At 43.4% G+C, this 104,405-nt stretch overlaps 1 protein-coding gene across 1 annotated transcript; it reads left to right on the forward strand.

Moving 5' to 3' along the window:
- Positions 1-886: 886 nt before the first annotated feature.
- On the forward strand, positions 887-63,349 carry Cngl (Cyclic nucleotide-gated ion channel-like). The gene is given in 19 exon segments (XM_067280699.1): positions 887-1,183; positions 49,343-49,493; positions 49,562-50,510; positions 53,394-53,452; positions 54,010-54,071; positions 54,427-54,515; positions 54,595-54,700; positions 54,768-54,922; positions 54,998-55,081; positions 55,337-55,433; positions 55,727-55,950; positions 56,306-56,416; positions 56,497-56,543; positions 56,609-57,462; positions 57,464-57,763; positions 57,841-57,939; positions 58,071-58,196; positions 61,178-61,327; positions 61,907-63,349. Coding segments are annotated over 19 exon segments (4,806 nt in total). The 5' UTR covers positions 887-997; the 3' UTR covers positions 62,864-63,349.
- The last annotated feature ends 41,056 nt before the right edge of the window (positions 63,350-104,405 follow it).

The following is a 104,405-nucleotide window of genomic DNA, read 5'->3' on the forward strand; positions in this document are numbered from 1 at the left end:
CTCTTCGGATAAAAGAGAGGGGGGAGGAGACACTTGTCGGAGAAGAAGATAAAGGGAAGGAAAATCGATTAATTGATAGAACAAAGTTATTAATAAAATTATCGTTGGGAATTAAGGGTGAGCGTTATCGTCCGGCTTAAAAGCAGACGTCGACACCAATCCTCCTCTTCTCTCCCGTCTCCTCTGGAATTACCCCAGCTAACTTGTATCGAAAAGTATTGTTAAAGACGTCCGAACAAAGGATACGCCGCTACTTCTTCCTTCTTCTCCCGAGAAGCAGAGGAAACCCAAGTCCTTTTTGTCGAGGGAATCTTCTAACAAACATCTTTATTTTATGTGAAATAAGGAAGGCGAAGGGAATAGACGAAGAGAAGGCCGATCCCACAGTCACACTCGGTGTGTAAAGAGAGACTTTCGAGGGAGAAGTGGGAAGACGAATTTGTCACCCGATCCGTTCTTCCTCCCCTCGAACTAATTGTTCGTTTCTACCACTTTTCGATGGAATCCTCTCAGAATACGTTGTCATTTTCTCCGTTTAAATCGACGATCGAGTGAGAAATGGCTAATTAATAGAAGGCCTTCTCCCTTCCCTCGAATTGGGGAGGAAGACCGCCGATTAAAGACCCGAGGCCGAAGAGTCGACTTAACGAAGTTACGAAAGACTCGGCACAGAATTAACACTTTGCCACAAATACGCGCATTTACGTGCATTTTTCTAAACGTTACGCAAGTGCGAGCAGGAATTCGTCCGACTTAAGTCGATCGATACTCGATTTGAAACGCGAAATCCGATTCGTTACGTAAAGGGTCTGAGGGGGTCCTTCCCGTATCTTTCTTTATATCGGCGCAAAGACGACGAATGGAGAATAACTTTTCCGGTTTCGTCACCGGACCAGATCTCCGCTTTAAACGCCGGGCGCGACCTCTATCGTCGTGGAGCGGCGCGACAGTCGACGTCCGTCCGAGAAGGAGACGGAGCGAGCGTCGCGTCGGCGGAATGAAAGTGAGCGTGGCCACGTACCGCGCCAGTTCCGAGCGTCTGGATTCTCTGCGGCAGGCCGCGTACGGCGCCGCCTCGCGCGCCGGGGAGAGAAGAGGAGTTAGTCTAGACACGGGCATCCCCCGAGAAAACTGCGCCCGGGAAAAAACCGCCAGGAGTTACACCAGCTATTCGCTGCGCCAGGTGAGTGCCAGTCCATTCCTTCCCGGCGAATTATCTTCCCACTTCCGCGCCCAGCGTGACGCCTCGCTCGGGTTTAGGCCAGATCCGGGGTAAGGTTCGAATCGTTTCCCGCGGAACCGGCACTAATTGTACGGAGCGGAAAAGCAGACGTTCGCGCCAGCAATTTTTTCTCTCGTCGGTCTGAGAAGGAGAATTCTCGCCTCTGTTTTACAGAAAAGGGAGTCGTAGACAAAATTTATTTGGCCGCATTACTCGACGGCCGAACAAAGGGGAAGGCGTCGGAGCTCGGATAATCTGGATCGTGCGTATAATACTCGCGATGCTTTAATGAGAAGAAGCCGATATTGTTCCGATCGAGGTGTTCTTTCCTTCCTCGGCCGGATGTGAAGCGGCGGTAGTCGATGATGTTTGTTTACCTTCGATTTGCTGCGCGTGACTACTCTTAACAACGCTGTAGGCATTCCGCATTAATAAATATGATATTGGAATAAGAATTTATAAGAAGTCCGATCGAGCTCTGTCGGATAGGAATAACAATGGTCAGAGGAAAATTAAACGTGTCTAATTGTTCGTGGGAAGACTTTTTTAATTTCTCGAACAAGTTTTAGACAGAGGAAGCGAGATCTTCGGGTTTGCACGACGGAAAAGAAAACGGCGCCGAGATTCTTTGAGATTATTGGACGGGTTGACGGAGTATGGCAACGCGACACGTGGGGAATATACCAAAGGGAGGACTTTTTATGCGTAACACCCGTGAAGTAAACCCGAAAACTGCGTAGCCAGCTCGTTGATGGGGCGCGAACCAGCGACCAACTACCTTTTATCCAAAGGCGAACGGGAGAGGGAACGATAATGGGGCAGGAGTTACGACGAAAGTGTCCCTACAATGGCTTTATCCGATTTTTTTTCCCTTTAAATTTGATAAAGTTTTAAAAATTGAATTTCTCGTCAAACCGGGCAGTCCAGTTCTCTCTAACTCCGCACGATCGTTCCGGTCCTGGAAGAGACGAATTGTCTTCCGCCTTTTGGGAAAGAGACGAAAAGTGGCTCCGTTCTAAGCCCGCCGACTTCAAAAATGCGGAACCTGATGTAAATAGCGCGCTAACAGATAATCTTTTTTGTATTCGTCGTGGGTTCAGCCTCGGGATAGACGGCCCGTGAAAGACACGGACTCGAACGCGGGTTCTTCCGACAGACAGGCTGATATTTTTACCCCTCTGACTATTCAATTACTAATGTACTGTACACTTATTCTTTCTGTAACCTGTACAGTACATGTATTATTGTATTCAATTTAATTGCGATGCTCGCGCTGATGACCTCTCTCATCTTCGCCATCTTTCCTATCGCACTTTCACCCCACCTTATCCATTCTCCTTTCTTCTTCTCTCTTTTCGCCCCAGAAGATACCTCCGAGTAGTCCCGGTCTTCCGCCCCTTTTATGAGGAAATTATTCAATTACTATGATCGAAGAAGGGTAGTTACGAAAGAACGGACTATACGCGTATGCAATATATCCGTTTGGTCTTGAAAAGTTACGTGGTGTGACAATGGAGTTCGATGAATGTTCCTATATTTGATATAAAAACGCACCTAGCGGTATCGTGACTATGGTAAACTGGCGTGTCTAAAACGTGTTCCAACACGCCGAGCGCGGACGGGCTACAAAGGAGCCAAAGTAAGTGAACTAGAATAGAGCAAAGAGCTTACATCCAGTTCTTAATTAGCGGGTGCGATCATGACCCAAAAGACGGGTCATGATCGCACGCCGCTAATTAAGAACTGGATGTAAGCTCTTTGCTCTATTTTCCAATCGATAGTGACAGGCGACGAGACTCGACGTTTCTATTTTACCGGGAAAGGAAACGTCATTCGATGGATGGCAGTCACCATCGTCACCGAGACTGGCGGAGAATCGTCTCCAAAAGTCAAAGGTGGAAACCGTGTCGATGGCGATTTTCGACATCCGCGGGGAATTCGTCGCCGAAGGACAAACCGCGAATGGCAATTGTACACGACTTCGTGTAGAATTACATCGGCCGGTGAAGGCCACAGTTTCACCAAGTTGCAAATTAGTTTCTTCTCCGGGACATCGCAAATTCCCATTCTGCGGTTATCCCGTTACCCTTTTGATCACCCCCTCTTTTCTCTCGATCTTCTCCCGCCGACATATTTTTCTTCTGTAAACCAAAGGTGGTATTGAAAGGGACTCGATTTGCAGATATTTCGGACATTCGGTACATATAAAAACAACGCTCGAGGTAATTTTCTAGAGCCTTTCTAGAGCCGGAGCTAGAAAATTCTCCAGGAGCCGCAAACGTGGTCAAGATCTACTCCACAGTTCTATTTGGTAGTTTAACTTCTTATATCCTTAGCTATTGGTTGTCAAAGTGGGCTGCGCACACCCTTAGGAAACATAAAATATGTTGAGGATCGACGATAAAATGCGCAATCGACCGCCGTCATTTTAAAGCTCGAAGTGAGTTCAGAATCTTAAAAAAATAAAAAATATGGTCAAAACTCCTCACACCACGCGTTATTCCAACAGAAACGTCGTCTAAAGACCCCAGAGCCGGACGGAAACAACTCGTTAAAAGCCTTCTCTGCCGGTAATCCACAGTCTGAGATACTACGTCTCCGGGCACGCTTATTTAAAACCCGTAGTTCGTCTTGCGGGTAACAGATGGCGCGCCGTTAAAAACCTTTTTATTAAGTTCTAAACGACACGCCGCCTTGTCCCTCTGGCGTCCGTTTTCGGCGGCTAGAAAACGAAAGCGTCGAAATCCGTCGTTATCTTCGACCTCGATTTAACGCGTTTCCCGAACTGCTCTTTCCGCTTCGGGCGTCGTCTGGTCCAGGTCTTAAAGGTAATCGGCGGTCGTCCGAGCCATTTAAAAGGAAGGGTCGGAGGTCGGAAACCAGGGACCGTCGCGCCAACTTGCTCGAAAGTAATTTTTTTCACTCTGCCCTGCGTGCATTAAAAGGTAGTACTTTGTGTGGCGCTCTTCCTTCCTCGGGACTCGCTCCGACACTGCGTGCCACTCGCTCTTCCTCTCGGATATAATGAGAATTGTGGAAGGAGAGATTCGACTTTCTCACCCTCCCGGTCGCCGAACCAACTCGAACTCGGAAAGGATACGATAAAAGAACTTTCATCAGAACAGTCACAAAATACCCAATTTGGTGGATATTCCTACTCGCCCTTGTTTACCTTTACGAATAATGCATTGTTTATCGTCGTATCTACAATTCTAACGCCGCACTTAAATATTTTCTAAATCCAGATTGGATACCGACACCGATATATATATTTCTGTCAAACGGTCACATTCGGCAAGTGGTTGAAATAGCGTTTAATCGGTAATACAATTAACGAGATATTCGATATATTGCGCATTACTTACCGTAATCCGCCATCTTGTTTTAACTATAACGGTTAGTTTAACGGTCCGTTAACGATGGTCGATCAATTATAAACGCGTTAACGCCTCTGTTAAATTTGAATGGATGTTGGTGGAACCGGCAAACAGCGCATTAACTCTTTTGTTTTCTGCAGTTTATAATTTTTTATCCATCGAGTTCTCTGCATCCGGCAATATACGTAAAGGGTGTACAAACGCGCTACCTAGGTTTATACAGTAATTCGTCGGTTCTTTAAACTCGCGCGAAGAGCAGATTTTTGGAAAACACGAGGATGACGGGAAAAAGAATCGGGAAGGGAAGGAAACGAGAGAGGAGAAAGGCGAGAACTGGATGCCAACGAGAAAGGATAGACTAGATATTGTGTAAGTGTTGTAAGTGTGAACAGTGAACCGACTACGCTTTAATTAGTGTACTAATCAACAAAACAGAACGGAGTTTAAACGAACGTTTTGTGTATTTAATACGAGTTTCGTATAGTTGTACGAAACGGCGGAAGAAATAGTTGCGAAAGGTTTGCCATTTCTTATATAATAGACTGTCTTTTCGAATATTTCTCTCCTAAACCTCGTCCAATGGTTTAGGTTAAGCTTAATGCCAAATCGTAAATACGTAAGGCCGATAATCCTTCTTTCATTTTCTCTCCCAGAAAAATTTGACGTCTTCCATCTAAAGTCTCGCGTGACTTTATTTATATATATTTGAAGTGGAGAGAGACTAAAAAGCGGTATAATTAATTATAATCAACTAAAGTAGAGTGTAATTAAACAATGTCGACGCGGCAGAGTTTTACTTTTTAACAAGGGAGAATCGGTCGGGTTAATTAATACTTTCCTCCTCCCTTCTCTGGTTCGATTCTCTTCCGTAAAAATCTCCGAAGGGCGAAAAGAAGCTTTCCCAGCCGCTTAACCCGTCTTTTTAACACCGCTGCCGCGATTGGTCGACCAATAAATGACCGAGCCAAGAGTTCGAACCTGGACGCAATCGCAGAACGGACTGTTCGACCTTCGGCGCGGTCGACGAACTGTTCGATAAAAACTTGTCAATCGATAACTTATATGGAAAAATATTGGAATGGATCCATCGGATATGTCGGGCCGTCCCGTCGTCTCCGTTGCGGGCCTGGTCGATCCCGAGACGAATTTGAGAAAAGACTTTTTAGTGCCCGCGAGGTCTTCGACGTTTAACACTTATTTCCGTACGGAGGGAGAACATCGACGTGGACTTTATTGTCATTAGTAGCGTAACAATTCGTTTTTATAAACCCGTTTACTACTCGCGTGAATAAAATATCAGAAAATATTTGCAGAACTTTTTAGTAATTTCATTTCTTCGATGTCGGGAAGGTAAACGGAAGGGGTTATCTGCTCACGTAATTAACGGACGGTCTCGTATCGATTATTTCTACACAGTACTTTATTATTGTTATTATTCCGTCTATTTTGTCATCGTCGGTATCCAGACACACAATTTTTCGGAATCGATTCGCTTCGTATCGTCGAATGGATATTGTTTTGTAAAAACTAAAATGTTCGCTTCGAATCGGGATTTTCCTCCGGGATGATTCCTTTTATTTGACATTTACGAATTCTATTCGAAACAGAAAAGATTTTCTTCTAATAAATAATAAATCGAATACCGGGTATTCGCGCATTCGTAAACGGTGGGATCCTAGAAATATCCACGTTATTCGTAATGACGTAACCCGGATTCGACGAAACTGACCGACTAAACGGGATGATTAACACCGACGTTACTCGGACTCTGCGATGACGCCATAACTGCGTCACCTGGTGTCTTCCCCAGGCAGACAGCCTGTAATACCTTTCACTTTTTACGCATTGGCGACGACTAAAAAATAATAATAAATAAACGACGATCAAAGTTTGCTCGGTCGGAATTTAAATGTCTGGCAGACGGATAGCAAAGAGAGAAAGACTATAAAGACGAAACTACCATCGAAAGTAACAGAACTATAAAATAGAGGAGTAAGACTATTAATGCCATTTGTGTAGCTCGTCGGGGAACGACTAGATAAAACAACCGAACGTCGGTACTTGGTCGGGCGGAGTTTACTGCGTTTTCTTCACACGTTAAACATCTAAATAGAGGCCAATTTCCCATAGAAACTTTTCCCGCGAGGTATCCCTCCCCGGCAGACGATCCGAGTGTCGCCGTATCCACGCAACTACACCTAATGTCATTTGTCGTACTAATGTAGGTGTTGGAAGTAAACGAACAGAGAACGTGAAAATTTTCGAGAGGAGGTATCGATAACACAGATCTTTCGACAGAACTATTTTAATCGTTTTCTATTCCGATACGAGGATTTCGTCAATTTTTTTCCGAATATCAATTCGATATCCGAACACTCCGATCGGGAATAACGATCGAACCGATTACGTAACGATAAACGCAAACATCTGTTTTCGGTGTATCGACATACCACAACCGTTCGATACGGTAGTATTTACCGAACTTATTAGAAATCGTAACTTACGCGCGTTGCCAGTCCCAGACAACTTACCAGAAATTCGATTATAATTTTCCACGGGAATATTTTTAAATTTTAGATCTTTTCGCTCCGAGGATACAAATAGGATTATTTCGTGTCTGTCGAGAATTTGGCCGGACTTACAATAAGGATCGGATCGGATTGGTGGAACGAGGCGATCTGCCGAGGGAAGCGTCTCTAGCGAAGACTTTCCACTAGAAATTGGCTCCTATTTAGGTGAAAATTTCCGCTTTTACGTAATTCTCGCGTATGTTTTATTTTCTTCGATTTGGTACACGTTTTACAAGAACAAAAGTCGATTGGTCATTTGTAATTAATATAAGATTTAACGGGATTTGCGCCGTCATTAGCTACTGTGATTCGCGACGATAAAGTAATTTGTATTAGTAAAACTACGAAATAAACTGGTAAATTTTGACGAGGTCGTTAGCCGAGGTCGTTGCGTTAAATCGATAGTACTTCCACTATTCTAACGTTCGAATCTTGTAAGGAACGACACGTTAATTTAGTTCTTGGGTTTCCGAGTCTCTATTTCTCGGAAGCGAGAAAAAATTATCATATTTGTATATTTAATATTTATAGAAATGGGGCGCCGCGACGTGACTCGTACGTAAATCTAAGCGGATAAACGGTAATAACTTAGTGCCCCGTCGAATAAATTTTTAATAAATAAAAATAGTGACAGATTTTACAATTCCTGGACAAAGAAAGTCGGAAAAAACTTTTGTAATTGTACAGATTTTTGTATAAAAAGATAAACCGCCGGGTGCCGGAGCGGTTAAGGTATCGCCCGTCGCTCTGGGGGACGCGAGAGTGAATCCTGTTGAGAAAAAAAAAAGGAATTTTTCGGCGTGTTCCCTTCTGGATAAAGCCCGTTTCGAACGAAACGGGTTACGTCATTGGCTTCTTTATCCAGCTGCGGTAAAGCCGTCGTACCGGGCAACGCCCCCATTGGTACCACAAAACACTATCGAATTAATAATGTAAAAATATTATATTCTTATTAAGAAGAATAATTGAAACTGATTATATCGAACGAACAGCCGGCTTCCCTTATCGGGCTATTAAGGCTAAATAATTACTAACTCGGCAGGAGCTAGACGGCTCGGTTGCCATCTTCCGTTAAATTTAATATTTATAAATAAATAAAATTTAAATTAAATAATGATCTCGAATACCCAATTGGTACAGATATACGAGGCTCATCAAACTGTAACGAAGTTGTACGTATCTATATTTATGTAATGGTGGCCGAAGAGAGTCTAGTAAAGACCGAAATGCATCCCGCAACTAAATTAGTCTTTTTTTCTCGACGCGATCTCGATTACTTAGCTCCGTTACGGTTTGATAAGCCTCGTATATCTATACAAATTGGGTATTTGAGATAATTATTTAATTTAATTTGTTAGTTACAATAAGCTTACAACTATAAAATAAAATTTAATCCAACTTAGAATACGGTATTCCGGAAGAAAAGATCGACCCTAATCGGAACTCGAACCCATAACACTCGCGTATCGCGCAGACACGTTGCCAGTTACGCTACCGAGGTTGTGTTTATTACATACATATGTACGGTACTGTACGGTACAATCATATAAGTTCTTGGCATAAACTTAAACTTTGTTCCTATATGACTCTTTGTTTTTCGTTTCGTATTAATATTCGAGTTTTTATTTTAAACAATGTTTTATGGCGGTATTTTTAATTTTTATTTTTATTTCAAAGTTTGTTTGTAGCAAAGCCCTCGACGGTGTCCTATCGTCAAATTTTTTTGTAGACGAACCGGTAAGTTTCTAACTCTTCTCGTCGGACGATGCCGTAATCGGGACGAACGTTGGCACTTAACCCTTCGTTGAATGGCCTTGAAAAATCCCGCTAATTAATGCCGTGTCTGACAGAACCGGGCGTATAAATTTGTAGGTATGTTTTCAACAACGTTTTTTGGGTTACCAAAAAGAAACAATCGTACGCCCGGTACAATTGTAATTAATGGACGGTCTCGTATCGATTATTTCTACACAGTACTTTATTATTGTTATTATAACATTATTAATTATTGTTATTATTGTTGTTGTTGTTATTATGTACGTAAAAAATACATGTCCTTAATACACGCAAAAGCCTTTTAAAAAATAATTTCGACGTTTATCTAAAATATATCGAAACAATCATTCTATCGTAATACGGCAATATGTTCACCGAAAAAAAATAAGAATGCTTCGTACAGAGATCGGAAGCACGTACGATGATAATATAGTGGTTCGTCAGACAAAAGGCATCGAAAACTTTAAATTACGTAAACAAATTACTCAAATAAAGAAAATATTATCTACGCAAATCACAAAAATATAATCCCGAAAACGAATGGCCCGGACCTGTCGAACTCAAATTGTCCGCTTGTGACGCGGAGTAAAATTATTAAATTTGGTTTTTCCAAAAATTTGTAGAACCACCCCGAGTAGGAAGGTGCGTAATACGAATCGCCTACCTATATAAATGGCGACGAATACGTAATGCGAAATTCGCGTTAGTCTATTAGGCCCGTAAGATTCGATGCGTGGCAAAGAAAAAGATACGCGATTAATTTAAACTTAATTATAATAAACAATTAGTAGCGAGAAAGGAAATGACCTTTCTCGGCGCGCAATTTCGTGGCCAGTAATCGAAGTAAAATTAGCGCCACGACATCGAACGACTTCGAAATGGTGTGGAGCTCGGGTTGTGACGAAAAGCGTCGGAAAAAGTGCCTCGACTCGCGTACGTCAAAACGGAAAAACTAGTATCGACGAAGACAAATATGTTAGTAAATCGTACTTTAGAACATTTGCGAGACAAATAAAACGACTGGCAACGAGTTTCGTAACTTTCCCGACAACATTTAAATTTGTGTGGCGCCACCCGTTACGATATTTTATTATTAATTATTACAAAATCGCAGAAAGCTTAATTTTGAGGGTAGAGATGTGTTTTATAAGAAATGTAAATGCGACCTAAAAAATAACGAATAAAATCTTCGTTAAGTCCGACACTACTAGAGACCCACGACGCTCCTCTATCCTCTCGTCCCTCGGCCGTTAACCACCAAAATTTAATCGCATCGATTCTTGTAATACACAAACCTCCTGGCAAAATTTCAGAAAATTCCGACAAAAGGCGCAGGAGTTAAGCTTCGAATGCGCGAACAAAACCGTTTCCCCCATACACACTAACACCCATAGAGAAAAAAACTAATGTTTTTGCATTTCCCGACGTTTCGAGGTCTCCCGGCTCCAAAAATGTAAAAATCTCGGCCGGTCGTTTTTCGACCGATTGCCATACTTTCTCTCCGTTGTACTTAACGTCAGTTAAGTACAACGGAAACAGTGTCATCGTTTTTCTATGTTTTCCGACGATACTCTGGAATTCCGCTAAAGACACTCGTTTTATTTTTCCCTACAGGTTATCTTTTACAATTTACCGAATTCGATACGACGGGACGAAATCGTTTCGTGCCCGGAAAACCACCGATATACCGCTATAGTATCGACCGAGTACAAGTACAATTTCCAACTTATTCGAAGGTTTTCCACAATTTCGTCGATAATATTCACAATATACTCTTATTTGTTAGTTCTCGGTAGCGTAAGATACAATACGCTACTTTTTATCCACGAAAACATTTAAACAGAAATAATTTTTACAATAAACATTTGTCTAGAAATAATTTAAACGGTAACGGAAAAGTATACCTAATGTAGGAATAACCGATGTTTATTTGTTTGGTGGGAAAGTCGACGCGACACGACGTCGATCCGAGACTCGCCGTCACGAACGGAGAAAAACAGCGAAGAAAATTCGGACAAAGCCAGAATTAAAAAATTACAAAGAGGAAGCAAAGCGGTAGACGTCGGCGGTGGCGAATTAAAAATTGGTACTTAGCTTTTATTTGTGTAAAATTCCGGGAAAATCGATTCCCTCCGCCCCTTAACGGTGTCCTCTTACGTCCACGTATCGACCCGTAAAGGGGTAGCCGTCGGCAAGCTTTCCGTTTACGACTCTAAGTTGTTAGACAGGTAGGAGAACCCGAAAACCACACCACCGGTCCCGGTCCGTCGATCGGGCGCCAACCCGGAATCGATTATGGGTTGGCGATTTTTTTCGATGGGTGGCCGATAGGACCGTTACTACTAAAATGTACCAAAATACTAAAAAGCTAAATAAATGCTAAAATCTCTGCGGGGACTCGGAAAGAATCCGGCGAGCGACCGGTCGGAAGTTTTTCGACGGTCGTCTATTCCGGATACGTCGTCGCCAGCTGCCGCGATGGCGTGCCCGGTCTAATCCACGACGGTTATTTCGATTTTAATTCGTCGTTGGTTTTCGTTTTAATTTCGTTCTGTTTATTTCAATTTTAACGAAAAAAATTGCCGAATCGTAGCGCCCGACAAACTATAGAGGGCACCGCATAAATTTAAAATGGCGGACGGAAGCGGATAAGTTTCTTTACCCGGATATTAAACGCGCGCCGTTAATGCCGATGTAGATTTGGGATATTCGAGAAAAGATATACTTTTCTCTCTACCGAAAGTCGGTAACTATTTATAATACAAAAAGATTTGGTTACGTTACGTACAACTTTTCGACACGGCGCCTTTTTTGCCAATCCGTCTCTCGGGTTACAAAAATCGGGGAATCCCCGCAGTTTAGTCGGGCGACGTCCGCGTAAGATTTTACGCTACCGAAACGTTAAATATACTTTTAAGATTTTATTAAGGTTATTAATTTTTCCCGATACGAACCACTAAATTTTTATCTTAACCATCGTACTAGAGTAATTTCCTTCTCGCCCATCGAACTCCGTCTTTAATTAATAAGTTCTTTAACCAATGGTTTTCCGACCGCAAACCGGTTTCGTCTGGCGGATACGGATTATCTAAAGAACGAAATAAAATCATTACGTCTCGAAATTGCGGAATAGCCCGGAAAGATTGGAAAACGGTCGCCGCCCATCTCCGACGGAAAGCGGTTTCGTTTCTTAGACGGACGACGGCTTTGGGAGCGAAACTCGACCGCCGGATCGGCGGTAGGTCGAGTCGGGGCCTCCGGCAATTAGAGTAGCGGGTACCGTACGATTTCGGGAGTAGAAAATGGCGGCGCGTATCGACGACCGAAAACCTCGGTTCGGATATCGAGTTTTAACCGCTTACGAGTCGTCTCTCCGTAATTTAAGCCAGTCTAATATAAGATATAAAGATCTTTGCGCGCTCAAATACGGGTCGGGTGCGATTACGGACGGAAGCTCGTCGTTGGCGTTTAGACGCGACTGGGTTAAAAGCTTTACATTTATTGGCTAAATTTGAATATTCTTCGGATTTTGCATGGAAAATATTTGATTATAATTATTTTTCGTATCGGAAAATTTGTAAGATTATACGCGGCGCTTAGTTAATCGCCACTGGTAGCGATTGTCCCAGCCCCATCCGTAATTTTAAGAAGCTCCGAGAAGAGTCGGCAGTTTCGAAAAATTTGTAGGTGTTTTACGCTTTTCCCGTTTATTTCGCTCTACTTTTAGGGCAGAACTTCGGTAGCCGTTCCGAGTGAATTTAACGTAGTCGCCGCGGTGAAAATCTCTAGGCATTTTCTATTCTGTTCTTTTTTTTCCATTTTTATATCGATACGTTTCGGGGTCGGATAAATAAATAAATAAATTATTGGTAAAAACCAGTCTAGAACTTAACAAAACACTAAAAATAAACAGGTTTAAACGGAAGCGAATACTCGTAATGGAAAAATCGCCGATTTCACTGGCCGGTTTCCGGCCACGGCGACAAACGCTGGGTGACGACGTATAGCGCGTAACTTTATTCCGTTGGAAGCCAAGGCCGGGACAATTAGCCAATTAGAAATCCTAACGATTCGACCGATCGAATAGACCGTGACAATTTCGAGCCAGTCGGCCGTATTCGATTATTTTATCGGCTATCGAAAGCGATAAGAGCTAGCGACGGCGACGCGTGTTCGACGAATTTTCCTAGTTAACGAGGGAAATTCCGGCTTTCTCTCCCGGGTGCAGCCGTCCCTTGGCGATAACGCTACACGTGTACTGTACGTACTGTACCTAAAGCTACAGTTCGTATTTATACGGCGCGGTTATTCGCATTATTACGATTATTTCGACATCGGAACCGGTCCCAATTCAGAATTTCTTGCAAAATATTCCGAAACGAAATCGAATCGATCGATTTAGTTACATTTATTGCGTTCGACGAGAGACGGCGATTCGTCCGCTCGCAAATCGCTGGGTAATTATTTAGCCTTATAGCCCGATAGAGAATCCGATTCTCGGTTTTGGCATTAAAACTCTTACTCGATATTTGTTTGTATTGGACGCGTGGCGCGGAGAGAGGAAAGTCGCCGCGTCCAGAAATAGCCGAATAAACGGAAAGAAGTAACTAAAAATAATTGTTTCGTTCGTTATCCGGAGTACTCTTCGGTGTAGCCCCGGGCTAGTCCGTTCCTCCTTTCTAAATTCGCTCCGGACCGTTCGTTAATCGGAAGAGGTTAATTAAAGTTTTGTTTAATTAATTAATCGCCGTCGAACTTAATAATCTTCCTCGGTCGAATTACGTCGAAGACGGTCCTTTCTACGGAAGAATTTAAAGACGTTTCTGTCGACGAAACGGATTCGCTTGTCGATAATTCCGGGTTAACGTTTCGCTGCCTCGGCGTTACGGAGAGGTAATTGTACCCCGGCGGGCACGAAACTAGTTTTTCGGTAAATCCGTACAAGTTTAGCGGAATACGAGCGAGTTTCGGTCGGAACACGGTCGAACGATCCCGTTTTAAATCCGGGAAACCCCTCGTGTTCCCTACCAACCGCTTATCGGTGGAAGTCGGGAGGAAAACGAGTGGAGGAACGACGGCGCCTTTCCGCCGGTAAATTACGCTTCGGACTCGGCTAAACCGGGAGTGGGGGACGGGGAGAGGCTTTTATTTCTTTATATACGAGAAATTCGGTCGATAATCCATTTCGTCGATCGGCCGACGGATAGAAAGGCCGAGGACGGTTCGAGAGGGGAAGACTACGCGCCACCTTACTCTCCTCCGACGGCGCCCGGGTGCGCGAAAGACGACGGAAAAGGAGAAAGTCCGCTTTGCGGACGATTAAAGAACCCTTCGGGCTAGGCGAAACGGTCCGGCCGCGTTCGGAACGGAGGGTGGGAGGACGAAGAAGAATGCCTATTTAAATGCGGCGGCAGTTAAATCCGACGTGCCGGTCCAAATTAATTGTTTGGGCGTTCGCTAATTAAATTAAGGCCGCTTCCCCAAACGCGAAAAAGCTCGATTAATCTCTCCGGCACCGTCGGGGGTCCGGATCGTTTCTTTTTCGGCCAGTCGCTTAAATCGACTCGGACGGACCGGCGGTATTCCGAGTAGACGGGTCGATGGCTCCGTCGATAAAGTCCGTCTTCTCCTTATTAAATCCGCTGGCGCGTCGATAACCCGCGTTAGGTTCTCGACTCGCTTCCGTCGTCCCCGCTGGTAATTACGTCCCGCGTCGTGGCGGAAGAAAATCACCCCGCGCGCGTCGCCGGGCCGACGGAATGACCGGCGGAAGGCGCGTGGCGCCTTATCTATACGTATTTACCAGCGTCGATATTAGCCCTTCCGCGGACCGACGGATTGCGCTTAATTTTTTCGAGTATTACGAATAAACCCGCGAAAATAAATAACGAGGCCACCGGCGTTGGGTTTATTTCCCGGTCCGTGCCGGGTCCGAGGTGGTGCCGTTTCCGCAAAGCGTTACGGAGAAGACTACGAAAAGCTTTCGGTCGCATCTTTTTCGACGAAGGAGAGAAAGCGACCGAGCTTCGGGGAGGAGAGATTAAAGGATGGACGAGTTTCGAAGTGGACGGAAAAAACAGCGGGATAAAATTTGAAATTCTAACGGCTCGGCAGTTTCCCACCCGGGCGCGTCGGGGATTTTACAATTGGCTAAGGGAGGCCGGTTTCTATTCCTTAACGAATTCGTCTTAAATCCCACGGGCGCCATTTTCGCCCCTTCGGGTCCTCTTCTACGCGTCCGACTTGGTGGAACGAGAGGAATAACGGAACGGAAAGAGAGAAGGGAGAGAAGGGTTTTCGTTGCCGGGACGCTAAAACCGTCGGACACTGAAAAATATTTTTGATTTTAAAGTACGAGGTAGTCGTAAATCGTTGCCCGTTTAATTAATGACTCGAAATCGTTTTGTCGCGGGCGCTTTAATTTCGTGGTCCGATTTGTTCTTCTTTTCTCGAGAGAAAACGAGAAAAGTTTTCCTACGCTCCTTTCTTTTAACTCGCTTTTATTTTTCCTGAAATGCCGTCCGATGCCGACTCGGGTTTTTGTCACCGGGAAGAGGTCGCGACTCTCGGAGAAAGGAGGAAAGGGAAAAATACTGCGAGAGGAAAGAGTAGAGTCGACGAATTGCTACAATTTAAGAATTTGGAGAAAATCTAATCCTTTCGCCACGCGAGGTTGGGTGCTTCGCCGAGCCAGAGATTTCCCAACTCCGCTTTATTCGTCCCGGTAATTTCTCGCGTGTTTCGTTCTTTCCGGGGGTCGGTTACTAGGGTAGTTAGAGTGGACCGGAAAATTATCCCGGAATACGAGTCGCGAAGCGCTTTAACTCGGTGAACCGTACGTTGTAAAATGTGTGGTACCTTCGGGCACCGAGTACGGTACGGTACTCGACTGGGTGACGCGCGCCGTATTTAGTACAATGTTTCTAACTCGAAAAAATAAACGGGTATATCGCAGTGGCGTTACTAGATCCGATGTAAAGGTGGGTGCGAATGAAATTTAATACGAATCGCTACGCATTTTAATAAATTTTCGCTTTTAAAACTTGTACCGTTATACGTATAATAATAATTTATACGGGCTGCCCGTAAAGTCCGGATGCGATTTAAAAAATTATAACTTTATCGGTATTTGTGATAGAAAAAACTGCGTAAAAAGTATTAGAAAGCTTGACGTACAGTACCTATTTTAAGTAAAAGTATTTAGTAATAATTTAAGCCATGGTCGAAACTTTAAACGTACGTCTTTTTCGGAATTACGTGTGACCCGTGGCTTCGACCGCGTCCTTCGATTGGCCGAATTCGCCTACGATAGAACAATAAGAAATACTGTATAGGTTTTCTTATTTCCAATACACTCTACTTAATTTCTTTATTACAGATAATAATAAAGTTATCGATTTTTAAATTGCGCACGGACTTTACGGACACCCGTATATATTTGTTATAATCCGAATATAAAACTTTATTCCAAATGGGTGATCGAGTTTTAGTATATAATTTAAATAAGGCAGAGCGAAAAGGAGACAAAAGATAATTTGTTTAGAATAGACCTTATAAAATCACAAAGGCTACGCTGCCAGAAACTTTATATAATTTACGAACGTTTAATGATCGGACTCTAAGAAGTAAACATTACGGATCAAACTTAAAATTTTACGTACGAAGAGACGAAGAAACGTTTCGTATATAATTGAACCGTCGCGTAGGTCGTTTATACACGTAGCCCCTGTACGTCATACTTTTCCCGTTAACAAGAGAGTCACGCCGGTCATCCGTCTGACTCTGTTCCGGAGAATATTTTTGAATCGAAATAACGTGACTTCAAACCGGAAGTCGGTACGCGGTTAATCGGGGCCTCCGGCTTCTAAGCTTTCCATTTCCGGTCTGGAATTTTATCTATCTAACTCCATTCTCGAGATTTAGGAAGGACGGTGAGAATTTATAGGTTCGCAATTTTGAAATTGCGACTCAAAAAGTTAAATTTGGCGAGAAAGTTTTATCTTTTGACTCGGATTCCGTTTAAAATGATACACCTTCCTTTGGGTTCGACTCGTTCGGCGAAGTTAGCAGAAAATCTCGTATCGAACAACGAGAAAGCTCCAAGACCGATTCTATCAAATTTGATCGAGAGTCGAGGGTTGGAGATGAGGATAAAAAGAGGTTCCTCTCCTGCCGAGTTTGCCTTTGTCGGTACGCGTAAGCTACCGCCTTTATTTGTGTGTCCGAGGGGCTAAACGCAATAAATGTGTCGTCGGAGTGACCGAAGATCGTAAGGACACTTTATTTGGAACTGTAAGGATTTAGGACGTGGCAACCTTCGAGGTGAAGATATTTGACTCCACGCGACTTAAGGGAGAGCGGGATAAAGAGGCCACTTTAAGCTAAAATGATTTTTTACTCATATTTTCTAATTCGGAAAAACGATTAAAATAGTTCTATATAAACTACACGTAGTGTAAAAGCGAGAAAAAATTTGATTTTTGTATTAGCGCAACGTGATTTTTTTAATTTTTACAAATTTTTATACGAAAATGGCCACGTTACCCAACCTAGTTGGATAAAGTGACCAGTGACCACTGTAGCGTGTGGAATTCCTTCATTTCGTACAGCATTAATGGCACGAGAATCCCAGCCCCGCCGGTTTGTTTTTGTCTGTAATTGGATGGCATATATGTAATTGGATCTTTATTATATTTTTAATTATTATATGGCATTGATTTATTACAGTTTTATTGATAAAATAATGTAATATGGTTTTTCTGGCAAAGTGGCCGCTTTGCCCTCTCGGATGCCATTACACAAAATCGTGTCTAGATTAAAAACTGACCGAGCTACTTCATTCTATTCCACGGGGTTTTAAAGCCAAAAGCATACTCTTTCAATGAGTTTAAAGTAAATAATTAAAAACTCGATACTCTTCATTTCATCTCGGATAGTAATATCACTTCTTTTACATCAGACAAGATGAAAACCACAAAAACTTTATTAACACAAAAAAGAATTAATTCGACCAGCTCGGGTGCTCTTATAACACTCCCGGCTTCCTGCCGAAGGAGTTCGAATGCCTGCCACTAGACAGCAACGTTATCTCAGAAAATAACAGTGGATGGCAACTTTACCCGCACTGGCCACTTTATCCCGCTCTCCCCTAATTGTAAATCTCTCTCTCTCTCTCGATAGACAGTGTTAGATAGCGGATCGAGTCTTTCACTAATAAATGTGTTAGATACAATAGAATCCGGGAACTTGACTCTCGATAATTCGACATTCTGTAAAACTCATCGCGTCGTCCAGAAAAAAAAAATACATATAACCTAATTTTTACCTCCGTAAACACTAGGGTCAAAAAAGGTATCGTTCTTCAATGGCGACACTCGATAACAGCATCAATTCCACGTGTTATCAAAAAACGTGGCCCTTTTATCAAGATGTCATTGTAAAAGCCACGGAATAGCCAATATTTTTTAAATTAACATTTAACTACAAATACAAATAGTCACTATTATATATATATATATATGTATATATATATATATATAATAGCATTATGTAGTTAATACGTATATGAATTTCCACACACAACACTTTTACGAAAATTCCGCTATTTAGACTAGCACCATCGCTATGCCGCAAAACTCGTCGTTTTCGGTAACTCGGCTGTATTATATTAGTAAAGGCGTTAGCCGTTAGCGACTTATCTTAAATAAAGGTTTGTTATTTTCACGATAAATTAGTATCGGAGTGCATCACTTCCGGGTTGTTCGTCTCCCAACTTCCTCCCCCCTCTCTTACCCCCGTGTTCCCACACCAGACCGCTCGCGCTCTCATTTGAGTTTCGATTTCGATTCGCAGGGTGCCAGAACGGACGTATTCGGGCCGATTTATCCGTCATACTTTCGTATTAAGATGGCTTCGATCAGTATTTGGTACTTCTCAGAGATTGTGTCTTTAATTTTTTAGAAAGATTTCGTCCCTAATAGCGTAGGAATTCAAAATACGAAACCTTAGAGATTCCCAAGCTAAGAGCTCATTTCCAAAAATAAGGATTGATCTTACCGAACCGACCCATCGGGGTCGGAAACTGTTTCGCGATATCGGTCGAGAGGTTTCGCTCTAGGTTGGGGTCGGTTTTATTAGGCGGAAATTTAAAAATTGCAGCCTAATAAAACCGAACCTATACGATAAATGCGTTGTTTTTTATTCGGTAAATTAATATACGGCATTTGTTATTTAATAAATAAACCTACATACGGTTGGGATTGGAATTGCACCGGCGTCAATCGTCTCTGCCCTCGCTTAGTCTCGAGAACGGAGTCAGACAGACGAAAATCGAGACCAGATGTGGGTAGGAAGTCCCGATTACGTACAGTACATTTCGTTTCAATTTAAACGTTTTCTCCCGAACGGAGTTGGGTAGATGTCCGGCACGACTACGTTCCTAATCGGAAGAGTACGAGGTACGGTACGGTACGGTACGGTACGGGGCGAGACACTTTTAAAGGTGACGTAAGTATCGGTAAAAAGATAAGTAACTTTGTAAAAATTTAATAAATAATATATGGTATTACGATGCCATTTCTAAGTTAATTGTCTGTAAGAAATTTCTACGCCGTAGGTGCTAACGTAAAACGCTGCATTTTATTTTAATGATTTGCCGCGATTGTCGGGTGAAAACTTACTAGAAATAAAGACGACGGTTATTTATTATTAAACTAAATAATAGTAAGATAATTCGATTTAAAAACAGAGTCGAGAAAATTCGAATCGCCTCTCTCGTAGGGAAGTTTATACGAATTCTTTTAATAAAAAAAAGTTCGCTGCTACCTTTGCCCGCATCAATCGATTCGCTACGCGGTACTCGTCAAATTACACAAAAATAAACAATTGCTGCGTTTTCTGTAGAAACGGTCATTTATTTTAGCTCGGATGTTTATTCGCACCTTTTCACTCGGTCGTAGGGAGAGATCGCCTCGTTAATTGTAAATAATTAATCGTTTATCGACACGCCCCTCTTTCTCCCCTCCGAACGGTTTAAAAGTGGTTAAGTCCGGTTCGAAACTGCAAACTTACGTCGGAAGGCCCGTAAGTGTTCCGTACTCGACGGGTGAACCGTACCTAGGTGGGCCTCGACCGGCGAATCTGTCCGGCATCCGACACCGGGACGGGCGCCGAATACTTTTGGCACCGTCATCCTCGGAATTCTTCTTACCTTCGACTTTTTTAATTTTTAAAAATCCATTTAAGGTAATTTTATAATTGGCTAAATGCGAAAAGAAGGGAAATTGTTTAAATTTTTAATTTAAAGTCGAGCGTTTTCTATTAAAATTAACGAGCCCAAATTTCTCTTTCCTAACGACTTTTTATTCTCTGCGACGCCGACCGAACTCGATTAGCCGGTCGTAACGCCTTCTACCACCCGACCCTCGGTTCGGGCCTTAAACCGGCCAGATCGGCGCTCCCGTCCTTCCTTAACGTTAAAATCGAGGTGCCAAAGCAATTTGGGTAAAAAGAGCGGAGTGTCCGTTTCCTTTCTGCCGGTTCGAAGGTTAAAACGATCCCGCGACCGAGGAGCGAGAGGGCAGTCGGACTCGTCCTCGACTCGGCGAGTAGCTACGCGTCGAGCGCCTCCCCCGAGGCCGACGGCGCCGGCCAATGGCGAACGAGCGCCGAAGTCGGCGCCGCGTCCCGACGGCGAAGATCTCACACTCGGCGTCTCGGCGTCGACGGAAGGGACGGATGAAGCTGAGCGTGGCCACCTACCGGGCCGGCGCCGAGAGGCTTCGCGCCATCGGACGGTCTTCGTACGGATCCTCTCCCCCCGTCCGTCCCTTCCCGCCCCCGTCCGGACTCGACTTTCACGCTCTCTCGCTCCCTCAGGTACTGTACGTCCTCTTCTTTTTATCTTTCGAGGTTCTCGTTTCGAGTTTTTCTTCGCGCTTTTCCGCGCGCGCTCCAGTCTAGAGTCTCGGCCTCCGTCCGGTCTTAGCGTAAACTAAACGGACCCTTCGTATCTTCCGGTTTCCGACAAAGTCTTCCGGAAGTTTGGCCGTCGGAGGATTTCCGGAACGGAACGGGCAATTTTCTTCTCCCGTTATTAGCGAGAGAATGGGTCCCGGGAGACGACCCGTCTCGGCCCGGGGGCATTTCGGATCGACGGGAAGCCAATTACCGGACGTCTTGGCAAACTTTAGAATTTCCGTCTTTCCTCGGCCTTCGTTCGTCGTCGAAAACGTGGCTTTACGCCGGTGGTGGATTTCCGAACTCGCCTCCGAGAGCCGCGCGGAATCCATTTGGGAATTTCGAAAAGTCTAGAAACGTCGACCGGCGCCCGGTCTCTTCTACCCGCCGACACCCCGAGGGGACGCCGGAAGGACGAAAGAAGAAAATTACGGAATATCGAACGGTGGAAAAACGTCCCCGATTTAAAGAATCGATGGGCGGAGAAACCGGCGGCCGGTTTCCCACCGACTTTCCGGGAAAAGTTTCCGTCCCAACTTTTCCCGGAGTCGATTGGCGGAGATCGGACGGAAGCGGGAGCGACGAGTGAGAAAGGCGAGGATTCCTCTCCCTTCCTTCTTCGTCGGGAGCGTCGTCCCGGCGCCGTTCCCCAAATTTTTATTGGTAAATCTATAATTACGTACGCGTACCGTACGCCGTAGAATAACGATAATTCGAAACGAAAAAATGGAATGGGCCGCGCCCGGTTAAAATGTTCATTTCTCTTGGGAAAATGTCTATTTTTAGAATAAAAATTTCGTTTAAATCGACTGCGAAACCAGCGAGAAAATTATAAAAGAAAACCTTTCTAAATCGCCCTTAAGATTAAAATCGGTGTTTTCCCGACGAATTACTCTTTATTTCTTTGGATTCTTCTTTAAAACGATTCGATGGCTTTTAAGAGGAAATATTTCTAATTTCGTTCGGTCCGATGCCAGACCGGGCGACGGGGTTAAGCGTCGGAAAGACCGCGTCCGATAATACATTTTTTTGTCTCCGAGTTACGCTCGTAGCCGTGGCCCGGACGAGATGGGAAAATGCTTCGGAGAGAGACCGTTTCGCCCCTTTTCGTTACGGGGGCGACTTTGGGGTCCCCTTTCTAGGGCTTTTTCCCACTCGCCGCGTTTCGACGCGATTCGTAAAAGCGTCGATACTCGCAATTTTCGCACGCCGAGAAAAGGCGATAGGCGGACACGCGTTAACACAAAATGCGTTTCATCCGGTCTACGGCTAACTCGATTAAGACGTACGCATTTTCTTATTCCGGTATAATTTAATTATAGACGACCCGTACTTATCCAGAAAAATTATAAATCTACGCGTAGAAAATCGAATTGTCCGTCTTCCGTTCGTTCGTTCGAGTATCGCGCGAGAACGGTCGAATCCTTCTGGGGCTATTTAGAGTAAATTTTGGTGTAAAGTCGATCTATTATAATTTTGTCGGGCCGTCTATCTCTCCGCCTTTTATTAATTTCGACCAGACGGTCGATGGACGAAAATCGAGATCGGACCTGCCGAGTAATTATACGCCGAGTTTCGATCCGAATCGCCGGTGGCGTGATTTCGATTCGAAATTATTTCCGGACCGGACCGGCGCGACTCGATGGTTATCGGAAGAAGTACGGTTTACGGGGACGAGACGGTATTAATTGGCTTAAAGTCGAGACCGGATACGGAAATCTTAGACGCCGGAGGCTCCGATTAATTTTAATTAAAATGCTTTTAAAAACTCGGCACCCTACCGAAACTTTTCCGTTTCGGACGGGATTTCGCCTACTGTACGGTACGCTCGATTTTGCCCTAGCGACTGAATTTTAAACTAAAATTTTTTCCGAAAATCGAAACCGCGTACGCGGGGCGGGATGTCGTCCGTACGACATTTAGTCGAAAGAACCAGCGGACCATCTATTAGGAAAACGGCATTCGCGCTTCGATCCGTTCGAACGCTCCGCGCGGACCGAACGGTGCGAGACAAAGAGCGCTTCCATTTAAATGCGGCGATCGATATCCGTCTCTGGCACAAATCGGGCGCGTAACTAACTACCCGTTTACTGTCAATTATCAAATTCGTTACGGATTAAATGGCGGGACGGTAAAGAGTGACGTAATGGCATTTTCCGCCATCCTCCGTTAAAAGAGCGAAGAACGATAAAACGGGATAACGGACGGTGGCCGGTTTCGCCAGTCCGGTCGAAGCGTCGTCGACGAAATATTAGCGGCCCATCCGGGATCCGGGATCCGGGATACGAGCTAATGCCAGTGGACATTTATTTTAGTGTGAAAAACTATTTTTTTGGCACGGAGGGGTTCTACGGTACCGCCAGCGCCTTCCTAGAAAACACTTCTCGAAACGAAATCTATCCTTCGGGTCGAAGAAGACGACCGAGTTTTCGATCCTTCGGCCGATCTTTGCTTCGAATCGCACTCGAGTGGATTTGGTGGGAAACGATCGATTCCGGTGTTTGCTTTGTTTTTAAGACCGGACGAATTTCTGATGTTTTCCCGCAAAGACGTTATTTTTATACGTTTCGACTACCGTTCCCTCGCCGGTAACGGACGAAATTACGTAACGCGTATCCTCGAGGATCCTTAATCGTACAAAGAAATAATATCGAACGTTAAATTATTTTATTAATTATACGTATAACGGTATAAAGCAGCGACGTAAACGCGTGACGTAATTCTACCCCCCGGTAACGCGTCGTAACGATTACCCGCCTATCCGATTAAGTAATTTAACGATAGCCCGAGTTATTTTTTATACGGTATTTTATTGGCCGAGGCTCGTTCGATTACAAATTCTTTCTTTATTTTTATTTATTGGACCGTTACGGAATTCGATGGGCGGGATACTTATTATCGAATTCCGTAACGGTCCAAATTGGCAACTGCGTGGTGACCGCCACTGGCAAGAAGACGTATTCTCGGTCGGGCAGTAGTATTTTTTCAAGGAAGGGTAGTAGATTCTTTCCAGTGCATTCGTCGCCGTAAACCACGAGTTTCGGTGAAAGATTGGAACGTCGTTCGAAGGATCTACGTCCGGTCCTTTGCCGAAATAGCCATCGTCACCGGAACATTCGCTTCCGTCGTGAAAATCTGGCAATTACATTCCCGGATCGGAATCTACCGAGAACATTTTATAAAGAACGAAGGCTGCGCCATTATTGGAAATAACCGAAAACGCGGCGGATATTTGTGCAGGTTTTTAGGATTCGCGCCCGTAATAGATACCGAGTAATACGTCGTAAGTATACTTTTGTTTATTCCCTTTCACTTTCCCTTCCCCGACTTTTGTTTGTCCGGAAAGAGAAAAACTTCGTTTATAGAATTTTGAAATTGTCTCGGTACTTTTATTTCTTTTCCCGGTCCGTTCGATTCCGGTAATACGTTGCTTGTCGTACGGGTGAAGTTTGTTCCGAATGTTTTGCCGTTCGAGCGGACATCTCGAATTTTGTCTTCCGCGGTCGCGCCGCGGCGACCAACTTAAAACGAAAGATACCGAGTCGACGGTTAAAAAGGCCTTTTTAAGCGGCTTTGTCGAGCAACGCGGTCGTTGTTTTCGTTTGTCTCTCGGAGCCCGTCGGTTGCCGAGTGATAAAAGTGTCGAGCACCGGTCACGCGTAGAAAGTTCTCTCTGGAATCATCCCCTGGGCAGATTGCGCACGCGTTGCGTTTCTTTACGCCATCGATCCGACGAGGTATTCGATAGAATAGTCCCGTCTCAAATACCGAGCGGATTTTTTTGTCCGAAATCCTCGGTTCCCGGGTCGCCTATACGTTCCGTATATTATCGAGGGTCTAATTGCCACTTTATACAAATAAATTCGTCGGCGAGACTGAAATTCTACACCGAAATAAAGACTTAATTTGATATTTGTTTTAACGCGTTAAGATCGAACGGTAACAAAATAGCCAATTTATAATTCCGTCCTTAAACTAATGTTTATTCTTTTCTGTATTTGTTACCGACTTTTCTCTTTTCGCTTAGGACTCCGAGAAAGGTATAACCGCCAGATGTGTTCGACGTGTAAATTTACAAAGTCGATAAAGTTTCGAGTTAATTTTTATCCTTTTTTCCGACGAAGGATACCTTCGGTACGTGTCGGGGGGCTGCCGTAACACTTAATTTCTTCCGTCGTTTCGCTGTCCTTGGCGGTTACCGAACCTAAAATTGCCATCTCTCGCGCGTGTTTAGTGTTCTTCTCCGTCGACTCGTGTGTGATATTTGTTTTCCGCCTCATTTACGATCGAGTCCGAGTTGCGTTTTACTCTCGTCTGTCTATAACCTTCTATCGAGTCGTTCGAGTCTACGTAAGCCGGGTATTGCGAGTTCTTTAATAAAGTTCCAGTTCTGTCGACTTTAATATTTCGTATAACCTTTTCCAGATAAAACACGAGCAACGCGCGAGAGAGAATATCCTCCCGCCTAATCCCCTTGTTGTTTTGAATTCTCTAGCGAGGTCCTCTCGAATTGCTCGGAGAACCGGCTTAATCAATTTTCTAGAAATCTCTTAATAATTGAATAGTTTCGTTTCTATATAAGCTATAATAGGCCTTCACTACGGGCGAACAAAATTTATATTAAATTCTCGGCGTATTTATTCCGTTATAGAATGAAGAAACGCGTCTTCCCATACCCTAATGATTTCTCTCGTTTCTTATTCTCTGACTGTCACCGCTCCTTTCTCGTCTAAGGGTTATTTTCTCTCTCCGTCGCTCCGGGCTGTCCGATACGCCTTCCGTCTACTCCTAGAATCTTCTCGACATTTGGGTTATCCTCGAAATATTCCGCCCATCTTTCTAGTCTTTGCCGTTTCCCACTCGTAGATTTCCTCGTTTACGTTTTCGGGAGGCACTTCTTACCCGAAATCCGCTTTCATTTCCGTCTTCGTACCGAACACCTGCGCATCTATCGACCGCTTTCCGTTCCTATTACAGTTCCCGCGCACTCTATTATTCCTATTGTCACGAAAGTACTCCCCCTTTGCCGTCTCGACATTTAAATGTCCCGACGGATCACTCGTGGAAGACACCGTTTTTCTTTCTCGCCGTTCAAATTAACTGTATATTTGAAAGAAACGCCTTCTTAATGCGGACAGTAAGTGCGGGTAGCATCCGTATCGTAAAATGTGGGTCTTATTTTTCTAGCGCGCATCGAGTCTACAATTTCATCTCCGTTATAAAGAGATTATCTCGATTTTATACATTTATCGGTTGTCGAATAAAAACTTTTGGCAAGCGGCCTCGGGAGGACATTTTACCTCGCAAATCATAAATCATCCGTTTCTATAGCTCGGGGGTCGTGCCGGAACCTCCCTCGGGCTTTCGTAACGGGCCCTTCTTTCGCAAAATACGGTCGTCGCTCTTCTTTCTTCCAAATGACGTAATTTGCGCTTCTTTCCTTCGACCGACCGTCTCTGACCAGATCCGAAATATTTATATTTCCGGAAATTTGTCCGACGTCTATCAGATGGCGCCACTAGACTGCCGCGACTAATCCGGGGCGACTAAAATCTACGTGGGTGGGTCGGGTCGGGTCGGGTCGGTGCGGAGACTGCGTTATATCGAGGAAATGCGGCGGAAGAAACGTTTTCCGGGTTCTAATTTTTCTCGTGTGGCCAAACTCTAGGGACCCCCTTTGACAAAACGGATATCGATCGCGACCGTGGCGTTCCGCCGCGTTTCCTTCTCCGACCTTCAAAATGGCAGAGGCGCGATACGTAAACAGTAGGAAGCGAGTTTTCTCCCCTCTCCACCCACCGAGGAATGTTCTACCTTCCTACGGTTCGACCGTGTTCGAACCCACACTTGGTCAACTTTTTCTACGACGTCGATTTGTCGTACGGTCGTTCTCCGAAGACGTCGATGTCCAGTTTAGAAATCAAGCAGTCGATTCTCCGGCGCTGAAAAGTCACGCGGTAAGACGAGCCGAATCTTTGGCGCTTAAAAGTGGAGTAAGGTGGCCAAATATTTTGTTAACTTCGAATCGAACGGGAGAGGCGGAGTTTCCGACTCCTTTGATCTTCGACCTCCCCAAAAGAGGAAGGGGAGGAGAACTCCGGTAGCTGCGGTTGCCGTGGCGACCAACGGCGGATTCACAAATCTCTAGAGGAGCGAAGAAAGCGGACAATACGCCTCGCAAAATTTTTGTTACTCGTTTTTGTTAGCCGGCTTTATTCGAGGAAGACCCCAGAACGGGGGTGCAGTCGTGCCCCGCGCATCCCTCGATATCCGCTCCCGGCGACGACGGATGAGAAGGAAAACTACTCGAATTGCGAGAGAAGACGAACGGAAGAGGAAAGAAAAGTTTACTCCTTCCCGAGGAAAAAAAAAAAACTCGAATTCTGCCAGGAACAGAAAATAGTTTAGAGAAATTTTGGCATATTTCTTGGGAGCCGAGTCGGAAAGGGGAGTTTCGACCGCGGAAGCCGTGGGAAGAAAGTGGAAAGAAAAGATAAAACGGAGTGACGTCTCTTCCAAATCGACGTTTTTCCAAATTTAAAGGCAAACTAACCCGGGCTTTACTCGTCCTCCGGGGAGTCTTCCGCCTTTTATCTTTCGTCCCATTTTTGCAGGTGGCTACGATAAACGCGTCGTCGACCGAGGAGAAGCGCAAAAAGTAGTGTTTTCGTCGTTAACCGCGGGAATAAATATCTCTCCTTCTTCCTCTAGGAAGATGGAAGCTTTCCACCGTGAAAATATATATATATATATATTTAACTTTATATTTAACTCGGTCACCATCGTTTTATCTTAATTTTTCTGATGCTAAATATAAAATTATAACGTAAAGATCCGCGCGACGTCGGGCATTCTCACCCCTTTATCTAAAAGAGCGAAACGACCGATACCGGAAATTACTAAGATACTCGTCGTTAGGGGTGGGAACGGTACCGGGTGGCGCCGTCTAAAAACTACTCGTCGTTTACTTTTACGACGTCGTTAAAGTATATCGGACCGGGCCGAAAATGGCCGCGGAACGTCGTTACGCCGAAGAAAAACGCCGGGTATATTTGGGGTGGACGACTTCCGTCGGTTCCGAGGAGAGGAGAAGCGCGCCCGACCACCCATCTCTTTTATTTCCCATTTCTTACGAAAAAGTAGAGATTTGCGTGGAAAAATTCCTAATTTTTCGGCTTCCCGGCCATTGGACCGAACCCGATATTTCGGAGGAGCGAATGCCTTTCCCCATCGACTTCTACCCGAAATTGGAGTTTAATTTAATTAATAAATAGCATTTTAAGAAATTTTCGCGGGCAAAAACAATCGTTTCTTCGAAACGAGAATTAATTAAATTCTAAGCGTTTCATTTTTAGTAATGTCCTTCATTTACAATTTTCCACTTTTTTAGCCCCGTTTCCTCGAGCGTCGCCCCGGAATTAAGGCTTTTTATCGTTTCTTTTTTTAATTTAACCGAGACATTTTTAAAAATGGAGATTTTATCGTTAGAATTTAAGCCGACCGCTTCGAGAGAAGCGCGAAATTGCCGAAAAAATCGATGGCGGGTGCCGGACGAGACGGGCTAAAAATCAAAAAGTTCGGGGTGGTTCATCTCGAATTTATTGGAAAGGGCGGCGAATGAGAGGTCGAGAAAGTGACGAGTTAATGGATTTTCGCCATTAAAATAGAATTTGTCGGGGAAATTACGAGCATCGATCGTTTGTACCAAAACGCTTATTCGTCACTTTCCGTAAATTAATTCCTTACGAAACTCGGATTTCTCTTCCCTCTTTACTTCCGTTTCCGTACTTAAGGCAATTCCTTCCGTAGGAAAAACCGCGCGTTTCGTCTTACCCCGAACGACTTTTCGCGCTCCTCCGCCGAAAATATTCGGCCGTCTTTAAGTACGGTTTGCCGGGCAAAAGCGTCGTTACGGAAGAAGATTAAATATTTTCTTAAATGTAGGTTCGGCGGCTCGTTCCCGTATTTAATGCCCTACGATAAGGACGGTCCGAAATTTTAATAATCGATTTAATCTCTAACACTTTACACCGTACCGACAGTTTACGCCAAGCGCCGGCCGGTTTCTCCCCGTATTTCTCTTAATTCCGAAAACATACATTTCTCGGTGGAACGAATTTGCCGACGTTTCGAATCCCTACCAGCGCGGCCCGCGTAAATAGCTAGCGTTTTCGACCGGGTTAAAGGGGATTTCCGCGTAAGAAACCACCTCGGATCGAGATTTCCTCCGAGGAATTCTTACGCTCGTATTATTGACGATCGGACGGTCCGGATAATAAAATATTAATTCTTTCTCTACGGGGTTTCCGTCCGCCATTTGCGTAGAATGTTAACGGGAAAATCGACGACCCCTCGCCGGCTCCGCGACGATTAAGCAAAAAGTGTCGCGGATTAGAAGAGACACCTTTCGTAATTCTTTAAAGATAGAGTTTGTACCGCGGACGACGGGAAAAGTCCCGCCATCTGCGGGGTACCTCTTACTAATAGTAATTTGGTGATTTTTTAAACGGAAACGATTATCGCCGCATTATTACTCGGTATCGGAAGTCCTTACTCTATTATATCGCAATAATTAGACTGGTAGATTCGGTAAAATTAGGGAATTCCGTTGTAATTTTGGGTGTTCGACGGGGAGAGAATTATCCCCCTTTGGATTGTCGGGAAAAACTTGCTTTCGATCGAGCCGAAGGCCGGGGGTTTAAAAGTCGGTGATTCTTCGGGGATGCGAAGCCGGGGTTTCCGGGATTTCTCTATCGGACGACGCGAGGAACGACGCGGTAACCGTCGTTAATTACGGGACCCCGGACACCCACTTACGGAGCGATATCGTCTGGATTCGAGACGCAATTTTTCTTGTCTTATTTACATTTCTCCTTCGGTCGGAAGAAAGGGGGCGCCGCCGCCACTTTTGTCGACGTCTCTACGTGATCGCTTTTGGGTTACTTCTACCTTTCCGTTTCGCTTCCGACGGCAATTTTCCTTCCGGCTCGGGTCTTCCCGTTTTCTCCCTCCTCCTCCGACGACAAACATTTTTCTTTCGGGGCTCTCCCGTCTTCTCCGTTTTGCCATTTCGACTTTTGCGCCGAAGAATATTTTTTCGTCTTACCACCCCGATAATTCTTCCCCTCGGAAAAGTGGCCCGTTTTTTCCTTTATTAATTTGCCACGCGGTTCGGAAACCGAGGCGAAATCTCGATCGTCTTTCTTTCTCGGGAGGATTAACCGGCAAAAAACGTCCGAGTAATTCGGAAAAGAAAGCCGAAAGTGCTTTTCTTTCGGCAAAGAGAAAGAAAGGAAATTTTTAAATTTCGCAGATGGAAAAATTCGAAATTTAATGGAAAGAAGCCGACGCCGATCGATGGAAAGGCGAATTTTTTAAACGAGGCCGAGATGGGATCGATGTTGGCGTTTCCAGTCGAAATTCGGGGCAAGAAGACGGAAATAACGCGCCCCGGGATTATTCCGTCCGTCCGAACGAGGACGCGACGGGGGCCTTCGTTAAATCGGGCCACGTCCCGAAAGAAAACTCGACGGGGGAGCCGAAGTTCCCGCCGGCAAATTTTGTGTGGCCATTAATCGAATTTAAAAGAGTCGGCCTTCGATTCCTCTCCTTTCGACGCGGGTCGAGCTCGTTCGTTCCGCTTCCGCACTTCCTTCGTCGACTAGCGCCGAGCGCCTCCTCCCCGCGCCGGCATTTTTCCCCCCGAGTCGCTTTAATTACCGGAAACCTTCGTCGTTTCTCCACTCGACTTCTTCGTTTTCCGGTCAAAAGACCCCGCCTCGTGGCTCGGGCGCCGTCCGTTCCTCGATTCCTCGGGACGAGCCCCGTCCGTTCGATCCCGGAATGTAGGCTAATTGACCGGAAGGATAGGCGCTGGTCGTAGTGTATAAACGACGGCGGTTACGGCCGATGTTATTGTTCCGGTCGGAACCATAACAATATAGTAACGCTCTAGTTACGGACGGAATAGAATTAATTAATTAAGGAATAATTAAATAACCCGCGTCTCTGTTTACGTTTCGTTAAAAGATCGATATTTAGTCCGCTTTAATTCGGACTATTAAAATTCGACCAGACCCGAAGGATGTGGCGCGCGGGCGGGAGGGGAGACGAAAATAATGGAAAAGGATAACCGAGGAACGAGCCGATCGATGACGATAGAGAAAGAACGTTTTGCCCGCGCGTAACCGTCGACGTCGTCACTCTCCTCTTTACCTAATTAATTGCCGTTACGTCGGTCACCCTTCGAATCTGCCACTTTTAAAATTCTATCGGCGGTCGACGCCCGTATAGGAGAGTGATTCGGAAGACAATCGATATCGCGGCGTAACGAGATTTAGTCTATACCCGAACCGGACGTAAATCGAATAGAGCGTGTGCCGAACCGACGGCGCGACGGGACCGGAAAAGTAAGAATCCGGCTAAACGCGCGACGGTAGGGATTTTTCCGAAAATTCGTTACCCTCGAACCGAAGTAAAAAAAGTCGCGACTCGATCGGAGATAGGGCATCGTATTTCGCTTTTCGACGGGGCCTCCGTCGAAATTTATAAATTCCCTTCTTCGTTAATTAAGGGAAAAAGCCATTAATTTCGTTCTACTTTCGCCGGAAGAGGAGGGAAGACGTCCGTAATTTCTAGATATTCTTCGTCTCGGATACCAATTGCCCGCTCTCGAGATTTAAGGGCAATCGATAAGTCTACCGCCGCCGTTACTCCCGGCGCATCCTTCTCTACCCTCTTATCAATTAGGGGAAAGAGGAGGCCGTCATTTAAGCCTACCGAAGGCAAAGGTCGGAACCGACCTAATTAATCTCCATTCGACGCGCAGGAAACTTCGCCCCGTTACCGGCGGCGTATATCGATCCACCGAACAAACGTTGTTTCGAAATAATTTGCCAGTCCGCTGTCTAAAGTTGCGCGCGTTACGCGTTATCTTCGCTCGCGGTTTTCTAAATTATTTAGGCCAACGGTCCGGTTGTTTACGAGGTGTTAATTCGTCTTTCTCTTTTATCCGTCTTACTTCCGTTTGGCACGCGACTCGACTCTTTTTTGCCTAGCGCCGGTGCATTTCACCGGCCGCGGTTAACTTTACTTCCGGAAAACCCGCCCGTGCCGGACTCGCGCTCGTCCCGGAAATTAAGTCGCCACCCGGCGTCCTTTTTCGAAATACGGTCGACGGAGATCGGTGGAAGGCCACGCCGTAACGAGTTACGCGGCGAACCGAGACGGAGGACGACCGCGGACCGGAGCGCATTTCCCGGGCGTAACGTTGGTCGTACGGGAGACGACCGCCGAAAAAGAAAAAATCGCCACAGCTCCGCCATTGCGGTTCGTGGCGTAAATTAATTTCGGACAAACCGCATTTTATCTCGGCCAATCGCGTCGCTCTACGCGCACGAATAGTGGGTTAAAGCGGAGAAAAGTCGTCGGTAACTCGTTACGCTTTTATATATAAAACGTAACGAGTTTTACGTTCTACGTTATAAATAGTGGAAATATTCGTCGATGTAAACGAATGCAAAGTAACGCGCGAGAAGCCGGACAAAATCGCGGGGAACGAAAGCCGAAAATTGCGCGGCAGTATCGACTATTTTACGATTAAATTCGGAATATATTTTTGTAGATTTAACGGAGACGAATTATCGTGGTAAATGGCATTGCCGTTTATTAGCGCGGAAACGAGCGCATTTCACCCTCGGCCTAGTCTGGTATTGTGTTTTGTCCGTTCGAACATTTCGTTATCTTTTATAACCGCTCGTTATATTTGTCTTTCCTCGTCGCCGTCGTTCCTATAAAGCTGGCCGAGAAAGGACGACGTCGAATATAAATTCCAAATAATACAATAATGCTTCTCCGTTAATTTTCGCCCGGGTGTAATACGGAGAAAGGAATCCGCCCGTCGTATCGTACCGTACTTCGATTTGGCAATAGGGCGTAACGCTTTCCGTAAATAAGGATTACCGGTAGTCGAACGGATAAAACCGTCCAACTCTAGTAGCGGTCCCGGGTTGGCGCCTTTCGCGCGTACCGTACAGTACGTAGCGCGTAAATAGAAGCCGGTTTTCCGCAACGTCTCCCGGCAGACTAAGGCACCCTCTTGGCAGATTGCCCGCGCGTTTCGGTTGCCGTAGCCCGTCGAACCGCCCGATCGACCGACGTTTCCGTAAATATCCCTTTTATTCGAGTAATGATTGATAGGGTAAGCGGAAATAACCGAACGTACGGCACCTCGCAATTTTCCCAACTAACGATAGATGGGTGGCGAGTAGAATACGACTTCCGTCGATAAGTTTCGAACGGATCCTCGTCTTAAAAAACTTATCGTATCGCCCGCTGCCGGCCGAGTGAATAAAACTACTTAGCGTCGGTAGTTAGTCGAGGATGTTTCGTTCTCGCACCTCGCACCTAAATAGGAGCGGATTTCCCGTAAAAGTTCCTCTTCGGTTCCGATATTCTTTTCGATAGCTAATTACTTTATCTTCTCGGTTCGAGCCAACTATCGGCCGTCACTCGCTCGTCTCGAGGTCCGAGTCCGAAAAGTTTTAGCAGAATGTTAAGGTTTTCGTCCTTATCTGTTTTTCCCCGAGTTTCGAGTATCTTTCTCGATTTTCCTTCCAGCTCTCCCGCATTTACCCCGATTTTCTCCGGTGTTTCTATAAATTCGTCTCGCTCGCTCGCCGTTCGAAACTCGATCGGCGCATGCCGTAACTCCCGCGGCTTTTTTCTAAATTTACCAAGGCGCTTACTAAGCCGGTTGTTCGGCCCGCATTCGACGATGGGATTATACACGCGGTACGGTTTACAGTTTGGCGACAGATCTGGCCAGTGAAGATTACCGGCGGTACTCGCGATTTCTTCGTACCGAAATTTACTGCCGTTTTAGCTACGACTGGTGTAAATTGCGAATCTTTTTCTTTTAGACCGAGTCGAACGCCACTGGTAGTTATTCGTTCTAACTCGGATATTTTTCGGGATAACTCCGTAACCCCCGGCCGAGTCGCGTAAATTATCGTCGGCCTCCTTACCGCTAGGACATTTCGGCGCCGCCCCCGTATTAGCCGTAGGACTTTCGTAATCGACGGCGGCTTTAACGGGAGCCACTTCCGTTTTCGGTAATCGAGATTTAAAGTAGGCTTTTTTTCCGCGAAGCGTCGTCCCCGTCTTCGACGACGGTACCCGCGTACCGCGTCGACTCGCCCGCAACGGCGTAAATTTGCCACGTCGCGGACGAGGATAATATTTTGGCCGAATGCGCTTAGAGCGTCTGTCTTCCGCTTTATCGAACTTAGTTTTCGAGGCTTTCGATTTCGATACGGACGCGTCGAGTTACCTTATTGCGCCGTACGGTACCTCCGAAACGAGAAAGTTGGGCGTTATTCCCTGCCGTTTAAATTCCTCCGCAGCTTTAGCCCGTAAAACAAATTCGTCTGTTTCTCTTTCGAGTCGCCTTATCCGCCCGTCCAATCCTAATCTTCGTATATTCGCGTGCCGTTCGAAAAAGATTATTCGACTTAGACGCGTCCCTTTCTATCATTTAAGTAAGTCGTTAAGGAGCGGCCAGCGGAATTATTGGTTTTTCCGACGTCGAACGTGCCGAAAATCGGAGAAAGTGTCGAGTGTAACGAGAGAAAGAGAAAGTATATCGAAGTGGGCAAAAAGCGTTAGAGTCGGCGTAAAAGTCTTAGATACGTTTGCGACGTCGTTTGGCCAAATCGATCCCCCGTTCGTCTCGGATACCGAAACCAAGCTCGTCAATTATAGCGGAGACGTTTAACGTATATTATCGTAATTATGCGGAACGAAACGGGGTCGGTTATTCTTAAACGAATACGTCCTTTCTTTTGTAATTCCTCCAGAATAATTGCATTAAATACGCACGCGTTACTTTTATATCGGTTACAAAAATAAGTGACGTAACGACCGGTTTACCTCGATTCGTTCGGATCGACCAGATGAGGCCACGCGACGGGTGGGCCGCGCGTCGAGGGAAAGCGCCTCCCGAGAGGACCGATCCCTAATCGGATCGGACCGGCGGAGGAAACCCGGGTAAGTCGAAAGAACTAGAAAACTAATTACGCGCGAAAACTCGAGAATCGAAAGAATTTTTCCGTCTTTCGCAAATATTTCCAAGGTGGAAGACCGTCGTTTCCGGTTAGAAACCGTCGAACGACCGCCAAATTTCCGATCGACGTCCACGCTCGCCAACGACACCGTTGGTCGAAGAGCGGAGAATCGGGCAAATCTGCCAGAAATTTACTTTTGTTCGTTTTTGCTTTTCTTCGTCGAAACCCAACCGGAAGGTCGGCGGCGAGTCTCGTCCCTCGACGTCGGTAGAGTGGCGCTACCGAAAACCGTAACGGGGTAAAGAGAAATACGGAAATATAAAGACGGAGCCTAAACCGGTCTTCTCGACCGGCACTTTGCTCCCAGTACGGGTATCGGTCTCCCGGAATCGATCGTCGGGGGCTAGTGGGCCGAACCGAAAAACTCGCCACCGCCATTTTTGGTTTTTCTTTTTAGCCGGCACTGGGTCTCGGAGGCGTAACTAAGGGGCGAGGGGCTACTAGCTACGGTTTAAGGGTAAAAATAAGTAAGAGTATCTCGAATTTACGCCACGACAGGCACGCGTTATATATACCGCTTACGGGCGCCACCGACTTAACCGCTTCTCGGCCCACCGTAGCTACGAGTCCGCTCCACACTCCCGACGAAAAATACGCAAATGAGACCCTACAAACGGTGGCGCGGCTAGGGTCGAGCGGAAGGGCGGCATTTTTGGCATTACAAATTTTATTAAACGCCCTTTTAATAATAAGAGTAAAATTATTTATAAATAGAAAAAGTAAGATTGTTTTCTCTTTAACTTAATTTTCTAATCGTGTCTAAAATAGGTTTGACGAATGTCGCGTATTTCCCGAAGGAAGGGTGGCGTCGGCGGGCCACTCCGGGCGACTCGAACCGTAGCTATGCCGATGCCCGCCAGCGTTCCCGTTGTTTACCGTTAAATGCACGCGCGAAACTCTTCGACGTCGGTAAACGTGGCTAAACGTTCCGCTCTTTCGGCGCTATTTTTCGTTTACGTAGGAAAACGGGCGAAATAATCCACGTTCGTTTTTGCACCATCGACGTTCGACCGGTTAAATTAAGGAATATTTTCGGAATAGTTTCGACCTTTAGATAGAAACTGCCGGCGTATTTACCGTTTTCCGTCCGCCCGGGCAAACGCGGCATCGGATTCTGCGGCACAAAAACGACGGCGGAGAAACGAAGCCAAATCGAATTTACAATAAGGTCATTTTAATATTTAATAACGATTACTTAATACTTATTTAATAATAATTCCTTTGGAAACGGTCCAATTGGGGAGTAATCGCTGCACTCGATTTCCGATCGTCCCCTCCTCGGGGCTTCCTCCTCGTACGTTTTTAGCATTAAAGAGAGAAACATTTAGGAAAAACAGATTTATTCGTCTCGTCGATTAAACGTTGCCGTCGTCTGGGGAATGGAAAACCAAATAAGTGGAATGTAGCGAGGAAGGAACGGCGGTTCTCGCCGACGTTAGAAGCCAGCGAAGAAACGTCGGTAAGTGGACGGCCGCCAAATCCGATCGGTCCGGTCGACGATAAAATATTTGTACGACCTGTTGACGGATCCATCGATCCTCCTTTAGACCCTCGGACAATTCGTTAAACCGAGTCCACTGTCCTTTCCCTTCCGCCCGGATGCGCGCTAACCTCCGGTAGCCACCCGTTTTAGCCACGGTCGGACGCCACCTCCCGGTGACGTCATCCTCGGACGAGGCAACGATTTCGGTCGTTCTACCGACTCCGGGTTACCTTTCGTTTCCGACCGCCGGCCGAGAAAACGACCGTTAGGTGCGTATTAATGCATTTATAACGGATAACTCGTCGGCCATGGCTATCGCCATCCCCACCGGCCGGGGATCGGAGGGAGGTTATTCGATCGTTACGTTGTAGAAATCGGGCACTAGAGTTACGTCATCGAACGTGAGAAAGTTTGGCGAATTGTAACTTTTCGCTGGCGGAGATGCCGCTCGCTAGTCGTCCCGGTCGAAAATCGACCCGTTGAACTAACGCGCAGGCGCGGAAGAGGTTGCCGTCGCCAGACCTCGGAGACGCAGACAAGGTTTCGCTCCGTTCGCTGTCCACCTTACAAAATGAGTGCCTTAAGTCGCCTACCCCCTCCCGTCTACGTTCCCGTAGACTACGTACGCAAACGGAACTGCTTTCGGATATTTCACGTTTAGTCCAAGGTAAGTCGCTCCCGGTTGTACCGTTGTACCGTGCCTAGCGCTTTTTAAGGCTCCCGACGGGAAAGTTACCGGCCTAAAATTAATTATTCGAAGTAGAAAGAGAGCGGCGAGGATATCGTATTTGAACCGTTCTATCCGCGGGAGGTTCTCCGTCGAAGGGAGGGGAAGAGGGATAACGTCGGAAATTTGGGGCATTTCGGGCGGGAGAGGTCCGCCCCCGGTCACGAAAACGGAAGAAAACGGACGAGTCGTCGTCCGAGTGTAGCGTTAACGCGTTACGACCGAAAATACCTGTTGATACGGAGGTCGACGGTCCGAGTGGACAGTTCGATACGAAATAAAAAGAGGGAGAGAAGGCCGAACGACCGAGTTAACGCCTCGACCACCGGTTTAGGTCGGTTTCCGAAAGATAAGGTCCGAGGTAAGAAGTTAGGACGGACGATCTGAGTACGTAAAGGTTAGTTTTTACGTCGCCACCGCATTGCAGGAAAGCCGAACCTCGCATACCTCTTACAAAACGCTATCGATTCCGTCTTTTAATCGCGTAGCCGAACGAAGAATAAACATATCCGACGGAGTAGCGCTAAGTCGGGTTCTTCCTACGTTATATACGGAAGTGACTTTATTACTCGGAATTCGTTAATCGGATTTCACACTCGACCGCCTTCCGCCGTCGACTCCGCTCTTCTTCGGGTTACTCTCGTTTTTCCGGACGAAAACTTTATTTTTTCCATCGTCTGGCTTTAAAACGTTGCCTTTAAACCCCGCAGGCACTCGCTTAATTAGGGTAATTAACGTACTCCCTACTATTAAAATCCGCTTTTAAATTTGTATCGTAATGTCCGAAAATGGTTTTTCTCGCCTACCTCCTCCCGTTTCCACGTTATTTTCGTGGTTCCGGAGATAAATTTCTCGTTTCTTCCGTAAAAACGCTTCGGAAAAGGTAGGAAAGCGCTTATCCGTCCTCCTCCCGATTCTTAGATACGACGAAGAAAGGAGCCGAGTCGAGACAAATTGATAAAAAGAATTACGAAATTAGCTTCCCGGATAAAGAACATTTAGATTCGATTAAATGGCAAAAAGGGAAAGTCATTTTCTTCATTTTTTTTCGCCCGTGTCCCCGAGCATCGAAAATGCCGCCGCCTCTCTATTATCCGGTTTTTGACTCGAAGCAAATCGATTCTTAAACTCTCTCTTTTAATATTCTTAAGCGTTACATCGATTTAGTCGAGCGGGATTAACGCAAATCGTCACCAACGTCGAATACGATTGGCAAAATGGCGCCGCGAAAAACCGCTTACGGCAGGTTTACCGTCGAAAACAAAAGACGACATTTTTAAAGATTCCGGGCCACGGACGGCCGCGAAACTCCGCAGAAATATAAAAGGAAAGCCGTTTCGGGCAGGAATTTCCCAACGTTTTTGGTGGGACGTATTCCGTCCCGTCTTTTAGTCCTCTTCGCAGCCCGAATAACTCGAATTCCGTAATTAAATAAAGTTCCCGGATCGAATAAGGGATGGCTCTTTTCCTCCGACCACCCGCATTCCGTAACGGTTAACGTAAATTTACCCGAAACGAAACGTCGCGGCGAAGGGCAAAACGGGTGACACTTATTTAAATAATTTATTATTTTTGTGTCTATCGGAGAATTGAGCAAAATCGTAAATATTTAAAAGAACGAACGTTTAAATTACGCACTGGGAAAATCGATAGCCGTCTATTATTTATCTCTTATCGGGTGAGGATGGCTTTATTCCCTTCCCGATTGGATCGACGTCGAGGGCTTTGTTTAGAGCCTCGCGCCGTCCTTCGTTTACCAAATTTCACTCCGGACGGACAATCGGAAAGGAACGATTGGGTCGGATTGCGCACGAGGAGGGGGCAGCGGGAGAAGAATGGGAAATTTAAAGAGAGGAGAGATTTTACAAATATCGGGAAGATATTTTTTTCGCCATTAAAAGATGTTTTCCCGGAGGGCAAATTATCATAAACTTCATCGATTTTTTCGTCCCGGAGACGAGTCGCGTCGTCGTTCCTCCCGTTCGTTCCATCGAAGGAACGTTCGAGCGTCGAAGAAGAGATCGGCGATGGGAGGAATGTGTCGGTCGACCGCGGGCGACGGACAAAAAACGAACCGCGTACCGCAATTATGCGAATATCGAAGCTCCTTTAAGCATTCTTCGAGGAAGCGGCCAGATTTGCTCCCAATCTATTTGGATATTTGCGAAATATTTTCGAATTTTCTCTCGACTTTGCGCCGGGACCGTTCTCCGTCGTTATATAAAAAGTAGAAACGCTACCTTCGACAACGGCTCGGGGTCGAAGTATCTAAGTTTTGCCAACTATTATTTATTATTCTTAATTAGTTATTCGGAGAGTAAATATTCGGGGCCTTTGGACCGACGTCCCTCGTCTTCGGAAATTTTACGGGACGAGAATCGAACCGAGAAGAAAGAAGTGAGTTTTTTAAAATATAGAATTAAGAAGGAAGTTTCGGACCGAAAGAGGGAAAGAGGTAAAAATGGGGTTTGGTTGGTTACGGCCTGGCCATAAAACCGACGGGAATTTTTTTCCGCTCCTTCCCGGTTATCGATTTACGTTAAGTAATCGGCCGACCTCAAAGACGGGAGAAGGAAAAGAGTGTTTTCTTTGGCAAATAATTAAGAATTCGATTAGGTTCGATAATAAAAACATCCGGGTGATCTCTAGGACTTTTTTCCTTTTTTATTATCCTCGTATCGGGAGATCCCGCATCGAAAACACTATTTGAATTTCTGTAGAGAAAGAAATTTCCATCCGAACCCTTTCTGCCGCCGATTACGCCAGGCGCCTTCCCGCCTTCGAAACCGGGCGGGTGGAGACGAACCGATTTTTAGGCCCGGGTCCATTCGACGAAGATAGTTACGACGGAGCCGTGTCCCCTTTTAGCCACCGGTATCCGGCTACCGTACAAAATTATTCGGCACTCGGCCCGAAGTAGCCGTCTGGCCGGAAATCTTAGCCGAACGTAAGAAATTCGCCGGTCGGCAGTTTTGTATTGTAAAGAGGAAACGAAAGACGTTAACTACATTAATAACGACAAAACCCGGTTAGATAAACGCAGTTTTTGGCCTTCTTCCCGCACCGGTAGCTTTCCTTCTCCTCTTCTTTTTTACTGGCGGAAGAACGACGAGACCGACGTCGAAATACTTGTCTGATTCATCGTACTGTATGTTTTGCTCGAAAGTTCGGAAGAGAGCCGAAATCTGCCCGTTTTCCTCCTCCACCCCGTCACTCGAGCCCGTGGGCGCGACCGACGTTTACTCGTTCGTTTCTTACGTAATTTTACTGGCGGATCGGAGACGGACGTTCTTTTCGAGTTATCCGGAATATAAAATGGCTCGGATGTATCTTAAAGGGACAGAAATATCGTTGGTGTAGCGAAGAGTGTTTTCTTCTCTCGGTCGGAACCGTTGAATTTTACAAAACTCTACTTTCCTCGATTGGATACAGTTTAATGGACCAAAGTATGGAAAGTGAAAATCTCTGGTTCTTTTTCCTTCGGTATCCTTTGCCTTATTGTCTTTTGGCATTAAGTCGAAAGAACCTTCTTCCATAATTTACCGGGCTTTTACGTCGTGGCTCGCCTCCCGGATATTAATAACCGCCCGAAAAAATCAAGAACCTATCGATTTTTGATATTTGACTCGGAAAAACGATTAGATTTCCAGCATCCGAAGTGGGCTTAGTTCTATTCCATCGCTCTCCGTAGGACACTTTTTACGTAAATTTGACGTCATTCTTTAGAATTTTCCGTTATAAAAGTATAACGACGTACAAACGCTGGCTGTTCCGACCAATCGGACGGGCCCTTATTTCCCGACGGGGAGGAATTGCGGTCGAATGTAGTTTATGAAAATGCCGACTACGTAACAGTCGATCGGTGTTAAACGGTAGATCGTCGTCTAAGTATTGCGACGTATACGAATACACAAATTGCTGTCGGTGCTTCGTTGTCGAAATGTAGGATTAAATGGAAATCGAATGGCACTAAACCATTTCGACTACGAAATCGTAAATTCGACCCGTTAAAATCTACGCGTGTTCAATTAATTCTTACGTAAATTGCTTGCGGAAAATGAAATTTTTATTGAAAACTTGGAGAGCAACTAAATTAATCTGTAGAGAATAATTTACTCTAATCAAATCTCTTGCAGAAATGTCTTAAATTATCGAGTTTGATCGATTTACTTCGGTTTTCGGCCGCCGACGTTATTTCGAAATGGCACTTTGGTGAATCGCGTAACTTGTACAGTACGGGAATGACGCTGGTTAAAGGAATCCCGTCGACGTTAAGCGGAGAATAATCACCGATTTAACGACAAAGGGTGAAGCCCTTCGTTAAACGTTGAATATTAGATTTGCAGTCGGTCCGGAACGCCGTTTTAAAAGTGGTCTCGGGACAATTTTCGTCGCAGTATTCCCGGTGACAAATTAATTTAATTATCCGCCGAATTACGTTAATTCAATAATATAATTAGCGCGTTATCGGGGTTTAGCGAAAATCGTAAGCCGTCGGATGCCGCCTGTTAATCCCTGTATAATTAGACGCACCCGCTCCCTTTACCGAGGAATTAATGTAGACGTATTAAGGGAAGTTTCCGCTTATAACGTAGGTCGCAGGCCACGGCAATTCCCCGGCGGGACATTTAATCTCGGCCGACCTTTATAAAATGGTCCAGCGGTTCAAATTTTTATTGTTGTTGACACGATAGAATAAAAGTATTCGTGGATAATGCGAAAAGGACGACGTTTCTCTTGCACAAATGACCTTGGCTTCTGTTATCGTTTTTATAGCATATTTTATTTTCTCGCTTTAAATACGAGAAAATAAGACGAGTCGACAGTCGTGGCAGAGAAAAAAACTGCTTTGTAAGAACTACAAATTACAAAATTCGGCTTTTACTTTAAAGTGTTACAGTGCACGCTTGGTGTCATCACGCACGAGTCTTTTTCACTTTATAACGAGTTACCTCGAGCTCGAACTTCCGTCGCAACGACCTTTCTTTCTGTCGAAGGAGAGAAGGGCTAATCCTAAGGCATAGCCTTTGAAAAGGAAAAATAAAGAGTTTAGCTGAAGTGAGAAAGGTGAAGGAAAGAAAAGAATGATAGGAAAGAGATCCAGAGTAGCCACCAGGTCCCGTTTATTTAAACAACCAGAGTTACAACAGAATTACAATAAAATATAATACACTTGAGATCAGTAAACGAGCCTCGGCACTTTGAGGTAGGGAAAGTCTTAAAATAGTCTTTGGCTTTGAGATCCCCCTCGAGGCCGCGTATGTATAGCCCCTCCTACTTGGTGGGGAGAATGGAAAAAACTTAGAGAATGTCCCTTTGGCTTCTGGGACTAACATACAGTACACCAGATGGCTGGAAACTGTACAACGGATACAATGCTCCTTCCAGACACAGAGGACTCGGGTGACAAAATACTTTCCTACTTACCCAGTGGGGAGAATGGGATACCAGAATTACAAAAAAAGTACATGTACAATACATACAATGAGGCTACAGAAAACATGCCTCAGAACTTTGAGGCAAGGGAAAACCCTAGGACAGCCGTTGACTTTGAGTTTCCCCAATGATATCGCGAAAGTAGAGCCCCCAACTTGGTGGGATAAGGCAACAAAGAAAATGTTCTCTCGGCTCCATGCAGAGCCAACGCAAAACATAACACCAGATTGTTGAAAACAGAACAAGCGATACAATGATTCCTCCAGACTTCGGAGGGAACAGGTGACAAAACAATGAGGCACAAAGAACAGGAATTAACGATTTACAGAGATGGCAGTATGTGTACTGACTAAAAATAAGATTTGCAGGTATTATAAAACTGCAAATAACAAAGGTGACCGGATAGCCTTATGCCAAAGCACAACTGAGAGTCAATAAGAGAATACGTGCTTCACATTTATAATACTTTGAAGAGGGTACAGTTGGTGCTGTTCTAATGTTGAGAGTGATGTCCTATTTGACCGGCAGCTAAGACCTGATTTTTAACAATGTTCGTACCGTTCACGAAGCTGACCAATGCTTCGTAGTTGTTCCTGTTGCTAACCAAGTCAAGAAACTTACAGGGCCAGTTGACTCCTGTGTTGTAAATTTCTTCCTTCAGTTTCCTCCTGTTGTTGTGGTATTTCGGGCAGAAGTAGATGATATGGTGCGAGTCCTCTGGTTCTCCCGTGCCACAGTCACAGTCCCCATTCCCAGCAATGCCGCTAGCTGTTTGAGCGTCCATGTGCAATACCGATTATGCCGCCCCTGTTTAACTACGACTACCTACGCTGAGCTTGCCAGCAATACCAATTTGCCGCCCCCTTGACGTGCTGCCCGCGTGCGGTGCACGCCTTGCACGCCCGCTTACGGCGGGCCTGCCCATTCCCCTTTCTGAGGAAGCGGTGGAGGTATGCTGCTATGTTTCCTTGGCCAGTCATAAGTTGCGATAGACAGTGATTTGGTATCAGATGTCCCATGTGTTCTCTGTTGGAGAGGTTTGGGATAAACTCATGCTTGAGTCTCCCAGTGACCTGTGTCCTATCGTTGTTGCCATACGCTTGTGATGTAATCATTGAAGCGCCCAAGAACCCAGCTAGCTGGGATGTATTTGAAGGAAGTGGTGGTGGTGATGTTGCTTATGGCTTTTTTGGCCAGTAGATCAGCCCTGTCGTTCCACTGGTCTTCAGTGTGCCCCTTGATCCATTCGAAGAACACCGATTGCTTAAGCTTATCTAGGCATGTGAGAGAGTCACAGATCTGCTGGATTATGGTAAACTTTTTATTTCGTTTACGTATTTGATGAAGAGCAATCTTGGTGCCTGTGTGGATGGTGATTGGTTCCTTGGAAAACTGTTTGTGATTAGTTTGTATGTACAGTACTTTAGGGCTTTAAGAATGGCGAAGCTCTCAGCTTGATTGTTAGAGAGCAATATTCCATTAGCCGATAGTTGGCCTGATGTGTAGAGTGCCCCTTCGGGTTGACAAGAACAAAACCACACCACTGAGGGATTTACCCATCTGTATAGAAGTGATGCCCCTGTTTTCATTTGCATGGGATGAGCAGGACTTCGGGTGGGGGGGGGTTGAGAGATAGATGATCAGGAAGGAAGTCATAGTGCAGATCAAGGTTGTGGGTTTTGATTTTATCCCACAGATATTTGATATCAGGTGGAGTGCTGGTAGATTCGAGGATGCTTTTGTCTTGGTGAAGTAGATGTTATTTCCAGTACATTTTCGCCACTTTGAGATCCAAGGGGGTTAGGTTGGCCATGACTTGCATTGCGTTTGTGGGAAGGTTCTGTAAGCCTTAGTGATCGGTATAAAGAAATTCCTTTGAGTGGAAAGGAGCTTCCTCCTAATGTTAGCTTTTGTGACGGCCTTCCCCCAAATCTCAGCTTCATAAAGAATGGAGGGTTCTATTGCCCCAATGTAAATTATTTTTGCAGTGTTGTAGATAATGCCCCATATATTACGTGCGATGGAGCGCAGTCAGTGGGCCAGGGGTGAGTGCCTTTTAGTGAACGAATTCAATGTGAGTAATCCAAGTAAGTTTATCATCAACTTTGAGCCCCAGGTATTTGATGGTGTCCCGATTAGCTATTTTCTGCTCGTTGATTTTTAGGGTGGGTTTATTGGCCAAAGCGTTTCTTCTCGGAAATATAATACACTCACATTTTGCCAAATTTATAATCAGTTGGTTGGACTTGGACCCTTCGCTGATGTCTTGAAGTAGTTGGTTCATTTTTGACTGCAAGACCCCTGATTTTTATGTCTCATTAAGATAAGGTTATCATCAGCATATGCTTGTATGCTGACCGTTGGATACCCTGGGAGATCATGCTGAATTTTGAGTAGGCTGTTGTAAATCATGAGCCAGAGCTGGAACCCTGGGGACAACCCTTTTGAATTTCCTTTGAAATAGTAGTGGTTTGGAGGTCAATTGTAATCCTCTCCAAGAGGAAGCTCTTGTAGATGTTGTAAATGTTCCTGGAGCAGCTTAAGTGCCTGAGGGCGGCCAGGATCTCCGGCCACCAGGCACGATCAAATGCATCCTTCAAGTTGATAGTGAGTGCAAGGGTGTGCTCGTTGTCATGTTTTGCAGAGGAGATGAAGTCTACCATGTAAAGCAGTGATAGTGCTCCTGTTTTGCTTAAAACCCTGTTGGTTAGGATAAAGGAACTTGTTTTTTTCCACGTGGAACTGTAACCTTTTGTCGATAAGGGTGTCTGGTACCATACCCAATATGAGTAGAAGGGAGATAGGCCGAAAATCTTGGGGAAATTCAGGTGCCTTTTTCTTATTTTTCAAATTAATTTGATCTGAGCTTTTTTCCGCACCTTTGGAAAATGCCCTAACTCTAAACATTTGTTGTACAAGAAAACAAAGGTGGAAGGAATAGCCGTGAAAGTATGCTCCGCGATGTTTCCGGTGATTCCATCTGGGCTAGGTGCTTTCTTATAGTTGATGTTCTTGAATATGTTTGCAATTTCCTTTGTGGAGAAGCTTTTCTCTACAGTAGTGTTGCTAATGCTACTAGCTCCTGGGTGGTCTCCTCCCCTTTACTCAACTGCGTAGACCTGTCGTCTGGGAAGCTGTTTATGAGCCAATTTACAATTAGAGCAGCGAGGTAGTTGGTCCCATATGCTACATTCTTTGAACTTATGACACTTGCTGCAATTGCTGCTCGTCTGTGCAGTCTGCTGCTGCTTTGTGGTTGAAACCACAGCATCTAAAACATCTTGTTACATGGACATAATCATCCACCTTTATGGCGGCCCAGGAGAGGAAGAGATGCTTCTCTTTAATCATAATGTCTCTGATCCGGGATGGAACCGAAAGGATTACATGTCTGCAATTTTCGATTACTCTTCCTCTAGTTAAGATTGTGCTAATACGACAGGATTCCATGTCTTCTTTCTTTACGTTGCTCCATATGTCGTTTTGGTCATAAATATACTCAATAATGTCCTCCTCAGCAACTGCATTTGGAACGTTAAGTAGAATTATTCTTGGTCTCCTCCCTTCGGAGACTTTACGGGTGACTTTCCCGTTGACGGCGGGTATGGCCTCAACTGCCTTGCCGAGGGCTTCGCTCTCTGCTTTGCTGCCCACCTTGATACAAATTCCTTCCCCTTTAACTTCTTTCACTGATTTAACTTTGATCTTTATACGCCGAGGTTCTATTTTGCTTTTCAACTCAGAAGCTACTTCTGCCATGTTAACCCGAGTACCTCCCTCCTGTCGGGTACAGAATGAGAGCGTGTGATCCACCGAGCCCTTCGGTGTTGAATTTGTCGTTGAGAGAGCGATTAATCTCTTCTGCATACGTTCGTCTCAACGAGGGTATGTTGTTTTCCGTCTGGCGGAAGCGCATTTCCCTGATAATTCCGATTATCTGACTTAACGAGGAAAATAGTCTGTTTGCATTCTCCCTAATTTGTAGCCTTTCCTCTTTCTTTATATTGTTATTTGTGTTCTGGACATAGGTCCAGGATACGGCCCAGATGATGACTGGCCTCCCTCAATATTGGGTCTTCCAATGGCTCCAAAACAGCCTGCGGTTTGGGTTATGAAAGAGACATAATGATCCCTACAAAATAAGATGTGTACCAAAAGAATAAACAATGAAGTGGAAGCAGGAAAAAAGCGGGTATAACCTTGTACCCAGCAAAACCCGGAATAATTTAAATAAAGAATAAGAACATTAAACTATGACTAAACCTTATAAATTAACTTTAAAATTAAAACTTAAAAAGAAGAAAAACCCATCCTAACTGCTTAAAACCTATCTTGAAATGCTAATAGAAAAACGCGTAATAACAATTAAAACAAACGAAAAACAAAGAAATACCGGGTGCAGCAATAAATTTAAATAGATCGCTAAAGATCGTTAGAAAAAAAACCGTTACAGCGGTTTCCAACGGCCAAAACCGAAAATTCTCATAGAACGCAATAGAAACTAATTGAATCGTTAATTAACCGATTAATTCTAAGCGTGCGGCTACGAAACTTCAGAATTGGAGAGATTACCACCTTACCTACGCGACACCGTTTGCCGCCCTCCAAACTTTAATCCCCAACCCGCTAGACGGACCCGAAAAATAAGAAAATAAACGCTTTCTAACTCCCCCCTAATTAATTAATAAACGCGAGACACCTACCTAATTAACCACAATAACTCGCTGCAGCTGGTGATATAACCCGCTACGACGTCCGAAAAAAATAACCGCCGAGAACCCACTAAAAATAGAGCCCGACCGAGACAGAAAGAGCACCTCGGACGAAAAGTAATAACGGTGCTAAGTCGATCTCTCGTCACAACGACCGGGATTTACTTGCCGAATCGAGTAGCGATTGCTCAAATTCGGATAACGTCTGCGGAGAAAGAAACTAAAGAGCAAAGAGGGTTACGTCGTTCTTACAAACAATTAATTAAGCATTTATTGTGTCGTTCGTAAGGGTCGTCCGGGAGATAGTTTTCACCCCTCCCTTCCCGCAGTCTACAATAATATAGGGGTATCTGTACAGTACTTTTGGCAACCCTTTAATTACGTGTATAATAGCTTATTCGCGCGACTAGGTAGACTTAAGTAGTAATAAGAACAAATTCGCGCCATCAAAAAGAGGTCCACGTTCTATATACAATGCCTCAACCCCTCTCCTATCGCGTGCAACGACTTCTCTTTTCCCTCGAACTGTACACGTAATTATTGGGTGCCCCCGTAATAAACAGAATTCTGGTGGAATCGAACGAGTCGCTCGGAGAATTTTCCCAACCTCGGATACAACGCGACTTTTTGCAAAGTGCAAAGTATTCATTTGTGTTAATTCGATACGCGTATTTCGTATTTCTCTCGGCATCCCTCTCCCCGATGTATCGACGTATCGCGTCTTTTACCAATGGAAATGCTAAGCTCTCGGAAACGGGAATTTTCCAGCCACGTTGTACGCGGACTCCAGACGATAAATCTAATTTTTTCGCGCCTTTAATTTTAGTCGGGAAAGATGAGCATTTTCTTCGGGATACGTCGTGTAGCATTAAAAGGGATAGTAGGAAATTGGGCGCGAAATATTTGTGGTCTGCCGACGTAAATCGACCCCCAGAAAAGGCAACCGAAACGCTCGACGAAGCGAGCCCTTTTAGAGATTCGAATCGGATCGACGTAAAAATCTCCTTCCTCAATCCCCTCGAGAATCTCTCTGTCGGAAATCTCGGTCGAGTGTAAATTGTCGCGACGGGGACATTTAGTTTCCGATCGTCGTCGGAAAGACGAGAGAATTAATTGGCGGCGGTTACTGCCATCCTCTAACGGCCTCTTAATTAACCCGGGAGAAGCCGCGTAATTAAAAAGAGCAAACGTGGCAATTTTCCGCTTTTTCTGCCGTTTTTAAGGAAGAAAACGCGATAAAAGAAGAAATCCTGTTCCTCCCTCCTCAGAATTCGATGTAGACGTCGACGGAATTGGATTCCTTCCAAATCGAGAAGTAAGTCCGACCGACATCGACGTTTCCTCCCGCAACCCCCACCGAGACAACTCCCCGCGCAAACACCAATTTTTTGTTTTCTTTTTGTTATGCAGAAAAAGAAGCAAATTCACAAATGCATTTACCGGCGAACAAACCGTTAAATCGGGGTCGGACCTCGTCTTTTCGCCAGAAAACCGACCTTCTATTTTCTCTTTTCCATTTATCTTCTCTCCACTCTAATAATCGCCCCCCTTTCCTCTTTATTTCGATTTCCGAAATATTCCATTAATGAATAAATAAATAAATTCGGCGACAGAATATTTCATTTGTAACAGCTGTGAATATTTTACACGCACCCGCAATAAGGTTTGCTTACGTCTTTGCGTTCGAACGGCTGTTTTCTTCTTTCCCGTGGGAGAAGACAAAGATTTTCCGACGGAAAAATCGTACGGAACGTCGACGCTGATCGGCTCGGCGTTGTTAATCGTAACGCGTGGTAAAAATTAGGACAACGAAGTTAGAGAGTCCTCGTCTCGGCCATTATTATTCCGATAGACAGTGCATTACGGACTAATGCCTTTCCCTTTGTCTCGTTAACAGAGACAATTGCGTTAGGACCAATCCGAAATCGCTGCTTGTGATGACCTTGGTTTCGTTCCAGGCTGTTCCACTCGCCGAATTCCACCCTCGCGTCGACGCCATGATGGTGGACGGAAGTCCAAATCGAGGTGTGACCGTTGCCAATCCGGCGGAAGGAAGGAGGGAGAGTGCGGTCGCAGGTCAGAACGTTCGAGCCGATCGGAACGGAAAAGGTAAGCCGATTTTCCTAAAGAAAACTCTGCTCCTCTTTTTCTTCGGCCCAAATTCCGGTGTTTTCCAGAGAAAGAACCCGCCGAAGAAAAGAAAGAAGAAGCTCCCGCTCGGAAATCGGAAGTCAGCGCTTCCGTTTCCGCTCCGCACTCCGGCAGATCCAGATGGCTCAAGTTGAGGACCACGGTACAGCTGACCGGAGCCATCACTCAGAGTCACAAGAAGCCCCCTCTGAAGAGAGAGGATTCCTTTCTCAAGCGCTTTTCGACCAGGCAGGTGGCCGAGACGAATAAGGGCGAGGGTGCCTGGTTCTGTCACGGAGAAACCACCAAAGACGAAGTGAAACGGAAGTGGTGGACCGCTATCGTCGGCAGCGTCATCAATCCCGACGAGAACTTCCTTTTCGGTTGGTTGTGGTTGCTGACCGCTTTCGTGCTTTACAACGCTTGGACCCTGATCGTCCGCCAGGCGTTTCCGGAACTGCACGGCAACATGCCGACGTTCTGGTACGTCATGGACGGACTTTCCGACTTCTTCTTCTTCCTGGACATCGTGGTGCAGTTCAGAACCGGATACTTGGAACAGGGTCTTATGGTGTGCGACGCCAAGAAGCTGGCCAGTCATTATCTCAGGTCTCGTCCTTTTCTGATGGACTTGGCGGCTTTGACGCCTCTGGACACGCTGCAGTTTCAGGTGGGAAACGTGCCCATCCTGCGGATGCCCAGGTTTCTCAAAGTGTACAGATCCGTTAGATTCTACTACATGGCCGAATCCAGGACCATCTACCCCAACCTGTGGAGAGTGGTCAACCTCGTACACATCCTTCTGTTACTGGCGCATTGGTTCGGATGCTTTTACTACATGTTATCGGAACTGGAGCAGTTCGAAGGAGAGTGGGCCTTTCCCCACAGGGACGGCCGCAACGAGACGCTGACAAGGAAATATCTCGGATCGGTCTACTGGTCCACCCTGACGCTGACGACCATCGGGGATCTGGCCACTCCGGCCACCAATCTCCAGTAAGTACCCTTTTCTTCCGTTCGTTTTACGGCCACCCCGCCGACAGAAAGGCACTTTTATCGACAACCATTAATCTAAGCGGAACCTTTCGAGCCAATTTGTACAGCGGTCATCGAGTACCGGCGGGTTTCTGTTCCGTCATTAACGACGTTCCCTCCGAGCAAACCGACTTCCGGTCGAAGGGAATCCGACAAATTCGTTCTCTCGGCTTCCGAATTAACTCGACGTCTTACCCCCGAAGTTGGGGGTCGAAAGGCCGAGGCAGAGAATTCGTTATAAGTGACGTCGCTTCGGTTTCGGCCAGGTAGTAATCGAAAGAGACGAATCGTCGTCTCCCGTCGCGCGAGATCGTCGGCCAACTAGAAAAGTGACGTCTTCTCATTCGTTCGACGTCATACGAGATTTCGAGAAGTAATTTATAAATTTCGAACGTATGTAATTATCGATTGGCCACACTTAAACGGAAAACGAGAAGAGGCGATAACTGGGAAATCCGACAAAGAGAAAGTCGACTCTCGATACCGCATTGGCGCTTTCTCCTTCGTCGGAAAGAGAATGCCAATTGATTTCGCCCTTGGCTTCCTTCGGCCGAGTACAACGGAGAGAAAACGTTTAAGCGCTTTTACTCGGGCTGGAAGGGCGGAGAAGCCCGTTTAGCAGATAAGACGGGCCTCCGGACTAGGGTAGGAAAACAAGGAGTATAGAGGATCCAGCCGATTATTCTTTCCCGAGCGTCTCTTTTTCAACGGTGGGGGAAGTCGGCGCAATTTCAATCGGTAGAATATTTGGCTTGTTATCGCCGTATTTTCACTGATTTGCAACGGAGTTCTTTCTATGTATTGTATACTTGTTCCTGCAGAATTCTTCGTTCTTCCGCTTTGGTCGTCTTTTAACAAAACCGGCGGAAAACTGCAACCCGGATGGATTAGCGGAAGCTTTTGCGCCTCTGGCGCCAACCTTCTCGTTTTTCGCTTTCTATCCGCGCATCCGATGGCTCCGCTCCTTCTCACTTCCGGTTAATTTCCATTCTGTCTTTTCCACCGAAATTCGAACTCAGTCGAGTGTTTCCGCTAACGTACTGTACTCTCCGGTACAGTACCTCCTTTCGTACGATACGAGCACCGAAATGGGATACAATTTTGGTATTTTCGGACGGATGTAAAATTATTTCCTCCTCGTTAGGAAAACGACGGAGCAACGTCGGCCACAGGACCGCGTCGTTCTCTTCTAAACGCACTAAACGTCCATTTTTTTTCGTGTCTTTCCCAATCGATTGGGGCAACAAATGCAGTTTTATACGTACCGAACGACTATTTGCCCGAATAGGAGGACGATTCCACCCTCCGTTCGAAGACGGGCGAGAAGGGAGAAAAGAAAACTCGCAATCGGTTTAGCGAGGGAAAGGCGGAAGAAAGTTTCCTCTCCTTCGTACCCCACAATTCTTTGCGAGCGGCGATGAAAGTCGAATACAGTTTCTAAATTTGAATAAATATTCATTTCAAATCTGCATAAAATATCCAATTTCTTTGTCCTTCTGCTTCTCCTTTACGATCTGCACAAAACGGTTTTTTTCCGCTCTTAAAACGCCACCGTTTTCGAGTAACCGGTGTATTCGCGGCAATTAATCGTCACCTTTTATTTGTTGGCATCGATTAAATGAAAATAAGTGATATTCGCCGGATTTCTTGTTTTATCGACGTCGACGCATAAAATAGCATTCTCCTTCGGCAAATAATGCAAAATGTCGAGCCTCGCGTGCGAATCCCGATTCGAATCACGCCACCACTCAGACTGGTCGGTCGAGTATTCGTTTCATTTATCGAGAAATATCGGCGCTTAACGGAAAGACCGAATCGTTTGGCCGATTATTTAACGCTAGTAAATTGATCGATCGAGTGGACCGAAGTCGAGTTTTGTTCGAGTCGATCTACCGGAAGATTTATTTATTCGATGTAATCGGGTAGATGTGTGAAGTAAACCCGGTGCACGTTCTTTCCACTTTGGCCCGGGGAAGGTTTTGCTCCGTACTTAATAGTGTCTGGCCGGTGATTTCGATACTCGGGAGGAAAAGAAGTGGACGGATTCGGAGAACGACGGCGGTCGATCGCTCGTCGAATGCGATTCGTTTGAATAAATAGATTAGGAAAAGACAAGAAAAACGAACGGTTTAGGATTTACGACGGAGGAAAAGCGGAGCCGGTCGTCGTTTAGGGTCGAACAAGATTGGAAACATCCCGATTCTTTTCCCAGTAAATGAATGAAACCGACCAACTCGGAAGAGGCGTAATTTATTGGCAGACGTCGCTTCCTCCTCTTCTACTTCTTCTCCGCCTTCTGCCGCGCCAAAAAAGAAGCGCGCCATCGATTACGCTATTAATTTAACGACACGAATACGAGTCCGTCCGAAATTTAAAAAAGTCCCGAAACAATCGCCATCGATCGATCGATCGATCGATCGATCGATCGATCGCGATCCGTTGTTCCCCGTTTTTTGAAACAAAAAGCGGTTAGAAAATCGATAGAAGCGTTCGATTTTCTCCTCGTTAAAAACGTGTTTACGTGGCGAAAGGAAGGGGAACGAACCGATAAAGGGTCGAAGACCACTCGGTCCTCTCTCGGCAATCTTTCTCCTTTACGGAAAGTGCGCTTCCCGTTAATTAGACAATTTCGTTTCGGCAATTTTCCGTTCGACTTATTAATTAGTCGGCGACAACTTAATTCGAAGGAGCCCATCGACCGGGGAGAGTCGATGGAAACGTCTAATCTCCGCGCCGATTCGATCCGATTAGAGCTCTTCTCCCTTCTCCTCCCCAGCCACGGGTGTAAATGCCCGATTTCGGTTTTTCGATCCACGGGAAAGTAAAAACGTGTTACGTTTGCAGATACCTCTTCACTATCGTCAGCTACCTGATCGGAGTTTTCATATTCGCCACTATCGTCGGTGAGTACCTCTCTCTTCTTTCTCGCGCCGTTCGGGGCCAACACCTTCCTCTCGTTCTCGACGAAAACGATTCTTTCTTGTCTTAAAGTTAGAATGCTTTCTGTTTCCAGTGTCACTAGAAACAGAAAGCATCGGCTACTAAGTTTTCGACGGCGCACCGTCGAGCTTCGGTATACAATAGCGCCTTCGTAAGTAGCCCGGCTGTCGTAAATCGCGACGAAACCTCGCCCACAAACACCGTCTTCGGTATTGGCGAATGACGCGGCAAATGGCTAAATCGCGCGACTTTCGAGCCTTAAAACTCCGACCGGACAATTCTTATCGTTCTATCGCAGTTTTAGCTTTTCGTCGGCCACGCACCGATTTATTTTCGAATCCGGTGGCGTTGACCGAGGGATCGTAAATTCGTTTTATAAATTATAATAAAATCGAATGGCGTTATCGAGACGGATTATTAATGGCTCGGCATTTGTCGCTCGTCCTAAAGCGAGCGAAAGAACGAGAGGAAGAATCGCTTGTCGGAGTCGAGAAAAGAGACTGATGTAGGCACATTTCAGGTCAGGTGGGTAACGTCATCACCAACAGGAACGCCAGTCGACTGGAATTCGAGCGTTTGCTGGTAAGTGCTCTTTCCTCTCTTCGTTTTTACCGAGACGACCGAGACTAGAGCCCGCCTCGACTGCGCTGTACGGTACGGTACGGTACCTTCGATTCGTGTAATAATAGAAAGAAACGTTTAGAAAAATTCCTTTCTCCGCCCACCGACCGTTGCCCGAAAGAAAAATGTCGCTGCCCGATAACGATAAACTCCGTTTATATTCGAAATCTTTGTTTTTATAAAATGCATCCGACGCGTTTCCGCTTCTTTCTGTCTTTCGTTCCGTTTCCTCCCGTTCCCCTTTATCCGAAATGCTGGCGGAATTCCTCGTGTTTCCGACGCTCTCTTTCTTCATCTCCGCTTTCTCTCGCCTCAGGACGGCGCCAAATTGTACATGAGGCATCATAAGGTTCCCAGAAATATGCAGAGGAGAGTTCAGAGGTGGTACGATTACTCTTGGTCCAGGTAATCCTTTTCGTTTCTTAAACGACTCGCCGTTCCCTACTACCGAATCCACCGACTAACCGTTCTTTCCGGTTTCCAGGGGTCGAATGCAAGGGGGAGGAGACATTCATTCGGCACTGGGCAGCCTTCCCGACAAACTGAAGACTGAGTTGGCCCTCCACGTCAACCTGAAAACGCTAAAAAAGGTAAGGGCAAGGCGGTCCGATGGCCGAAGAAGACAGAGTTTTGCGGACGATTTCCGTCTCGTTTCAGGTGAGCATCTTCCAAGAGTGTCAGCCGGAATTCCTGCACGACTTGGTGCTAAAGATGAAAGCCTACATCTTCACTCCCGGAGATCTGATCTGTCGCAAGGGAGAAGTAGCCAGGGAGATGTTCATCATCGCCGACGGCATCCTGGAAGTCATCAAGTAAATCGTCTCGGTTATTGGCGGGTGGGTCCGAGGGAATCGCCCCTGACCTTTTCTTCCTTTCCTCTCTCGCAGCGAACTGGGAAAGGTGCTGACGCAGATGAAGGCCGGAGACTTCTTCGGAGAGATAGGAATACTCAACTTGGACGGTTTCAACAGGTATTTTAAACACAATTACTCCAATGTAATTAAATTAAGCAGTCGGGAGCGGAGGAGAATCTTCCCTCCCGACTGTCCCGGGTCTTCCGCCTCTTTGAACTTTTGGCGGGACAAGCCGAGAGTAAAATTGCAGTTTGGCTAATTTCTCCCGTCTCCGAAGAAACGAATTGTTTAAGACCGAGGGAGAGTTATTTTTCCGTTAAAGATTTCTTAAACTTAGCGGAAGGAGTGAGAATGTCGACGTTATTCTTGCAGAAGAACGGCCGACGTCAGATCCGTGGGATACTCGGAATTGTTCAGCCTGTCTAGGGAAGATGTGTTGGCCGCCATGAAGGATTACCCCGAGGCTCAGGTAACTCCCATTCCTCCCAATACCGCCGTAATCGAATTGTCTCGGATAAATTCTCTTTCCCTTCCGGGATTTCGCTCCCTCGGCCGTGCGCTTTAATTACGACTCTTAAGTAAACGGCTGCCTCGTCGAACTGTTGGTCGACTCTTCGCAGTCCAATCTCCGACGCGCACCGACCCGGTCAAAATCTCTTTGCGGAGAGTTTCTCCGGAAAGAGCTTTCACCACGAAGGGAAAGAATTAAGCGGAAGTTTTTCTCGGTCGAAGCGCGAATTGATGCGTGTTTTGTTTCGACAGGAAATTCTGCAGACGATGGGAAGGAAGCGACTGATGGAGGCGCGACTGTCGTCGGGAGGCAACAAGAAACACGAGGATCGCGCCGACGTCACCAGCCCGACGGGACTGAGAGCGTCCAGAAACAGGGACTCGATAGACACTTGCAGATCTCGGGAAATGGTGAAGAGACTTAAACACGATGTCCAAAGTTTGAGAGGTCTGCTACGAAGTAAAAGTATCCCCGTGTATGTTCAATTGGCTATTCATTAGGCCTAGAATAGCAAATCTTTTAAGCACTAGGCCTACATGAAAAAGTCTTTTCTTGCGATCATTCTTCTTTCATTTAAAAATCTTGCTTAAAATTTCTTCGCGATATTAATTGTAATCCTCTTTAAAGTATAAACGGTTAATGCCGAGGATATTACTTTTATCCCCGCCGCCCGGACGACGGGCTCTTTTTCGCGCCGTTTCATTTTTTTCAATGCCCGACGGTTGCGACCAACAAATAACTTTGTCAGGTTAAATCGAACGTCTGTTTGTCTGTCGTTACGCGACGCAGCTTCCCGCATTTATCCGTTTCATGGTTGCAATTTATTGTAGAAGACAAGTGGACGAGTCGGAAGAAATGGAACTTGAATCGCTGACGTCTCGACACAAATCTCGGGACACAGAGAGCGGATCCGATAGAAATTCCATCCGAAAATTTATGAGGTAGAAAAGCTATTCCAGTTCCTGTTTGTCTCTTTCCTTTCGTCCGCCGTATTTTATATTCGCAACGATTGCTTTTGCAGGAAAATCCGATGGAAAGGGGAAGGAGAAAGCTCTCGACCCCTCCGAGGTAAAGTATCATCAATTACTCACTTTCTCTTAGAAAACCGCCGACTTCCTTCTCGGTCCTTCCAGGTTTGGTCAGGAAGATCTCTTGCATCGGGCCCCAGTTGAGTTCGGACGCCAACGACGCCACCGACAAGAGGCGCGTTTCCACCGTCCCCCCTCCGCTGGGGTCGGAGCCTATCGGAAGAGGCCTCCCTCTGCTGGAAAGAATCAAGTTGTTGAAGGAGAAAGAACGGATCAATTCGGAAGGGGAAGCGGAGAAAGAAAGGGCCAATGCGGCGAGCGACGCCGGCACCGTCGTAGGAGAAGGACTCCCCCTGCTGGAGAGGATAAAGCTTTTGAAAGCCAAGGAAGAGGCTGCGGCTCGCAGGAGTTCGGAAGCGCAGCCGTTGGTCGGGGGAAAAGAAGCGGAGGGGAAGACGTCCGAACTACCTCTTTTGAAAAGGGTGCTGTTGCTGAAGAGTAAGGAAGAGCAGAGCGAAGGAAACCCGTCGAATCCCGAGGAGCAAACAGTTAAACTCCCCTCTACCAAAAAACCCAACGCCTTCCAACTAATTTCTAAAAGCATCAACGTACAAAAACCGGAGAATCGTCGAGGAGCGGAAGAAGAGGGCGCTCTCGATTCCAAAATGGCGTCCGATAACGACAACGAAAACCCGCGATCGAAATCCCTGAAATTAAAAGTGAACGGCGGCGGCGGCGGCTATCGCATCAACGAGAGGAAAGAGCACCCGAACAGGGAGACGGGGATAGAATCGCAACTGTCCACAGTCGCGGAACACGCGCAATCGCCACCCCCTCCCGAAACGGAAGGGACGAATGCCGACCGAGTCGGACGAGACTCTGCGGAAGAGTCGACGAACGAAAAGGTCGATCGCGATCCACGGAATGGGGAGAAGATGCGCACGCCACCAGAAGACCAGACTGAGGAGGATGTTGGCCGTGGCGGAAAACACTCGAGAGACGTCTTCGACCGTCGAAGCGCCCGAGAAGGTTTCTAAAGACGCGTGGAGCCAGACGGAGGGAGATTGGGCGTCGAAAGAGGGGGATGGGAAGACGTCCGTTCTCCGAAAATCCCCTTCTTCGGACGGGGAAGAAGCGACGATGACGCGCCTGAGGGCGAGATTTCGCTCCACCGTCGACGACTCCCTCTTCGACGACGGCCTCCAAGAGTACCTGATAAAGATCATGAAGAACGTCAGACGGGTGATGAAGACTTACGTAGTGAGTTTCTTACGTAAATCCTCGCGAGTAAAAGTCAAATATCCATTAAAAATATTCGAGCGGGTGGTGTCGTTTAGGTGGAAAAGCAAACCGAGCTGCGATCCAGGGTGGCCGAGCTGGAAGAGGAACTGAGGAAGAAGAAGTCGCTCATCAGAAGACTTCGCTGCTCCCTAAAGGTAATTCTAAAGTCGCCGGGACTTTTAGGTATTTCCCTGTGTAAAATTTACGTCATAAATCGATCGTTTCGTCACTGACTAAAGTTTATTGTACGGGGAGACTTTGTAAATGGTCTTTCTGACGACATCAGGACGACGTCGACGGACGGGCCGTCCCGCTGACGCAGTTCGCCCTCCTGGACGACGAAAGCAGTTACGACGACTCCGACGTCACCAGCCCGGAAACGGACACCGAAAACGACCTCCTCCTCCGCTCGGTAAGCCTCTTTCTCTATCCTCTATTTTACATTACGGTAAGCCTCTTCTCTATCCTCTTTTACATTGCGGCGGACGACGTCGTCTGTCCGCGCGCAAATTAATTCTCCTCCGATTTTAAGATAAAAACTTTCCCACATTCATTCTACCTGCGTTCGCATCAGCGATTCCTAAATAGTCCACGGCGCCTCTCTGCCCCTTCCGCGCCCGTTTTAAAAGAAACGTCCTCCGCCGAAACCGGTAAACCGACCGAGCAATGCCCATTCAATTTTGTCGGGGACGACGAAAAATGCACCGTCGGTCCATCGGCTGCAAATTACGCAAAAATGCAAAATATTTGGCTTTACGGACGAGGAGGTTCCCCACGTATCTTGACAAAATATTTTCTTAAATGTCCTTAAAATTTAACGGGCTGTTCGAACATTCGGTCGTCTCTATTATTGCGCCAATTAAGCCTGCCGGTGGTTTCTTAGGGGAGACAATTTGGATAGTCTGTCGGATTTCTGTTCGAGATCGTGACTGGCACGTGATCTGGGCCTGTCGGAGCGATTTTTTTTACCCAATCGATAATTTGTGTATCGGTTTAACTGTCAACAACGCTAACAAACCCTGCGTGTTTGCAATTAGCTTGCGGATAAGACGTTTTTGTAGCGGTCCGTATTCGTGGACTCATTTATAAAGCGTATTCTGCCCACACCTTTACTAGACACGCATCTGCACACGGTACGATCGGCCAGAAACTTTACTATCTGGATCAATCGATCGTTATTTTAGCCCTGGTCTTTTCGACGCTCGACGTCGTATCCTTGCAGATTAAATATGAAATTAGCCAAAAAGTAAAATAAAATAACAGAATCCGCATGCTGTTTGGCTCGGGATGAGCCGCTATCTGCGCCAGTAACGGCTTCGCGTGGACCGTAGGCTGTTAACCCATTTGAATGTAAAAAGAAACAGCAATGTTAACGTAATTTTTCGATTGTTTAACGACAGAAACTCAATTGTGCCATAAGCCAAAAAATTGAGAAGTGGGCAGATGAATTTTGAAATAAAAAATATCATTCGTCACTGCTCCAAACAAATGGAACTATTGTGGTTATCGACACGAGCACGAGCCCATTGTTTGCGAGTGATGCATCGTATTCGTTCTTTCGATCGCCATCGCGGCTTCGGGCATTTTCAACATAAACGATCGATTCCTCAATTGCAACTAATTCTTACTTTTTTCTTCTGGAAATGTCTCTGTTGTTTTTCTGTTACAATTCCTGCTTTTTAACACCACTATTGAATAACTTTCTCTTATTTGTGCTAGTTTTTAAAAAAATTTTTAATGGTTCTGTCGTAGTTTGTTCTTCTACTAGTAGATTTTAGGCTGGGTTTATTTTTGATTGACCGATACGCAGGATTATTTTACTGCGAGTTTTCTGTTTGCGCTCTTAAGCCCTGGGATAACGACGGTCTCTGTTGGTCTCTTTTGCCCACACTCGTTAGTTTTCCGATCGAATCGGGCCGTGTAAAATCTCGGAATCTCTGAATTGTCGGTCTGTTATTTCCTACAGCGCGAAGATTTCTTCGCCGAATGGCTATACAAACATCGGCGATAATACTTTTGGGTGCCGAAGCATTTAGTACCCGGTTTTCAACAATAGAAATACTATAAATGGCTATTGTCTTTCCGTGTTATTTTTCTACGCATCACCGGCAAGATTAGGCTATATTAAGTTGTCGATGATTCAATTCTAATCTGTGTAGTGACTGGAGTTTACGAGACGTGTACAGAGGTGCGGACAAAGAGACTATATCGTTGTCTCGTAATAATTGATTACAATTACTCATTGCCATGTATGAATATTTGGCTCTTCTAGGTTAATTAGAGCTGGCTGTTGCTCTGTTACTATTGTGGGATACGAGTCGCTTCGTGATAAGCAGGAATTATTTTTCCGTGACCCATTCGAAAACAAAAATAACGAATGCCACTTGTTTTACACCCTTTGATGCAATTATTTTCGACGAAACTCCGTACACGTGGCCACTTCGATATTTTCTGTATTGCGAAGTCGGCGGCAGTTCGAGGCTAGCGGGTTCCGGTGTAGTGGCGTAGACTATTGTTTCGTTTAAGAAATCCCAAAAGCCAATTGTTTTTTATTTTAACACCAATCGGACGATGTTGCAATTCCATTTTCTTTTGAATATCCGTACGTTAATGATTTGTCATCCGTTGTTGTAAGTCCAAAAACTATCTCCGACGCATCTGGTGGTGTCTTTTCTCTATCGGTTTCGCCGTTGAAACTTTGTACCGATTGAAAAAAGTCTATTAAATCGCATTCAAAACGGGTGAGGTACTGTACGTTGTTTACAGTGTGCAACCTGCCTGTAATATGACATAACAACTTGCCCCAAAGGCGCCATTTTGTCGAAAACACAGTTACTGTACTAGTAAAACGCAATGAATAATGAAAAACTACAAACCGCACGAAATGCTTGACATTGACGGACGAAACGAAAAGCTATGTGGCGGCTCGATGACTTTCTTCGACAGGAAACGAGTAACCACGTGACTGACAACTGGAAAGGCTAACGTTACGTTTTCTTCGATGAATTTGTGACACTAGCTTCGTATCGACCAGCCCCAATATTCTCCTACAGACAACTTTTTTGGGGACAAAAATATTTGTGGCCCGTAACTTCTGTAGACGAGAGATCATTTTTGATCGATATTTTCCCTTCCGTAACACTCGCGATCGAGAGTCCGTTCTCGCCAAAGACTAACGAAGAGTAACCAAATAATTGGAAAGAGTGGTTACGCTTCTTATCTATTTTTGTCCGGCGGAGAAAATCGTAAATCGTTAATTAAACTGTAGAAATGCATATAGAAGGACAAGAGGCGAAAGGGGGACCGAGACGATTTAGGAATCCCTGAAGCGCGCGGAAACGGGGAGGCGAAGTGGAGGCAATTGCATTGGTTGCTTTTGATGTGTCGTCGCAGACCACCTCTCGGAGTTCGAGCGTTTCGGAAGAAGTGGAAGGACCCAGGTTGCTTCGGCATCGCTACTCTTGGCCCCAAGGCACTCCGCCCGGAACCGGAAAGGGACGAATGCCTCCGCCCAGTCATTCTTACGACGAACAAAACTCAATGGTACGAGGCGTTGTGTGTGGTGACTTTGCTTTGTCCTTCCGTTGTACTCGTTTTTGCTCTCGATCCTCCGCGCCGGGCGCTCTTCGCTGGTGCACCACCCGGTTCTCTGTCGAGCCCGACGGGTGGAAGAAAGCGGATGGCGAACGAACGGAAGAAATCGGATTCTTGGTAGCGGGCGTCGTCCCGCCACCGGAAGTGTTCGATTTTCCGGAAGAAACGATGCTTGTTATCTGTGCCGCGTGCGGATGCTTTTTATTTGCGTCTGTGCCCCTCCCCAACTGCCATGTTGTGTGTCACGCTGCATGACTCGGTTTCCGTTCCGTGTTCTTTGTATTTTCTGCTCGAAATCCCGTCTTTTCTAAACGGCTTTGCATCGTCGTTACCTTTTCCGTTGCCGTTTCTTCTTTCCCCACCCCGATTCTTTGTGTGACGAAGAATCTCTAGTTTAACTGTCTTTTATTATTTATTTAACGTGTGATATTTATGTGGCACGCACGAATCGGATGGTCCTCTTAAGCCAGTTTTTATTTTTATTGGAAATGACGTGAATTTTACATCGTGTAGTTTCGTTTTCCGCAGTCAGGTCTGGTGTTCGAACCCGACGACATCTGGAGGGTAGAGTTTCCGGCCAACGGAGTCTTCTCGGGATCGGCGGACAACAACCTGGAGGAAGCGCTTCCAGAAGCTAACGATTCGTTGAGTTCGGAGGGGGAGGAAGAGGAGGAGATGGCCACCTCGTGCAACTGGGAAGCCAAGATGCTGGTGGAAGAATTCGAGAAGAACAGGAGAAGATCGACCGACGACGCCATGCTCTGGAGTTGGATGGTAAACAGGAAGAGCCTTCAAGAGTGGAGAAGGTCGCGCCGCCAGGGGAACAGGACCAAGAGGAAGCTCAGTCTGGTCGACGAGAGGACGCTAGACACCTGGTCGGCCGGAACCGAATCTCACTTCCACTTGGGTGCGCAGACGCGTTTCTCCAGCACCGAACGTCTAGTGGAGGCCGCACCCTCCTCGCCGGGTGCTTCCTCCAAACGAATCGATGGCAAGGAAAAGGGATCTTCCGCCGCTTCCGGAAGGAAGACCAGGAAGCGCGGAGGTTGGCGCGAAAATCCGGGAAGGCCGAAAAAAGGTATGCCTCGCTGGTCGAGTCTGGACGACGGGGGAGGGCTGAAACTGGTATCGGGAGAGGGGGGAGGAAACTGCCGCGTGCAGAAGAGAGAAAACGTCTCGACCGCGGTTCTGGGGTGGCCTTCCAGTCCCTGTCTTCCCACCATCACGGAAGACGACTACCACCCGCGTCCGTCGCGTCCGCGCCGGGGGTCCCCGCCAGTCAGCAGAAGTTACAGCCAGGACTGTCTGACCGGAAGGTCGGCTTCCTCCCTTCCGGCCGAGTGTCGGTCGGACGACGGAGCTTCGGAAAGGCACTCGGAGAGCAGCGAGCACGGGGAGGAATCTCCCCTCATACCTTTTGCTCAATGTAGCGACGACAGCGTCGTCATCGACCTGCCCGAATACCAGACGCTGCTGGATCCCTGAACGAGCGCTCGGCGCGTTTTCCGTCGTGGTCGAGCGACGGACAGCAATAAGTTGTTTGGTCGTTCTAGTCGCTTTCCTTTCCTCGGTCGGCGCGTGGGAGGGATCCGCCCCATGTACATAAAACGCTGTACACATTGTACATACAACACTCGAACCGGCCGACTTTTCTTACTTCCGAGAGATTGTCGCGCACGTGCCGACCCGGAAAGCGGTCGCGTGACTACCAACGACGAAAAATATTGTAAAACTCGAAACGAACGACGTTCTCCCCTCGGAAAAGTGCGAAGATCCACGTCGATCCTTTAATAAAGACAATTCGCACCAGACGACTAATATAGAGTATACATAAAGATCTGCTAGAGTATAATTTTTTATGTATTAGAAATTATTGTTATTATTATTATTATACGAGACAAGCACGAGATACTAAGATTCCGAAATTTTGTAATACTTTTAAAAACTACAAATTAAAGTTATTTACTGAAATCAGCCTCCAAAGTCCTTTCACCTCCCTCCTCGACTCCGCTTTGCGACGTCTGCGGTTCCGGAACGTCCGTCAAAAGGTGGAAACGGAACGGAAGACGTCGGTAAACCGACGTAATTAGAGACAGAAGCTTTTCTTTTTCTTTTTCTTGCACAGACGGCGGTTTGTTCCGATAATTACGGCCGAAGACAAGATCCGAAATACGAGAAGACTTAATCTCGATAACGCTTCTATCGAAAGAGAAAGACTTTCCTCTTCCCCCCGTTAAAGTTTAAAGATGGACTTTCCTTCTGCACGTTTACGGGACTCAATTCGTCCGTCGTTCTTCGCGAAAGTCCCGGGACGAGACAATTTGCGAATTTGCACGCCAACCATCCGGGAGCAATTAACTAAATTCTAGTCCTCGGAGTCGAATTCAAATAATAATTGCCGGCAAGATTCTCGGTCGTGCCACGACTCGAAACGACCGCGATAAATTGCCGGAGCTATAATTACGGGATTACGAAGAAGCATCTCCGGGGATCGTCCTCTCCTTTCCCGCCAGCGATCGCGCCAGAGATAAGAGCGGAGTGGGGTTTTCTTCCCCTCCCGCTATTGTCGTGTCTGGCAACTTACGAGAAACTTTCCGTCGCCTTTCTTCTTCCTAATCCGTCTACCCGGCGTTTTAATTCTACCGAGTATAAAATTTGGTTCGTTCCAGAATTCGTTGACGAACGGGTGCCGAAACTTTCGGCCAATCGGCTGGCGAGCGTCTGGTCGATATTTCGCCGGGCAATTCCGTTTTATGATCCGGACGTGGGTGTAGGCGTCGGATTACGAAAGCGCATTGGTGGACATTTAGGGGAAATCGGCAAATACCGTGAAAGTGGAAGATTGTCGAAATCGCTTTTCAGAGATCTTTCTCTCTCGGCTAATTGTTGCCGCCAACTTTTTAAGTATCTTGTGTTTTGTGCCGCTTATTTAGGCCCGTATCGAAACTGAAATAGGGTAACGTCTCTCTTTTCAAAGCCGGATCGAACGTGACGATTCGGCAATCGAACGTGACGATTCGGGCCAGTCGCGGACACTTTTTCCACCAGGCTTCGTAGTGCCCGGAATCGTCTCGAGCTTCCCTTTGTACTATATTTACTAGGTTTTCTCGAAATGTTCTATAATTTTAGGTTGCCGTCATCGGGATCTGCTCCTAAAATGGCAGTGATTTCGTATTTGACACGTTCGTTTTCCATGTTTTATACATTGACGAATCTAATGCATTTCAATTTCTAATGAATTTGTGCAAATGAATAATTATATTTAATTTCTTTATTTCCTTTGTCTGCTAAAGTTTAGCTACTGTCTATCTGTCCGACTGCAAAGTTGTCTGTTTTTACTTTTTGGGAAAAAAACAGGTTAGAGTTTCGAATGTGGTATACCGCGTAGTAGCCAACAGATTGGAGTATCGAGTCACACAAAAAGATGTAATGGACCTCGTGTCTCCCTTAGACGACGAAGAGTAATTTTTGGTACGACCTTTCGACAACCGCCTTTGTTTCTCCTTCGACCATCGTCTAGGGGCACTCAAATCTCCCGTGGTGAAAATACCTAGCAACGAGTCGCTAACTCTCCCGGCAAAATTCTTACGTTTAAAAAACTTTAAGAAACATTAGCACCGAGTTAAAATTGAGCGTGGTGCCATCTGATACGAGACGTTATTGAAAAATAACTTTTACATTATTAAATGTTATAAATAGGCTTAATTTTGGAGGTAGAGATGAGTTTCAAAAAATATTGTAAATGCCAATAAAGAGTAAAATTTTTTGCTAACTCCGACTCCACTCGAGATATGACGCTTGACTCCCTTCTACCTCCCTCCTCCTCGACCTTTAACCAGCGAAATTTAATAGCATCGATGCCCCTTATACACAAGCTACCGTGCCAAATTTCGTTTCTTAATATTTATCCCATCGTCGGATATAAAACGAGACGGATACCAGCACACGCGCATACCTGCATACCCAGTATCGGCAGTTTTTTGACTCTTTTGGGTTTAAAAGGATCGCAAAACGTCGGGATTCGCAAACATGGAGGATCAAATGTGGCACGTTTAAAACATAATATTATAACAGCCGGAAAAAACGTGAAATACGTAGTGTTTCCCTAATATCCTCCGACCTCGTCCAAAACAATACGAGCCGAAAACGTTTCGACAATGCGAGTAGACGATTCTTTACTACAGCTCAGTCTCGATAATCCGGCATATCTGTATGTTGGCCTTTGCATTTCCGTTTCCATGAAAATGTCACATATCCCGTTTTCTTGTTTACTCTGGTTTCGTTTCTGTGTACAGTGTTGCACGTGGGCGTTTCGTATTACTGTCTTTTCCCGTCTGCCTCCAGAAAGAATCGGTATCGGAGCTGCACGTCATTCGTTCCCTTTAGGCCAGAGTTTCCCAACGGAATCGGTATCGACCCCTTAGGGTGGATGAAAGTTAGGAGGGCGACGATAAAACTTTATAAATACAAAAAATATTACACATTTTTTGGTTCTTAAGTAAATATGAGGATGAGTTTTAAAAATCATGTAGGAGACCGACTGTCGCGTGTTTATATATTATATAATATTAAAGAGGATCGACGGAAACAATTTTCTTAAAAGAGGTCGATACACGAAAAAGGTTGGGAATCCCTGCCATAGGCCTACCCGCTCTCGGTAATCTGCACTCGCGCTAATATGGCACACTGCAAGGAATGTCTGGATTAGCAAGAGTCTAGTGTATTTTCTCCCGGAAACGCATTTTTCTTTCCCAGTCATTCATCCGAATAGGTGACTTCTGCACAAGAATGAATACTTTGAACAGTCTGTTTGTTACATTCCGAAACGTCTTTTCTGGTCCAAGTCGCAGACGGCCGAAGCAAACTCGGCTCCTCCGTTACGCCGAGTTTGCTTCGGGCGAATCGGAAAGGGTATTACTCCCGGAGATTGAAAAAATATAATCTCATATAAAATACATAAAACAATCGTTATTTCTCAATCATGACCCTGCGAATGTTTTCTAAAAGAGACACTGCCGTGTTACGAACTTCTCGCGATTCCTCGGTGACAAGAAAGACTTCGATTGCAGTTTTCTTCTTTCGACGTTACCCTTACTTATACCATTATTTGTCGATACGGCGGGAGATTATGACGTAGAACGGCGTAGTTATTCCAGAGGCAATTTCTTTTCCAAAGGTTTAGCGATTAAAAATGGAATTGTTACGGTTGGTCCCCGAATTTCCTCCTTAAAAATGTGTATGAAAATCGAGAGTTGCGCACGTTATAATTACTTAATGCGTATATTCGATATCCTTCAATCGTACCGAGGAAGGATACGCGGCACGGTTACCGAACGTTACATTATTTTACTAATTACACTTATAAGGTACAGATCAGTGACACGGCAATACTTCGGAAGCAAAAATGAATCATTCTATTACCCGAGGATAGAGATCATACATACGTAACGTTTACGTAAACACTCCCACTTTCATCGTAACCCATGACTGCGTTACGTAATTTATAGATAGTCCCGATTCGATGTAACTCACAACGCGTTACAAAGTGCTAAGTATAGATCTATACCATCACGAAACTCACTGGTAGGGCAGGGCATTCGTGTGGAATTAATAGGGGTACAGAAAGGAAACAATATGCCTTACAAAATTTTTTACTACTCGAGGTATCCGGCTTTATTCGGAAAAAACTCTCAGAAGGAGGTTCAACTGCGCTCGATATCCCCTAAATCCGTCCTCGCCCATATGACACACGCAGTATGATAATCGGCGATAAAAAAATGATTGTAGTTGTATCGAGGATTCCACCATAAACGAGTGATTTAGATTTTCAGTCATCCATATGTCCGAAAACGATGGCGATTCCGTGGACGAATAACAGAAGCCAAGAGAAACGAAACGTTCTTTATAGTCTCATAAAAGGAAAAACACTTCAAAATCATCCGCCACTCGATTCTATTGTGAGCCTACCAGAACCTACGACGCAACCCGAGAAAAAAAAAGGCCCTCTTAGTGCACACAGGGCAGAAAGAGCTCTATTACAAAAGGAAAAGAGGATAATTCAGCAGTGCTGGATATTTTCTAAGACGATTAAGAGGAATGACTAGTAAATTCGATTTCTTCTCGGGCATAAACACTCGGCAGTCGTCGTCTTAAAATCTTTTATTTCTATTAAAATGACCGCAATGTACTGCACTCTTCTATCCTCTACAGCTTCTTTGTAAATATACAATAACGCCGAAGAGGATAGAAGGAAATTTTATACACATGCAATATATCATCACAGCTTTGATATCCATTAAGAACTGTTTAATGAAAACGGGTCGATTCTCTGTCGAGAAGACGAAATGGCAATTAATTGTGTGTAGAAAAACTCGAGACCTTTATATTTTTAGGAGGAGAAACTTTGGCAGAAACGGTCGATTATTTTTAATAAAGTTTTAAACAGCACGAGCAATACTTTTGGCTCTTAGAAACGATTTTTATTCTTCTTTTCTTCTTCGAATGTTCGGTCTTCTGTGCGATTTTTAATGTTGATAATCAAATTCGATAACGATAAAGACGAAATGGAGTAAGCGCGTTGAGTTTTTGTCTTAAAATAAACCCCCCTTTCTATTACGTGACCTTTCTTAAATGAAAAATCCCGACATTTTTTTCTTCACGAATTTTATTATTATCGAGGTTTACAGTAGTCGATTTACGAGAATTCCACACGAGTCACTTTATTTTCTTCTTCTCCCGACTTAAGAGAGGTTTTTGCCAAGTCGCAGTTGCGCTGACTTTTACTTCAAATGCTAAAGGCGTAAGGATCGTTATTATGCGCTTTAAAAGAATTGTTACGTTCTCCTGTTACATTAAGGCTGGGAAGACGACTTGTCACTTCTCATTATAAAGAAGTCTCGTCACCGATTCCTTACGTACAGTACGGTACAGCGCAGTGCGTAACTAGAGAGTCATCGTACTGTACTTATAGTAATTGATAAGATTCAAACGTCCCACACTCGTGACGTGTAAAGCGCCGTCTACGACGTTCGATATCCCTTTTGATGCGCGTAACCGAACCATTGATTAACATCGTTCCTGGCGTTTTCAAAAAATAAAACAGAAAAACCCGCGTAAGTATGGTGAATTGGACAATTTGGACAACCGGTTTTGGAATTTCTAACATTTTCGTAATTATTCGTTCTACCCTGTCGTGTGCTGGCGATTGAAAATTGAACTCGTGCCAATTCGTCCAACGTCTACCTCCCGAGAACGGTGGCAAATATTTGATGATGATAACAGATGAAGCGTTGACTACTCCGAGTCTATATTCGTCAGTTTATTAAATAAAATCTCGAAATTTTATTTAAATATACCACACACACACATAGAATAGAAATTGATTTAACCTGGAGAAAATGGGAATGTATCAAAAATTATATAAAGCCAATGGAAGTTCTCTCGTTTTTATGAGGTCGCGGGTTCACACCTGGTTCCTTCGAATTATATTTGTTGCGCGTTTTTACTTAAAAAACTGTATATTTCTCGTTAATAATACATTGTTATTCTTATACAACTCCTAAATTTGCATAAAAATATTCTGACTACATCATCCCATCGGAGGTGACGTTAACGCTCTACATACATGAATGTAATAGGGAATAACATTTGCATCAATTGTTCGAAGATACAGTAGCATCAAATCTTGGTATAACGCCCTTCATCATTATCAATATACGGTATAGACGGGTAGATGAGCTATATTAATACGCTATAAATATTACAACGCGCCATTCTAACAGGCGTTTATCATAATTACAAATCATCGAGTTGTGCGGCTCGTCACTATCTACGTAAACCCATTGACGTACTGGATGACGTATTCGTCACGCACGCTTAAAAGCCATTTTTGATATAATTTCACTCCTTAATTGCTTACGCTCTTCCTGTAAAGACGTGTTTCGTGCAAAGGTTCGACGTTCGAAGGTGAAGCCAACATCGCGTGGGCAGCTCCTTTTGTTTCCGGATAAAATTGATTTCCGTTGGATTTAACGCTTCAAAAATCGCGTTTTAAATTAATTTCGAAATAAGAATTAATTTTCTTTCGGTCCGGATGAGATTTAAGCTTAAAAAATTGTGCAAATATGCTTCCGGACTCGTCGTTCCCCTTCGTATTTCGAGAGGCTTACACCGGAATAATAATGTAAATTTTGTGATAAATATGAGCTCTTTCTACGTGCAGTTTATTTGCGAGAACAGCGAATAAAATTATTCTACCGGAGATTTATCTGGCGTGACTTTAACGTTGAAGATTTATCAAATTTAAAGAGATCGCTTCTGGGAATACAAAACTCCTCGGGTTTGTTCGATCGATCAGTTTTTATTAAAGCCCGAAGAGTAACCGGGGGCCTCGTTACTTCTTCTGTCATCTTACCGTAACTTTCGCATTCTTTCGTTCGCTAATTACAGCTTACGTCACGATTAAGTAAAGTCACCGTTCCCGAACGGACGTAGATCGATAATTTAAATAAAATCACAATTTGTCCCCCGAATAATCGTTTCTTGTATTAACAACACTCCGTAACCGATATTAAAGTGTTTAAAATAAACATAATTTTAAGCACGTTGGCGTAAACCGCTACTTAACCGCGTGTTGACACTTGGGGTGTCGTCTCTTTGTTCTTTATTGCGGCGGGTTGCACGCGCTTTATATGCGGAATAACGCAATTATTTGGCCAAATAATAAATTTGCACGATAGCCTATAAAAAATGTCGAAAACAATACATCCGCCATATAAAAATCGTTTCGGGAAACCAGAAACAAAGTCATTCGACCCGCAAGCTACAAATCTAAATTACCGGATGCCCGATAAATCATCTTCTCCTCCTCTTCTCACGAAACAAAACACCACCAAAATATTGTTTATATATATTTTTATATTTTATAAAATATATATTTTTTATATAATAACCTTACTCAAAATGATTTGTAATTCCATTTCTTTAAACTCTTATAAAATATCTAGTTTAAGAGCATTTCCAGAAACTTTTCCAGTAAAATTCTGGCAGATTTTTATACCTTAAAAGCCAAGAAAATCAATTAATTTAACACACAAACACGTATATAAAGAGTATTTAAAACTTACTTAACGTACAAAAACAATTAAAAGCTCAGGTAATTAATTTTTATTGGCTACGTAGGCTTACTCGTAACAACAATTTCGAACATAGGAAACCGTTCCATTACCGAGAATACGGTAGTGACGATTGCGACCATCGATCGAGACTAAGAAGAGAATAATAATTAGTATTGATATATTAGCGCTAATTACCATTCCTTCGTTATTATTAGTGTTAATTACGACGACGCGTAATGATAACTCGGAAGTCCGGGCCGAAAATAAGTTACTCCGTCACATCTTATTTTCGATTTAAAGACGGAATAATTAACTAAACGTTCTCCTACGAGGAGTGGGAGAACTCTTAATTTTTAATCAAATATTCAATAATGTAGACATTTCTGCTCTTTCCGATCCAGAAATAACTCATCTCTTCTCGTTAAAAATGCCAGGAAAAAATCTGCAAATGAAGCACCAAATGTTTATTTTCTCGCTTTATTTAATATTTTTGTTTAAAGATTTACACCCCCGTCTCTCCCTCGCATTCGTTACTAATGTTTTACGTTACTTAAATACGCGGAATCCTCGGGGAAATCTGCATAATGGGGACGTCGGACGAAACTAAAAATTCGTTCGTAACGTCGTGTTACGTCGTAGAAAGACGGCGCCGCAACGTCCAATTCTCTCATATATATATGTACACATCGATCAATAAAGCCTCTTCGTATTGACACTAAAAACAATGATAGGCTTTCTCCTTTCTCCCGTTCGAGACCGAAACCTCCGCCCTACTTTCGCCCGTGTTTACCTACGCATTACCTCAAATCGTTTAGCGTAACCGGCAGGTAGCGCTTCTGATTTAAAGCTTATATTTAAAGTGTTGCCGGAGTTTCCCAGTTTACAGCACGTGACTTAATTCACGAGGAAAAAGTAGGCAGAATAATCGACGACGTCGGTGCGTTACGCTAGCGATCCCGAAAAGGAGAGTGGAAGAGGGAGAAACGATGTTTAATTCATCGAGTAATATATTATGTAAGAGTTTGGATAATAAGCGACAACTTCGGTAACGACCCACCGAATTCCTCCATCGACCGAAGCCAACTTCTATTTTTAAACGCGGTTGTTATCCCTGACGGACGGACGACACCGCCATTAGCGGTGACGGCTCTAACTCGGACGTTTGACGCGACCTCCGACACGATAATCGATAGACGAGTTCCTTCACTCGTCGTTCCGCTCTCCAATACTCTTTCTAGAATGTAAATTAAATAGAAGAGAATGTCGACGACGACGACGTCGATACCATGGCAACCGCTTTGTTTATTCAAATGTAACCGTGCTACCGGAATCGAGAGGTGCCTACCCGCGGGGACGAAAGGGTTTCCACAGGGTTCGCAATTGGACGCAGCACAAATAATCCCGTATCAATTAGCGATTTTAAACACCTCTCTGGAAATCGTAAGACAATGAAATAACGAAATGTAACCGAGCTATATTTCGACGTTTTCGTCGGCCACAAAATTGCCGAAAATGCTAAAGACGGAAAGCGGATTTTGATAAATTTAATTCGATTTTAAGACGCGTAGTCGGCAGATCGACCGGTAAATGCAAAAGCGAGAACCGCCGTAAAAAATGGTGGAAGCGAAATATAAAATAAAGGCGCACGTCGGAGAGGCGAGAGATCCGAAGATGTCAGCTTCGTGGCCATATTTCAAAATCGATCGGGATTCCGTCTCCGGTGGCCGGTGACCGAAGGCCGATGCCAGACTCCGTCTCGTGTCCGGCCACGCTAATAAGGCGCTATCCGTCCGTAATTCTTCCCCGGAGAACCTTTCTCGTCCTTCGAGCCGGGACGGAGGGAGGAAGGAACAAACGCGTAGAGTTTCGGCCGAGACCGAAAGCGAAAAATCGCCGCTCGGACCGAAAATGTCGTTCGATCGATATTCTTTCTCCGGCCGAAAAAAGTTTCAATAATAACGCGTCTTCTTAGAAGTCGGAGCACTCCGCGTCTACGAATAGACAATTATTCTCCTCTGCACTTTGTCGACCGTTATTCCGAAGATAATTACGGTCGTCGTCTTAATAGGACGTAACGACAGAGTTTTTACGTCCTTCTCGTCCAACCGTTAGGATGGCGGTCTTTCCAATAATAACCGACGATACGAGCAAATTTTACGGCTCCCGAAGGTGGGATTGTTCCGTTTAAACTAAATAACGCCGATCGTCTATTCGAAACGGCGCCGAGAAAAGCAAAAACCGCTCGACTACGGGAAAGAAGCGCCGTTTTCGACAGGATTTTTTACGAACCGAAACGTTTTTTACGCTTTTTAAAAGTATTTTCTTTGTTTTATCGAGGTTTAATCGCCATTTGCCATTACGAGAAGGCCTAAACGCTAAATATTACGTCGGACTGGAGAAAATATTTTCTATTTCGTTTGTTCTTTTTCGAATAATTAAAATTGTTAAACTTTGAAATTGAATTTATTTCCAGTTATAAAAATACGATTTTTCTTCCGAAGCGGAATGCTTCTCCGTTCTTCCGCCGCATTAATTAACCTTTCTTCTTAATTTACCGGTTCTCCGAACGTCGATTTAAAAGTACTTTTTTCGTAAATAATTTTTATTTTCTCCTTTCTCTAGTTTAAATCGCTTTAAAATTCGACCGGGAAGCGCTAAAACTCTCGTAAATCGAGTTTAAGCCCCGTCGATCGGGATTCGCTCCGCATTGGCTCCGAGGGAGTTTTGCTTCGACAAATTCTGCCGGAAAGAGAAACTTTTCCTTTATATTATCCGGACTGCGCGTTAAAAATATTAAAGTCGGACCCTCGAAACGAAATTCGATTTAAAAATTTAAATGAAGATCTGGGAAAGTCAAATTGCGGACGTTTTCCTTTCTAAGGCTAATCTATATACATAATCGAGACGAGTTGATAATAATAATAATCAACGCGGAGCCCGAACGGTTAGGAGTCGAAAGTCGAAATTTGGTAGGCAGTTAGGGTACGTCACGAGGACGCACGCTAAGAAGGGATTTTTCGAAATACCTCCCTACGGGGGAGAGGGACGGGATTAAGTCTTAACGCTTCCGTCAACAATGGAAGTGTGAACTAATAATGGAAATGTTAAGTAACAATGGAAGTGTTACGTAACAATGGAGAACGAGAGAAAGCGACGTGCAAGATTTACCGGCGCTGGAGGAAAAAAAAAAAAGAAAAAGGGTAATATGTTAGAACACATTCGATTTTTAAATTTAAACGGATTAGTTCGGTTTTTCTCGACCCTTCTTCTTTAGAACGTTCGACGAAGATCGAACGATATAACCAGAACAATATTAGAACATTCGATTTTCAAATCGGACCTTTCTTTAGAAATACTTAGTTCGTCGATGAAATTACTCTCGTTCTTTTGTGATTATAAAGTAATAATTTTAATCTTCGCTATCGTTACTTTTGCCCGAGCAACGCCGGGCCTACCCGCTAGTTAACGACAATCGGATCGAGAAAGAAATTGTTACCGGCGCTCTCTTTACGCCCGTCCTCTGCCAAACGAATTTCGAACTCGTCCACCTATAAAATACCCCGGTGCCGTTCTTCCGTCATTTAAAATAAATGTCTAATTAACGGCTTTATCGGGCTACGTTTAGACTACTAATTTAATTAACTAACTATATAATTTGTCCGAAGGTGTGCCGTCGGGCCGCCGTCTTCCGACGATATTTGTCGAAACATTTCCGTAAACTTACGCACGTAATCTCGATAAAAATGCTAACGATATTAATAAACGAAAGGATGCCGTATTTGAATTAACAACGGTAAAAAGCGAATGGACGGAAAGCACCGATCGCGTCCGTTCTTACAAAAAAATAACGCAACTGGCGTTTTCGTCTATAAAATTGTCGACGATTCGTATTTAACGGTCCGAACACTTTAATTCGTCTAGTCGTTTTTAATGGCAATTTTTATACGTTAGTCGTTTACGGCGCCGACAGATGGAGCCAGGTAGATTTCGTCTCGGAAACGCTTAAATAAATCTTAAATCGTTGGCGAATAATTAAATTTAATTTAAAATTAACTCGTAAACGTCGGAATAATGTAAAAACGATCTTAATATTGTTCAGATAATTTCCTTCGGAGCATTTATTCGTGTTTAAAAATTCCGTACAAAATAGAAAGGACCGGCGTAGGCTGCGGAGAGGTTAAGAGCCACGAAAATTGCTCGCTACGTCGTAACGACCACCGCCGACGCGTTCTTCGGAGGTTCCGTCGTATTTCGCTTCGAACGCCATTCCTAGATCGTTAGCCGCGGCGGAATTAACGGGTAATTTCCGGGCCCTTCGACGACTTTAAAGAACGCCGTCGATACGGCCAAATCGAACGTTTTCGCGCGCTAAAAACCGGCATCCGGTTTGTCCGGGGGAATGCCGGCACGCCGGGTTAAACGGGGTTACGGAGGGCTGGTTAAACGACCGACGTCGGCGTTACGTCAAAAACTACGACTATATGTTTATTTTTTCTCATTTTGTCTTCTTTCTAACGACGTAAAATATTCCCGGTTTTTCGAAAGCGCTTCTTTGTGCGTATTCTATTCTTATTCGACTTAAGAAACTCGCCGTAAATTATCTCGGCTTACGCCGATCGACGCGGGTTTTACGCGAAATTCGAGAGAAAGGTCGGGCTGGCGCTTACCGCTACTACCGACGTCGACGCGTCGTTAATCGTAAACGAAAATTGTTCCCGATTTTGAGTCGGCCAAATTACGACGTTATTATTTGATCGCACTCGGAAGAACGTCTTCTTTAACGTTTAATCGACGACAGTCCGATTAATTTTACATTTTAGTCGCGGTTTAACCGGCACGTTGCGCCGAAATACGGTACGACTCGGCGTTATTTTATCGCGGATAACGTTAAGTCGACGACCCGAACGACGAATTTAATTATTATTAGCTAGGGCCAACTCGGCTTCCGCGTTTTCGTTTCTCGTTTACTTTCTTCGGATTTAAATGGCTTTGTTCTTTTTATCGTTTTAACCGCCGAACACTCGTAGTCGGTCGCGGGTTTACGTCTCTGCCCGGTCGGGCGGAGTTTCTCGGCTCTTCGCCGTCTAACGACTAAACGGGCCCCGTTTTCCGTCTAAAGCCTGGTACTCGCGTGCGGCAACGGACGACGGAAACGGTCGACGGAACGGCAAAATGACGTCGCTTTTGCCGTCGACGTCGACGGAATACCAAGTCGAAAATTTTCGACTTTTGCCGTCGCGGAAAGCGGAACGGCAAAAATTAGACCGATAGGAAGGCCGTTTAGCAATGTCGTCGTAAAGATCGCGTGGGCATTCGAACTATAATGGCGGTCGACACGAACGGAAAGCGTGTGATGTTCGATAACGAATATTTTATTGAAACGATAAGTAAATATCCGTGTCTGTACGATAAAAAACGTACAGATTTTAAAGATACGACGCCGAAAAAAAGAATACGGACTGCAATTGGCGAGCAGTTCGGAATTAGCGGTGAGTAGCGATTTAACATTAGTTCGAAACTATAACTTTTTTTAATTGTTATATTTTAATTTTACTAATGTAATTACTAATTTTATGAAATTTACTGAATGTTATTAGGGGAAGATGCCGAGAAAAGGTGGAAAAACCACCGAGATAGGTACACAAAGGAGAAGAAAAAAATGCGCCAGAGCCACGCGAGTGGCGCAAGTACTTCAGAAATATACTCCACAAATTGGAGTTTATTTAAATATATTGATGGATTTCTCGGATCAGTTTTACAACAGGCAGACAGGTATGACGATTATAAGTTATAATTAATATATAATGTATTTAAGATATTAATAAAACTGATTATAGTAGTAGTTTGCAATGATTCTATACTAGTATTTTAATTTCTTAATTCAAACATAGAATTGAATAACCACTGATTTCTTTAGAATATTAAAATGGTGCATTACTTAAAAAAAACCGTTAAATAAAATTTTAGTGTACTAATCATTTATCAAGAAATAATGACGACAATTCATTTTAACGGCACCGTAGGAAACGATGAAGCATTCGCAGCACACATTGAGAGTAGTGATTGTATCGACATTTCTGATACGACAGAACCTTTTTGTGAAATGTAAGTGAAATTGTACCATATTTTAAATTTATAATAAATAATTGTAATAGATAATAACAACTGCTGTTATTATTACAGAGACGAGACATCCGAAGAGAATATTCAACCCGAAAGCCCCTATAAGAAAAAACAGAAGACGACAAAAAAAAGTCGAGACACGTTGGATGTTGCTCTAAAAATTTTCGGTGAAACATCTAAACTTTTAACCGAAACAACGCAAGAAGACAGAGTAGACTGCTTTTGTAAAAGTCTAAATGTTAGACTTGGCAATTTAAATAAAAAAGACAGGCATTATGCCACGAAGAATATTGAATTTACGATGTTGGAATTAGAAGAGAAAGACGAATATTTGAAAGAATAAAAAATTTTATATATACAAAAAGTTATCGTGTATTTTTTATTTTTACACTATAAATTTCCTTAACAGGCTATCTAGAATATAACCCTCGATATAAACAGCCACTCCACAGCATCTTCGGAATACATTCGGGAAATTTGTTAATGCTTTTTCAATATTTTAGTACATATTTGTATTGTCTACTTCATTTGTACAAATGTAGACGAGGAGGAAGAATTCAGATACGGGGAGAAAAATATGGAAAAATTATCTCGGACAAAGAACCTTTTTGTGAAATTATAAAGTACGGAATATAAATTTAAATGCTATACAATATGTTACAAATTTCTTTTAAATTTTCCTATTTAAAACTTACTTGAAAAATAATAATCATCAGTCAATAAACTATATTGTATAAGGATTAATATATTACACGGGAGAAATAAAATATGTGACACTTATTAGTATTTGTTAAAATAACAAAAAGTATAATTATAACTAAATCATAGAATAATCACGAAAAAACACTGGTTTCTTCAAAGGATAACCCGAAAATAAAGAATACCCAAAGTTGCCATAAACTAGTCGATTGCATCCACGAGATCTGGATTAAGAGCTCATTTTCATCAAACTCAAACAGATCTAGAAAATCATATCCGAAATATAAGAATCTCGGTCAACCCAATTACGCTCGCTAGAATGAGTTTGCATTTTTTTATGTAACATTTTAAACAAATCAGTCTTTTTTTTAAAAAAGTTAAACATTCTTATAAAACGCAATTATCTAAATCTAAATAGATTTAGATCACGCGCATTTTATAAGAATTGAGTAGCTGATCTGCTTGATATTTAGTAAGTTTGTAAATTAGAATAACTGAATAATAGGCTTTATTAAACTTCGCTTCTGTGGCTTTTTTATCCGAGATAAAATCGTCGCCGAACTTAAAAACTTTAACTGATATAACAAAACAGTCTTGGTCGGCGCCATTTTCGTCTACTCTCGATAGCCGTTTATAATTACAACTGGCAGATGGCGCGCGTTTCGATTGTAGACCATTTTCCGCACGCGAGTACACGCGACGCGGAAAGACGACGGAACGGCAACCGTTTCCGTCGACGGTTTCCGTCGTCCGTTGCCGCACGTGAGTACCAGGCTCGAGTCCTCCCGGGAGGATCCCTCCTCGGCAGATCGCCCACGCGTTGCGACGCTATCTCGTCTATCCGCCTTTTCTGTTATTTTTAACCAGGTTTTTACTTTAAAATCTCTTAAAACTCGGTTCGATGTTATTATTTCCGAATTTTACAATCTTTCTCCGTATCGACGAAGATCGGTTAGACGGACCGCGCCGGCATCGTCCGCATTATTCGGAAACATTTAGGAAAATGCCGATCCTTACAATATTCTTTTCGTACGATTACGCGGCAAACATTCCTCGAGGGATTTAAATGCGGATAGCCGGAAGGCGACGACATTCTTTTATTCTTTCCTCGACGAGGAAGAGTCGTCGATCAGTCGAATCGAAGCAAACTTTTCGATTTAAACGGCGATTAGATCCGTGGAAAATCTACGGAACCGTTTCGATAGACGTCGATAACGGTCGGCACGAAAACTGTTTTAGAGTTCCGCTCTGCGAGAATAAACCCCTTTATTTAACGTTACATTCCGTTCCGTCGCCTAACTTAAGAGGACTTTTTTCGGTCGTGGGCGAAAACCTCGCGCCCTTTATCGTCGAAATTCAAATTCCGTTCGACTCTATTTCTCACGCGTCTATTCCAAATAATTATATTATAAATTAGTATTAAATAATTAAAAACAACGCTTAGAGATTACCGCCGGCGACATTAACGTAAACCTCGGGAATCTTTTTTGGAATTTAAATACCCGTTGGTATTAAGGCCGCGAGAAATCGGTCGTCTTCCGATCGTTCTTATAAATACCGGATTCTTCTAGACGGCGAGCGATCGAGCCAGCCGACCGGTTTCGTCGTCGCTTCGTTTACTCGACCATTTACCACCTAGAAGCGCTGGTCGTTTTCTCGGGTACGGTACCGTACCGTACATTACGTTAAGTAAACGCGTCCGCGTCGATGCCAAAAATTGGGAAATAAAACGGGTTCGAAGGCCGTAAATTTCCGAATTGGTTGGCTAAAAAAGAGAAAAAGGTTATTACTTATTAAGAATTTCGAACAAAACGACGCATTTTACTCCCGCCCGTTGCTCGTAGAGAGAGAGAAGACGACGGCATTTAAATCCGGATTTAAATCTCCGGAGAAATTAAAGCGACGAATTCCTATTAAAATAGTAGACTTTTTAAAAATGGTTTGCCGAACCGAACGACGTCGGCCCCGCGCGACAATACGTCACTATTTACGATATTCGACGGTGGCGATACGAATTCTACTTACAAGTCAGACGAGGTAATAAAAAGGCGAAAGGGCCGGGCGTACGGTTATTAAATTTCGGTATTACTTTTTAAAAGTAAACGCGACGTTTATTTTCTACGAAATCCCGCGGAAGGAATAATCGAGTGCCTTTTCGATAAAGTCGACGGACGCGTAATAATTACTTTTCGTTATGGTCGTTGCCGGATACGAACGGGGAGGGGGATAATTTATCCGCACGGAGTTCGATAATATAATCTATTTTGGGAGTTACGTAAATAAGTAAGCGGAACGAAACGGGCGTAAACCCGTCTTTAAACAGGCCCGCGCTTTTACCCGAACGTAGGCCGAAGCGGAAATCGCTTTATCGACGGAAAGGAAAACGGAATAATAACGTCTAAACTTTAATAATATAAATACGGTCCGATTCCTTCTTATAAAATTTTAGAGTCGGCACCGTTTCGTCACCCGTAAATTACGAATCGAATTCGTTTACGACCGACTTATTTTAAACCGAGTTTTATAATAAAAAATCAGAACGAAAAAGTACAAACCGGTCGTTTTCGCCTTCGTTCATTTATAAAAATACACCAATTACCGCTGGTCCGTTTCCTCGTTCGGAGCTTCTTCGGCCGGCAACGATTTCTCCGGAACTCGCGCGTCTAAAGAAATCCGAGGACGATTTTAAACGTTTTCGTCGAATTTGTACGAAAACCTGGCGTCGAGCCTCTTCTTATAATTGTCCGATGGGTAATAACGAGTTTGCCGGCGCTTCCGGCCCACCGACGACTCGCGGACTGTCGGCGTCGTAGCGTCGAAAATGTTTCTCCCGTTTCGAATTTATTAGTTTTCTCTACGAAAAATCCTGGAAAATATAACCGCGGACGCCAAATTGTCGTTTTAAATCGATTACCGTCGTTATTTAAAAATCTGTTCCGCGTCTTCTTCGATTCGGCCCGTTTTTGCTTAAATCGAGTGGCGAGAACTAACAATTTTTATCGGCGAGAAGACGATCGTACGCGGTTCTAACGCGGTTGACGCGCGCGAGAGAACGACTCGGGGCCCGAATATCTGGCGTTTCTCGGCGCGCGAATACGCGAATCGACCGTCTCTACATTTTCATTTTTTTGCTTTTCCGTCGACTTTTGTGGCTCCCGGAGACTCTTCTTTCGTTCGAAACAATACTTAAACTATAAACGGATCTCGTACGACGACTCGCCGTCCTACTAACTTTCGAACCAGATTAATAATTATAAGTAGCTTTACGCCGTCGAAACCGTTTACGACTGTTAGCCGGTAACCGACGTTCCCTCTAATTTTTTTCGTAGCCCAGCGCGTATATATAAAATCTTGTTTTTTCCTATAAAAGTTCAAATGATTAATTATAAAGTAGAGATTAAAATTCGTTTTAAAACGTACTTCCGTGCAAAATATTATCTTTCGTCGACGACTTAACGTATTTAATCGAAATATACGTAGCGATAATCGCGTCGCGGACGGAGCGAGAAGTAAGTAAACGACGATTCGAATCGTAAATTCTCGTGCGCGGCAACGATTTTAGCGGCTCGTTACGAATCTTTTTATTCGACGCGTTTTGCTGGTAATTCGAGAATTTGCGCGGAATCGTCGACCCAAAGCCGTAAACGCCGGTAAAATTCCTCGGTTTTTCGGAACGACGAACCGTGGCCGACGGCGGCCGGTCGAACAGTTTTTATTCTTTCGTTAAATACGAGTTCGGTCGTGGGCCGGCTCCGTAGAAAAATTATCGCTTATTAAATGCGCGCTTATAATTTAATATGCGATAAAATCCGTGTGGCGCCGTGCCCGAGTTTTTCCGTTCGGGCACGCTTCGGCTTTATTCGGATTTCGTTTTAGACGGGTTTTTCCCGCAGGCCGTACGTTTACGTAATGCGTACGGATTATTGTAATTTCGTTCTATCGGATTTTATTATCGTTCGACGGACCATCTCCGAACTTCTGCCCGCGGCTTCGGGTGCTTATCCGTCGCCCAGTGCCGACCGTAAATAATTTTAAAGGGGAGGGTGGCGGTTTTCTTTCTTCTCGATTTGGAGAGAAACGACGGAAAATGAGAAAAATAAAAGTACAATTGATCGAAATCGAGACGAAAATGGCGCTAGACCGAGTTCTCGCCGACGGACGGTCGGACGTTAGTAGAGGGAACGAGAGCCGTCCGAATCGGCGAAAATATAAGTGCGGTCTTTCTGATTGCGAAGGACTTCCGACCAAGAAATGGAAAAACGCGGGATCGAGATTAAAAATTCGTTGGCCAAGACGGACGGCGTATCGCGTGTAAGGATTAAATTAACGATTACGATATTTGTGACCGGGGGGTCGGTACCTCTCGGATACCTCGTCGAGAGGACACCGCCGCTTCTTTTCCGAAGGACGCGGAAACCCCACCGGCGCCGGCGGTGGCGGAAGATGGGATTCGGGAGAGAGAGGTGCGAGAGACGGCGAGACGGACGCCAGGTTAACGACTAAATAACCCGTTTAATTAACGTAAACGGATACGCGAACGGACGACGGAGAGAGAGAGTTTGCGGTTAGTCGCGCGACGATATCGATACCTCCATCGCGAGTGGGCGTCCTTCCGGACGGATGTTCGGGGGTTATTCGGACGGGGCGGCGATCCCCGGTGGGAGACACTCGTCTATCGACGGGGTCGAACGTCCGTTTCTCGGAGGGCGAATAATAATCCGTGTCGGGGATAATTCGATATTCGACCGTCCCTTTCTTGGCCGGCACTTAGTTTCCGTCCTCTCGGACTCTCGACGACGACGTTTTCCCGGATTTTTTCCCGTTTTTTATCCCCGGCCACGTTACTCTTTTTCACCGAGAGTAATGTTTGTTAGTACTTCTCCGCGAAACATTCGACGAGTTCCCCGGGAAAGGAAACGACTCCGGGGAAAGATGCGATCGTCCTCCGGTAATAAAATGGAAAAATGGGGTTCTTCTAAAATGTAAATAAATGTATTTTCAAGGACGGAAAATGAATTTACTTCCGAAATTTCGTCCGGTCCGATTCTCGCATATTATTATATTTCCAAGAAAATACAGTAGAGACTCGTTAATCGGAACCCCGGTAATCGGAACGATTTTCGGTCGGACTGCCTCGTGCCGAATCGAACGTTTTTGATACTAGATTTACTTCTAAAGTATAATTTTCGTGTTTTTATATTCTTCGATATATTTATTTTGTTTGTACAAAATGCAGAAATAATTTTTAACGATACGATAGCCTCGATTATTATTATAAAAATTTTCGTTAGGCTTAAAATCGACGAAAATTCGACACGAAGCGACACGCGACGGAGAAATATTGGAACATCGGACGCGTTAATGTATTTATTCGTACGTAATCGGTAATCGGAACAAATCACTGATCCGAACGACTCCGGTCCCCGATTGATTCCGATTTTTGGTTCTCTACTGTATTTTGTATTTTATTTGTGACAAGTGTAAGCAGCGAAGTTCGTTATAAACTTTCTACAATTTGTTCCTACGTTTTGCCGGTATTGACCTTTTCGAATAAGTGTCTATTATTGGTTAAAGTACAATAGTACAATAGTACACTATTCTACCGTCGTCAAAGAATTTTGTACTTTTATTTGCTCGAATAAAATTCATTAAAACAATTTATATTACCATTAATATCTTAATATCTTTTAGAAAAGTAACCGGTCCCCTATAAAATAAAATTTTTTATTTAAATATTTAAATAATTACAAATTGCTTTAAAATAAATTTTGTTAATACGCAAAACCTTCAAACTGATTACCGTTCGAAAGCTGCTTAAATTGGGATTTACGGTTCGATAAATTCCACGGAAAAAATAAATAAATTAGCGAACAACGCCCGTTTCTCATCATCGATATTAGAGGGCGCCGCTAGAAAACATTCTGACGGTAGAACTAAATTCGAATAGAGTCGGAAATTTCGATTCATCGCTGAAATCGAAGATTTTTACGCCCGGCGGAAAAGAATATCTTATGGATCGTGCCGATTTCCATCCGTGGATTCGAGTCCGAGTCGTCGAAAAGGGGAAACGGCAGCAATGTCCGTCCAACGCGCAATTTATCCGTAGGCGAGTCGGAGACGGAATTTCACAAGTACGGGTTGTATGTTTATTCGGTTTTCATTTAATCCGACTACAAATTAAAGTGTATGGCCGCGACTCCGCTAGCCGTAAAACAGCCGTAAAACCCCCTCGCCGTAAAAGCTTTTAACCACGTGACCTATTTGCGTTTGCGCTCGGATTGCGGTGGAGGTCCGGCTAGCGAAGCTTTTTACGGAGACAGTACTATAACGGTGTATACGCGATATATCGATATAAAGACAATAATTATATTCTACGAGTTTTCTCTATACTATAATTACAAATATAGTAAAAGTAATATCTTTACTTTCTTATATTGACTTTTATTATTATATTATTAAGATAATATACAGCATTTATAAGCTTAGCTTTTTTATTATATACTCCTCTAAATTGAAGGATTTTCCTTTGGCCGTTCATATCGCGCGTTTTAGGCATCCGTTATTATAATCGGGATACCTCTCGTCGTAGATACACGAATACTTTCGGATGTTTTCGATAAATCTTTCCAGATCTTCTAGAGTAGCCACGAGAGAACGTACACGAAAAGCTCGTTTTCCGCCATTTTCGCACCGTGTCACGATGACCTAGATTTAACTGACTTCCGATTGGTGGATGGTACCGGTTTACGGTCGTATTCGCTTCGAAAGTCGAACACTGCTCGACTCGCTTTTACGTCGGTTTTACGACCTGCTCGGGCGTAAAATATCATGGTCACGTGATTAAAAGCTTTTACGGCGAGGGGTTTACGGCCCTTTTACGGCTAGTGGAGTCGCGGCCTAAGTTCCCGCGCGGCGGAAAGAGTTTCAAAAAATCTCTCGTCTAGGTACCTTAAAGCGGGTTTCGGATTTGCAACCCGAAAAATACAGAACCGAGCAAACTTTGAGTTACGGACCGGTTTAAAAACAAATTGCAAATCTTGCCACAATTTAACGTTGTAATAACAAAGCTTTTTATTTACTTTTATTATATAACTTATGCCGTCTGTATAAGCTTCTGTATAATTACGGCAACTATACTGCAGCACATTGTCTCGAGAAATCTAGGAAATTTTTGAACAAACGACTATGGAACGTCTAAAATTTCGCCGGAAACATTGCACGATATTTCTAAATGGCACTACGTGGTGTTGTATATTTTGTCGTCAAGTTTGTCGCTATTTAGAAAAATGAAAAGTAACCGAAACGTTTTTCTGACGTAAATATTTCTAATAGAAAACGTCTAGTGTAGAGTACCTAGATATCGGAGTAGCGATACACCAGTCATCGCCGCCGTGTTCTGTCGACTGTCATCGCGTGGTCTATGGGTTTACATTAAGAAATAACCATCTTTTTAGTTTAATAAAGCATTTTTACGAATAAAATGCTTTATTAAACTAAAAAAAAAATCGTCATTTCTTAATGTAAACCCATAGACCACGCGAGGACAGTCGACAGAACACGGCGGCGATGAGTCGTACGTCGCTACTCCGATAGCTAGGTACTCTAGTCTAGTGTATATTTACATACTAGACATTTTCTGGTATGTAAATACACATCTCGAATACGGTGGGTGATCGGTTAACAAATATAATCCGTTTCGAGACTTTGTTCGCTATCCGAATTGTTCGTTAACCGATTATCGATTTACCATAGGTTTTTATAGGAATTTGATTAATTCCTTCCGGAGACCCCAAAAGGTAAAAAAATATATACTTTCTTACTACATTTATTTATACGTAATAATAAAAATACATATATACACAGTCTTGCATTTTTATTAGTCACGTTTTCCCGTTTGTGGTTGTTAAAGAATCTGTCTAATGTCGATTGCTTTTCTCTCTTCTTCGGGATTTTTCGGAAGTAATTAATAGTATCGTAATTGTAGAGATCCTCGAGCCCGTTAACCTCGATCTGGTTCGGATGCCATTCTAAGACCGTCGTTCTGACATCCTCTCGCTTCTTCGAAAGACGTTTAAGAGCGGATATCGGCATTGATACTCTTTCTCGGAAGAAAACATTTCGCCGAGTTTCTTGGTGTTTTTTATTCCAGAGTTCTTGGCGTTCTTCTGTCGTCGGATCAGTTTCGGGTTCCATTACGAGCTCTTTAATGTTCTTTATTTCTCAGGTGTGATTTTTGTTACTCCTTTAGCTGCTCGAATCGTCATGATTATATTGCATGTTTCTTTGATAAGATTGAACTGCGGCCTACTGTAGAATTGTTTAAGCCATACTGCCCAGCAACATCGGACATCTTCTGCCCACTATCTACCTTTGCTATTATACTCTCACCTCAAAAATAAAAACCGACGTAAAATTTAACGAGTGCCCGCCCGACAGTCTCGCGAACACTATAAAAGAATTGTTTCTGTCAGAAAAATAAAAAAGTGGAATTACGAGGGAGAGTTTCGAAGTTCGGAGGAATACTATCCGATCGGTATATACCGGGTCGAGCGTCGATGTCGACGTCTCCCGCGCTCCGAAAAGCTTCGAATCGTTGCCGGAAGACGAGGGAAGACCGATCGGTATTTGTTATTTTACGTCGCTTCTTCTCGTGTTTGTTCTACGAGGTGTTCGTTGTCCGAACATAAAAATCTTTCGCGAAAGTGTTCGTTATCCGATTTGTTGGTTAAACGATCACCCACTGTACCGGATATAACTAAAGGTGTAATTTTAACTACTTTCGATAATACCGAAGTTTGTATCTAGGTGTAATTGCAAAAGGAGATTCGAGTGGCATATTTGAAGCGTCACTTAAGTCTCCCGTAAATACGCCACGCGTATTACGTTCGTCTCCTAAGCTGCAACAGCATTTAAAGTTCGAATATCCAACGTAAGTATCCTATTCGTACCATATTGTTACTTCGGTAATATCGGTAGTAAAGATTATGCATCCTAGTTACTAGATTACAGAAATCAATTACTAATTTAAAAATAAGAAACTGTTTGTAACTCTGACAATAGAAGTGAGATATTATACTTAACAGGGCGACTATCTGCAGAAGTTGTTACGGAGTAACGCGAGCTATCGTTTTACAGAGAAAGATGAGAAAAGGTTACATTGGCTGGATAATCGGCTCAAAGTTTTATTAACGAAAGAGGAATATCGTCGATTTTATTCGGTCTGTATTCGTTAAGTCTCTTTTATTCCTTCGGCATTCCTTTAACTATTTTGATTTGTATTTAAGGAAACGGATAATTACGAAGACGACACTCAAATTACGGAAGAAACTCTCCAAGACGAACGCACGGATGACGAATTTGCCAGTGTAAACGATATCCAGAAGGTAGATAATCTTCTGTTTTATTCTTATTTTCATTTATAAAAAATACATACACAGTACTTATTATTTAACTAGCGGACGATCCCGGCGTTGCTCGGGCAAAAAGTAACCGTAGCCAAGAATAAGATTATTACATTATAGCCGATTTTACCCGTTTTTACCGAGTGCAAGAATTAGGTTACCCCTCTTGCCAAACGTATTAGAGAATTTTTGGATGGGTCAAAAAATATGTTTCATTTCCCGCAAAAATCCGCATCTAAAATAGTACAGTAGAAGCCGAGTTCTTTAGGGTAATCCTTAAGCCTCTCCGTCTCCCCCGCGGGGGATTTCCAAAAATTTCTTCTTAGTGTACATTCTCGCTACGCACCCTAACTGCGTACCAAATTTTAACTTTCGACTCCTAACCGTTCGGACTTTGCGCTTATTAATATTCTTACGATCAACCCGTCTCGATCGTAAGATTATATCCCGGGCCGTCCGAGCCCAGATATACGGCATCCGGTCGAATACGCTACGTTCTTACGGGAAGGCGTACGCCAGTCGTAGCGGTTACGCCGGTTAATTTCCACGCGCGCAGACTCTGGCATCCGATCGGTTACGGCGTAAATAATACTCCGTATAAACCAATCTCTCGCTTACGTAAAGAACGAGTTTCCGTACCTTTCCGGCCATTAACTCGGACGTAGGGTCGACGTTTGAAAATTCCACGTTTGTTTCTAAAAGACGTTCCTCGCGGGTTTTCGTAAGCGATAATAAAGTTTATCTTTGTAACGATACGTAAAATCGAAACATTCTTTTCGGGTTATCGAAGAAGAAACGAACGAAATGGAAATATGATACATAAAACTAATCGCCTATAAAGAAAATAATCTTACGACGGCCGAAATATAAACCCGGACGTAGAGACCGGCTTCCCACCGATTTAACGCGTGGCATTTATACTGATTATATTCAGTCGCTGTATCACTTTGACTACTCGCACTCCGCTGTTTGTTTTTATTCGCTCGCCGCACTACTTTGGAATTTTCACTTCTTTTTCGGTTCTTTCCTTCGTCGCTATAAGATACTGACGTTCGAACCCACGACGGATCTCGCTTTATATACCCCCACCAACGGGTAGTCCCGCCCAAACAAAAAAAGCTTCGAATGGTCCACGATGTTCCGGAACATTCCACGACATTCGAGAGTGTTCTGGAATGTTCCGCAATAATCTGGGATGTCCCGGGATGTTCCGGAACGTTCGGGAACATCCCGGAATGTTTTTTTTTTTTTTTTTTTTTTAACTCTTTCCGCCCTGTGGGCACTAAGAGGGCCTCTTTTAGTAGGCCCATTATGGGTTCGGCCAGGCCCACAATGGGGCGACCGGTGGTGAGGGACGGGGCCCGACATATCCGAACGGACCACCCCCCGAAAAATTCCTGGGGATTATTCGACCCGTTCGGATTCGATCCCGGGTCCCCCAGAGCGGTAGGCTGCCACCTTTACCGCTCGGCCATCCGGCCGTTAAATTCCGGAATGTTGTGGAATGCTCTCGAATACTCTCGAATGTTCTGGACTGTTCTAGAAATTTCTAGAGGGCGAAAATTCCGGCCCTTATATCTTCGACAGCACGCCCTTCGGGTAAAAACGGGAACCTTCTCGGTGGATGGGGGATAGAGGGATACCACACCGTATAACTCCCTCGATCGTACCGGGACTCGATAATTTAATAATTTCGAGCTAATTCAATAATTACCTCGAAATTATTAAGTTATGCGACGAATTTCATTTTTACGTTTAGACGAACCGAGCAAATGCGAAATTGAGACGTGGCGAAAGAGAATTCCACGAGATTTCGACAATCGGAAGAAGAAAATCCTCTTTTTCCCTTAACGGAAGACAACGTTCGACACTCGACGAAGACGTCAGAACATAATACGTTAACGCATTACGAATTCGTTTACTGTAGAAACCGTCGACGTTATATAAAATCTCGTCTTTCGATATAAGTACGTCGTTAAAATATTACGCAACATCCAGGCAATTTTCGTAATTAATTATTATTATTCGTTTATTGAAAAAAAGTGTAGATCTATAAATTGCCACTGTCGTCTGTCCTTCCCCGATCTCCTCTAGATAGACGAAAGTCGAGGCCGATGTGGAATGCGTAGGGGCAGGATGCCCCTTTAACTGTAACGTTTCGATTCGAGTTAGATAGATGACCGGCACGATGTGCGGGTGGAAGACTTAATTTCGGGCGCGGAGCATCGTCACTCTTAGAAATCCCAGGGAAATTTCGCTTTCGCGGTTTAAAACGATTACGTTTAATTTTAAATTTTCTTCATTTATATATTATAATTATTTTTACTGTATAATTGCTTTTTCGCACATTTTCTCGAATTTAAATGTAAATTAGAAACTATTTTTTAAAAGCTAATTTTGCCCTCTAGATACTAACTCGTAAGACGTCCTTTCCTCTTTATCTGTTACGGGTTCGACCAGGCCTACGACGGGAATGCTAGGAGCGATGGAGGCGTTCTTCTAGTTTCTCGCTCGGATTCGATCTCTACTGCCTCGGCCATCCGGTATTGTTCTAAATACCCGGAAGTCTTTACCTATAAATCGAGAGACGGTGGATGACCGAGGCGGTCGAGGCGTCGGCCTACCGCTTTGGGGATCCGAGATCGAATCCGGGCAAGCGACCACAGAAAGCGAACATATCCGTCTCGGATCGTTTCTTACATCTGGCCGAACGCGAGAGGGGGTCGATTAAAAAAACTCTCTTAGTGTCGCGGGGCGAACGGAGACAAAGATATTCAGAAAACGATACCGGCCGAGATTATCGACTGTCGTTCCTTGTCTATCGAAGCAACCTAATCATCTAGGAAACAATTTCGGATTCGTCGGTCCGAATTATGTTCCGTAGTCGGAATTTTCTCCACTTATTACTGGAGAAAACGGTGAAGTATATAACGTTTAGTGTCCGCTTTTGTGACACCTACGGCGCAGTTTGGCCAAATGACACTTACGCCGAAAAAAGGTAACCGACCAAATTTCGACACCGCAAAATATTTTCGGTCATTCACTTAATTTTATACTTTCTCGGACGACCTCCGCATTACACCGTTAATTCGCGGGCTCGCCACAATATCGTTGTTATTGTTTATTAACTGCGCCCGACATTTCAAATATTTCGTTTCTAAATGTTTCCGAATCAATCTTCACCAGTGGCGTGCCGCGACATTTAATGACAGGGAAGCCGTGTTTCTGTAACGAGCCGACTTCCAGGGGCAATCGGTTAATTGGCGTCAGTGATGGTCTACGGTCCATTCCTATTCGTTTGTTCGATAAGCCAGTAAAAACCGTAGACTTCTCTACGTGTATTTTTAATATCACAATTACATTCCGAATCGCTAGCCACGATATAAGGGCTAAAATTATAAATAAATTATAAAAATTTACTCGGTGAAATAAAATGTGCGGTGGATATACATACCTGGTACAATATATTGTTCGATTGTATTAATATACTTTTAAAGGAAATTATAATTAAACTAGCGGGTGGACCCGGCGTTGCTCGGGCAAAATTAATAATAGTGAAGATTAAGATTATTACATTATAGTCAACCGTTATCCATTTTCACAAAATGCAAGAATTGAGATTCCCTGTTTCCAGACTACTTAGAGAATTTTTAGATGGGTCTAAAAATATGTTCGATTTCCAGCGAAAACGAAAATAACTGCATCTGCGTCTTGTACGTTGCTTTCTCTTAACAATTCTAGTGTTACGTAACACTTCCATTGTTGATGGAAGTGTTAAGCCTTAATCCCGTCCCTTTCCCCCATGGGGAGAAATTTCGAAAAATCTCTTCTTAGTGTGCGTTCTCGTGACGTACCCTAACTGTGTACCGAATTTCAACTTTCAACTCCTAACCGTTTGGGCTCTGTACTGATTTTTATTATTACCAACTCGTCTCCATAATGTATTTAGAAGCTTTAATCCTGTCCCTCTCCCCCGTGGGGAGGAATTTCGAAAAATCTTTTCTTAGGCCGCGACTCCACTAGCCGTAAAAGGGCCGTAAAACTCCTCGCCGTAAAAGCTTTTAATCACGTGACCATGATATTTTACGCCCGAGCAGGTCGTAAAACCGACGTAAAAGCGAGTCGAGCAGTGTTCGACTTTCGAAGCGAATACGACCGTAAACCGGTACCATCCACCAATCGGAAGTCAGTTAAATCTAGGTCATCGTGACACGATGCGAAAATGGCGGAAAACGAATTTTTGTGTACGTTCTCTCGTGGCTACTCTAGAAGATCTAGAAAGATTTATCGAAGACATCCGAAAGTATTCGTGTATCTACGACGAGAGGTATCCCGATTATAATAACGGATGCCTAAAACGCGATATGAACGGCCAAAGGAAAATCCTTCAATTTAGAGGAGTATATAATAAAAAAGCTAAGCTTATAAATGCTGTATATTATCTTAATAATATAATAATAAAAGTCAATATAAGAAAGTAAAGATATTACTTTTACTATATTTGTAATTATAGTATAGAGAAAACTCGTAGAATATAATTGTCGTCTTTATATCGATATATCGCGTATACACCGTAATAGTACTGTCGCCGTAAAAAGCTTCGCTAGCCGGACCTCCACCGCAATCCGAGCGCAAACGCAAATAGGTCACGTGGTTAAAAGCTTTTACGGTGAGGGGGTTTTACGGCTGTTTTACGGCTAGTGGAGTCGCGGCCTTAGTGTGCGTTCTCGTGACGTTCCCTGTGTACCAAATTTCAACTTTCAACTCCTAACCGTTTGGGCTCTGTGCTGATTATTATTATTATCAACTCGTTTCGATTATATATATAGATGTAGCTTTGTAAAGAAAAGTACATAAAAATAACATAAAATCTTCTTTACTTTATAAATTTTAAAACAATCCACTTAGTCAAGTAGCTCGATACGAGTGGTTAATGGATGGAATCGGAGACGGTCCAGGTAGGTGTGCAGTGTGTGCGTGCCAAATCCCGAGGGTGCCGATACCGGTCAATGTCAAATGCCTCTTTTGTCGCTCATTAGTATGTCTCAAAAGACGCGACAGGGTTGTTGTAAATTTTAAACGTTTCTCACCAAAGCTGTAAAAATCTAAATATGTTAAACTTAAAGTTCGAGAAAGTTGGGAGATAATGGGGATCATGTGTATCTCCAGTAGGGTCGGACCTAATGACGATTTTACTCGTTATTAGTATTTACAGTTTTTTTTTCTTTTTTTTTGTAAAAACTCATCTCTACCCTCAAAATTAAGACCTCAAAAGATCTAAACAGTTCCGTGGGCACTAAGAAGACTTTTTAGCAAGCCAATTAGGATTGATAATGAGACGGCCGGGTCCAGAGTGGTAAGCTGTTACGTTAACCGCTCGGCCATCCATTGATCTGCATATTCATATGAGAAAATTAATTCGAAACGAAAGGATCTGGTTCTGATTTTAAGTTAAATTTATTATTTAAAACTAATAATTATATTTTATTATGAAACCTTGTTAAGACAAATTAAGACAAAAGGAGAGGGAGAGTAAAAGTTTCAAGATGTAAATTATGATTAGCCCCTGACAAGATGCTTCTTGTAATTTCGTGATATTAATTGAAACACAATACAGGTAACCCTCGGTTTACGCTACAGTTCCGTTCCTACAAAAGCCTGCGCAAATCGAACCGGAGTAAAACGAACCCAAATTTACAGTGGGGTATAGGGTTAGGTTCTACATAAGTGAAAAATAAGCAAATAATTGTATTTATTGATACAATATAATACAAAATACATATATTATAAATTTAATTTTGAAAATGTATTTTATGATGAAATGTTTTTATTAAAAAATCTTAAGAAAAACAAATGATATTTCAAAGTTTCGGATCTCTTACATATTTCGGAAAAAGTATCCATCTTTAATTGTTTAGATTTTTGTTTTCTTTCATTAAGAATTTCAGAATATGGTCGAATAGATGCGATGATGCTCCTTTTTACATTCGCACTTCGCTCCCAATCGTTGTCTAACTCAGAAAGTTCATCGGTCAAACTTTCCATAGTTGAAAGGATACGCTAACCCAACGTAGGGCTACAGACGAGCGGAGACGCTGATTGGTCGACCGCCGGCCGCCGTAGCGCATATATAAGGTCAGTTTGAGCGGGAAAATAGAAGGTAGCTAAGGAGAGAGATAGATATCGTCTGGCTAATAAAAAAGTATCGTCTGGCCAAAGAGTAGATTTGTCTCATTAACGATAATTTGTGATCGCCGGAAGTGCTACTGCGTCGTAAGGTGTTTTCCTGAACGAACTATACGGAATACATTCATTGGCGCTATGGATTCGAACGCCATTGGACTATTAAGTTTAATAACTTGACTCGTGGTTACCTAAACATTTAGTAATTTAATATTAATTTAATGCAAATGTATACATATCGAATAATATTAAACAGAAAAAATAAATACAGTATACAGGTAACTCCCGTATACGTTCCAAAAAATTACCGTGTTATGCGAATCCGTGTTATACGAAACAAAGAACCAGTACGAAAAGGGGGGTTAGGTTCCAAAAATTAAAAAAACATATTATATTTTCATAATTAAGATAAATATCTTTATTAAAATTTTCTTAAGTGATACGTATTAATATAAATTAAACAATGTTTTCTTCGTCATCACTAAGCACTGTTAACCGAGGGGGTTTTCTTTTTGGCAAGTCATCCTTATCCTCTGAGCATTTTTCTGCCTTATCTTAAGATCCATGCTTTACCTTTTGCAAAAAGTATGTAATTTTAGATTGCTTGCTTTTAGTTTTAAAAATCTTTATAAATTTCCTTACACGGTGCTAAGCACTTATGAAGAATAAAGCAAGTATGGAATAAGAAAAAAACAACTGGCAACATCAAAAGCAGAAGCGTCGAGATCTGGCAACATTGAACAAGATTTCGAGAAGGACCGTGTGTATCGACAAAGGCAGAAAAAGAAAATTTACATACTTAAGTACTAATAGTTCACGAAAATAATAATTTCGTGAACTATTAGTACTTAAGTATGTAAAAATTTATTACATTTCATGTTGTACGAGGGTTTTACCCAATTCTCGAACCGTGCCAGAGTGAATCCGTGCTATAAAAGTACCGTGTTATACGGGGGTTACCTGCATTCAATAAAAATCTTTGTTTTAACGAATGTACAATGTCGCGGCTCGGTAAATACGTCAACACTGAAACGAAAATCAGTCTAGCATAGGGAAATCAGGGAATTATACCTCAAAACGGCGAATTGAGCAGCGGCGTTATTGTGAATCGGCGTAAACCGAGGGCTACCTGTACTCATTCAATAAAGACGTAGATGCTGCCATCTGTTTGCAAGTATTTTATATAAAAATATATTTTTATTAATTATATTACAAATATTAAGATTGGTGTATTAAATATACAATTATCATAACACGTAATAAGTATTATTAAGCATTTTAGAAACTAAACTAATTAGTTAATGAAAGACTAACCAATATTCCAATTAAAGGACAAAAAAAATAAATAAACAAAGCATATTTAATAAAAAAGAAATAAAATAATTAAGTAGAATAATTATTTAAAAATAATGAGAACAAATTTACAAAATTTCTGAAAAAAAAACAATTGTGAAGAATTTTTAAAAATCAACGAAATAGTAAACTAAAAATTTCATATCGCCATCTTTTGATTAATATATGAACTATTTATAAGACTACTACAGTATTTTTAAAATTTAAATATTTTAAATTATTTTCATAAGTCATTTAAAGTAAATTTTAAAATTTTTTATAAAGATTTTATATTATCTGATAATATCTTATCAATGTATAAATATCTATAATTTGCAATAATTTTATTAAGAAATTATACTACTAAATAAAATATGTTAAGGTCAATTTACAAAATAAGTACAAATTATAGCAGAACTGCAGAACATAAGCTGAGAACGGAAATCCTCTACTCTGTTGTACTAAAACGTGATTTGCAAGGTCTCGTTTTGTTATTTTCTCTTCTACAATTCGTTACAAAGACACATCTTCAACATTCTTGAAGATATGTCTTTGTAACGAAAAATACTCGAATGTATTTTTATTACTTTAAGCATCAGAAAAATATTTTTAAGTGAACAACGATGTATACTTCATCTTAACAAAACATTTAACTCTGCAAAATATAATGACGTTAGTCATTTGTTAAAAAAATATTTTGCACAAGTTTACTTGATGGCATCTTATAACAACATCCAGTGATGAACCCGGGAGTGGACCAAGAAGCCCCGGCACCCCCCCAAAGTAAAGGAAGTAGAAACACTAGTAAATTTTTCAAAAATATTTTCCTGATTAAAATTCATTTCTTTTATTTATATTGTATCATGTGTTCTATTTCTATCTTACTTACGAATAATAAGTCAGATAAGGTAGGAATTTTATTGAATTTGCGTTAAAAATTTTTATCCGTTCAACTCGCACTCCCAAGTTTAAATCGTGAGTGCACCAATGACATCATCCATCAAATAATTTGTAGAATAAAACTACTTGGAGAGAAGGATCATACTGTTCGTAAATCTTACTAATAGATTGTGAAATTAATTAATGACTTGCCAGATCCATGTAGTAAATGTATTTCGTGAATTTCTTGTTATCACAATAGCAGAGAGCGCTCAGCAAACCATTAAATAGATACAAAACACTTTTTTTCGTTGCCGAGATATATTTAATTCAGAAACAAACGTTTTCGGCTTCATCCATAGGTCATCATCAGGTCGAAAGACGAAATTGGAACGCTTACGTTCTTGTTATGACTAACGTGACCAGACGTCCCGTTTTGAACGGGACTGTCCCTTTTTAGAGTTACGAGTCCCGGTGTCCCCGAAATGAACTCTGGGACGCAAAATTGTCCCGTTTTCTGAAACCGCGCGAAAATTTGAGTAGTCGAGCCGGCCGGACGGCCGTCGCGCCGGCGGCCGAACGCGCTCGGTGTGCGAGAGCAAACCGCGTCGTCGGTTCACGCGACCATAGCCGAGAGTGGGACGTCATCGCTCGCGCTTTGTTGACTAATTGTTTGGCAGATTTTTCGTTCGCCCACTTCTCGATATTTGTTTTGTTGTTGTCTGATGCTCGTGTACCTAGTAAATAACTTAAACTTCTTTTGTTTTGGAATCATAAGTTAAAATGCCGAAACGCAAGTATACGTTCAATGTTAACTTACAAGCAAAATATCCGTTTATCAAGCAAATAAATACTCCCTCAGATGTCAGATGTGAAAAGTGTCGTACAGAATTTAGCGTTTCCCATGGTGGTGCCAGTGATATTGAACAGCATTTAAAGTCTGAAAAACATAAAAATGCCGATCGTACCGCCGCTTCGAGTTCTTCGATGTTAACCTTTTTCAAGAAATCGGACGCACCAACTTTAAAGGATTTGGATATCGCCGCGGCAGAAGGCGTCTGGGCTTATCACACGATACAAGAAAACCACAGTTTTCGCTCTAATGATTGTGCGTCGAAATTAATTCAATCGTGTTTTGATTCCAAATTTACATGCGCGCGTACGAAATCAGAAGCTATTGTAGTAAACGTTTTGACGCCTACGGCAATGAAAGAATTAAAAGATGATCTTGATAAGTCCAATTGTATTACAATACTAAACGACGCTTCAAACCACGGTAACAAGAAAATATACCCTATTCTAGTGCGCTTTTTTCAACCTTACGTAGGTGCGCAAGTAAAAATTTTAGATCTCCAAGACCAACCGGGTGAGACTTCTGACATCATTGTCGATTATTTAAACCAAGTGTTGACAGATAATAATTTGACAGCAAAAGTCGTGGCATTTTGCGGAGACAATGCCAACGTCAATTCCGGAGGTGCGGCTAGGCGAGGAACTAACAATGTGTTAACGAAATTGCAATCATCACCGAAAAAGCCATTGATAGGTATTGGATGTGGAGCCCACGTAATTCACAATGCAATAAAATCTGCTGCAGACAGGCTACCCTTAGATTACGAAAGCATTATTGTGAAGATATATTCATTTTTTTATATTTACACGATTCGAGTTGAAGCTCTAAAGGAGTTTTGCGCCGAAACTGAAACGGAATATCAACAAATGCTCGACTATAGCAAAACTAGATGGCTCGCTCTTATGCCTGCCTTGGAAAGGGTTTTAAAAATGTATCAGCCATTAAAAAACGACTTTTTGAGTATTGAAAAATGTCCCCTGTTACTAAAAAACTTTTTTGAAGATCCCGCATCCGAACTGTGGCTTTATTTTTTACACGCTCTGTCAGCAAGTTTTCATCAAGCTGTATTGAAACTGGAAGGTCAGACTGTATCGGCAATTGAAGCTGCAAAAGAAATCAATCAACTAGAAGACAATTTGACTCAGAAACAGACCAATCAGTTTCTTCCATTTATGGTCCGTCAATTAATAGTGAAATCGAAGGATAATGTTACTGACATAGATGAAGAGTTTGTGAAAAGGGCGGCTACAGAGTTTTATCAAACAAGCCGTGAATATCTGGAGCAGTGGACTTGCTTTCTTACCAAAGAAATGGAGATATTTTATTGGACAGATTTAAAAAAGGTCCCCGCATGGGAAGACGTTCAAAAATCATTGGATGTATTAATTGAAAAGGAATATATTGACTGTAATAAAGATGCAGAAGTTTTAGACGAATTTTCGTTAATTTGTAACTACATTACATCGGATAAAATAACCGAATGGAATAATCTAAATGTTTCCACGGAAACTCGTTGGGTGGAAGTATTCAAACACTTTCGAGCCAACAATCTTCGGCATGAAAACTTTTCTATTTTAATTGAATATATTTTATGTTTGCCCGCTACAAGTGCTCCAGTAGAAAGAGTATTTTCTATGATGAACAAATTGTGGCCATCTGAGAAGACCCAGTTACAAATTTCGGTTCTAAAGGCGATGTTTATAATTAAGGTGAATATAAAAAATCGTGCCAGGAGTTTAATTCTTACTTAAAATCATCACCAGCTATATTAAAGCAAATTTGTTCCTTTGATAAATATAAACATAACTAAACGTTTCGGGTATATATATTTTTGTAATTCGTAACTTTTAAGCTAACTGACTTTTTCTGAATAAATAACTTTAAAAAAGTGTTTTTTTTTATTGACTACCTGTTAATTAACCTAAATAAACCAATGTCCCGTTTTGAGTCAAAAAATAAATGGTCACGTTAATTATGACTGCAACCACGAGGCATTGTTAGAAAATTTGAAAGGATTTTAAACAATATAAAGTGATATTGGACCCTGGATTTATATTTATGTGGACGAACTTTACAAAACCATCATGAACACAGGAGATTGGTTCGGCCAGAGAGAAATGGCAGAATTTCTAGAAGATATGAAAGTTCATGAATATGGACAATTCAACTGCAAAGATTATGTCACTAAAGTGTCAATGAAATGAATTCAAAAGAACATATAAATGTAAATCTAGGGTCCAATATCACTACACACTGTTTAAATTGCCACCGTATTTGATTTCAAAACTATTATTGTTCTCTGTTGTTAATAATAAGAAGAGCAACTTAAATTATTATACCTTTTTAGTCATTTTTAAGCCTGTGTATTACAATTTTGTTACGGTCCGAATTTAACTAAAATGTATTAAATTATATTTAAAATCTGTAGGTGTAAGTAATTCTTATAGCTTTTTAACCTAAAATAAAAAAAAAAACAGATCTGTTTATACATTTGTTACAGACTAGAATTCGGTGTATATTTATAGTAACTACAGAAACGTCCTCTAAACTCCGCATTTTAAATGTCACCAGCCACGTGAATTTTTTGACAAGGCATACTCAAAGATAAGGCAGAAAGCTACCTCTGCACCATGCCTTCCTGCTCGGCATTGGCGTGTGTCTCTCTTAGTTGGATCAGGCCACAATACTCTGACGAGAAATCCCATCGAGATACTGCAGCACAGATCACCAAGCCTCCCCATCACAACAAGGTGGAGACACGACAGGGAGGAAAAACTACCCCCTGCCTTGTTTGCCTATTCCTATCTCGCTTTCAGTCACTGACCAGGGTACTTATGGGTTAAAAGGATGCCAGTCGGAAATTGTGGATTTTCCGAATAATGCAAGTTTTTATTTAGAAAAATTTAGAAAAATATTTAGAAATATTTATTTAATTTATTATTGTAATAATATATAATTTTGTTTGAAATCTCATGTTCATTGTATCGCAGTGTTTTGTTTTCCTAATCAAGGAGTGTATCCAGAATAAATACACTCATTGAATGTTCCATGTAATCATAGCGCCAAATATTTAAGATACGTGTTATCTATCTATTGTGAAAATATTTTTAAAGAGAAATAAACTTGTGTATCGATTGAATGTTTCGTGTCTAATGTATCCAGAATGGGTAGTAATAATAATATATAATTTTGTTTGAAATCTCGTGTTCATTGTATTGCAGTGTTTTGTTTTCCTAATCAAGGAGCGTATCCAGAATGGGTAGTAATAATAAATAAATAAATAAATAATTTAGAAATATTTAGTTAGTATTTAACTAATTTCAAAAACTACTTACTTGAACAGTAACAGCTTAATTTTGTCTTACAACTTAAACAGTATATTTTTTTCTCTTTAGAGTTAAATTTACTTGTCTATTGTTATTTAGATAATTTCGACTGCACTTTCTGACTGGCATCCTCTTAACCTGTAAGTCCCGGTCAGATCACACGAGAATGCGGCAGATAAGTACTACCCCGGGGGCACCACGAGGAGGTAAGGCTCGGAGGATTTGGGTTTCCGCCCCCATTTAGTCCGGAGAGACACGTATTTCGTCTCCCCGCATTAAATGAAGTGAAACAAATAAGAGCGATTGTTATATTGACAAAGACGCCCGATTGTTATATTACATTCTTTTTATTTGTATTGTTTATTGTTTTGTCAATCGGTATATTGATATTTTCACAGAAATTTTTGCAATTTATAAATCAAATTCTTCACAATTATATTAATGTATAATTAAGGAATTAAATTATTGCAGACAATTTGTAAATTCGTTCTAACAACAACATTCTCCATTGCAACTTTTTACTTATCCTGTTTTAAATTTACATAAATTCATAAACATTCACTTTTTCTAAACATATTTCTTGTCATTGTCTTAACGGTAACCACAAAGAGTTAATTATTTTACAGAGAAATCTTCGTTTTTGTCATCTTAAAACACGTTGTTTTGCACGTGGAACGAACAAGGGGGGTTTTCTCGTGCGAGTCTTACATTTTAATAAAAATATATATCATTCGAGAGAGGGGGAAAGTATTTTTACTTTCTCGGCTGTTACATATGACAGCGAGGAAGTATGGCGATCGGTCAAAGAATGATCCTTCGAGATTTTTACATTTTTGGACTCCGGGGCCTTGAAATTACGAGAAATGTGAAGAAATTCGGGGGAAGGGTCTACATGTATTGATGTAGTGTGTGTGTTGCACGATTTTGTTCACCCTGTTTGAAGCCTAATAACTCTTGTGCTTTTTGTCGAAAATTTTAGGAATTTTGCACGAAGAGTTCGTATATTATGGGAATTGATTCAATTAAATTTTGGTGGTTAATACTAAGTAGATTGTCCGTCATTTGTTTTCTAACTAATTCGTTTTAGGACCAGTGTCCACGAAAATTTCCAAAATTTACAGTTTTTTAGTTCCTCTCATTGAACTGGAAAAACTTCTGATTTTATTATCTAATATTACAAAGAAATTAGTCCCCACTGTACTGGGCTAGAGATTGGTTGGGTTAAGCTTTTGTTTAAGTAAAATTCCGGCTCTTTCGGCATGGTTTTATTTATTTTCCCAATTCCCTAATCTCTTAATTATTTAATTACTTCTTAAGTAGAAATAAATCGAAACCGGTTACTCTGTACTTGAATATCTGTAGTCTCGGGAAAACGGTGGAAAGACAAATTTTTATGACAACGGATATATAAATCGTAAATTTAAGGAAAATAAATTCTAGAGCTTTTTTTGTATCTTGTACAGTACGTCTCATTCATTAAATTTGGTTGTAAACGATGCTGTCAAAGTAACAGTTAATTTTTTAACGTTATACAAGAATTGTACAGGTTTTTTCTGCATCCCCTTACAGATGGGACATACTAAATCGTAATATCACCGGTTTAACATCGAAATCCGTAAGTAATATAAGATGGGAGAGCGGAATAAACGCAGAATAAATATATCAAATATTTTAGAGGATTTTTTTAAAACTCTTGGCAACTATACGGAACTATCATAAAAACATGCCGGTAAACTCCTATCGGTTGGGTTAAGTTATAAATCTAGTCTACTCATGATTCACATAATCGGGCGAGGGCGACCGAATATCTAGCCGGCAGGTGGCTAACAGCCCAGAACCGGTCCGGGATATAAAATTGGAAGCGTTATACGTGTGTAGCTTCCACCCAAGGTCCTAGAATATATTCTAGGGCCTTGGCTTCCACCAGCTAAACCGTGAGGTTGGTGCTTTGTAAAGCGCATGAGCCAATGCCTATAATCTGTCTGCTAGGAAGCTGACCCAGTTTCGACATTTCTTCCGCCACTGATATTCGAATATACAATAGCAATCTTATCGTTTTTTTCACGTGTAGTATAGAAATTTCTAATAAGATACATAATGCAGTTATAACAAGAAATTAATTTTAATTAATTTAAAGTACGTTAAAATATGAGAATTTATATTTTAGAAAATACAAGGGAAGGTCATTGGAAGGTGGAAGCGGCGTTTCCACCGCTTCCAATGACGGCACGCCACTGATCTTCACCGACTCATACACGCGCAATGTCGGTGTACGACTTTTCTAGTCGACGTTACGGTAATCCGTTGTTAATTCCGTCAATGTATCCATTGACGGAATTAACACTCGGTAATTGTATTGACGATAAGCAAATCGTAATGTAGTAGGTGGGAAGTAGAACCCGTTATTGGAGCAAAATATATACGTAAGTAACCGATGTCCGGACGCATTATCTAGAAAGAACTAGAATGCATTGAATAATTACGAGTCCGCATTGTTCTTTGAATTGAATCGCTAACCGCGCGGGTCTTACGCCATTATTCATTACATTTCTATACTGATTTAGACGAATATTTCGTGACGGACATAATAAAATGTTTTCGACCGAATTAATGCGAAAATTTTTTGTTAAGCGAAATTTTAACAACTAAGTTACTTTTAGATTTCCCTTGTCACTTTTAACACTAAGTTAAAAGTTACGAGCGCAGTCTTTATTCGTAAATTTCTCCTGTCCCGTTTTCGTAAGCGATAAAATAAAACTATATTTCATCAGAAGAAATCTAATTATTCTTAAATAATCCACACACGAGAACCTTATAATATCCCAGTAACAACAAATTTAAATTAAAACTAATCGTGGTCTTCGGGCTTTTGACCAGCGCAATTCGAATGTGGACGTGTTTAAAATTATTTTAAAATATCGAAACATAACTTTAGATAACATGGAAAATAAGTTTTAGCCGTATGTGTTACGATAGTGATAAAAATATTCCTACACCACAAACAATAAATAATAAGATATAATTAATGGCGCAGAAAAGGTAGCAAATGCTGGTGTGTTTTTCGTAGCACCACCTCCACGCGTAAGAAATATTAGCGGCGTCCTTTGTGTAAATGCAGTCGCCGGCCAGGCCGACCTTGCATGTTTCTAATGCTTCCGGGTTGCGAAGGTATTTTGCCCGATGCGATCGTCTCACCAATTTGGCTTTATGGAGGTCGGCTCGTATTTCGGGGTCCCCGGTATAGGCGGCTAGGACGGCGGTGCCTTTTGTTGGCGATATCGTACCCGCGCTCTTCTATTCTTTCGTTTAGTGAGCGCTTCGTGGATCCGATGTATACTAGATCACATTGGAATCTGTGGACTCCGAGAGGAACCATATAGACACCAGATGCCCGACTTTTCTCGGTGCTGTCTTTGCCGTTGCGCAATAGTCCATATACTACGTTACGTCTCTTATAGGCAATCTTTGGACCTTTACGGGCAGCAATCTCTTTATAGATGGAGCTCGGGTGCCGGTTGTGTATCACCGCCGTACGCGATCGGTTGATGCTGCGATTACGGTTGTCGTTGGGTTTTACCTGTGTGTTGGGAGTACGAAGACCACGATTACGGTCGAAAACGTTAGTTTTAATTAAAATTTGTTGTTACTGGGATATTATAAAGTTCTCGTGTGTGGATTATCATTCCCGGTAATTCTGCAAGAAGTTCTTTTATTTCTTAAATAATCTCTATTTGATCGGAAACCTCATAGAATAAGTAAGAATAATTGATTGTAGAAATTGTTAAGAAACACACATTGATTATTATTCCGATATTATCAATAGTGGTTACCATCGAAAAAATATTTTCGTTAGAGTATGTAATGTTATCGACTGTCGTAGGAGGCATATTCGTAAAGATTCAAAGTCTAGGAACCATTTCTAAAGCATTTAAATGTTAGACTGACTTATATGAAAACGACGTTGAAAAATAAGTAAATATATGTTGTAAAAAAATAGCTTTAGAACATATGTTTATTTTATTAACGTAGTCGCCACGGACCTCGATGTATTTGACGAGTTTCTCGATGTAATCTCCTGTTCGCTCTCGTAATCACGTCTTGAATCGCGTCGTTGTCGTCAGACTTATTTTCGGAGATGTTCCCTCGACTTCGGAAACAAGTGATAATCGCTGGGTGCGAGGTCTCGGCTGGTCGATGGATGTTTCAAAACTTCTCACTCGAGTGTCTGGCAGTCCGCTATTTAGGTGTTAGACACGTGAGGAAACCTGGAAGATTCCTCGAGGTGCAAACCCACAACCAACTGCTGTATTTTTATTCACTCGGCTACTGGTGGACAGTGCCGTAACTAGGGCGGTGCCAGCGGTGCCCAGGCGCAGGGCGCAGACCCTGGAGGGCGTAGAAATGACCTGGACCAAGTTTTATATCATAATTTTGGGACGTAGTTACAGAAGCTTGCACCGAGCGCATAAAAGGCTAGTTACGACGCTGCTGGTGGGTACACTTTTTGGCATTTTGTCTATTACGGTGAGGAACGTAGGAACGCAGAATAATCCAACACAGCCCTAAAAGACTAGACTGACCTATCCGGTTATCTATCTACTCGAAAGTCCACTGGGACAGTCGTAGCTTTTTCGACCGGATCCGGCACTAGCAGTCACCATACGACGCAGAATACCGAGGGGCAGTCGCCTTATTCTCAGTTAAGGAAACAGCCAACGCTGGTAGAAAATTCAGGCAGCCGTAGCTCAGACTCGATTTCGGATCTCCAGAACAGTAAGCCATCCGGGCGACTGTACTTGGGATTCTATGGTGCTTCTAACAAGCTAACTAGGCAAACCAATGACAACGATCGTTTCGTACGAAACTACGCCATTGGTTTTGCCCGCTTAGCTTGTTAAACTCGCTCATAAAAACGACCGAATAACCAAGCTGTTAAAGCGGCAGTCTACTATTCTGAGGGACCCGGGACCGAATCCGGACGGGTCTAAAACGACTCGGGAATTTTTCGGTGGGTGGTCCATTCGGATATGTCGGGCCACATCTCTTGCCACTCGGCCACCCTATTGTGGTCCCGGCCGAACCCCTGCAAAGAAAACTTCTCGGTATTCACGGGAC

The sequence above is a fragment of the Centruroides vittatus genome, unplaced genomic scaffold (assembly GCF_030686945.1).
Source record: "Centruroides vittatus isolate TY-2023 unplaced genomic scaffold, ASM3068694v2 contig_89, whole genome shotgun sequence".
NCBI lineage: Eukaryota > Metazoa > Arthropoda > Arachnida > Scorpiones > Buthidae > Centruroides > Centruroides vittatus.